General features: G+C 37.3%; 1 protein-coding gene across 3 annotated transcripts; it reads left to right on the top strand.

The window, feature by feature from the left end:
- The first annotated feature begins 69,004 nt into the window (after window positions 1-69,004).
- Window positions 69,005-138,836, top strand: LOC121388774 (enhancer of filamentation 1-like). 3 transcript variants are annotated; one of them, XM_041520267.1, is made up of 3 exons: window positions 69,005-69,367; window positions 125,582-125,851; window positions 130,582-138,836. In XM_041520267.1, the coding sequence occupies exons 1-3, from the start codon at window positions 69,290-69,292 to the stop codon at window positions 133,129-133,131; spliced, it is 2,898 nt and encodes a 965-aa protein (XP_041376201.1). In that variant the 5' UTR covers window positions 69,005-69,289; the 3' UTR covers window positions 133,132-138,836. The 3 variants fall into 3 exon arrangements, with proteins under 3 accessions (XP_041376201.1, XP_041376203.1, XP_041376202.1); XM_041520269.1 differs by lacking the exon at window positions 69,005-69,367 and adding an exon at window positions 91,871-91,944; XM_041520268.1 differs by lacking the exon at window positions 69,005-69,367 and adding an exon at window positions 97,818-98,783.
- The last annotated feature ends 921 nt before the right edge of the window (window positions 138,837-139,757 follow it).

Below are 139,757 nucleotides of genomic sequence, written 5' to 3'. Positions count from 1 at the left end.
TATGATGACTGATGTACATGTTTGAACAAAATGTTGCTTATAATTTTGACAGTTTGGAGCCTGTGGTTTCGGATGGGCTGAAGGTTTTGTTTTTCGTTTTTCAGACCCGATCATTCAAATGTTAATATGATCTATTTCTACTTGGGGAAAGTGACTTTTACTTTTGAATTTTGTACATATATTTCATTTTAAGTCAGGCTTGATATTCGATAATTGGACAGTTTTTCAATCTGAATTCTAGAGTTTGTGCTCAATAATTGGATTTGGTCTCAAATTGATTTCCATGAAATCTTATTGTTCCCCTTGTGCCAAGGAAATGTTGGGCTTTTTAAAGAAAGTTTTGTGCACTCAGTAAGATACATTCTGAATGAAGTTTAAACTTTAATTCATTTGTTTGCAATTTTTTTTTTTTAAATCGTAAGTGCTTTACATTGACAATGTTGATATTTTATCATCAAACCTATCTGAATGTATTTTGTTGTTAAAATAGCATATTAGCTGTAGTTTTAATTGTAATCAAAATGCAATCATCGTTGAATTAATGGACAACTGAGGGCATTTAGTGTGTAGCTCCATTGTATCCTGTAGTTGAGAAAGTATTACTAGACAGTTTTTCTCATAAAATAACCTATAACAATGTACATGTATTATCATTCCCAGTCATTGTTATTATACAGGGTTTGCCTGGGGAAATAATATAAGGTTTACACTAATGGAAAATGGTATGTAAATGCCAAACCGCGGCATGCTTTTGATTACTTTGGGGTACAATTGTTTAAGATCTGTTTGTTTGATAACTGCCAGTTGTAAATACTATTCATAACATTACTATTTCATTTGAATGTTTATTTATATACTTTTTGACATTGTTTTAACTATAGTTTTCAGTTATTAAATCTGATTAAATGTTGGTGCTGTGTATGACATCTGGGTGCATTAATTAATTAACAGTGAATATCACTTCTTTATTCTGCTGTTTGAACAAAATTAGGGAAAGTAATCAGTTTGTATGTCTCTGTCTTGTTTATTTCCATATACTTACCTTTTTATGACACCCAATAGCCGATGTGTATTTTTGTGCTGGGGTGTCGTTAAACATTCATTTATTCATTCATTCATTCATTCTGTCTTGTGGACTTGTTTGTATGAGTTGGTGCTCATCACAGATGAGTTGGCCAGCTTCATAATCTGATTAGACAGGCTGTGTTAAAGTCATGGACTCTGGTTTTTGAGCTGTGTTACGTTTATACCTTTTTAGTTTGTATAAAATTAATTTTCAACCCATAGATGACAATAATAACATGTGGCTAACACTGCTACATTCAGTGTTTTAGTCGGTATACTCAATAGATGTACTGGTACTGTAAATCATAAAATATTAGCGATCATAAAATTTAGCGAAATCCAAATCCAAATGCATGTACATGTAAGTGACATATTAGCAACATAAAACTTTAGCAAGGTAATCATATCAGAAACTAAAGCTTACGTTGTAGGATCAGTTAAAATAATATTTTTGACCAATTTTGACATTACGGCTTACAGACAATTTAAATTTAGTAAAAAATTGTTGGCGAAGGTGAATAATGATAAAAAATGCCACATGATTTCTGGAATTTTGGTCTGATCAGAGACCAACTTTCCCCCCCCCCCCCCCCCCCCCCCCCCCCCCCCAATGTGCAAATTAAAAGTAAACATATAAGCCGTAATAGGTGTAATATTTTACACTGCCTAAAATGTGGAGTCCATGGTTTTAACACTGACAAATTTTAATATTAATTGTTTACTATCTGTTATTTTAAAGATTTTTTTCAATGTTCTTACATTGGATCATATCATTTTAATTTTGTCAAATTATTGTAGCTGAAATATTTGATTGTGTTTTCTCAAGTGGTGCTTAATGCATGTGTGTTACAAATGTACTATAATACAGTGGCAACGAATCTTGATTGCTTTCATTCGTCTTTGTCTTACGATGAAAGTACCTGTAATAGAAGAAGTCAGAGTCTGAAGGTCATGGTCACATTGTGTCTTTGGGAAAGACCTCCACACATGAAACTCAACTGGGCCATTTCATATATATATTCATCTATATTGGTGTCCTCTTTGTCTCATTCAAGACACAGCGTTTACTGCAAATAATTTTTAAATGTCTGGAGATTGTTGAGCTTTATATACACAGCACTGGGTCTATAAATAATTACTAAATTGTAAAAGCTTGAATCATTGTTTTAGTATTAAAATTATACACAATTAACAGGTCTCTGAAAATTGTGAGAACTATCGTTTCGTTCGTCCATTGCTCGTACGAATCTAATTTTGCATAACCTTTATTTTTTTTGTACATGAATTTTGGATCACCATTTACTTGGATATAATGTGTTACGCAAAAAGGAAATGGGTTACCTGGATTTATTTCTTTTTAACTGATTAATGGGTCACGCGTCACACAGATTTTCAATTCTCAGAGGCCCGATTAACAGTGTGTTCCAGAGGGGACAAAATGGACACCCTGATATGAAATGGCCATACTACATATAGATCTGATTTTGAGGCAAAGATTAGAAAGTCGTAATTGTAATGGTATTTTACCATTTTCTTGTACAGGTTGTTGAATATTTGGTAAATATGTCTTGTACATCCTGTGACAGTCCTGTCATTTGTATTCTGAAAAACGTGTGTCTGTATAGTGTATACTAACAGGAGCAGCAGTGCGCATGCTGAAAAAAGATTTTGCTTTAGCCATTTTGTTTTTAAACTGAGTATTTTCCTGAAACATAATTGGTTTAAATGATATTTATTACCATTATAATCAGTTATTGGATTGGTCATTAGACATACAGCCAATTTCAGAATCTTTCCAAACATATACAGTTAGATGCAACAGTTCAACATATGACAATAACAGATATACTATAATCCGTCCCACAGGGAACGCCGTTTTTTATACTATGGAATTTACTACAAATTATTTATTTCTGAGCCGATTGATTTGTAAATTGCACACAAAAATAGTATTTTTTTTGTTATTTCCAAAACACTTGTACTTTTCTTCTTAAGTCAAACCAAACTGAAATTATTTCCGAAATTAGTTTTTTTATAGAATGATGGAATGACTATAAGTCTTGTAATTGTATGTTATTGTAAACTGGATCAATATTGTGACGGGTTTTTTCATGAATATGCACTTCGTTGCCTGTTCAGACATGTAAATTCTTCAAATGATCAGCAGTGCTTTAAGCACTCTTTAACCTGGAAAATAAAAGAAATGTTTTATTTAACGACACACTCAATACATTTTATTTACAGTTATATGGCATCAGACATATGGTTACGGACCACACAGATTTTGAGAGGAAACCCGCTGTCGCCACTACATGGGCTACACTTTCTGATTAGCAGCAAGGGATCTTTTATTTGCGATTCCCACAGGCAGGATCGCACAAACCATGGCGTTTGTTGAACCAGTTATGGATCACTGGTCAGTGCAAGTGGTTTACACCTACCCACTGAGCCTTGCGGAGCACTCATTCAGGGTTTGGAGTCGGTATCTGGATTAAAAATCCCATGCCTCGACTGGGATCCAAACCCAGTACCTACCAGCCTGTAGACTGATGGCCTAACCACTACGCCACCGAGGCCGGTCCCTAGAAAATAATTGATGTATGTAAATTTTGTGATTTGGAGTTGAGCATGATCAATGCAAAATTTATACCCACACATTTTTTTCATGGTTACAGTAAAACAGTTGATAAGCAGTAAATTTAAATTCAGGTTTATTGTCATGATTTTGTTTTCTTCTTTTGATCGTAATTGCCCAATCTGCAGAAAATTTCGCCAAATTATGTTCTAAACTGCAATTTTTTGGACAAAATATCAATTATTTCATAAAATTATTGCGCCAAATCAAAATACAATTCGCCAATTGTATTTGAAATTCGCAAGTTGTTGAATTTAGTGAGTGCCAGAGCTAGCCCTGAATCTGGCATGGTGCGTTGTGATCTATGAACTGTATTTCATCCAGCAAAGTCTTCTAACCTAGGTGTAACCAGTATTAATTTCTACTAGTTACTTATTCAGTTTGTGTACATATTATATATACTTTAACTAAAGGTGTGACATTTTCCATACAACAGTTTGAAATAATTTTCAGATAAACAAACTATGACTATATTCTTCTAATCTCTCTCTGTAAATATTTATAGCAGATACCTGAAACTAAGAAACATATTTTAGCAAATTTCATTTTGCCATTTCTTGCATTCCAGTCGTTTGTAAATATGGTTTGTAAAAACTTGACAAGGAAAGCATGTTTCACAGTGAAATGTGTGAATGCTGCTTTGTATGCAGACTTGGTGGTCATTGTTCTGTGTGAGTTGGATATTTGTTTTTTTGGTTGTGGTGTTTGTGTTGTTTTGTTCGTGTTTGTATTTATAGTAGAAAAAAAAAAAAAGAATCAAAATGTGTTATGGCAAGATTTGCTCACTTGATCCGATGTTACTATTAGCTGAGATGATGTTGGTTTGGACGATGTATAGAGAGAAATACATGCACACGTTCTAAGAGTTAAGGTGGCTCAAGAAATTAGAACTTGTGGAAATGGGCAACAAACAAAAACAAAAAGAAGGGGGGGGGAAAAACCCTAAAAAGTATTGGTATATGGTGGTTACTGTATTTGTTAAATAGTTTTTTGGGAGGAGTATGACTTTCTTTTCTTTTTTACATTTAGTGAATTTCCAACTTTCTTGATATAGACATTTGAGATTTATATTCATCCAGAATCTTTTTTGACAATAAGTTTCTAGTGCCCAAGTGCATTTATGGCTTCCCGCATGCTACAAACTATAATTTGTATTAACTTTACTGGGGGTCTATTTTCTTTATCGCTGTACTTGACTTCAGACTTTTTTACTTTCTCCTGTTGACATCACTGTTTTAATATGTTACAGTATTGTGTTTAAATATCGGTTGGGTTTGGATATTATTATTAAAAATATATTCCGTAGCTGAAGAAACACAAATATTAATTTACTTTCGTTTAATTTTATAAAGATCATTCATTAAAAATCCAATTTGTTCTTGTATCTTTCAAAAATTATCTATGTCTTATGAACATTTAAGTCACTTTTGATAGTCTGATTTTTCCGTATTAATTTTATCATGAAAAATATTTATATATTAAAATATTTGCATTTCTTTTGTTGTGGTGTATATTATGGCTGTTAATAGTATTTTGTGCCCACCCACCACCACAAAGTCCAATTTCTAGCTTAGCCCTTGTATGATCAGCATCTGCTGTGGAGTACTAACAGGTTCACTTGAAATGTATTTGTAAATGAGAAATGTGCCTTGATTATAATATTTTGTTTAGCACATTCCTAGTCTTGTGCTGTTATTCAAGTACTGTTATACAAGTACTGTTAATTACAAGTACTGTTATATACAAGTACTGTTATATACAAGTACTGTTATATACAAGTACTGTTATATACAAGTACTGTTATATACAAGTACTGTTGTATACAAGTACTGTTATATACAAGTACTGTTATATACAAGTACTGGTATATACAAGTACTGTTAATTACAAGTACTGTTAATTACAAGTACTGTTATATACAAGTACTGTTATATATACAAGTACTGTTAATTACAAGTACTGTTAATTACAAGTACTGTTAATTACAAGTACTGTTATATACAAGTACTGTTATATACAAGTACTGTTATATACAAGTACTGTTAATTACAAGTACTGTTATATATACAAGTACTGTTATATACAAGTACTGTTTATCAAGTGGTATTACGTCAGCTAGACAATGTATTATTATTATTGTGTGTTCTTGGTTATTATAGGCCTGGGTCTCTGCTGAGAATGTAATAATTACAGAATATTTTGGTGCTGTACCCGTGAGATTGTCATTTAGTAGTAGAAACACAAATTGTTCAGCAAAACATGAAGTAGATCCGCAACACATGCGGTTTGTAACCATGGCCCCTTAGTTGTTTGAATGGTAAATGATGTTTAAATAAAACAAACACATTTATACTACTTGTTACTTTGTGGTTATAAAATATTAGGAACAAATTATTGTTACCAATGTTCAATATAAACTTATAAAGTGATTCAGATAATCTAACCCAATTGCTTGGAAAACAAAAGAAAAAAGAAAGAGAAAGAAGTATCTTATTTAACAACACATTCAACACATTTTAATTAGTTATATGACATTGGTCATGTTGTTTAGGACCACAGAGATTAATTAATTAGAGAAGAAACTCACAGACGTGATAGTATATACCACAGCCTTTGTTACACCAGTTTTGGTGCACTGGCTGGAACGATAATGGATTTATTTATTTTTCATTTAAATTTCATTAATGTTTATTTCTTCTGTATTTTATATTCCAACTAGTAAAACATACACATGTACATGTGTATCTTTATTACAATACAATATAATAATAATAATAATAATAATAGGTTTTTATTTTAACATGCATTTAATTACTAATTACAAATCAAAGGACAATAATATAATTGTGATGATCTTTATCTGGACACATGTTTGGATTGGAACCCAGATATTAAAGGATGTTAAAATTAAGGAATTCCAGAGACAATAAACCAAAAACTAGAGAGATTTTCTTAGAAACATCTATATGTTATACATAAGGGTCATGGTTATTGAATAGTATTAAGTGACCAAACATTGGACAATGGAGTGTTGAAATGGTTTGCATTTGTAAAATGCACATTTTATAAGCAGTTGTGGATGTCATTTGTGAAATAAAAACTTGATTCTTGTTGCAGTTTTTGTTGAATTTATTTTACTTATCGTTTGTTGCTTTTAATGATAAAGAACATTTATTTGCATTTTATAGAAAACTTGAACTCATTTTATGTTGGTTGTGTGGACATCTTAACATTCTAGTTTACATGATTCCTCCCGCCCACACTGGGATTCTGTACATCTAGGGATTTAGCTCAGTCGGTTGAGTGATCGCTTAGGTGCTTGCATCGCAGGATCGAACCACCTCGATCGATCTATTCATCTGATTGAGTTTTGTCTCATTCCAACCAGTGCACAACTACTGGTCAAAGGTTGTGGTATGTGTTTTCCTGTCTGTGGGAAAGTGCATATAAAAGATCCTTTGCTGCATTAAGAAAAATGTAGCAGGTTTCCTCTGATGACTACGTGTCAGAATTACCAAATGTTTGACATCCAATAGCCGATGAATAATTAATTAATCAATGTGCTCTAGTGGTGACGTTAAGCAAAACAAACTTCTGTACATCTAATGTTTGTATTGTAAAGACTGTGGTGATTTCATGCACGACTGTTTCATCACACCAATGTACTTAGTTATAAATTGATGAGCTTAGTGTATTTCCAATCAATACAAGTGTTCTAAAAATACACCAAGGGGCAGAACCTAGCTCAGTGACAAGAGTATATGCCTGATACACGGTCAGTCTAGGATCGATCCCCGTAGGATCCATTGGGCTATTTCGCGTTCCAGCCAGTGCACTACAACTGGTATATCAAAGGCTGTGGTATGTGCTATCCTGTCTGTGGGATGGTGCATATAATTGATCCTTTGCTAATAGTAATGGAAAAATGTATCTTTTCTAAGACTGTCAAAATTACCAAATGTTTGACATTAACAGCTGATGATTAATAAATCAATGTGTTCTAGTGGTGTCGTTAAACAAAACAAACTTTAACTTTATAAATACATCAATATAACGGCTGCCAAGAGGATGGGGATACATGGAATTGCACCTGAACTTTGTCAATTGATATTCACAGAAATTTAAACTTTTGTTTAACGACACCACTAGAATACATTAACCAATCATCGATTATTGGATGTCAAACTTTTTTGTGTAGTTTTGACATGTTTTTCTGATGTTGTTTTTAATGATACCTTTTTAGTAATATAATTCGGTCATAGCAATTATCTCTATCTGCTAATCTACTTTGATGGAGATTTTATTCAGGATTACGTGCTGCAAACAATCAATATTAATTTAATCATATTATTGTGTCGAAAATACTTTGGATCCTGGCATAAAAGCGAACCAGTAAGTAAACTCCAAATAATTTTCCACGTATGAGATGGGCCTATAACCGCTAATTTAAATGTAGGCCTATAGTTTCCAAATTTTTTATTCATTCCGTTTAATTTAGTAGCATGTAAAGATACACTTATCTCAAAAGTCAACCAATAATGCAACATTATTATTTTTAATTGTTGTTTTTAGGTGCGGGAGAGGGGGAAGGGTTCGGTGGTCGAATTCCCCTGGGATTCCCCGATTTTCTTGTTTTTAAAATATATTTTCGGGGAAACCTGACTCGAACACTTCTAGAAACTTATCTCCCTGTAGTCTAGACCCCCCCCCCCCCCCCCACCCCCAGCCTGGTTTTGTATGAAGCACCTGATCAATACTTGGTCAAAGATGGAGGGATTGAAACAACTACTTAGCGATGCTGACGATCCCCTTGGTAACCAACGAAAGAGTTTGTTTTATTTAACGATACCACTAGACAGGCCTGTAGGAACAACTTTGGGAATGGTGGGGAGGGCACTGACGGATCGGGTACAAACTCTATATTAGATTTTGGTTACATTGACAAAGATTAATGTGATAAAAATAAAAGGGGGCTCACAAGTGTGTTTGTGTGTGTGTGTGTGTGTGTGTGGAGAGGGGGGAGGGGGCACGTACCCCCCAACCCCCGGCTCCTACGAGCCTGCTAGAACACATTGATTTATTAATCATCGGCTATTGGATTTCAAACATTTGGTAATTTTGATATATAGTCTTAGAGACGAAACCCGCTACTTTTTTTTTCCATTAGTAGCAAGCTAGGGATCTTTTATATGCACCATCCCACAGGCAGGATAGCAGGCACATACCACGGCCTTTAATATACCAGTCGTGGTGCACTGTCTTGAACGAGAAATAGCCCAATGGGCCCACCGAGTGAGATCGATCCCAAACCGACCGCGCATCAAGCGAGCGCTTTACCACTGGGCTACGTCCCGCCCCTTGACGTCATCAGTGATTTGACGTCACATGATTATTACGATAATAAATTTATGGAACCGCTTGGAAGATAGGTGAGTTTTTCTTTTGGTTTCTTCTTTTCATCTTTTCAGGCCGGTAGAAACGATATCTGAAGTAGGGTGGGGAGGCACTATCTCTTGTGGAGAGTACACATAAGATTTTTATCCTTAATTATACAGGGTAAAAAAACAAAACAAAAAATATTCGTCCTCAAATGGGCCTGCTTACTATTATTTTAATATTTTATTTAGTTTTGGATTTTTTTAATTAAGAGATGAAATTTACTTGTAGAATGCAGGAAACTGCATTTCAGGGCATTTAATTAGTTTTTAAAATTTTACGGGAGATCATACCCCGAACCCCCTAGAAACTTTACTATTAGTCAGCCCCCCTCCCCCATATGTCTACTTGCTTCCGTCGTGCCTAATATGTGTGTTGCGATTGTTGAACACTATGTTTTGTTGTTTCTTTGTTTGCATAATTCTGAATGAAATGCAATGTTTATGTACTCACCCGAGACAGGGGCCTACTCTTACCTTTTTTTTTCCGAATGTTAAAAAAAAAAAAATCCAAGTGACCATCTCAAATTTACAAGTGCTACATTTCGCTATTTTCATTTTCATTTGTGATACATAATTCAAATTAATTGATCCCATGTAGATAATAATATTCAGGGCCGTAGTTAGGACTTTTTTTTAGGGGGTGGGGGCAGACGAATTCTTGGAACGAACGAGCATCGAACTTCCATTGGAAGGTGCATGACACCAAGGGCCCCAGGAGCATGTCCTCAGTAAGTTTTGAAATATATAGGCCATTTCAGGGAGGTTATGTATTTAAAACGTCAATATCAATAAGGGGCCGTCCATAATTTTCAACATTTTCACGAGCGTACAAACCGTACACTTTTGACCACCCCCTCCCCTCTCCTAAAAGTATACATCCCCAAATGAAAAATGTTGATCGACATTTTTCATTTAAAAAAAAGTGTATGCTGGCCCCTTAACCCCCCCCCCCCCCCGCGCGTACGGTTTTGTACGCTCGTGAAAATGTTGAAAATTATGGAATTGGGAATGTTTTGAGAATTTTTAATTTTTAATTTTTAATTTTTCTTGGGGGGGCGGGACTGGCCCTTGCCCTCCCTCGATAATTTAATCATATTATTGTGTCGAAAATACGTTGGATCCTGGCATAAAAGCGAACCATTATGTAAACTCCAAATAATTTTCCACGTATGAGGTAGGCCTATAACCGCTAATTTAAATGTAGGCCTATAGTTTTCAATTTTTTTTATTCATTTCGTTTAATTTAGTAGCCCGTAAAGATACATTTATCTCAAAAGTCAACCAATAATGTAATTTTTTTTTTTTTAAATTGTTGTTTTTAGGTGCGGGAGAGGGGGGGGGGGAGGGTTCGGTGGTCGAATTCCCCTGGGATCCCCCGATTTTGTTGTTTTTAAAATATATTTTCGGGGAAACCTGACTCGAACACTTCTAGAAAAGTTGCTCCTTGTAGTCTAGACCCCCTCCCCCGCCCCGACTCCCTGTACAATCATTTGCACACGCGCCTGGTTTTGTATGAAGCACCTGATCAATACTTGGTCAAAGATGGAGGGATTTAAACAACTACTTAGAGGTGCCGACGATCCCCATGGTAACCAATGTTGTTGACGTCATCAAAGAAATAGTTTGTTTTATTTAACAACACCACTAGACAGGCCTGTAGGAACGACTTTGGGAATGGCGGGGGGGGGGGGGGGGGGGACTGACGGATCGGGTACAAACTCTATATCAGATTTTGGTTACAATGACAAACATTAATGTGACAAAAAAGGGGCTCAGAAGTGTGTGTATGTGGGGGGGGGGGGGCGTCCCCCCCAACCCCCGGTTCCTACGGGTCTGCTAGAAGACAATGATTTATTAATCATCGGCTATTGGATGTCAAACATTTGATAATTTTGACATATAGCGTTACAGACGAAACCCGCTACTTTTTTCCATTAGTAGCAAGCTAGGCATCTTTTATATGCACCATCCCACAAACAGGATAGCACATACCCGGCCTTTGATATACCAGTCGTGGTGCACTGGCTGGAACGAGAAATAGCCCAATGGGCTCACCGAGTGGGATCGGTCCCAAACCGACCGCGCATTAAGCGAACGCTTTACCACTGGGCTACGTCCCACCCTTTGACGTTATAAATGATCTGACGTCACATGATTATTACGATAATAAGTTTCTGGAACCGCTTGGAAGATAGGTGAGTTTTTCTTTTGGTTTCTTCTTTTTCATGTTTTCAGACCGGTAGAAACGATACCTGAAGTAGGGTGGGGAGGCACTATCTCTAGTGGAGAGCACACATAGATTTTTATCTTTAATTATACAGGGTAGAAAAACAAAGCAAAAAACATTCTTCCTCAAATGGGCCTGCTTACTATTATTTTAATATTTTATTTAGTTTAGGAATTTTTTTTTATTGCATATGCAGGAAACTGCATTTCAGGGCATTTAATTAGTTAATTAGTTTACGGGAGATCATACCCCGAATCCCCTAGAAACCTTTCTATTAGCCCCCCCCCCCCCCCCCACCCCCGCCCATATGTCTACTTGCTTCCGCCGTGCCTGATATGTGTGTTGCGGTTGTTGAACACTATGTTTGTTTTGTTGTTTATTTGTTTGCATAATTCTGAATGAAATGCAATGTTTATGTACTCACCCGAGACAGGGGCCTACTCTAACCTTTTTTTCCCCGAATGTTTTTTAGGGGGTGGAAGGCGCAAGACACCAAGGGCTCCGGGGGCTTGTCCCCAGTAAGTCTTGAAATTTATAGGCCATTTTAGGGAGGTTATAATACTCTGCCAAAAAAGAAACGCATAGGCGAAATATTCATGGCATTATCTCTTTAATACAAAGTGGCATAATTTCGTTATTTATCATTGTATCACAGTACAATTTGACATGAGTATGTGACAATGTTCTTGCTATGGACTGACGGCGGTGTAGGCGTTTTCGTCACCAAACTGCGTCGCACGAGGGTGCTGAAATCAGTACCTTGTGTGGCCACCAGCAGCAGCAATCACTGCGCGACTGGCATAGACTGAATGAGTATCTGAATCCGGGCACGTGGAATCCTAGCCCATTCTTCCTGCAGTGCATGTGACAGTTGCGGAAGCGTCTGAGGCTCCGGATAACGCTGGCGTACACGTCTGTCCAGTTCGTCCCATATATATTCAATGGGGTTGAGATCTGGCGATCTTGATGGCCATGGCAGCACATTAATGTTCTCATTCTGTAGGAAATCCATTGTTACACGTGCCGTATGCGGACTGGCATTGTCCTGCTGAAAGAGTTCTCTATGTCGATCCAAAATGGGAAGCATGTGACGGCGAAGAATTTCATCCCGGTAGCGTACAGATGTTAGGTTGCCTTGCACTTCTGCCGGTGTATGAGATGGCTCCCCACATCATGACACTCCCCACACCGAATCTGTCAACTTGGGCGACGCAGTTCATTGCGGCGTCTGTAAACACGTCGTCCATCACGTCGCTGTAGAAGGAAACGTGACTCGTCGCTGAACCATACTCGCCGCCAGTTTCCCCAAGTTCCACCCCCTGTACATTCGTGCACCAGCGAACACGTAAATGTCGATGTTGACGTCGCAGGATGGGACCAACATACGGTCTCCTAGCCTGTAAACCAGCTTCTCGAAGTTGATTCCAAATGGTTTGTGCAGACACCCTTGACTTCTCAAACCAGGTATGCGTCTATCAGTGTTCGTTGCTGTGGCAGTCTTCCACTTCTGGGCCGGTCTTCAGCTGATTGAAACTGCTGGTACCTGTCCCAGAGACGTGAAATGGTGCTCAGACGTCTTGTAACTCGTAAATAAGAGAAAGAAGAGAGGTTCGGACTATTTAATAATATTAAAAAAAGAAAGTAATTTCGACATAAACTTTTGAATGAAGGTCTAAAAGTTTCAAGTCCGATCTATATGTCCACGTGAGTGGCCTCGTTAAGGCCGTTAGGGTGCACAGCTTGTAGGGACGAGATGGGTTGCATCCCGTCAAGAAAACCCCTAGATTGACAGTCAATATACGTTGAAGGTGTAGTATTGTGCTGAAATACAGATCTTGAGAAGCCGGATCCGTCTGAACAAGAGAGAGAATCAGACTAGGGTATAGTCCAGTCGTCATGAGTTGGTATAGTGGTGCGGACGGGCCCGATTCCGGAGGATGCAAGATGGTATCACAATAAAACAAAGTAAAGTCTAGAAAAGAGTGAGGCGCTCAATCTTCCAGTGCTGCTATGACAGGCTCGGACATGTAGAGACTAAACGCGAACAACCGCGGCGTTCTGCAGAATGGCCGTCATACGAGTCACGAAAAAAACGAGTCAACATAGTCAGACGGAGAAATGACGTGGAGGCAAGGAATCTCGCTAAAAAAGAATCCAACCTGGTGGTCCAGACTGTCGAAACGAGAAGCGTTCCAGCGTTCAATCAATTCCAATAGCCGCATACATCCTAGTAGAAAACTTCACTTCGCTGACAAAAACAACAAAAGTGAAGGATCCCCAAGTCAAGCCGCGAAAGCACGTACAGTGTGCACAAACACGTCTTACCTCGACGAGCTCCAGACTGGGAATGATCACCTATGCGTTTCTTTTTTGACAGAGTATATATATTTAAAACGTCATTATCAATAACCAGTAAATTGTTTTGGGAATTTTTTTTTATTTAATTTTTAATTTATTTATTTATTTATTTTGGGGGGTGGGGGGTGGGGGTGGTGGTGGGGGGGGGGGGGACTGCCCCCATGCCTTTCCTCGCTAACTACGGTCCTGATATTAACTCAAGAATATAACAATTTTAATGTGATGGTCCGATTAGATAATTTCAGTCTTGTCAAATCTTAAGAAAACGGCAATTTTACGGGCATTGATAACTGCAGTGTTTTTTTTTTTTTTTACATTTCTCCATATTACATGTGATTAGTTAACTGCTGAAACTTTATGCAAGCACTAATGGATGTTTATAACTCTAGTAAGCTTTGTGCCATGCCGGGTATACAGTGTGAATCTACTAGTAAATACAATTATTTAGGATAAATTTTCTACAAGAATAGTTGAAAAGTATAATTATATATATATATATATATATATATATATATATATATATATATATATATATATATATATATATATACTAAAAGGCAAAAGTTATTGTGACATGGATTGTTTGGAGTAATAAATTTGTGAATGGATTTATGGATGTAAACCAGAGAAAATGTGCATGAAACAGCTCGAAGAAATGCAACCAAGCAGTTGTTGCAGCTTTGTGCAAGAAACATGCAATATTCGTGAGAAATGCTGTCCAGTGTTCTCAATAAAAGGCCAGACATTCAGTTGCAAATCATTGCCACTCTGTGCAGCCTTTGGAAGTCCAGAAGTCAGAAAAACACCATTAGTGAAGTTTGATGCAATTTCGTCATGCCACGCCTCGGTGAAAATGACAGATGGCGAGTCGTAGGGATGCTTGAATCTGGGACCTCGCAGCGTGACGTCGCACGTCAATTCAACGTCCACAGAAACACCATATGGCACTTATGGCAACGATATCAACAAAACAACCAGGTCAGGGACCGTTCCTGTAGCGGCAGACCACTCGTGACAACCCCTCGCCAAGACACATGGATCTGGACCACGCATCTGCGAAACGGTTCCAGCCAGCAACCCTCACAGCCAGTACTATCCCTGGCAACAGAGGTGTATCAGCGAGGACAGTCCGACGACGTCTACGCATCTACGGCATCCGTGCAAGACGCCCAGCCAGAAGGCCAATCCTGGCGCCAGAACACCGACGTCGACATGTCCTCTTCACTGATGAATCCCGTTTCCTTCTCTACAGATCTGACGACAGGACACGTGTCTACAGACGTCAAGGCGAACGTTACGTAACGCCATGTGTTCTTGAAGGGGAGGCGTTTTGGAGGTGGTGGCGTTATGATATGGGGTGGAATTACAGTCACAGGCCGGACCCAGATGGTTGTGATTGAAGGCAATTTGAATGCTGCGAAGTACCGAGATGCATTTTTGCAAACAACGGTGTTACCGTTTTTGCAACAGAACGGCCCCGGGACGACATTACAACTCGATAACGCCAGACCACACATTGCTAGAGTTGTGCAGCAATATGTAAATCAGAACAATGTCGATGTGCTACCCTGGCCTGCCAGGTCCTCGGATTTGTCACCAATCGAACATGTCTGGAATGAAATGGAGCGACGCTTGCGACGTCTTCCAAATCCTCCAACAACACTGCAGGAACTCCGGCTGATCCTTCCTCAGATCTGGAATGGCATTTCCAGGAACTTTCTCCAGCGTTTAGTGGCCTCAATGAGACGACGGTGCCAGGCCTGTATCAATGCTCAAGGTGGACACACTCGCTACTGACTGTGTCAACTTCGCTCTGGACCCCCTCTAGTGATGTGGCTCATTTGCAAATGGCAGGTGCGCCCTTTTCATGGACTATTGCTCGTTTCCATACCTTCGGACATTTCTCTTTCCATATTATAACGTTTCATACACGGCAGTAAAAACTTATCATCAATTATCTTTGTCTTTTGTGTGTCACAATAACTTTTGCCTTTTAGTAAATGTCTTTTTCTGTTTCGGTTACTATTGGTATGTGTTATAATTTCTTCTGTTTTCATTAATAGTTTCTGTTATAGTTTGTTCAGTTCTCATTATTGGTTTCTGCTTGCTCAGATCTCCTTATTGATTCCTGTTACAGTTTATTCAGTTAGCATTATTGGTTTTTGTTACAGTTTGTTCTATTCAGTTCGCATTATTTGTTTCTTTTATAATTTGTTGAGTTTACTTTGCTGGTTTTTGTTACAGTTGTTCAATTTTCATTATTGGTTTCTGTTACAGTTTAATTTTTTTCATTATTGATTTATGTTAGTTTGTTCAGTTGTCATTTTTGTTGCAGTTTGGCCATTCTAATTACCGATTTCTGTTAAAGTTTGTTCCCTTATCAATACTAGTATTAGTTTATGTTACAGTTTCTTCTGTTTTCATTATTCAATTTATTTAGTTCGTATTATTGGTTTATGTCACAGCTTGTTCAGCGAGCATTTTTGACTTCTGTTAGGCCTATAGTTTGTTAAGTTCGCATTTCTGGTTTATGTTACAGTGTTCAATTCTCGTGATTGTTATTATAATTTGTTCAGTTCGCATTGTTTACTTGTTACAGTTTGCTAATTTCTCATTATAAGTTTGTTATAGTTTGTTAGGTTTTCATTATTAGTATTTGCTACAATTTGTTCAGTTCTCATTTATTAGTTTTTTCTACAGTTTGTTCAGTTCTCATTCGTTTCTGTTTACAATTTGTTAATTTCTCATTATTAGTTTACATTACCAATTGTTCAGTTTTTATTATTGATTTCTTTTACAGTGTGTTCAGTTCTCATTATTTGTTTCTGTTAGTTTGTTCAGTTCTCATTTGTTTTTACAGTGTTCATTTCTCATTAGTTTTTTGTTACAGTTTATTCATTTCTCAATATTGATTTCTGCTATAGTTTGATCAGTTCTCATTCGTTTCTGTTTACAGTTTGTTCAGTTCTCAGCGTTAGTTTACGTTACCATTTGTTTATTTCGCATTATTGATATCTGTTACAGTTTGTTCATTTCTCATTATTGGTTTCTGATAGTTTGTTCACTTCTTATAATATTCGTTTCTGTTTGCTAATTTTGCATTAGTTTATGTTACAGATTGTTCAGTTCTCATTCGTTTCTGTTTACAGTAGTTTATGCATTTCTCACTATTAGTGTTCATTATAATTTGTTCATTTATAATTATTGTTCAGTTCTCATTATTGATTTCTGTTATAGTTTGTTCAGTTCTTATTATTGATTTATGTTACAATTGTTTTCATTTTTTATTATTCTTATTATTGATTATAATTATAATTGTTGTTCTTATTATTGATTATGTTAGTTTGTCTAGTTCTTATTTGTTTCTATTTACAGTGTGTTAATTTCTCATTAGTTTATGTTACACTTTGTTCAGTTGTCATTATTGGTTTCTGCTACAGATTGTTCTGTTCTCGTTATTGATTTCTACTACAATTTGTTATGTTCGTCGATTTCTGTTATAGTTTTTCTCAGATGTCTGTTGATATCTGTTAGTTGTTAAGTTCGCATTATTTGCTTCTGTTACAATCAGTTCAGTTCTCATTATTAGTTTCTGCTATAGTTTGTTCAGTTCTCATTCGTATCTTTTTACAGTTTGATGATTTCTCATTATTAGTTTATGTTACTATTTGACCAGTTCTCATTATTGGTTTTTGTTTGTTCATTTCTCATTTGTTTGTTTTTACAGCGTTCATTTCTCATTATTTTTATGTTACAGTTTATTCAGTTCTCATTATTGGTTATTGCTATAGTTATTTTCAGTTCTCATACGTTTCTATTTATATTTTGTTAATTTCTAAGTATTAGTTTACGTTACAATTTGTTTAGTTCGCATTATTGATATCTGTTAGTTTGTTCATGTCTCATTATTTATTTCTGTTAGTTTGTTCAATACTCATTCGTTTCTATTTACAGTTTGTTCATTTTTCATTAGTTTTGCCTGAACATTATTGATGTGTTACAATTTGTTCATTTCTCATTCGTTTCTGTTTACAGTAGTGTTAATTTTTCACTTATTACTTTACGTTGCAATTTGTTCAGTTCTCATTATTGATCAGTTCTCATTATTTATTTATGTTATAGTTTGTTCAGTTCTCATTGGTTTCTGTTACAGTTTGTTCATTTCTCATTAGTTATGTTAAAGTTTGTTCTGTTCTCATTATTGATTATGTTAGTTTCTTTAGTTCTCATGCGTTTCTGTTTACGGTTTGTTCATTTCTCATTAGTTCATGTTGCAGTTTATTCAGTTCTCATTATTGGTTTTTGTTATAGTTTGTTCAGTTATCCTTAATTTCTGTTTACAGTTTGTTCATTTCATATTATTAGTTTACATTACCATTTGTTTAGTTCACATTATTGTACAGTTTGTTCAGTTCTTATTATTGTTTTTTGTTTACAGTTTGTTCATTTTTCATTAGCTTATGTTACAGTTTGTTCTGTTCTAATTATTTATTTCTGTTTACACTTGGTTAATTTTCATTTTCATTTTTTTAGTTTGTTCAGTTCTCATTCGTTTCTGTTTGATCAGTTTGATCGTTTCTCATAATTAGTTTACGTTACAATTTGTTTAGTTCTCATTATTGGCTTATGTTAGTTTGTTCAGTTTTTATTATTGATTTATGTTACAATTGTTTTTCATTTTTTATTATTCTTACTGTTGATTATAATTATAATTATTGTTCTTATTATTGATTATAATTATAATTATTGTTCTTATTATTGATTATAATTATAATTATTGTTCTTATTATTGATTATGTTAGTTTGTTCAATTTTTATTATTGATTTATGTTACAATTGTTTTTCATTTTTTATTATTCTTACTATTGATTATAATTATAATTATTGTTCTTATTATTGATTATAATTATAATTATTGTTCTTATTATTGATTATAATTATAATTATTGTTCTTATTATTGATTATGTTAGTTTGTCTAGTTCTCTTTCGTTTCTGTTTATACAGTTTATTAATTCCTCCTCATTAGTTTATGTTACACTTTTTTTCACTTCTCATTACTGGTTTCTGCTACAAATTGTTCTGTTTTCATTATTGATTTCTGCTACAGACACTTTGTTATGTTCGTCGATCTCCGTTACAGTTCTTGTCAGATGTCCTTATTGATATCTACCGGCCTCGGTGGCGTCGTGGTAGGCCATCGGTCTACAGGCTGGTAGGTACTGAGTTCGGATCCCAGTCGAGGCATGGGATTTTTAATCCAGATACCGACTCCAAACCCTGAGTGAGTGCTCCGCAAGGCTCAATGGGTAGGTGTAAACCACTTGCACCAACCAGTGATCCATAACTGGTTCAACAAAGGCCATGGTTTGTGCTATCCTGCCTGTGGGAAGCGCAAATAAAAGATCCCTTGCTGCCTGTTGTAAAAGAGTAGCCTATGTGGCGACAGCGGGTTTTCTCTCAAAATCTGTGTGGTCCTTAACCATATGTCTGATGCCATATAACCGTAAATAAAAATGTGTTGAGTGCGTCGTTAAATAAAACATTTTTTTTATTTTTTTTTATTGATATCTGTTAGTTGTTAAGTTCGCATTATTTGCTTCTGTTACAATCAGTTCAGTTGTCATTATTAATTTCTGCTATAGTTTGTTCAGTTCTCATTCGTTTCTGTTTACAGTTTATTGATTTCTCATTATTAGTTTGTTACTATTTGACCAGTTCTCATTATTGTTTTCTGTTTGTTTAGTTCTCATTTGTTTGTTTTTACAGCGTTCATTTCTCATTATTTTTATGTTACAGTTTATTCAGTTCTCATTATTGGTTTTTGCTATAGTTTGATCAGTTCTCATTCGTTTCTATTTACAGTTTGTTAATTTCTCAGTATTAGTTTACGTTACCATTTGTTCAGTTCTCATTATTGGTTTCTGTTAGTTTGTTCAATACTCATTCGTTTCTGTTTACAGTTTGTTCATTTCTCATTAGTTTTGCGTTAACATTTGTTTAGTTTGCATTATTGATGTGTTAAAATTTGTTGTTCTCATTCGTTTCTGTTTACAGTACAGTTTGTTCATTTCTCACTTATTAATTTACGTTATAATTTGTTCAGTTATTGATCAGTTCTCATTATTGCTTTATGTTATAGTTTGTTCAGCTCTCGTTGGTTTCTGTTTTGTTTTTTAATTTCTCATTAGTTATGTTACAGTTTGTTCTGTTCTCATTACTGATTATTTTAGATTCTTTAGTTATTATTCGTTTCTGTTTACGGTTTATTCATTTCTCATTAGTTTATGTTGTAGTTTATTCAGTTCTCATTATTGGTTTTTGTGATAGTTTGTTCATTTCTCCTTGATTTCTGTTTACAGTTTGTTCATTTCTTATTATTAGTTTACATTACCATTTGTTTAGTTCACATTATTGTACAGTTTGTTCAGTTCTTATTATTGGTTTTTGTTTACAGTTTGTTCATTTTTCATTCGTTTATGTCACAGTTTGTTCTGTTCTTATTATTTATTTCTGTTACAGTTTAATTCTCATTCGTTTATGTTACAGTTTGTTCAGTTCATATTAATGGTTTCTGTTACAGTTTTTGAGTTCTCATTCGTTTTTGTTTACAGTTTGTTCATTTGTTATAATTAGTTTACGTTACAATTTGTTCAGTTGTTATTGTTGATTTATGTTATTTTGTTATCATTTTTCAATATTCTTATTATTGATTAAAATTATAATTATTGTTCTTATTTTTTACCATGTTAGTCTGTCTAGTTCTCATTCGCTTCTGTTTACAGTTTGTTAATTTCTCCTCATTAGTTTATGTTACAGTTTGTTCAGTTCTCATTATTGGTTTCTGCTACATATTGTTCTGTTCTCATTGATTTCTGCTACAGTTTGTTATGTTCGTCGATTTCTGTGACAGTTTTTCTCAGATTGAATTATTTTAGTTGTTAAGTTCGCATTATTTGTGTTTGTTACAATCTGTTCATTTCTCATTATTAATTTCTGCTATAGTTGTTCAGTTCTCATTTGTTTTTGTAAACAGTTTGTTGATTTCTCGTTGTTAATTTACCATGCAGTTTGTTCTGTTCTCATTATTGACGCTTCGGTTACAGTTTGTTAATCTATCATTATTAGTTTGTTACAATTTATTCAGTTGTTATTATTGGCTTTTGCTACAGTTTGTTCAGTTCTCATTCCTTTCTGTTTACAGTTTGTTGATTTGTTATTATTAGTTTACGTTACCATTTGACCAGTTTGGTCGACCGAATTACCGATTTGTTAAAGTTTCAATATTAGCGTATGTTACAATTTGTCCTGTTTTCATTTATGATGTCTGTTTAAGTTAGTTTTGTTCGCATTATTGGTTTCTGTTACAGTGTATTCAGTTCTCATTAATAATGTCTCTTACAGTTTGTTCAGTTCTCATTATTGGTTGCTGTTGATTTGTTCAATTCTTAGTTGTTTCTGTTTAGAGTTTGTTCATTGTTCATTAGTTTGTTACAGTGTGTTATGTTCTGATTATGGATTTCTGTTAGTTTATTTACATCTCATTCGTTTCTGTTTACAATTTGTTCAGTTCTTATTATTGATTTCTGTTAGTTTTTTCAGTTCTTTTTATTGATTCCTGTTACAGGTTTTTTCCACCTCGTTATTGATTTTTGTTAGTTTATTTGGTTCTCATTTTTGTTTTCTGTTACAGTTTGGCTGATCTAATTACCGATTTGTTACATTTTAAATATTAGGGTATCTTACAGTTTGTTCTGTTCGCATAGTTTGGTTTCTGTTCCAGTTTTAGTTCTCATTCGTTTTTGTGTACAGTTGGTTCAGTTATCGTGATTGTTATCTGTTATAATTTATTCAGTTCGCTTTGTTGATTTTTGTGGCAGTTTTCTCATTATAAGTTTATGTTACAGTTTGTACGGTTCTCGTGATTAGTTTTATTACACTTTGTTAAATTCTCATTATTACTTTTTGCAACAGTTTGTTCAGTTCTTATTCGTATCTGTTTACAGTTTGTTCATTCCTCATTATTAATTTACGTAACAATTTATTTAGTTCTCATTATTAGTTTATGTTACAATCTGTTCAGTTCTCATTATTAGTTTCTTCTATAGTTTGTTCAGTTCTCATTTGTTTCTGCAAACAGATTGTTGATTTCCCATTATTTTGCGTTAAAGTTCGTTCTGTTCTCATTATTGATTTCTGTTACAGTTTGTTCATCTATCATTATTGTTTTGTTACAATTTCTTCAGTTGTCATTATTGGCTTTTACTACAGTTTGTTCAGTTCTCATTCGTTTCTGTTTACAGTTTGTTGATTTCTCATTATTAGTTTACGTTATCATTTGACCAGTTCTCATTATTGGCTTTTGTTAGTTTGCTAGTCGTTTCTCTTTTAGGATTTGTTCACTGTTCATTAGTTTTTTACAGTGTGTTCTGTTCTCGTTATCTGTTACAGTGTATTTACTTCTCATTCGTTTTTGTTTACAGTTTGTTTATTTCTCTTTATTAGTTTACGTTACAATTCAGTTCTCATCATTGATTTCTGTTACACTTTGTTCATTTCTCATTATTGGTTTATGTTACAGTTTGTTCAGTTCTCATTATTGATTTCAGTTAGGGTTTTTTTCAGTTCGTATTATTGATTCCTGTCACTTTTAGTTCTCATTATTGATTTTTGTTACAGTTTATTACAGTTTGGTCGATCTAATTACCGATTTGTTAAAGTTTCAATATTAGGGTATGTTTTAGTTTTTTCTGTTTTCATGTATAATGTCTGTTTAAGTTTGTTTTGTTCGCATTATTGGTTTCTGTTACAGTTTGTTCAGTTCTCATTATTGATTTCTGTTACAGTTTGTTCAGTTCTCATTATTAATGTCTGTTACAGTTTGTTCAGTTCTCATTATTGGTTTCTATTAATTTGTTCAGTTCTTAGTCGTTTCTGTTTAGAGTTTGTTCATTGTTTTTTAGTTTGTTTTGTTCTCATTATGGATTTCTGTTACAGTTTGTTTCGTTTCTTTTTACAATTTGTTCAGTTCTCATTATTGATTTCTGTTAGTTTTTTCAGTTTTCGGTTCTTTTTATTGATTCCTGTTAGTTTGTTTTGTTCTCGTTATTGATTTTTGTTAATTTATTCAGTACTCATGTTTGGTTTCTGTTACAGTTTGGCCGATCTAATTACCGATTTGTTAAAGTTTCAATATTAGGGTATGTTATAGTTTGTTCTGTTCGCATATTTTGGTTTCTGTTACAGTTTGTTCAGTTCTCATTCTTTTCTGTGTACAGTTTGTTCAGTTATCGTGATTGTTATCTGTTATAATTTATTCAGTACGCATTGTCGACGTTTGTTACAGTTTGTACGGTTCTCGTGATTAGTTTTATTACAGTTTGTTTAAATTCTCATTATTAGTTTTTGCAACAGTTTGTTCAGTTCTCATTCGTATCTGTTTACAGTTTGTTCATTCCTCATTATTAATTTGCGTAACAATTTATTTAGTTCTCATTATTGGTTTCTGTTACAGGTTTTTCAGTTATCATTATCGATTTTGTTTCAGTTAGTTCAATTCTCATTCGTTTCTCTATACAGTTTGTTCATTTCTCATTACTGCTTTCTGTTACAGATTGTTGAGTTCTCATTATTGGTTTCTGTTACAGATTGTTGAGTTCTCATTATTGGTTTCTGTTACAGATTGTTGAGTTCTCATTATTGGTTTCTGTTACAGGTTTTTCAGTTATCATTATCGATTTTGTTACAGTTAGTTCAGTTCTCATTCGTTTCTCTATACAGTTTGTTCAGTTCTCATTACTGGTTTCTGTTACAGTTTGTTCAGTTCTCATTACTGGTTTCTGTTACAGTTTGTTCATTTCTCATTATCATTATAAGTCTATGTTACAGTTTGTTCAGGTCTAATGATTGTTGTCCATTATAACTTATTGAATTTGCATTGTTGACTTCTGATACAGTTTGTTCATCAATATTTATTGGTTTGTTACAGTTTATACAGTTGTCAGTATTAGAGTTTATTACAATTTGTCCAATTTTCAATGTTCTAATGGTTGATTTTCTGATACGATTCGGTTCTCATTCATTCTTTGCCTTACAGTTTAGTTCGATTTATTTCTTTTTTATGAGTTTGTTCAGTTTTCATTAGTGACTGATCTTAAACTTTGTTCAGTTCTCGTTATCAGTTTTTTGTTACAGTTTGTTCATTTCTTATTTTTGGTTTTGTTTAATTCTCATTGTTGTTTGGTTCTCATGATTGATTTCTGTTAGTGTGTTCAATTCACTACATATTTCAGATATAGGTAATTCACTTCTCGTTATTGATTTCTGTCACAACTTGTTCAGTTCATATTGTTCGCTTCAATTAGTTTGTTCAGTTTTTATTGTTGATTTCTGTTACAGTTTTGTTTGTAAATATCATTAATTGTCTTTTCTAAAAGTTTGTTCGATTCTCATTATGGTTCATGTTACAGATTTTCAATTTTTAGTTTGGAGACTGAAAAGAAAAATGTTTGTGAAGAAAAGTAGTATTTTGAGTTTCTACAGTGGAAAAAGTAAGTTGCGGGTGAAAAGCATGCAGTCAGTATGAAGGTAAACATCACCTGTCTGTTCATCAGTGCATTTACAAGGTTTTCACCTGACAAGTTGCCTGGTAAAATGGCTGGGCTACGGGCTACGTCATGTTTTCCCCAAGTCTCAAATACAATGTAATTTATTTAGTTGTAGTTTATTTCAGGCAAGACGGAGCAGAGGGGGTGGGGTGGGGTGGGGGATAGGGTGGCATTCAATAGCCAATGAATAATAAATCAGTGTGTTCTAGTGGTGTCGTTAAACCAAACAGAATATCATTATTGGAGGGCTAAGCTTAGTTTGAATTCTTGGGCTCCAGAAGTAAATGTAATTGTGGTGCTGTACATGGGGATATGGTTAATTTGTATTGTTGTATTGCTGTGTTACATGAAGTGGGCCTATTTTTCAGCTTTTGAGCTTTGAATCTTGAGCTTGAGCCTGATGTGAGCCTTGTGTGTCATAATATGTGGGTAGTCGAGATGACGGTGGTGTGACCAGCAGCCTTCTGCAAGAGATGTCTACAGGCTAGCATGGTGTTCTCGGAATGGCCACCTGTTGTTAGGACGTCTGCAGGGGATGTCAACAGTTAACCAGACGAGATGGACTAGTGACTGACTGGTTTGTCATCAACATGACACTGAATGAGTTATTCGTGATGACAATGAGTTTCATTGTATATTTATATTTTGTATATAAAATCTGTTGAAATGTTTTGTTTGACTGATTTCTTGGACAGTACATGTTTGTGATAGCCAATCTCTCGCCCATGTTTGTGTGTGCGTGTGTGTGTACATACGTGCGTGCGTGCATGCGTGCGTGCGTTTTCGAGTTCACACTCCTAAGGTGTCAGTCGTGGGCATCGTGATACACATTAGATGTGATATATAGGTGGTTTTCTGTCTGGAAATTAGTATTCGGTCTGAAATTGGTATTCGAATATTCGCTTATCATTTCTATCGAATATTCGAATACTAACTAAACAACAACTGACTCTTAATGGACTTTTTTGATAGTTTGAATTATGTAAGGAACTTTTAAGCAAGTTACGATAAAAAACAAAAACAAATAAAAAGCATAATGTATTTGTATTGTTCTCGTGTTACGTAATGTGTTGATAAATAAATCCGTCCGAATCCGTTCAGTTGGCAGTTCAAATTGCGTCTCAAAATCGCTTAAAGCTAAGCACTGTCAGAATGTTAGATTTTCTGGCAAAAAAACAACAACCGCCCGCCCAACAGCCCCCAACTCCCACCCCCCCCCCCCAAAAAAAAAAAAAAATCAACAACAAAAATAAAACAAACAAAAACAAAATAAATGGTGGTTTCATTTCATTTCATTCATTTCAACTTATTTTCGTGCTTATATCCAATTAAGGTTCAAGCACGCTGTCCCAGGCACACACTTCAGCTATCTGGGCTGTCTGTCCAGGACTGAGTTAGTGGTTTCACACATGCATGAGTTTCCGCCCCATATTTGTTCTCGGTCATACTGTTTTATTGTTTTACGTTATTTGATATTGGTAATTCAGTAATATCAGACGAGAAGTCAAAATATATAGCTAGGTTAGCTACCAGTCACTACCGCATTATGACATTTATTTTTCTGTCATAACTTGCTTTCATGGAGTGATTAAAAGTGATTTACATAATTCAAACTTGTTAGTTTGATGATTAGTCAGTTGTTATTTAGTTGGTATTCGGATATTCGCTCGTTATTTCTATTGACTATTCGAATACCATTTTCGAACCGAATACCGAACACTTAGTTTTATTTCTTACACACCCGTGGGTGAGAAAACAATGCGTTATTTTTGGTTACACATGGTTGTTAACACGTACGTGTGTTAACAGTTTCAAGACATACGACTGGCTGCTCCTAGGTGATAACCAGGTCAACAGTGTCATACAGCCAATGAAAAACTACACGAGGGAAATCGATTAGACTGACGTATTGTTAACCTGACATTCATGTGTCCGTGACGCGTAAGTCAGTTACAAGTGCAACGGCTGTAAATAACTTTCGCTCGTTAGATACATTTTAAAACAACTCGTGAGATAAATGGTATCTAACGGGTACTCATGTATTATTCTCCATTTAATATTTAAAAAAATATATGTCGGACCGGCCTCATCTTTTATCAGTATGTTCCCAGAAACACACAATTATTCAAATCGGTCTTAGTTGTAGGCTGAAAAAAACACCACCACCAAAATTAAGATGTCGTGCAGCTCTATTATAAAACTTACATTCAGAGGTCAAAAGACCACAAAAGGATGAGTTGCTATATTTCTTCTGCCACGTAAGGTTTTCTGACAACCAGTTGTCGTTTTTGACCATTTTTACACACTAAAATAACCCAAAACTATTTCGTCTCGACCTGTTCAGCATCGTGATGACGAAGTTTTAATGTACCTATAATTTAGGTAGATATTTATATATAGTAAATATACTCGTTGCAGTCAGTTCTCCACGACTGGTATATTAAAGGCCGTAGCATGTGTTATCCTATCTATGGGATGGTGCTTATAAAAGATCCCTTGAAACTAATGAAAAATCCTGTCCTTGACGGAGGATCCGGTCGAGGCCGACACCTGCGCCCATAACAGGCGTGCGCTACAACAGCTTGTTCTGAATGTGCACGTAAAACCCTATGACCTGACCTGACCTAACAGAAAAAAAATGTAACGGGTTTCTCCTCTAAGACTATATGTCAAAATTACCAAATGTTTAACACCCAATAGCCGATGATTAGTAAATCAATGTGTTGTAGTGGTTGGGTAAACAAAACAAACTAAATTTTAAGCGAAAAGTAGCCTAAGTTCTAATCCATATCGTCCAAAAAGACGATTCTGGTAAGCTTTGCACGATACGTCCACTATCATCAAATATGTAAAATATTACGCCTGTAAACGCTTTCGGAATGTAACCTGTTACATTGTAAATGTTAAACCTGTCACCATTCACTAGTCAACACTACTTGGCTAACTGAATGGTGCACACGACGAAAATTAGCGAGTAAATGGCATAATGTGCAAACCAAATACTATGTCGTATTCGTCGGTTTGTTGTTGACATTCTGGGCGCTGTTTGTTAGAGAAGGTAGGATGAAACGGTCATTCTTGTAGATGACGAGAAGAAAGGAAATGTTTTATTTAACGACGCACTCAACACATTTTATTTACGGTTATATGGCGTCAGACATGGTTAAGGACCACACAGATACTGAGAGAGGAAACCCGCTGTCGCCACTTCATTGGCTACTCTTTCGATTACCAGCAAGGGATCTTTGATATGCACCATCCCACAGACAGGGTAGTACATACCACGGCCTTTGATACACCAGTCGTGGTGCACTGGCTAGAACGTGAAATAGCTCAATGGGCCCACCGACGGGGATCAATCCCAGACAGACCGCGCATCGAGCGAACACTTTACCACTGGGCTACGTCTCGCCCCTTGTAGATGACGAGAACGCGTCAGGCGAGTTCAGACCTGACGCGTTCTCGTCATCTACAAGGGGCGGGACGTAGCCGCGTCAGGCGAGTTGAGACCTGACGCGTTCTCGTCATCTACAAGGGGCGGGACGTAGCCGCGTCAGGCGAGTTGAGACCTGACGCGTTCTCGTCATCTACAAGGGGCGGGACGTAGCCGCGTCAGGCGAGTTGAGACCTGACGCGTTCTCGTCATCTACAAGGGGCGGGACGTAGCCGCGTCAGGCGAGTTGAGACCTGACGCGTTCTCGTCATATACAAGGGGCGGGACGTAGCCGCGTCAGGCGAGTTGAGACCTGACGCGTTCTCGTCATCTACAAGGGGCGGGACGTAGCCGCGTAAGGCGAGTTGAGACCTGACGCGTTCTCGTCATCTACAAGGGGCGGGACGTAGCCGCGTAAGGCGAGTTGAGACCTGACGCGTTCTCGTCATCTACAAGGGGCGGGACGTAGCCGCGTCAGGCGAGTTAAGACTGAGAGTGGATGGGATACGAACTCGCTGCCACACCGTTAAAGGGACGATTCCGAGTAGGCGGGACGTAACCCAGTGGTAAAGCGCTCGCTTGATGCACGGTCCGTTTGGGATCGATTCCCGTCGGTGGGCTCATTTGGCTATTTGTCGTTGCAGTCAGTGCTGGTATATCAAAGGTCGTGGTATGTGTTATCCGGTTTGTGTGATGGTGCATATAAAAGATCCATTGCTACTTATGGAAAAATGTAGCGGGTTTCCTCTCTAAGACTATGTTGTTATTATTACCGAATGTTTGACATCCATTAACCGATGATTAGTAAAGCAATGTGCTTTAGTGGTGTCGTTAAACAAAGCAAACTGTTTAACTATCCTGAATTATCGGCGAGTGTTAAGATGATGTCAACCAACGGACTGAAATTACATATTAAATATAGTTTTCTAAATATAATATTAGTGGTTGTATATTAAAGGGACATTCCTGAGTTTGCTGCAATTTTTAAGATGTTATCGACTAACAGAAATTTTTTAACGATTGTAATTACATATCAAATATATTTTTCTGCATAAAATATTAGTGGCTGTATATTAAACGTGTTTCTGATCGTTCTAATATTTGTACTAGGTTAAATTTCATTTTATTTCCTAATATATATATATTTCGTACGTACGAAATTATTGGAATATTAAATCCAGTTTGGGTTAGTTCCAAATATTAGCCTAAGAATCCCAATAATTAGGATCATCATAATCACCTTGAAAACACAGACGATGATATTCTAAACAAGAACCCCCCCCCCCCCAAACCCCCCCCAAAACCCCCCCCACACACACACAAAAAACAACAACAACAACAACAACAACAAAACAAGAACATATATTTAATATGTAATACTAGTCGATACAAAATGTTATTAATAAAAACGTCTTATAATGCAGAAAACTCAGAATAGATCCTTTAAAACCTACTTAGGCAGTGAAATGATCATGCATCTGAGGATTTTACGACACAACCTGCTATATGACCAGGAAATAGCCCCAAAGTGCTCTAAAATGGCCTAAATATCGTCCCATCAGATTTTTTTCTAAGAATTACCCGAAAAACATGGTCAAATAACGTATCAATATGGCCGCCTCATTTTAAAAATAATATTTTTGCATCTAGTTGCACTAGTGTCTTCATGCTCTTCAGGTATTTGACATTTTGAACGTTTTGAAAGGTTGAACATATTATATTGTAAGTTAATAACAATTAGTAATTTATTTGTTTATTTTTTTTTTTTTTTTTTTTTTTTTGGGGGGGGGGGGGGTTATTATTAAGTTTTTAAACAGTAAAGAACACTTTTTTTCTCATTTCATTTAAAGTTATTTGCGTGCTAATTTCCAATTAAGGTTCAAGCACGTTGTCCTGGGCACACACCTCAGCTATCTGGATTGTCTGTCCAGGACAGTGGGTTTAGTTGTTAATTGTTAGTGGTTAGTGAGAGAGAAGATGGTGTAGTGGTCTTACACCTACCCACTGAGTCGTTAAAACTCGCTCTGGATGGGAGCCGGTATTGGGCTGCGAACCCAGTATATACCAGCCTTATGCCCGATGGCTTAACCACAACACCACCGAGGCCGGTGAGCGCTTCTAATATGGCTGTCTCCAGGTCAATAATTATATTAATAGGTAGAAGACCACAGTTATTTGTCAATCTTTAGCTGAGATTTATGCATGCTAGCCCCAGACGTCCTAAATACCCACCTATGGTTTTACAAATAAAGAAAGATACAGGTAATTTTTAGTATCGAGGAAATTACTAATAGGGTCATTATTATAAAGAGGACTCATGTATTACATTCCAAAATGTGTCTCCAACCTTCATGATTTTGGGTGCATTTTTGACAATGTTCACACCCATACAAACCACACCCGTTGCTAGTATACACCTGTACAGATATTTATCACAAACGTTTTAAAGTGGTTCAAAGATCAACATTTTCAGAATCATAAGCGTACGAGACAGGGGTCGGGTGGGGTGGGAGCCCGTACGCCTATGTTCATGATGGTAGGCATTCTGAGTAGATGGAATGGTTTTAACGGTCTTCCGATTCAGGCTGTACAGTACCATCCTTCCTTCGTCAACATGATCCAGGTCGCTGGTCTTATCATACAAGATAGCTGTGAAGTGTTCCAGTAGCCGGAAATGTGGAGCATCTGCATTTACTTTGGTGTAAGGATTGAGCGCAATGCATGTTAAATCACGGGTCACACCAGGTAACAGTCGTCTGCACCCGAAGAAAGCCGAGGTTGTGTCACATCCTGTGAAGGGATGGAAGAAAGGCAGGGCCAAGGATTAAGTACCAGACCTCTGCTCAAACCCATTACACCTAGAATGATTCTCAACGCTTTAAGTACACCTTTGGCCATACCGGCCCCGGTGTTTAAGCCATCAACATTAAGCATTAGCGTACGAGAAAGGGGGTGAGGAAGGCGGGTTTGGGGATAGAGTGGGCGGCATGCTTGCGGCGGAGATGGGCAAAAATCCTCAAATTCGGGCAAAAACGATAGAGATATTCGGACAAAATGTGCTAATCTTATACCTTTTTAGCATGTATTTCCATCATTCTACCAGCACAATTAGTTGTAATCCATGTAAAACTGCGTATTGATTCGTTTGTAACCCTATATAGCTGTTTGGTAGTAATGCTAATATGAATAAATGTTGTTATCCAGATTCGGGTATTTTTGTTTAATTCGGGCAAAAGTCAGCCTGCCCCTTACAATATTGGGAGCCCGTACACCTATGACGTTAAGGCTGGTAGGTACTGGGTTCACACCCCGGTACAGACTTCCACAAATGGCGAGTTTTAATGGTTCAGTGGGGGCTTTTCGCCTGGACCAAACTGCTGGCCACGACGTGGGTGCGGGCCAGTGGAGACCTGCTTGAACCTTGGAGGGCTATAGGAATGTAAAAGTAGTGTAATGTAGTTGGGAAGTGTGAGACCACTATGCCGACTTCCCCTTCAGTAACCACTGACAACTAACCAGTATCCGGAACAAACAGACCAGATAGCTGAGATGTGTGACCAATGACATCGTCCTTGAACTTTAATTGAATTGAAAATAAACTGAAATGAAAACGTTTGTGGCTGATCAATTTCCGGTTGACAATTTGAAAGTAAATAAAATAAAGTAAATAAGTCCATTATCGACCCCATTTTATTAATGTTTAAAGAGTGATTTTGGTGTTTTTTAAAAGTACTTGTTCGGCTTAAGTAGTTGAAACTTGCGCTTCATTGCTCAGTAGAATTAGACACTGTCTGTGAAATAATCCTGGCAAAATAAAAATAAAAAAGAGTAAATTTGGATTTTAAAAATATGATGTAAATGTACAAATCAAATGGTTTTATTCTGCCTTTAATATTAAAAGAAATATCGATTCTGTTTTTGTCTCAGCGAAATTGAGATTACAGACATGCTTTTAAGTATTTTAGAATATATGTAGCAGTTCTATGCTGCAAACAGAAAGCAAATATTTTTTAATTTATTTAATTTTAAGAAATGGACTACGTTTGTGTTAATTATTTAAAATAACATTATGCATAAATTCCTATTGACGACTTTAACCTGGTTTTCTCATAGACATCACTTTTTTTATTTCTGTACACCAGGTCATCCCATTGGTTACAAACGCTTAACACAATAATATGTTACGAACGTCCAGCTCTAATGTGTGTTCAGCTCTAATGTGTTATGAGCGTCCAGCTCTAATGTGTCATGAACGTTCAACTCTAATGTGTTATGAGCGTCCAGCTCTAATGTGTTATGAACGTCCAGCTCTAATGTGTTATGAGCGTCCAGCTCTAATGTGTTATGAACGTTCAACTCTAATGTGTTATGAGCGTTCAGCTCTAATGTGTTATGAGCGTCCAGCTCTAATGTGTTATCAGAGTCCAGCTCTAATGTGTTATGAGCGTCCAGCTCTAATGTGTTATCAGAGACCAGCTCTAAGATGTTATGAACATTCAACTATAATGTGTAATGAGCGTCTAGCTCTAATGTGTTATGAGCGTCCAGCTCTAATGTGTTATGAACGTCCAGCTCTAATGTGTTATCAGAGTCCAGCTCTAAGATGTTATGAACATTCAACTCTAATGTGTAATGAGCGTCTAGCTCTAATGTGTTATGAGCGTCCAGCTCTAATGTGTTATGAGCGTCCAGCTCTAATGTGTTATGAGCGTCCAGCTCTAATGTGTTATGAGCGTCCAGCTCTAATGTGTAATGAACGTTCAGCTCTAATGTGTTATGAGCGTCCAGCTCTAAGATGTTATGAACATTCAACTCTAATGTGTAATGAGCGTCTAGCTCTAATATGTTATGAGAGAGTCCAGCTCTAATGTGTTATGAGCGTCCAGCTCTAATGTGTTATGAGAGTCCAGCTCTAATGTGTTACGAGCGTTCAGCTCTAATGTGTTATGAGCGTCCAGCTCTAAGATGTTATGAACGTTCAACTCTAATATGTTATGAGAGAGTCCAGCTCTAATGTGTTATGAGCGTCCAGCTCTAATGTGTTATAAGCGTCCAGCTCTAAGATGTTATGAATGTTCAACTCTAATGTGTTGTGAGCGTTCAGCTCTAATGTGTTATGAGCGTCCAGCTCTAATATGTTATGAGAGTCCAGCTCTAAGATGTTATGAACGTTCAACTCTGATGTGTTATGAGAGTCCAGCTCTAATGTGTTATGAACGTTCAACTCTAATGTGTTATGAGCGTCCAGCTCTAATGTGTTATGAACGTTCAACTCTAATGTGTTATGAGCGTCCAGCTCTAATGTGTTATGAGCGTCCAGCTCTAATGTGTAATGAACGTTCAGCTCTAATGTGTTATGAGCGTCCAGCTCTAAGATGTTATGAACATTCAACTCTAATGTGTAATGAGCGTCTAGCTCTAATATGTTATGAGAGAGTCCAGCTCTAATGTGTTATGAGCGTCCAGCTCTAATGTGTTATGAGAGTCCAGCTCTAATGTGTTACGAGCGTTCAGCTCTAATGTGTTATGAGCGTCCAGCTCTAAGATGTTATGAACGTTCAACTCTAATATGTTATGAGAGAGTCCAGCTCTAATGTGTTATGAGCGTCCAGCTCTAATGTGTTATAAGCGTCCAGCTCTAAGATGTTATGAATGTTCAACTCTAATGTGTTGTGAGCGTCTCTAATGTGTTATGAGCGTCCAGCTCTAATATGTTATGAGAGTCCAGCTCTAAGATGTTATGAACGTTCAACTCTGATGTGTTATGAGAGTCCAGCTCTAATGTGTTATGAACGTTCAACTCTAATGTGTTATGAGCGTCCAGCTCTAATGTGTTATGAACGTTCAACTCTAATGTGTTATGAGCGTCCAGCTCTAATGTGTTATGAGCGTCCAGCTCTAATGTGTAATGAACGTTCAGCTCTAATGTGTTATGAGCGTCCAGCTCTAAGATGTTATGAACATTCAACTCTAATGTGTAATGAGCGTCTAGCTCTAATATGTTATGAGAGAGTCCAGCTCTAATGTGTTATGAGCGTCCAGCTCTAATGTGTTATGAGAGTCCAGCTCTAATGTGTTACGAGCGTTCAGCTCTAATGTGTTATGAGCGTCCAGCTCTAAGATGTTATGAACGTTCAACTCTAATATGTTATGAGAGAGTCCAGCTCTAATGTGTTATGAGCGTCCAGCTCTAATGTGTTATGAGCGTCCAGCTCTAAGATGTTATGAATGTTCAACTCTAATGTGTTGTGAGCGTTCAGCTCTAATGTGTTATGAGCGTCCAGCTCTAATATGTTATGAGAGTCCAGCTCTAAGATGTTATGAACGTTCAACTCTGATGTGTTATGAGAGTCCAGCTCTAATGTGTTATGAACGTTCAACTCGAATGTGTTATGAGCGTCCAGCTCTAATGTGTTATGAACGTTCAACTCTAATGTGTTATGAGAGTCCAGCTCTAATGTGTTATGAGCGTCCAGCTCTAATGTGTTATGGACGTTCAACTCTAATGTGTTATGAGAGTCCAGCTCTAATGTGTTATGAGCGTCCAACTCTAAGATGTTATGAACGTTCAACTCTAATGTGTTATGAGCGTCCAGCTCTAATGTGTTATGAGCGTCCAGCTCTAAGATGTTATGAACGTTCAACTCTAATGTGTTATGAGCGTTCAGCTCTAATGTGTTATGAGCGTCCAGCTCTAATGTGTTATCGGAGTCCAGCTCTAATGTGTTATGAGCGTCCAACTCTAATGTGTTATCAGAGTCCAGCTCTAATGTGTTATGAGCGTCCAGCTCTAATGTGTTATCAGAGTAGAGCTCTAATGTGTTATGAGCGTTCAGCTCTGTGTTATGAGCGTCCAGCTCTAATGTGTTATGAGAGTCCAGCTCTAATGTGTTACGAGCGTTCAGCTCTAATGTGTTATCAGAGTCCAGCTCTAATGTGTTATGAGCGTCCAGCTCTAAGATGTTATGAACGTTCAACTCTAATGTGTTATGAGCGTTCAGCTCTAATGTGTTATGAGCGTCCAGCTCTAAGATGTTATGAACGTTCAACTCTAATGTGTTATGAGCGTTCAGCTCTAATGTGTTATCGGAGTCCAGCTCTAATGTGTTATGAGCGTCCAGCTCTAATGTGTTATGAGAGTCCAGCTCTAAGATGTTATGAACGTTCAACTCTAATGTGTTATGAGCGTTCAGCTCTAATGTGTTATGAGCGTCAAGCTCAAATGTGTTACGAGCGTCAAGCTCTAATGTGTTATGAGCGTCAAGCTCAAATGTGTTATGAGCGTTCAGCTCTAATGTGTTACGAGCGTCAAGCTCTAAAGTGTTATGAGCGCCAAGCTGTAATGCGTTACGAGCGTTCAGCTCTAATGTGTCATGAGCGTTTGGCTCGAGCCAGAAATGGAAAGATACTGGATTTTCGTAAATACTTGTTTTGTAAATACAGTGAACAGGCTATTAAATCATTGAAATGTGAGCCATACTAGTACTTCGAATGATCACGAATATAGGAATTTATTCTAAAACATGTTAACATTTTGTCATGCCGAAATTCCTAGCAAATTGGTAGATGAGTAAGCACCGATAAATAAACTTCATGATGTGAATAAATTAAAGGTACAGTCTCAAATTTGCAAGTGTTATGTTTTGCTATTTTTAATTTTATTTGTGATAAATAAATATACATGTATATTAGTTACATTACTGACCAAAAAAAATAACAATAACAAAAAAAACACAACAACCCCCCCCCCCCCCCCCAAAAAAACCCACTAAGAACAACAACAAACCCAAACAAACAACAACAACAACAACAACAACAAAAAACCCCAACAAAACCCCAGTTAATTATAAGACTGGTTTGATGCTTCCTGTCCTAGTTAAATTAATATCCGCTGTTACTTTTCAGTTGGTTGCAAAAATCTTATACGGTAATTCAATTTATTACTAGAGAAAAATGCATGCATAAATTTATTATTGAAAAAATAGTTTTAATATTATATATCTTTATGCAATTCTTTCAGGACATAGGCTTGGTATGTTTACCACATAACTGTGCAATCAACTGTAACATTTCCCGGTACAGAGTGTAATGTATGATAATATATGCACATATGACGCTGTTTTTCGCAAAGGTGTGTCTTGACCTGTTCAAATATAAGGTAAAAAAGGGCCTAGAGCCAGTCCGTGTTATGCCATTTGTGCCGAGGACATTGTGACATAAAAATCCGGGAGTGTCTCTTTTTAAACACTACCGAGATAGACCGAGTGAAACCACCGACTGTAAAACCGTCACCAGACAGCATCTATTAATTAGATATTTATAATGCTAGGTACTATGCGCACATGTTTAAGTGTTATGTCAGGTAGACGTGGGAGTTCCGTGCTTACCTGTGTCACGTGACACGTGTTACATATAATGAGGTTACCGGATTTCAAAACAGCTGTTACCAAAGTAACATACGTATATATACCAAACGGATCTATATTTTAATAAATGAAATATTGACAAAAACATGTGGTGTTGTTCATTTGCACAAGTAATAAATATTCCATAAACTCATTAATGTTGACGTAGCATGGGACAGGGGCACACCTATCCCAAGACCAATTAAAGAAGTGATTTAGACAAAATATATGGACAATATATGGTCTATGACAAAACCTGCTAAAGTCCACCAAAAAAAAAAAAATGGATTAAAAAAAATATATATATATTTTTACACCTATCATGTAAATGTAAAAACCAAAAGAATTTATTCTGAAGAAAAGAAATATCGTTTCTGTTTTTGTCATAGAATTACTAATTAGTGATATTATGTACACTTACATCTTTCACAAGCAGAAAATAACGATATTGTTTTGTATTATTAATTTAATTTTCTTTTTTAAAATGACTATTTTTGTTCATGACTTAAAATGACAATTATGTATTCCTAATGGTGTTTTGGCCTAGTTTTGCCAAAGCCTGCCACATACATCAAGTAACTACCTTATATACAAACAATTACACAGATAAGACGTAACCACGGTCTAAATAATATTCTTTTGAAACTAAAATAAACAATAGACGAGACTGTGCAGTTCACGTTAAGGCCAAAATAAAACAAATGCTGGCTTTGTCATTCAAATACTTGTTTTCAAAATAGGGGCGGAGGGTGTATGACATTTTATTATTAATTTAATATTTTCAGGACCTTGGAAATACCGAACAAAAACGTTAGTTTGTTTTTAGCAGGGTGGGTTGGAGGTGTATGTTTGTGAGGGGGGGGGGGGGGGGGGGTTGAGAAGATAATAAAAACGGGTGCGGGCCTTTATCCTAGGAAAATGTAGGATTTATTTTATTGTGGCCTAATCAAGTATACTGTCCTGGGCCCCATTCTACGAAGCAATCTTAGCCCTAAGATAAACTTAAGTGCATAGGGTAGCTATGCGCTTAAGGTAATCTTAGGGCTAAGATCGCTTAGTGGAACGGGGTCCTGTGCATCATATCCAGAAGACTGGGATATCTGGTCAAAGATAACATAAAAAAAAATCCACACACAGAATTAAAGTGTTCCCTTGCGCACACATTGCTTTACCTTACTGTCATATAAGTGTAGACAAACCACGCTGTAAGTTAGACACAAAACAGATCACACGATACAGGTGTTTTAGAAGAACATGATACGAGTCAAGGTGAACTGAGTGCGTGTGTGTGTTGTGCCATCTGGTCACACCCACATTTCATCAGAATTGTCAAAAGCCATAGATGTGTTTAAATGTATAACGCGCTTACTAATTTAACACGTCATTTACTGCATTCACTGGAAAACTCAACACAGGTGCTTTACTTATGTTTTTAATGTTACTTATTCATAGTGCGATAATTAATTTTTTTTATCAAAGAACTATAACACTAAATATTGTACTAAACGACAAACGAAACGCACGCTAGGGTACTTTGGAATGCTGAAGTTGCTTTTTGTTGACTTTAATCCCATTCCAACCTTCTCAGACTCACTCTCTGACTGGGTATTTTCCCATTCTAATCAGTACCCCACGACTGGTATATCAAACTAAGGCCGAGGTATGTGCCGCCTGGCATGTGGGAAATTACATCATAGGCGTACGGGCTACTATTTGTGTGTGTGTGTGTACGGGGTGGGGGGTGGGGGGTGTGTGTGTGGGGGGGGGGGGGGCGCCTGATTTCCCCTCGAATTAAACAAAAGTGCCCGAATCATCTGGATTACAATGTTTATTCATATTAGCTTTACTGCCAAACAGCCTATATAGGGTTGCAATCGAATCTCCACGCATTTTTACATGGATTACAACTAATATTGTGGGTAAATTGATAAAAATGCATGGTGAAAAGTGTTCAGGCCAGCTCATCTTACCAGAATTTTTCTATTGTTTTTGCCCTAATTTGATGATTTTCTCCAGTACTTGCCCCTCTGTCTCGTATGTTTATGAATTACATAGTAATATTAAATATCCCTCGATCCTAATGGAAAAAAATGTAGTGGGCTGTAGGCCTATGTCAGAAATATCACATATTTGACATACAATAACTTATGATTAATCAATCAATGTCTGTGTGCTCTAAAAACAAAAACAAACCCAACCTAGAAAAAACCTATAGTAGCCGCTCTGTTTTAAAATCCATACACTTCACCTAATAATATATATATTTATAAAATTAACAAAGTGTTGGGGACTCAAAAGACATTTGGCTCTTGTCGGCTTTCTTATCTGCTTGCATGTAACCACAAGCGGCTATTATACAGTTCTAAATATTACAGTTTGCACTTATTGCCAGTCCAGTATGCACTTGAATACCTTGAAACACAAAAGAATTAAATGCATTTAGTTTTGAATTAGCACCAAATCCTTTACCCAACAATGCCGCGTTCATAGCTGACAAAGTTACGCTTTTCACCCACACACCAGACAACATGTCCCGTTGTATAGCAAACAAACCGGGGATGGTCGACGGGGAAAATGGGTGGCCTATTTCCAAAATAGCGTCGCCAATTCATCACTTGTTACCGCATTCTGCAAGTGAAGAAGTAATGGGAAAAAACCCGTCTGTTAAATAAACAAGTGAAAAGAAAATAGATGGGTCTTACTGTGAAAAAAAAAAAAAAATCCATGGGCTTTGAAGTCAATTAACCTACTTAATATTTATTTTGTTTAGTTGCAGGTATTTTCTCTCTCTCTCTCTCTCTCTCTCTCTCTCTCTCTCTCTCTCTCTCTCTCTCTCTCTCTCTCTCTCTCTCTCTCTCTCTCTCTCTCTCTCTCTCTCTCTCTCTCTTTGATAGGACAAGGAGTGTAGGTTTGTTCCAGCATTTATAAGGCACACATCCTCCACTCAAACTGCACCAAAATACAAAATACCCCCTAATACTAGACACATAATGATATATGGAGAACTCGGAAGGGTCAAGGATGACCATACATAGAGACGTCAACACCATTTTTTATCTCTTGCATCGCTCGCCACAGTCTGATTAAAATGAGCTCTACTGGTAGTGGAGCTAATTTTAATTAGATTGCGCTCGCCATAGGCGTACTCTAGATAACAACATTTATTCATATTAGCATTACTACCAAACAGCTATATAGGGTTGCAAACGAACCACTACGCATTTGTTTTTTTTACATGGATTACAACTACTATTTAGGGTAGAATGATGGAAATACATGGTAAACAGATATCAAGTTAGCACATTTTGCCCGAATATCTCTATAATTTTCGCCCGAATTTGAGGATTTGCTCCAGCACTAATCCCCCCCCCCCCCCCCCCCCCCACACACACACACTGCCTCCTGTCTCGTACGCTTATGCCGCTCACAGAACTCCCGTTTCAAGATCCAAATAATACAATTACATACATGCATTTTATAACAAAACCTGTCTTCGGTTCCGATTAAAACACAGACACGATTTTTAATATATTAGTCGTGGAGCATTGGCTAGAACGAAAAACAACTTTCATGTACAGCATCTAAATGGGACAACCGAACAAATGAGAGCTTTTCCGATCTCTGCAGATGGGAATATGGGAATATAGTAGTATTATATAGGTCTGCTCGTACATGTTTTTATGAGTTCTCAGTGGCATGCGTAGATTGACCAAAATGCACTTCCAAAGTAAAAATACAACATCTGCTAAGATGCATTCATTATAAGCAATTATTGAAATCTTTGCAATGATTGTTCATAATACTAATGACTATAAATTAAATGCTATATTTTAATTTGGTTCCTGGCTATCTTGAACGCTCAGCTACAATCTTTAATTGTGATATCATGAAGGAATTCTGATATGCTTAAAATGTTTTCGAGGTGACGGAAGTGCACATTCCTATTTACAGTGCTAAGCTGCGATTCATTAAGTTTCGCATTCGACCGTTACCGAGACATAGATGTGTTTCAGATTTTCTCCCAACTTTGCCAAGTAGCTGATAATGCAGTGATCCGATTGCGGCACTCATTTGGGAGGGTCCCGCGGCCGCGGATTAATACATTAGAGGTGATCAGAAGGTTGAATGGCGGTCAAGCACTTCGAACATGCTCTAGGGTTTCCGTACATGTCCGTGGAGGAGTTGAAGTTGGAGTGTTGTTGATTGATTACCGCTGACAAGTGATTGACGTTCCACAGATGAAGATATATTTACAATTTAAAGAATGTACTGCACGCCCGTCAGATACATTATTTTTTTTATATTTTTTTTTTTTTTTTATATATATATGTATATACACACACACACACACACACATATACATTTATATATATATATATATATATATATATATATATATATATATATATATATATATATATATATATATATATATTTATTATTTATTTATTTATTTTACATCACAACGAATTCCACCACTTGTCTTGTCTTTTTATTTATTCCATTCTGGGAGTTCAAACGAATTCTTTTATCTACTTGTATGGTGTTTTCATATTTAATAACTTAAAAAAAAAGTCTAATAAAATAAAAAAGAGTGTATACCTTTCATTCTTACCTTTTTTTTCTGCTTCGTTTTCTTTTACACATCTCTCTCGTATTTTTCTTAAGATTCAAGAAACATGTGAAAACCCCCTTCTTGTACCATCTCTCTCTCTCTCTCTCTCTCTCTCTCTCTCTCTCTCTCTCTCTCTCTCTCTCTCTCTCTTTCTCTCTCTAAACTGAAGCAAAGTGCTATTTTCATGTGGATAAAAGTTAGCTGAGTGATGCAATTGACTTTGGTAGTTTACTTTACTCAGTGTATTTTAACAATTTTTTTTTTTCAAATATATTTATAAATATACAATCCCCAAACAAGCAGTTACAGCTGACGTAGTGGTAGGACAGCGTTGTAACACTATATCGACCTTCGTCAGCGACATTCACCGCGCGTCAGTGATTATGACACTGCGCGTTAGTAAAGTCATACATCATGTTGTGTCACTACTGGAAACAATATGAGAATAATAGACTACATGAGTTTCCTCTGCACTGGCACAGTAACCGACCTCTCCACTTGGAGATTAACAACTGTACAAAATAGGGATTAATGGAGAATGATCATAATTGCTTGTCGACTGATTACAACCAGAACTGTTATGTTCACCGTTTCGAAAAAGAGAGTAGTCCATAAGCTGACACTTTTCTTGGGACAATACACATGCAATAGGAGTGGCGCAAAGCTAGATATACATATACACCTGCACAAAAGTTAAACAATGAATGAAGGAAGGAAGGAAGGAGATGTTTTATTTAACGACGCACTCAACACATTTTATTTACGGTTATATGGCGTCAGACATATGGTTACGGACCACACAGATATTGAGGGAGGAAACCCGCTGTCGCCAATTTATGGGCTACTCTTTTCGATTAGCAGCAAGGGATTTTTTATATGCACCATCCCATAGACAGGCTAGCACATACCACGGCCTTTGATATACCAGTCGTGGTGCACTGGCTGGAGCGAGAAATAGCTCAATGGGCCCACTGACGGGGATCGACCCCAAACCGACCGCGCACCAAGCGAGCACTTTACCACTGGGCTACATCTCGCTCAATAATGAGTGAATGTTTAATTACACCCTAGCACAAAACTATATCGGCTATTGGGTGTCATACAATGGTAAATATAAAAATGAATTGATGACAAACATCAATACCAAACATTCTAAAATAAAATTTAAAAATCACAGTGCAAAGAGCTGTGCATCACAGTATCACAGGTAAGTATGTTGAAATTTCAATTAAATATCAGTGTCTCGTAAAAACTTCAAGATAAGTTCAGGGTGGAATCAAAATGATTCAAGCACTTTTTATCTACCAAATATATCTTGCCTTGTCGGTCCAAGATGATTACACTCCACCAGAATATGGTGAACTGTCAGTGCACACTGATAATGTTCACACTCAGGTAGAGGATCCTTCTTTATAACAAATGAATACGTCGAGTATGAATGACCGATGCGAGTATGAATGACCGACTGGCTTTAAAGAATGGAACTTGTTCACAACCGCACCGTTCCAATCATCTTGCCAAGTCAAAAAGATATATTGGTTAATATCATGTTTGAGATCAGTGTAAGGCACACCAACCCTGGAAATAGACAAATCCAAAGCAGACTTGGCAGCTGTATCTGCCTTTTTATTACCCCTGATACCAGTACGGCTGGGAACCCAACAAAATACAATATCTTTATTAGCAATAGATAACAAAGACACACTTTCGTATCAACATCCCAATTAAGGGATGTTCCAGCTTCATAGTTTGTAAAACTTCAAGACACGAAGTGAGACTGTACGAATAATATATTTGGATTCCACAGAATCCTTAATTTGTTCCAGGGTTTCAGTGATTGTCCATGATTCCGCAGTAAAAATAGTAGTTTGGGTTTTATAGCATGCAATATCAATTAAGGCGATTTGGATGGCTCTTTTTGTGCATAGACACTCGTGGCAAGACGATGGTTGCCTGATGCCACAGAATGGTAGATTATCGGCATTTATAACACTGGTATGTCATGTAGACTGGCAGAGAACTGAATATTAACTATAGTCATCAGCCATTTGAATTTTAAAATCGCATGCACAACCTCATGTTGTTAAGGATAGACCAAGATCTAGACGATCGAGGAAGACTGGTGCCCGTGAAGACAGAATGCCACTGAACTGAGCTAGAAATCAGTTGGGAACACACTGTCCAATGTCAGGTGGACTCTGCATGTTGATGGGATGAGAGCCCGACTACTCATTAGAGTCATCTACTCACTCCACACATCGGCCTCGGTGGTGTCGTGGTTAAGCCATTGGACTTAAGGCTGGTAGGTACAAGGTTCGCAGCCCGGTACCGGCTCCCACCCAGAGCAAGTTTTAACGACTTAATGGGTAGGTGTAAGACCACTACGTCCTCTTCTCTCTCACTAACCACTAATCCACTGTCCTGGACATATAGCCCAGATAGCCGAGCTGTGTGCCCAGGACAGCGTACTTGAACCTCAATTGGATATTAGCACAAAAATAAAGTGAAATGAAATCAATCCACATCACAATCTGAAGCATCTACGGTAGTGCACCACAAGAGCCCACTGAAGTCCTGAAGACTTGGAGAATCGAACACAGGTCAGACGAAAGTCTGTTCCTACTCCATACAACGGACAATCGAACTCGAGTATGAAAGAAAGAAAGAAATGTTTTATTTAACGACACACTCAACACATTTTATTTACGGTTATATGGCGTCAGACATATGGTTAAGGACCACACAGATTTTGAGAGGAAACCCGCTGTCGCCACTACATGGGCTACTCTTCCGATTGGCAGCAAGGGATCTTTTATTTGCGCTTCCCACAGGCAGGATAGCACAAACCATGGCCTTTGTTGAACCAGTCATGGATCACTGGTCGGTGCAAGTGCTTTACACCTACCCATTGAGCCTTGCGGAGCACTCACTCAGGGTTTGGAGTCGGTATCTGGATTAAAAATCCCATGCCTCGACTGGGATCCGAACCCAGTACCTACCAGCATGTAGTCCGATGGCCTGCCACGACGCCACCGAGGCCGGTATCTCGAGTATGAAGATCTAGAGGCAAGAACTATGACCAGCGGAACATTTCTGGAGGAAGTTCCCTTTGGTCGAGGTTCAGTTAAGGTCTGGAGGTATACTGTCTTTGATTGTACCTGGAAAACTCAATGAGAGAAGATACCAGAATGCTATCTTTGATAGAGTTGTCGTTCCTCATTTTGACATACGCACATACAAGCCTCGGTGGCGTCGTGGTTAGGCCATCGGTCTACAGGCTGGTAGGTACTGGGTTCGGATCCCAGTCGAGGCATGGGATTTTTAATCCAGATACTGACTCCAAACCCTGAGTGAGTGCTCCGCAAGGCTCAATGGGTAGGTGTAAAGCACTTGCACCGACCAGTGATCCATAACTGGTTCAACAAAGGCCATGGTTTGTGCTATCCTGTTTGTGGGAAGCGCAAATAAATGATCCCTTGCTGCTAATCGGAAAGAGTAGCCCATGTAGTGGCGACAGCGGGTTTCCTCTCAAAATCTGTGTGGTCCTTAACCATATGTCTGACGCCATATAACCGTAAATAAAATGTGTTGAGTGCGTCGTTAAATAAAACATTTCTTTCTGTCCTTGTCTGTTTACATGACAGTGCTCGACCTTAAAGGTTGAGGTGCATTGTCATGTAAACAGACATGGGGATTATCGTGGCATGGCAATATTCCAAAATCATATACCCGATACTGACCAGTGATAGACTTAGAACTGTGTCGAGACATTGGTTGACATTTACAGATGACATCACCGACCATCGGGTGGGCAGCTGTGTATAAGCTATAGAACAATGGTTGTAAGCTGTAAGGAAAATTCTAATTTTCACGTCAATTGTTCAAGAGTTAATCAAATTTTTCAGTATCTCCATGACAACATCATCATCACTTCTTTCCTGTCAATGTTATCTATAGCAGTCAGATACTCGTGGACAAAATGTTAGACATTATTGGTACTATTGTAGTACTAGATGGCATGTGTGTGTCTGTCAGATTAGTTGGTGCTTAACTTTAGCACAGGGGTATACTTTTAATAAATAATAAAATTGCCTTTTCTTCGGAATTTACATATTTTTTAATGGTTAAAATTTTGACTTTAGACATAACCAGGACAGGTTGAAAGTCGTCGATATTTGACTTTCGTCAGCATATATCCTTGGAAATATACCTAATGTAAAACTTGGATGTTCATTTAACCACACTTCGGCATACAACTTTAATACCAGTCGTTAGGTGTCTAACGTAATCTGCAACTCCTATATTATATAACCTCAGGTGAATGTTTTAAAGTCTGCCGCTATCAAAGGCTCGGCAAAAAAAAACCCAGAGAGGGAGAAAACTTGAGACGTTTTGCTCACGATAGCTTTTTCGTATTGTAATTTTGGTGAAGACTTTTTATCGCTTGTAACCATAAGCAAGAAGCTAAGTACTGAACTATGTTCAGCTCAGGTCTAAGGTCAGGTCAGGTCAGGTCATAGGTTTTAACATGCACATTCAGAACAAGCTGCTGTAGCACACGCCTGTCATGGGCGCAGGTGTCAAATTTCGCCGGCTCCTCCGTCCAGGACAGGGAAAGGTTTGGGATGGGTCGGAGAAGGGGTCGCCCGCGATGACATTTGCAATGGAGCACAAGTAGCCGACCAGGTTCGGTTGCGGGCAATGGTTGGTTTTGGTGCTATTGAATTTGAAAAAATTAAAAAAACAAAACAATATTAAATTTTATTCAAATAAATTAAGTAGATAGGCAAACAGGCGATAAGCCTATATAAATGCCTCTCCACGAGATGATGTTACATACTGTATAAATTTCAATGAATGATTTGCAAATGTCCCATAGGATTAAAGCCAAATAGAAAAAAGAAAGAAAGAAATGTTTTATTTAACGACGCACTCAACACATTTTATTTACGGTTATATGGCGTCAGACATATGGTTAAGGACCACACAGATTTTGAGAGGAAACCCGCTGTCGCCACTACATGGGCTACTCTTCCGATTAGCAGCAAGGGATCTTTTATTTGCGCTTCCCACAGGCAGGATAGCACAAACCATGGCCTTTGTTGAACCAGTTATGGATCACTGGTCGGTGCAAGTGGTTTACACCTACCCACTGAGCCTTGCGGAGCACTCACTCGGGGTTTGGAGTCGGTATCTGGATTAAAAATCCCATGCCTCGACTGGGATCCGAACCCAGTACCTACCAACCTGTAGACCGATGGCCTACCACGACGCCACCGAGGCCGGTAAAGCCAAATAGAAAATGGTGCGTAATTTCTTGAAGGTAACTTTGACGCATAATTTAGAATGGTTCATCAAATTTTAAATTGGTTGACTGAAATTAGTTGACTGAAAGGTAGCTCTTTGCTGGAACGTTAGTCCAGGTCTCTTGCAGGTGTTTTATTTTGGGATTGTAACCTACATGAGCTTTAAGGTAACACATCACCATTAATTACTCCTTGCAGTTCAATACAGTTTCTATGTCAGAATATATTCTGTGAAAAATACAACACTGTCGAGATGGTCATGTGACTACTAATTTTAGGGAGTGCTCTCAACTGACATGTACCGTGTAAAAAAAATCAACAGGTCGACCACGAAATGTTTCAATTAATAGCCCCTATGCCCGACCACCGTCACGTGTTGTTTTTATACAAATGGCACCATATTACTTGTACAGTTGTTATTAGTTAGTACTATATATAAGAAGATACTTCAAACCAATACGTTAGTTAAATACTACAGAGGTCAACCTACGTGTAATCATCAAAGAAAGATTTCAAAAAGCATATCAGAATTTTATAGTATTTTTTTTTTATGAGGAACTATTTCCTAAACCGGACTATATTATGCTGCTACAGCAAGTAACGACACAGGCGTGCGCTACAAAAGCTTGCTCTGAATGTGCACGTAAAACCCTATGACCTGACCTAACCCCAGTAACGACACAACAAATGGTGGTGTGTTACTTTAACTTGAAGTCACCGTAAATGTATAATCTAGACACTGGACCCACTAAGTAATTTTCAATTCCAATCGATGCTTCACGACTAGTATATCAAATACCGTGATATGAGCTCATTTGTCTGCAAAAACATTTAGGTTCCTCGATGTTAAATGAAAAAGAATAACCTGCGAAGAGAGAATTCAGATGTGATCACGTACTTGTAGATGGAAACAACGTGAACTAATTCCAGCCATAGTAACTCGGCAAACAGACAAGAATTTTTTAAAACTATTTTAACATGCTCATATACCACTAATGTTTCGAGCATGTCTCTCCCGTCTCCTGACACTGTGGTTTTACATAAATGTATATAAATAATATTTTCATATACTTACCATTTGTGACACCCAATAGCCGATGTGTATTTTTGTGCTGGGGTGTCGTTAAACATCCATTCATTCATTCTACCGGGTCCTGACCCTGAATAGCCAGGGGTATGATCTGGGACAGAAAATTTAAGGGACAATTTAGATTATTTATCGCCAAAAGGAAGGGGAGATATTAAAATTTATATGCGCACCCAAAATAATAATAAAATGATAATTAAAAAAAAAAAAGAGTACTCATTGATAAATTTTGGCGCAATTTGGAAAGGCCTTCTTAAAATAAATTCAATTAATTTTAATTTAAATTATAATTAATTATAATAAAGTATTAGCCCTTAGGAGGTTGCAAAGGGAGGGAGGTTAGGGAGATTACGCCCAAGCCCACAGACAAGACCGAACACTCGGAATCATATATATATAAGAGTTAACTGGTAATAGTTTCTAGATGTAGTAAAACGCCATGACACGAGGAACTGTCACTCCAGAGAAGGAAGAGTGATTTATATCTCGTGAAAGACAATCCAGGAAGACGGTTTAAGTAAGGGAGACAGGTCTGATAGTGATCTTGATAGAAACTGACTGTCTGAGACTTCATTTTAAAACACCTGGTCCACTGCTGCGTTCAGGAGCGGAGCGGGGACGAAGGTGGTGGCAGGGGTGGTGTGAGGTGGGGTGGGGTTTTGTGAATAATAAGCTAATTTAATAGATCATTAAAAACGATATTTCAATCGTAACAGGTATTGTGTTGCTTTTGGCATTCTAGTCAAGAAGGGGAAATTCAAGTTATAATAACTCACGATCTCCAGCCTATAATACACGTAACAGTTTCTCCAGTGCTAATAATATACTAATATAAATAGTATCAAGTCATTGCTGACTTGGCACGCTTAAAAATTGTATCACATATAATATCAGGAAGCTTCATTTTAATCTTTAGCTTTATCAGTAGTTGTTAATACATACACATATAACATACCATAACAACATATTATTACCCATGCGGTTAAAAATATCTTGGTACCCATATATCAAAGTGATACGTCCCACTAGAACGCAAAAGCTCGTGGCAACTGAACATTATTTCACTCGGAACATAAACATGATACGAAATGAAAGCTACTTAAATATCCTATAAATAGGTGATACCTGTATATGATACAATATCCGATAAAGATAAAAGATAAAACTTTATTGGATATGAACATTCCACATACAGAACTGGATGCAAAACATGTTGTATATGATATGATGTATTGTTAGATACATATAACTGAATACAGCCTTATGCCTAATTAAAGACAATTTTATTCATATAAAAATAACCATTTTCCACAAAACATAATATTTTTGTTTTTTTTAAATGCTTTTATAAAGAAACAGTAATTATGTTGGGGTGCTACAAACCCCTATAATTCCTCGTTTAGATCCGTTCATGAAGTTAATTTAAATTTAAATTACCTTCATTTTTAACTCGCTTCAAGCGTGGCACGGAATGTCGAAAGCATGATGGGTAAAACAAACTTCAAATGCACGCATGATGTGGTTTCACAGCAGCCAATTAGAATGTCTCAAGTTATCGAGACAAGGGGGACATCTTGGTTTGATGTACAGGCTTGACAATTTCAACTCTACGCCGAACCGCAGATAAATTCGGCAACAAGAGTCGTTTTATCTGCGGAATTCCCGTGCACTTGAAACAGCATGACCAACTGCGGTAAATTGAAGACATTCCGACATGAAAAATAAAAGAAAGACCGACGATTTAGTGAGATAGCGCCTCCCAGCGGAGGGTCCACGTATCATGTACACCTGGCCTCAGCCTTGTTCTGTTACATAACAAAATTCCCAAACCTAATTGACAAAACAAATACTAGAACACAAACGTACAAGCGTGTATATCTTCTTGTTTACTGAGAGAAATGGAGCGGTAGCTCAGAGGTAGGCCTCACATGTGTAGCCATCAGTGTATGGTAGATACTGGGTTCGAATCCCGGTATAGGCTTTTACGGCTCAATAAATGTATTATAATATATCTATGTCACATTATTGTTTTTTTTTTAAATCAGACATTAAGTTCTATACGTGTATTATTTAACATTTTAAAAGATGAAGCTGCAACAAAAACAAAAAAGCTTATTAAATCTGGTTGCTCTGTTTTATAAATTTAGGTTATACTCAGTTTTGTTCTTTGATTTATTTCCTTTATTTAAATCTCGCTTTCTCAGGGTTGAAGTATTTCCTCAACAAACTTTGCTTTTATTTCACGCATTCTGTACAGGCCCCCAAAAAGAACTGATACCGCATGGAAACGTGTACAGATTTTTCAGTATATAGGGTGTATACTATCAAATCCAATCCCATAGACGACAATAGTAACGCGTGGTTAAAACTCCTACCTGCAGCGTATCAATCGACATAAACACCACGGATATAGATACTACCACCCTTGAAGTGAATGAAAAAAAAAAAATTAAGGGTGAAGCTGCTCATTTCAGAATATAACGGGTAGCATCTATCACTACCCTAGTTCCGCACAAAAATTGACTACTTTTTTTACAGGTACCCCAAACATATTTTCAAGCATAAGACTACTTGACAGTGGTACTAGATGAAATAAAATTGCATATATTGTTTGCCCAGTTGAAGTTTTTTTTTTTTTTTACAACCAACACACTCACATTTATCACCAATCACAGGACTTGTGGTGTTAACTGCTCTATCAAACGTTCGGTGCACCTCGAACTTTGACCCAGCCGGAAGTTATTTGGTTTAGTACTACCTATAGGATGGAAAGAACACGACCAGTCAATACCAACTGCTGAAAGCCTGTTAACAAGTGCACAGACATATGGAAGGAACCATGTGAGGTTTATGCCGTAATATTAATGGTCACGCCAGTATTTTGAAGCTGGTGGAGATAATGATGACCATGTGCTTGACGCAGCACTCGATAGTGAAGGTACCATCATGACCTCACCCTGGTTAACGGTCTATCAACATTCTGAACCAGATGAAATCACGGCTTCTTGTTCCTGGAATAAAAGGTCTTTGTCTTTCAGCAAACTAAACCAGCGGTAAACAGGGCAAAGAAATCGAATGTCACAGGAAATGTTTTAATATCTGCACTGTGTTATGCGTCTTTACCATAGAATAGAAGGTTTCGACCCAGAGGAAAACATTCATGATTCAACTGAGGACTGAAATTGCAATAAGGTAGCCGCCATGTGAATAGACATAGTCTTCCTATAGTGAATTCCCGTGGGTCTATGTGCAAATAGTTGGTGGTATTGGAATTCGGGAATTTGACTTATGAACACATTTCATATGGCTTATATTCTTATTTGTGTGTTATGCTCTTGGTTGTTTGTTTTAAAGTGAAAGTTACAACATGATATGTTTTGTCTTACTGTACAGTTATTCTAGCAAATATAAAAGTTCAAGTTATAATTGATCAGAAATTAGGATTAGTGCTTCATCTAGGTAGGCTAGCGGAATTTACACACCCACGTGCCTGTGGTTAGTGACATTTCAAGCATAGGCGTACGGGCTCCCATTTTTTTTAGGGGTTGGGGGGGGGGGGTTGGGGGAGCAGGCTGGCTTTTGCACGAATTAGACAAAAATGCCAGAATCTGGATAACAACATTTATTCGTATTAACATTTCTACCAAACAACTATATAGAGTTGCAAACTAGTCACTACGCATTTCTACATGGAATACAACTAATTTTGAGGGTAGAATGGTAAAACGGTCTTAGGTTAGCACATTTTTGCCTGAATATCTCTATAATTTTTGCACGAATTTGAGATTTTGCTCCAGAAATAGGGGAGGAGGAGGGCTGTCTCGTAAGCTTATGATTTCAAGATACTTGGGCGTCTTGTGCAATAAAAGTATTGATTGATTGATTGATGTTGATGACACACTGTGCTGAGGTGTGGTTCTTTTAGATTTTGCTTCGATTATGTTTTAGTATGAAGATTGGTTGTTTGCTCACGGCTCAGAACACGACTGAAGAACCCAACTTCTGTCTCACAGACTATTTTCCAATTCAAAGAAAGATTCTATGTGAACTTTCCCACCGAAGAATTCACGAGATGTCTACTAAGTGAAATCGGCCCATAAACCCATTCCAACGAATGTCACAACCGCATTACTGGCTGTGACTGCAAATTTCGCACACGTTGTTCTTGCATAAAGTTAGCTAGCATCTGTCAAAAGCATTTCTTACGTGGCCCCATTGTGTCACTGCTATAATGCGTTTCGGAGTGTCAGACATTCCGACAAAATGTGAGTCTGAGTTGATTGGACGGGGATAACACCGAATAACACTGGTAACCAGCTTAAACTTATCGCTAGAACGACCATAAATAACACGTTCATTCCGCCGTATAACGACCCACCTCGGTGCTGTAGTGCTTAAGTCATTGGACTTAAGGCTGGTAGGTACTGGGTTCGCAACCCGGCACATCCAGAGTGAAGGAAGGAAGGAAATGTTTTATTTATAACGCACTCATCACATTTTATTTACGGTTATATGGCGTCAGATATATGGTTAAGGACCACACAGATATTGAGAGAGGAAGCCCGCTGTCGCCACTTCATGGGCCATCCAGAGCGAGTTTTAACGACTCAGTGGGTAGGGTGTAAGGCCACTACACCGAACCACTAACCCGCTGTCCTAGATAGTCCAAATATACGTGCCCAGGACAGTGTACTTGAATCGTAATTGGATATAAGTATAATTTAAATGAAAACCTGTGTAACCTGTGTTACACTGGACTGCGTTCAGCCAGACCGAACAAAAAAAAGTCCGCTTGATTGGTTTATAAATGCGCTTCACGGTAAACCAAATGACCACGTCGGGAACCAATCAAATAGTTCGCGAACGTTTGCGAAACGTTCACTGGCTGAACTTGGGGCTGATGTCGCGAATCAGTTCAGTCGTGTGTGTTTCCTACCAAATAGACATTCAACACAAAACTGAATACCACAGAATTAAAGAGACATACCCTTGTTTTTAAACACTATGGCATATTTTGTACTATTAGAGCCGTTATTGACAACTGAAATCATACTTTACTTAGATTTTATGGTTTAGATTATCCATTTACATGCATTCGAAATGTTTTTGGTCATCCTGGTGTTTTTAATATCACAAAATGCATTTCTCATATTTCTAAAAACACACGTGCGTCTGAGAGGTAACAGTTATGGAGTTGTTTTTTAGTCTGTTTTTAGAGGGTATTTCATCATTTCAAAGTCACAGACTCATGTTTCACTCAACTGTAACTTTATTCAAATGTGTTACAGGTTTGTAGATTAACTAAACTTAGTGTTAATTTTCACGGGTTGAAACTAGGGTCTGTCCCTTTAACTAAACTTAGTGTTAATTTCCATGTGCTGAAACTAGTCTGTCCCTGTAAACAAATTAAAAAACACTACAAAACAAAAGTATGATAAGATAGTAATAAATAACGTTTTCAAATACGTTTGGCATTGAATTGTGTGTACTAACTTGGCTAGTAGATAATATTTTATTTATTTAGTTGATTGATTGATTGATTGATTAGGCATACGGGGCTCCCAATTTTGTAAGGGGTCAGGCTGATTTTCCCGAATTAAACGAAACTGCACGAATCTGGATAATTTAACGTTTATTCATGATTACATTACTATCTAACAGCTATATAGCGTCCCAAACGAATCACTACGCATTTTTACATCGGTTACAACTAATATTGTGAGTAGAATGATGGAAAGAAAGAAAGAAATGTTTTATTTAACGACACACTCAACACATTTTATTTACGGTTATATGGCGTCAGACATATGGTTAAGGAACACACAGATTTTGAGAGGAAACCCGCTGTCGCCACTACATGGGCTACTCTTTCCGATTAGCAGCAAGGAATCTTTTATTTGCGCTTCCCACAGGCAGGATAGAACAAACCATGGCCTTTGTTGAAACAGTTATGGATCACTGGTCGGTGCAAGTGCTTTACACCTACCCATTGAGCCTTGCGGAGCACTCACTCAGGGTTTGGAGTCGGTATCTGGATTAAAAATCCCATGCCTCAACTGGGATCCGAACCCAGTACCTACTAGCCTGTAGACCGATAGCCTAACCACGACGACACCGAGGCAGGTAGAAAGATGGAAATACACGGTGAACACGTTTCAGGCAAGCTCATTTTGCCCGAACGTGGCCATAATTTTTTTCCGAATGCGAAGATTTTCTCCGACTCCCCACCTCGTACGTCTATAATTGACTGGTACATATAATATTGTATATACATGTATGCATTATTTTTTTTAGCATATGTCTTTATTTCGTTATCAGACAGCTTTAGTTGATTTTAGACCTTTAAGCAGACCGAATTTTGTACAAGATAAGATTAAAATTTTATATCAACGAATAGGCGGGAAAAAAACACCCATTAACAGCTGCACAAATACACGATAGCGCGACTGACAAAGTGCTTTATATTTCAAGTGCTACGTTACAATGAATAAGTTCAGATAGGACTCGTTTTTTCTTCTAAGACCTAAGTATTATGCTATCCAAAAATTAAGGGATTGATACTGTTTATATTAATATTATTATTGACACTGTACGTGTTTTCAAAATTGATTTTCCTGCTTATATAATTAAGTTTCAAGCACGCTGTCCTGGGTATCACCGGTATTAGGTTGTTTGACCAGGTCAGTGAGGAAGAAATCGGGGTATTGGTCGTCAATCTCCACACTGGGCTAGATATCCACAGATAAAAGTTTGTTTTGTTTAGCGACACCACGTCATGTTATGTGTCATGTCATAGGGTTTTACGTGCACATTCAGAACAAGCTGTTGTAGCGCACGCCTGTCAACACATTTTATTTACGGTTATATGGCAGGAAAGGTGGTGGGAGGGGAGAGGAGGGACCGCCTGCACTGGCAGGTGCAAGGGAGCACCAGCAGCCCGACCGATTCGGTAGCAGGCGGGTGGGGGTGGTGGTGGTGCTATGGAATTTTGAATGGAGCCGTTAATGCCAAAGAGAAAGTGGTGCACAATTTTGATTGAGGAAGTTTGGCGCAATTTTGAACGGTCAGTCGAAAGGTAAATGGCTGAGCTAGCATAGGTTTTGATATTAGTGAATCGTTAGCTCGTTAATTATAGACCTTTATGTCGCCGGTTGTCTCCCTAGGTTGCCTATAGGGCCCTTATAAGGACCTGAACGCTTCTGGTCGTGGCATGTCAACCCAGGGGAGACTCGTGCAATTGTGTATTTGGCACTGGTAGGCAAGGCAGCTGTTCCGGGTTGGTCGGCTTGATGTTTGTTGGCGGGGTCCTTCGTGTCCTCCTTTTAGTGTCACCAAGTACAAGTTACACCAGCAGCAAGTATTTGGGGTTTGGGTAGGGGAGGTCGATATTATTTTGTTCAGCTTCCCCCGGGTGCATTTGCAATTGTGTACTCGGAACCGGTATTCTTTTGTCCGGTTCCTTATTAGAGCACGTGCTGGGCCATTAAATGGGTGCGGGTGCATTGTTATCATTAGTCAATGCACCCTGTGTACTGATGCGGTGAGCGTGTAGTCTGTGTGTGGTTTCTAATTTTGTGTTACGGTTGTACTTATTGTTTTAAGTCCCTATTCTAATGTGTTCAACGGTCATTCATGACCACCCATCCCCCTCCGTCTTTGTATAGCATTGAATACAATGACGGAGGGGGAGTTAGACTAATCTAGCGATCTAATTTGAAGGGTGAAACCCTTATAGTGTAGGTATTGGTTTAAAAAGCCTAATGCTTGACATACCTAACTTTATTACCAATGAATAAAAACGAGGTTAGTAGTATCTAGTAGCAATTGTACAGGAGTATAGTTGACAGCTAAGTATAGTTTAAGATTTTTGATTCCCGCCCCCTGAATAGATTATTTTATGAATAAATGAAATGACTGAGGCGAAATGAACAATATCTATATGTTGGTAATCGTTTGTAGTATAGAATAATTTATTAGGCTTACTTGGTTTGTCTTTAGGTCTATCTTGTTTTCCTGCTTGCTATTTCCTCTGTTGCCCTAGTTGACTTACCTTAGTCAGCCAGGATTTCATGCATCAGTAATAAAGAACATGGTGCGAGTGCAAAACGACACCACTAGAACACATTGATTTATTAATCATCCGCTAATGGATGTCAAACATAGGTGATTTTGACATATGGTCTTAGAGAGGATGCCCGCTAAATTGTTTCCGTTAGTAGCAAGGGATCTTTTATATGCACCATCCCACAGACAGGATAGCACATACCACGGTCTTTGATATACCAGTCGTAGTGCACTGGCTGGAATGAGAAAATGCCCAATGGGCGAGCACTTTAAAAACAAATACTGCTGGGCTACGTCCCACCCTCGGGACATCCACAGAGTAATCTGACTTGGAGCAAACACTGGGAGGCGAACCCAGTACCTACTAGCCATATTCGTGGACTTAAACACTACGTCATCGAGACCAGTAAAATGTCAGCCAAATGGCTTTAAAAGTTCAGCCAGCCGGTTTTCACAAAACTTTTGAAAATTATTTTGACTGGTTCTCGGAAAGGTCATTCAGTTTAACGTGTAGCGTAACAAAATAAGTGTCGCCAGCGTTAGCGACAAACGGTTGGCTGAACTTACCCCTGTATTCCGGGCTGATTTTTGGGAGATTGATGCGCAATAATCTGATTGGCTACCGCCGACTCGACCATTTGTCTCCAAAGAGGCGCGGGAACTCGATCAATTTAATCTATTATTCACCGATCGGCGGCACATCTGCGATTACAGTTAAACGACTTGACTGGTACTTATTGGGTTTAAGCAATCACGGAATACATTGGCGTCAAACAGACAAATATTCCTGCTAATTTTCCCATGAGCTGCTGATTCAGTATTAAATCAATGGCTGTGATGTCATCATTGCCACGTGTCCTCAAAGGTCTTTAGTCATGGAGTCGGGAATTTAGTCATTATTATTATTATTAGCAGTTACTGGCGATTTGGAAGGAAGGACAATGTTTTATTTAACGACGCACTCAACACATTTTATTTACGGTTATATGGCGTCAGACATACGGTTAAGGACCACACAGATATTGAGAGAGGAAAACAGTTGTCGCCACTTAATGGGCTACTCTTTTCGATTAGCAACAAGCTGTGGCGTAGCCAGAGAGGAAAAAAACGTCGAGGCAAACCATCAGTGTAATGGGAAAAATAACATAAATCTGGAGAAATTCCAGACGAGGCGCTTGCCTCGTCTTCCTCATGCTGGCTACGCCATTGACAAGGGATCTTTTATATGCACTATCCCGCAGACAGGATAGTACTTACCACGGCCTTTGATATGCCAGTCGTGATATGCCAGTCGTTGTGCACTGGCTGGAACGAGAAATAGCCCAATGGGCCCACCGACGGGGATCGATCCTAGACCGACCGCGCATCAAGCGAGCGTTTTACCACTGGAGTACATAGTCATGGAGTTGGAGTTTAATCATTAAGTATTATTATTAGCAGTTACTGGCGATTTGGTAAATAAAAAAAAACATTAGCAAAGTCTGTCAGCAATTGGAAATAAAACGTGTACATGCACCAATACCCAGGTGCTTAGTCTTAAACTTCATCAGCCCTACATTTACTACCTGTTTCTGTATCCGTTCTTATACATGTAGTTACAAATCCATTGCCATCTTATTATAATAACATTTGTATATCCACCCATCCATCCATCCATCCATCCACTCATCCACCCAGTCAGCCAGGACACTACATACCTTTGGAATATGATCCTCTGAGATCGAATGGATCCTACAATATATCCAAACTAAGCAAAGTAGATGTAATATTCGCCATTTCCCTTTCCCAACTATTTAATGGTACAACGTGTGGTGTTTTTTTTTTTTTTTTTTTTTTTTTTTTTTTTTTTTAAATGACGACAGACATAACTTATCTTTTATAGGACCCCTGCGCGTGCTATAACCTCACCGTGGTGCAGGGGTGTAACATTCTCTTTGAGAATGGCCAATACAGCACAAATTGAAATTTCGAGTAAAAGTCCATATCTATCTGTGATATTTGTATTTTTGCACAGTTCTTTACACTGTTTTTATTTAAATCTTGAATTTATATATTGATGTTGATCATCACCTTATTTGTTTACATTACCATAGTGTGACACCCAATAGCCGATGTATTTTTCGTGCTGGGGTGCCGTTAAACATTCATTCATTCATTCTTTTATAGGAATATATATTTCTTTTAAAGATTCCGCTGAAAGACAAAACACGCGGTTTTATTAAAACTCTTATTGTGTATATTTTTCCTTTATCAAACGAAGTTAAAGTTGCAGTTTCGCCTCCACATCGTTTTCTAAAGCAAAATACAAACACAACTGCTGTTTTAATAAAATCGTATTTTTGCTACCATCGTATAATATATTATTGTCAACTGCTTTGATACGACAATCACGTATTACGCCATGTTTGTTTTGGTGCAGAGGCCTATGAACTTTGTTTGTTTGTTTTGTTGAACGACACCGCCAGAGCACAGTGGTTAATTAATCATCGGTTATTGGATGTCAAACATTTGGTAATTTTAACTCGTAGTCAACAGAGGAAACCCGCTACAATTTTCCTAATACAGCAAGGGATCTGTCATATGCACTTTCCCACAGACAGGACTGCACATACCATGGTCTTTAACCAGTTGTGATGCACTGGTTGAAACGAGAAAAACCCAATCAGTTGAACGGATCTACTGAGGTGGTTCGATCCTGCGACGCAGGCACCCCGACGGAGCATTCAAACGACTGAGCTAAATCCCGCCCTCAAGAGGCCAATGACGTGTGACGAGTTAATACACTTTTATGTCATCTAGATTAATGACTGCATATAGTAGAGATTGTATATTGTACGATTAACTAATCAAACATATTGTAAGAATTTATGCCAGGCAGGTCTAAGGCGAGCGATGTTTATACGGGGTCGAATCATGCTCCTCCGGAAAATATATTTTTTTAAAATGTGCTCAAGTAGGGAGGGCTTAGACCCCCAAAACTCTTCCTCTGCACAAGCGCCTGTAGAGATTGTATCTTTAAAGAATTGGGTTAAATTAAAAGTTTGTTTTGTTTAACACCACCACTAGTGTACATTGATTTATTGATGATCGGCTAGTGGGTGTCAAACATTTGCTAATTCTTACATAGAGTAATATCGCAAAAACCCACACACACATTTATTAGTAGCAAAGAAAAAGAAAGAAATGTTTTATTTAACGACGCACTCAACACATTTTATTTACGGTTATATGGCGTCAGACATATGGTTAAGGACCACACAGATTTTAAGAGGAAACCCGCTGTCGTCACTACATGGGTTACTCTTTCCGATTAGAAGCAAGCGATCTTTTATTTGCGCTTCCCACAGGCAGGATAGCACAAACCATGGCCATTGTTGAACCAGTTATGGATCACTGGTCGGTGCAAGTGGTTTACACCTACCCATTGAGTTGTTAGTAACAAAGACACTTTTATATGCACGTTCCCACTGACAGGACAGCAAATATAACAGCCTTTGATATACCAGTTGTGGTGCACTGGTTGGGACGGGGGAAACCCCAGTCAGAGAATAGGTTCACCATGACGGTTCGATGCTACAATCAAAGCACCCCAAGCGATTGCTCTACCGAATGAACTTAAAGGAAGACCGAGGGAGAGGGGGGGGGGGGGGATTTAGCTCAGTTGGTTGAACGCTTGCATTAGGTGCTTGCGTCGCAGGATCGAATCACCTCAACTGATTGGGGTTTTTGTTTGTTCCAACCAGTGCACCACAACTGGTCAAAGACCGTAGTATGTGCTTTCCTGTCTGCGGAAAAGGAAGGAAGGAAGGAAATGTTTTATTTAACGACGCACTCAACACATTTTATTAACGGTTATATGGCGTCAGACATATGGTTACTGACCACACAGATATTGAGAGAGGAAAACCGCTGTCGCCACTTTATGGGCTACTCTTTCCGATTAGCAGCAAGGCATCTTTTATATGCACCATCCCACAGACAGGGTTGTACATACCACGGTCTTTGATATACAAGTCGTGGTGCACTTGCTAGTCTGCTGAAAAGTGCATATAAAAGACCCCTTGCTGCTAATGGAAAAATGTTTCTTCCGATTTACCAAATTACGGAATTACCAAATGTTTGACATCCGATAGCTAATGAGTAATCAAGCAATGTGCTCTAGTGGTTTCGATAAACAAACAAACGTTAAACAAACTTTAAAGGAAGGGAGCCGAGACTGCAACTTTAAATCGACCATCCACTGACGGCAGTGCTCTCATTTGCTCTTTAGTGATGTATGTCGCAATTATTCGATGTTCGGATGTGCCTCGGCAGACCAAATTTGAAATCTGATCCTAAATTAGCCCATGCCAGTAAGTATTGGCGCGTGCTACGGTGCCGCGACGTGATAGCATCATTCATTGTATACAATTACCACAAACTCCTTTCAATTTATTACCGTTGTAAGCAGATACTGCCAGATGGTTTACGATAAGTGCCGACTTGCTAGCGTTAATTCAAAGATTCCGTATTATTTCCGCCTCTTGCGATACATGCTTATAAAGTTATATATATATATATCAATAGTATTATAGTAGAGGTAGGCCTATAGGTTGGACTATACCAAATAAAATCTCATAGGCGACCATGTTAACGTTTGTGTTTAAAACAACTATATATGCAATTTAACAACTAAACTATGACCTATAAATATCAGTACTACAACCCCTACCTCAAAGTATTAACTGCAGAAAATGGTACCTTCCATGGCTCATTTTCGGTATAACCAGATGTTTCTACAACACCCCTAGTATTGCACAAAATTTGAGTACTTTTTTTTACAGGTACCCCATACATGTTCCAAGCACAAGGCTACTTGACACAGTGGTACTAGATCAAATAAAATTGCATACATTTTTAGCCCAGATGAAACTAATTTTTTTTACAACCAACACACTCACATTTATAACCAATCACAGGACTTGTGGTGTTAACTTCTCTATCAAAAGTTCCCTGCACCCCGAACTTTGACCCAGCCGGATATTATTTGGTTTAGTGCTACCTATAGACAACGTAGATATGTGAATACTTAAGGAATTATCTCCACAAAACACAAAAATGGTATTGCTATTTTTTGAAAGAAAGATTTTTTTTGGTGTAATAGCCTCGGTGGTCTCGTGTTTAAGCCATCGGACGGGCTGGTAGGTACAGGGTTCGCAGCCCGGTACCGGCTCCCACCCAGAGCGAGTTTTAAAGACTCAGTGGGTAGGTGTAAGGCCATTACACCGACTTCTCTCTCACTAACCAACTAACCACTAACCCACTGTCCTGGACACACAGCCCAGATAGCTAAGGTGTGTGTCCAGGACAGCGTGCTTTAACCTTAATTGGATATAAGCACGAAAATAAGTTGAATGAATGTATCAGAGAGGGAGAGAGACACACAGAGAGAGAGAGAGAGAGAGAGAGAGAGAGAGAGAGAGAGAGAGAGAGAGAGAGAGAGAGAGAGAGAGAGTAGACTGTGGCGATCAAAGTTTATAGGGGTATACCGCCTGGAATTGGGCTTTTTAAAGGGCTAAATAATAAATCTTTAGGGCAGCTTTATTATATATGATACATATAGTAGCCACTTATCCAGAAAATCGTGGATCTTTAAAATGGTTTGGGGATCAAAATCCATAGGCGTACGGACTTCCATTTTTGTAGCGGTGTAGGCTGAGTTTGTTTCCCCGAATTAAAGGAAAATGCCCGAATGAGAATAACAGCGTTTATTTATATTTGCATAACTACCAAAAAGCTATATAAAATTCCTAACGTATCACTGCGCATTTTTACATAGATTACATTTAATATCGTGATTAGGATTATGTAGATACATGGTGAAATGTCTCCATTTAAAAAAAAATATTCAAGAATGCAAAAATTTGCTTTAGCAGTGTGCATGTGATGTATGTGTGTCTGTGTGTGTGTGTGTGTGTGTGCGTGTGATGTGCATGTGCGTCTGTGTGTGTCTGCCTGTGTGTGTCTGTCTGTGTGTGTGTCTGTGTGTGTATGTGCGTGTGTGCGTGTGTGTGTGTGTGCGCGTGCGTGCGTGCGTGTCTGTGTGTCGTAAATCTATGTGAAAATCTAAGATTTATTTTATAATGGGCTTATTAGCAGTTCCCGTCGTAGTATACAGATACACACACATCAGCTGGGGTTTCTTTGAACTCATACCATTAACTAACTAGTGTATACTTTGGGTCTATTCTTATCCTGCCAAGTTATTATAAAAAACGTATATTTATTAAACAAGACCGTAACACAACATCATAGCATTAACACATTGCCATCGACCTGTTAATAATGTAAAAAAAAAAAAAAAAAAACCTACCCAAAAAACAACCACGAATCCAAGGTTTTATAATGGGAGAGGGGGAATGAATGAATGAATGAATGAATGAATGAATTAATTAATGCTTGACGACACCCCAGCACAACCCCCCCAAAAACCCCACAACAACCCCCCCCCCCCCCCCCCAAAAAAAAAACCCCCCCAAAAAACCCCAACCCATGTCAATGGCAAATATAATTACTTAACCAAACATAGTTATCTGATTCCCTGGAAACCGCCTACATCTACACTTAAAGACCCCCTTTGTGGCCAAACATTATTTAGGCCTATATTCAAGCATATGAAACTCAAGTGCGATCCCAGAATTTTTTCAGATCGTATTGTATCGCATCGTATCGTATCATATATCATATCATATCATATCATATCATATCATATCATATCATATCATATATCATATATCATATCATATCATATCAGATCATATTATATTATATCATATCATATCATATATCATATTATTATATCATATCATATCGTATAATATATCGTATCATATTTATTTATGTATTTATGTATGTATTTATGTATGTATTTATGTATTTATTTATGTATTTATTTATTTATTTATTGTGTGCATAGTGCAAATACAAAAGGGCACTTGCCAGACTTTCAGTTATCGGTACATTAAGTATGAATTCATTGTACATAACAACTGCAGTACTAGGGGTGACTTGTACACTCGATACACCTGCACCCTCAACCCGATCTGAAACTAACAAAACTAAAAAAAAGCTTATCTAGTCTACCAATCATGTGTAAATAACAAAATCCCTGACGTCAAACGCCATTTTTAACATTGGATACAGCTGCGGGCTTTGTATATTTAAGTTCCCCCACCTCCTTACCGACCTACCTCCCCCCACCTCCCCCCGACCTCCCTCCCCCCACTCGTTAACAACTAGCACGAGCCACGCACGTGCTTTTAACTCATTCGCGAACTGATTATTGCTAAGACGAAGGCTAAAATCTGGAATACAATGTAATCAATTAACAGACAAGAGGCGGCAATAACATAAATAATTATATTATTGAATTAGTAAACTAGTGCAGAAGAAGAAAAGTAGTCCTGCAGAAAATTACAGTATTTGAAAAAGCTTTGTAATCAGCAGTTTATTGTGGATATGTCTCAGTAAAAGCTCTACATAAAACCCTAATGATGGACATTTACGATTCAGTGGCCACGATCATCATTTGCTAGTCCATTTGCAAAGACCAGACGGCTATATCTCTCTGGTACCACTTTCCCAAAATAAAATCTTCATCCATGGGAGTCTTGATTACTGCCTCATTATAGGTGCAATATCATAGGAAGGAAGGAAAAGTTTTATTTAACGACGCACTCAACACATTTTATTTACGGTTATATGACGTCAGACATATGGTTAAGGACCACAGAGATATAGAGAGAGGAAACCCGCTGTCGCCACTTCATGGGCTACTCTTTTCGATTAGCAGCAAGGGATCTTTTATATGCATCATCCTACAGACAGTATAGCACATACCACGTCCTTTGATATACCAGTCGTGGTGCACTGGTTGGAGTGAGAAATAGCCCAGTGGGACCACCGACGGGGGTCGATCCCAGACCGACCGCGCATCAGGCGAACGCTTTACCAGTGTAGTTGGGCTACGTCTCGCCCCGCAATATCATAGTTCCAAGTGACATATTTTACTATTTTCAATTTTATTCCCTATGATCCAGAAGGGGTCCTCATCATAGGTGCAGTATCATAGTTCCAAGTGACATATTTTATTATTTTCAATTTTATTCCCTATGATCCAGAAGGGGTCCTCATCATAGGTGCAGTATCATAGTTCCAAGTGACATATTTTACTATTTTCAATTTTATTCCCTATGATCCAGAAGGGGTCCTCATCATAGGTGCAGTATCATAGTTCCAAGTGACATATTTTACTATTTTCAATTTTATTCCCTATGATCCACAAGGGGTCCTCATCATAGGTGCAGTATCATAGTTCCAAGTGACATATTTTACTATTTTCAATTTTATTCCCTATGATCCAGAAGGGGTCCTCATCATAGGTGCAGTATCATAGTTCCAAGTGACATATTTTACTATTTTCAATTTTATTCCCTATGATCCAGAAGGGGTCCTCATCATAGGTGCAGTATCATAGTTCCAAGTGACATATTTTACTATTTTCAATTTTATTCCCTATGATCCAGAAGGGGTCCTCATCATAGGTGCAGTATCATAGTTCCAAGTGACATATTTTACTATTTTCAATTTTATTCCCTATGATCCAGAAGGGGTCCTCATCATAGGTGCAGTATCATAGTTCCAAGTGACATATTTTACTATTTTCAATTTTATTCCCTATGATCCAGAAGGGGTCCTCATCATAGGTGCAGTATCATAGTTCCAAGTGACATCTTTTACTATTTTCAATTTTATTCCCTATGATCCAGAAGGGGTCCTCATCATAGGTGCAGTATCATAGTTCCAAGTGACATATTTTATTATTTTCAATTTTATTCCCTATGATCCAGAAGGGGTCCTCATCATAGGTGCAGTATCATAGTTCCAAGTGACATATTTTACTATTTTCAATTTTATTCCCTATGATCCAGAAGGGGTCCTCATCATAGGTGCAGTATCATAGTTCCAAGTGACATATTTTACTATTTTCAATTTTATTCCCTATGATCCAGAAGGGGTCCTCATCATAGGTGCAGTATCATAGTTCCAAGTGACATATTTTATTATTTTCAATTTTATTCCCTATGATCCAGAAGGGGTCCTCATCATAGGTGCAGTATCATAGTTCCAAGTGACATATTTTACTATTTTCAATTTTATTCCCTATGATCCAGAAGGGGTCCTCATCATAGGTGCAGTATCATAGTTCCAAGTGACATATTTTACTATTTTCAATTTTATTCCCTATGATCCAGAAGGGGTCCTCATCATAGGTGCAGTATCATAGTTCCAAGTGACATATTTGATTATTTTCAATTTTATTCCCTATGATCCACAAGGGGTCCTCATCATAGGTGCAGTATCATAGTTCCAAGTGACATATTTGATTATTTTCAATTTTATTCCCTATGATCCACAAGGGGTCCTCATCATAGGTGCAGTATCATAGTTCCAAGTGACATATTTGATTATTTTCAATTTTATTCCCTATGATCCACAAGGGGTCCTCATCATAGGTGCAGTATCATAGTTCCAAGTGACATATTTTATTATTTTCAATTTTATTCCCTATGATCCAGAAGGGGTCCTCATCATAGGTGCAGTATCATAGTTACAAGTGACATATTTTATTATTTTCAATTTTATTCCCTATGATCCAGAAGGGGTCCTCATCATAGGTGCAGTATCATAGTTCCAAGTGACATATTTTATTATTTTCAATTTTATTCCCTATGACCCAGAAGGGGTCCTCATCATAGGTGCAGTATCATAGTTCCAAGTGACATATTTTACTATTTTCAATTTTATTCCCTATGATCCAGAAGGGGTCCTCATCATAGGTGCAGTATCATAGTTCCAAGTGACATATTTTACTATTTTCAATTTTATTCCCTATGATCCACAAGGGGTCCTCAACATAGGTGCAGTATCATAGTTCCAAGTGACATATTTTACTATTTTCATCTTTACTCTCTATGATCCAGAAGGGGTGGGGGTCATAGGGGTCCTGTGATCTAAATCTAATTATCAACAATATACAAAACTAAATTGCCCTGAAAACGCCTCTTCGGGCATCTTTATTTGAGAATTTTCCGGAAACCATTACCCCAACCCCCTTACTATGCTTACAGATTTTACTCCCTTTGGGAGCTCGACTCATTTGCCTCAGGCAAACTTAAATTGCTCTTTTTAGAAGTTTGTGACCCCCTTTACAAAATCCTGGATCCGCCCCTGATTATGTGTCGCGTTTAGAACAATTAGATTCTTGTCCGGTCAGGTTGTAACAAATCTTATGAAATTAAGTCCGCGAATCTACACAATCTAGCAAGTTCACTGTCAGCAGCTTTATAGCTTCGTCATACAAAGACAGCGAACTTATTGACAACAACCGTCATACAAAGAGAGCGAACTTATTGGCAACAACCATCATACAAAGACAGCGAACTTATTGGCAATAACCGTCATACAAAGACAGCGAACTTATCGACAACAGTCGTCATACAAAGACAGCGAACTTATTGGCAACAACCGTCATACAAAGACAACGAACTTATTAACAACAACCGTCATACAAAGACAGCGAACTTATTGGCAACATCCGTTTTGCATAACGTTACGGAGTGTACAGTTCGCCTCAACTCTACTCACCCAGTTCCCTCGACTAAAGATCATCTAATAAAATTATAGAAGAAAGCTAAATTATGTTGATGTACCTAATAGCTAATGACGTATACCAGCTACCATAATCCTACACACCATTTAGAGTCAGCACTTCACAAATAGCCGCCAACTGTTTCTCGCATAAGACGGCGGCAGTTATCCTTTAGCAAAGCAAAGCCTCCCCAGTGCAAAGCAGCTTAGAGTATTTCTGGAAGTATTAACTTACAATGCTAGCTGATGGAGCCTGTTCTATTTACGTTCGGAAACATTAGTTTTTCTGCTCATAAAACGTCAGGAGCGCTGCTGTTTTCACAGCTCTGCAATAAAACCAACAAGTATACAGTGCGATAATCATATAAGCACATGCCTAGTCTCGAAAACAAGCAAAGTCCAGACGTGTGAAAATATTACTCACCCCAAGGACAGTCGGTGTCAACTGGTAATCAAGGATTACAATATTCAGATACATGCGTACGTGCATGCAACCAACGGATATATACTGGAAACCAAAAGAATTTAAGTTGTCACTGAGATTCGGGGGTCCAGGGCCGTAGCTAAGATTTTTTGTTTTGGGGGGGCAACTGAGTAGTTACATGTAATAGTCTAAAATTCCTTAAACAGTTAAGAAGAGAATTTTCTTTAAGTTTCTATAATTTTTTCCGGATTGTTTCCGCTAGCTACGGCCCTGGGGTCGACACAATGTGATATCAAGGAGTAGTTGGCAAAGCAATAGGCAGGGTTTCTGCTAGAAAGACATTTTTGGGTGTGGCGCAATAGAATTGAATATTTACAATGTGTGTGCTGAATGCAACCACAGTCAACAGTTGGCATGGTGACCTCCCCCACATGCCCCAGAAAGAAAATGTGTTAGGTTTAGGGTTAAGATTAAGAAAATCATACAGTAATGATAATTTAGTCATTAATTTTGTCAAAATCTGCTAAAAATGTGGGTTTGGCAGACATACCCGTTTTACCTTCTGGCAGAAACCCCAATATGCGATGATAGTAGCTACGTCCAAACTGCTTTAACTTTGGGGTGAATGCAGACCTATTGTTAGTTATTTGAATCTCGCTGATTAAAATTACACACACACGCGCGCGTGCAAGTGTCTTAGGGGTCTCAAGATCCCCCCAAGACCTTAGAGGTGAGTTAGAATCCCCGCCCCCATTTGCAGCAAAATATGTTGAAAGAACAAAGGGCGCGTATATAATTTAATATATAATATAGAAATAACTAATAATTCAACGATAAGCTGACCATAGTAAGGCCTATATATAGGAATATGCGCGTTCGGATATTTTAAATAAATATTGTAATATTAGCCTAAATTGAGTGATGTCACAACATTCTAGACAGCCGACTCAAACCCTCCCCTTGCCAACAGGCCTAGATCCGCCAGCCATGTGTATGTGCGTCCATGTGCGTTATATTACATTGTAATATTATATCATGAGCGGATCGAAAGGGTGCACCAAAGGGACATATCCCCATAATATATTTAAGTGCCCCTCTTTTTAAACATTTTAAGTTTACAATTTTAATTTCACAAATGCCAAACCTTATACCATGAGCGGATCGAAGGGGTGTACCAAATGGACATGTCCCCCCAAATCTATTTAAGTGCCCCTCTTTTTTTTAACATTTTAAGTTTACAATTTTAATTTCACAAATGCCAAACCTTTTCAGGGGTTAGTGCATGTGCTCTTTTACTCTAAGTCTCTTTAAAATATTTACTGGGTCCGCCCTTAAATGAATATATAATTTATTTATAAAATGCAGAGGGGCACCGGTCTCGGTGGCGTCGTGATTAAGCCATCGGACATAAGACTGGTAGGTACAGGGTTCGAAACCCGGTACCGGCTCCCACCCAGAGCGAGTTTTAACGACTCAATGGGTAGGTATAAGGCCACTACACCCTCTTCTCTCTCACTAACAACTAGCCCACTGTTCTGGACAGACAGCGCAGATAGCTGAGGTGTGTGCCCATGGCAGCGTGCTTGAACCTTAAGTGGATATAAGCACGAAAAAAGTTGAAATGAATGAATGCAGATTGGCGGGATCTAGCTCAGTCGAATGCTTGTAGTGTTGTAGGATTGAATCGCACTGGCAGTAGGGTCATTCTCTGATTGTGTTTTCCCCCGTACAGTACACCACGACTAGTATATCAAAGGCTGTGGTATATGCTGCCCTGTCTGCGGGAAAGCGCAAACAAAAGATCCCTTGCCGTTAATTGGTTTCTTCTAAGTATCACATCCAAAAGCCGACAATTAATAGGCTAAATCAGTGTGCTCTAATGGTTAAACAAACCAAACTAACTTTATAGTATGCAAAGAGAGAGACACACACACAAAGAGAGAGAGAGAGAGAGAGAGAGAGAGAGAGAGAGAGAGAGAGAGAGAGAGAGAGAGAGAGAGCGAGCAGGGGCGTAGCGTGATCTGCACCTGGGGTGGGGTGGGGTTCAAATATGAACCTGGCCCCGTGCTTATAAACCTTGAAGTCTAGACTTTAATAAAGTCCAGACTTTAACGTCATGGCAACGCCATTCAAATAGCATCACGTTAAAGTCTGGACTTTATTAAAGTCTAGACTTTAAGTTTTATAAGCACGGGCCCAAGTGGACCCTTTTTCAATTTTTTTTGCACCACTAGAAACTCCATATGTATAAACCTGTATGTTTTACTTCTGAAAGCGGATCATTTGCTTCAGCGGGGGGGGGGGGGGGTCGTACGAATCCACCGACCCCCCAGCCTACGCCCCTGGGGGGAGAGAGAGAGAGAGAGAGAGAGAGAGAGAGAGAGAGAGAGAGAGAGAGAGAGAGAGAGAGAGAGAGAGAGAGCTGTGTGAAAGGAAAAGAGAGCTGTAATCTAAAAGAAAGAAAAACAAAAGTAAGTCTATCATCCACACTGATTTGCAGCGTACAAAAATAAAATACGTGTAAACAATATATGAAACGAACATGAAAATTCATGGAATGTCAAGTATTTTATCAGCTTCGATGGCTTTGCAAGGCGGGAAGTATGTGACGTCATACTAAGGTGAGATAATCCAATCACATTATGTCGGAACGTTCCAAGCAGACGAAGAAGAGTTATTTTTCAATGCTCAAGTTACTTTTGTCATATAATGATTGCATCGAAACTAGAGAATATATACATGGAAATAAGCGCCAATATCCTCGTATTTTTAGGAAGTAATTTGATGTTTGTACTAAAAACTTGGCAGATCAGTCCGGCTTCAACGTAGACATTGTCAGTGGAGTGGTTGGTTTACGATGTGTTTTTTTTAACTCGCTGAATCGCCAGTTTTAAAGGGATATAAAAAAGATAAGCCTGCGTTCATTGACCTGTGTTTCATGTGTCGCCACAATGCTGCAGTAAATAGCTGTGAGATTATTATAGAAACGTCAGGACAGGAGATGACCGAGTCACAGGTGAGCAAACCTAAGTTCAGCCAGCGAACGTTTCGCTAACGTTCGCGAACTATTTGATTGGTTCCCAAAGTGGTCGTTTGGTCTAACATGTAGCGCATAAACCAGTCTAGCGGACGTTAACGACAATCGGTTAACTGAACTTATACTAGGACTTTTGGTTCATGGTGGTCCCTAGCTGGAGTCGCCTCATGTTGCAGACCTCATGTTGCAGGGGAGGGCTAGAGGGGACTGTGTGTAATGTTCGGCAATCGTCCACGACCAAATGGTAGCCAGATACTGTGTTTAAAATACTTCCTAAATCTGATGTCACAGAGCTTTAGTTTGATTATTCTTGAGTCCAGTCATGACATTTAATAACCAGTGTTAACCAGTACCAACACTACACAAAGAAACCTGATGCCTCTATGTGAAATGAACCTGCTCTGTACTTTTTTTTGGTGAAGTAGAGCAAAATGTGTGCCCACGTTTGTACTGGTTAGGTCAGGTCAGGTTATAGGGTTTTACGTGCACATTCAGAGCAAGCTGTTGTAGTGCATGCCTGTCATCCTCCATGCAGGAAAGGGTTGGGGTGGGTAAGAGAGGGGACTGCCCACACTGACATGTGCAAGGGAGCACCAGCATCCTGACCTGTGTCGGTAGAGTGCCGGGGTAATGCTATGGAATTTTGAATGTCCCATAGGATTAAGTCAAAAAGAAAGGTGGTGCAGTAACATGTATGTAAGTTTAATATATGTCATGACTGGACTCTAGAGTGATCAATAAGGGCAGGTCTATAGAGGTTACTCGAACTAGGTGGTCTAACTTTGGAAACTTTTTGCAACTTGACAAATACATAAATATCCGACTATTGAGTTTGCTACTGCTAGCTCAATGTCCTGTAACACTATCCCTGTGCTGTTTACTAGTATATGTTGGATCAGGGCTAGAGATCACTCTTTGTAACAGATTGTCAATTTCTGAAAACCAAGTGTCATTATGACATAAATATATAGACTGGCACACATGTATTTTCCAAAATCTGACTGTAGACATTTAGTTTGGACCTTTTTGAGTTTATGCAAAAACCCTTTAAACTAACATATTAGCGACTTGTATAAAACTATCCAAAACTGACTATTTCGGATAGTGGTATCGGGTTTCTGCTTATATTATTTGTCGCATAGGGAGACCAGTTTCAGTGAGCATTTAAGCATCTGTTTTAAAGCATATTAATATTTATAAACTTATTACTAAGTACTCTTCAAATGAGCACAAAACTGGCCGCTATGTAGCAAGATTTTCCGCATGTACGTCAAAAACTGTAGCCATGCATCAGCTGAAAATTTTGTCAACTATGTCACCTGTTTCTGTGAGTGAAACATTTAGTGGTATAGCTTACAGCCAGAACTTATCAAAACAAAATATGTACTATTAAAATAATTTTAAATATTTTAAGACAAATTACAAAATGCAGTCCTTGAGAAACCAATTAATGTTAAAAACAGAAGTCCAACATTTTTTGAAAACAAATGTAACAATTCTGATATCTTGCAATTGTATTACAAATTTCGCAAATGAATGGTTATAATGGTAAAATTGTTTGTTTAAAAATTATAAGATGTATTCTGAGTTTTATTAAATATATTCAACAATCCAGAAAGATATTTATGTTAAAATATATAAGGACTATGGATATATTTTTGGCAAGTATCTGTGAAGTGAGTTTTAATTTTGCCAGCAGATTTCGTTACAATCATATAATTTCAATAACTATATAGCAGTATGAACATTTCTGTAATTAAAAGTGACAGACAATTGTTTACTTTCCCCACACAAAAGTCAACAATATCAGAAATCTTCAAATGTGCGTATTGTTGCACACAATCGACACAACCATCGGAATAGGGCAATGGAAGATATGTTAATAATTGTTATAAGTGAATTCCAAGATAATACAACTAAAGGTTTGTGCCATCACAGGCATCGAAATAAGTCAAGAATGGTCATTCAGGTTACCGGGAGATTACCACATGTAAGAAAAGTCGAGAACAAAATTTCAACGTAATGGTAGTTTCGTTTCTGAACGTAAACCAGGCAATGCATTCCGCGTTTCATTTTCTCTTAAGGAATTGCAACGATGTTCGCGCGCACTAAGACTTGTGCAATTGCAAGCAATTATAGTCATTCTGCGTTTAAGCAGTGCCCACTAGATAAATTTACTTCTGGATTTCGTTTCTCGTATCAATGTTCGCGCGCACCGATACAATTTCAGAATGTCCATGTTTTAGCGTTAAAAGTAGTAGTAGTAACAGGAATTCAATTCTAACTTTCATGTAGTTGTGGTAACCTTTAGGTTACCAGGCTATATTTTGTGGTAACCTGTAAATGGGTTACCAAACACAATGCTTATTTCGATGCCTGCATCAGATTGAAGAAACTATGTATTTTACTTTCAGTACCAGTACTTAATGATCCATTAGTCATCTGAAATTACGAATCTGATAATATGTAAATGTGCTCTAGTGGTGTTGTTAAACAAAACAAAGTTTAACATACATGTAAGAACAGGGCAAAGCTAGAGGATACTTTTGAGCTATGAATTAAGCTTATAAATATGTCATCAAATTGTTAACTGAAACAAGGTTGGCCTGTCATTAGTTTTCTAAATTTAAATTTTGATGGGGTGCATTTAACCATAATTGTTCTGTTGCAAAACAGTTTTTATCAGGAATGTCTAACAAATATGAGTAAATAATCGTGATTGCATATATAGGGTTGCAGAATGTATCGTTTGTTACAGCATTCAGCATTAACACCTCAAACACCACTTACATGAGATGCCACAACACCATACAATTTTTTTTTTTTATGTTAAAATTAATGTGTTCAACAGTTTGGATATTAAACTTACTGACCCCATATCAAGACACTGACATTAGTATTGGGAATCAGTTGGAATTTCATCATCGATCATCGGCTATAATTGGTTTGTACCAACCGATCAACTTTCAGTTATACAATCGTTTAGAATTATATGAACATAAGAAAGATTTAAATTATAAACACCATGCACCTAGTGTTGTGTTCACTGAGATAGACACAGTTAATAACAAATTTTGAAGTTTATCTTCAATAACTATTTAATATAATTTTTCTTTATGTACACATGAAAACAAACCCCAATCTCAACATATTTACGTCAATTCCATCATATAAACTGGAAGAACAATTACAATTAACATTTTCCCGCACAATCAATTAAGAATTTTTTAAATTAAATTGACCATCATCTCAGTAGAGCCAAACCGATCAATTTTCAATTATAATCAATCATCAGAACAACACTTGACGTACCCAATTATTATAGATAGTGTTCTATTGAGTGAAAAATAACATTAATTCGTTAGTTGTCATGGCAATTAGGGTCTCCACGAGTACTCGAGTACTCTGGCATGGGTCGACTCAAGCAATACTTGAATCCGCTCACAGGACTCGAGTACCCGTACAAGGTGGAATACAGTGATCAACTATAATACATTGGACAATGTAGGACAATAATTTCAGCAGTAGATAATCAACGATATAAGTTACAAAACAATTATAAGATCATGCGCTAGTTTATCTTTTTAAACTGGCCGTCCATCCATCACAACACTGAACATATCAACCGGTTTCTAAATGCAATACAATGGCATGATTTGGCATCCATGTTCAATACTGGAATTAAGATGCATAATGTTATTTAACTTTATTCCTTAATCTCATCATCATCTAGTGTAAGTGTCGGATACTCGGGTCCGGGTCAAGTTTGACCCTCGAGTACTCGAGTCCAATATTTTGGCAATGTTAATTAATTCTTCCTACAGGGCAATTCCACGGTAACTGACACAACATTCAGACATTTTTTAATGTCTTGATTATTTTTATTTTTTTAAGTATTCAATAAAATTCTTAAGAATGTTTTTGATTGAAATAAATATGTTGTGACAAAGTCATGTCAGAAGAAAATTTCATTGCATACAATCTCAGGACAACTACAATCACAAATGAAGTGTGGGTAACTGACACAACAAAAAAAGTAACTTGTATTTGACATGTCTTTGAACTTGCCAAAATTCTCTGAATCTGAAGCATCAAGTTTTCAGGTATTTATAGAAATGTGTAGTGCACAGGTAATCTATGATCACTAGAACAAGAGAACTAAGTTTTCTACAAGGAATTTTTTATTAACTTTTTTTATTAGTGGGTAACTGACGTAACACTAAAAGTAACTGACGCAACATTTGCGAATCGTAAAACGTAATAAGAACATTTTAAAAATAAAACATTTGTCTTTGGCAACTGGTTCATCTAAATTGTAAGAAATACATAAATCTCAAAAGGGAATTAAAAAAAACTAAAAATAGGGGCATGTTCAGGGTGGTGGGTTGGGGGTCAACCCCCCATTTTCCAGCCCTATCCCTGCTCAAAGCAAATTATTATTATTATTTTAATATGCATATACATGCATTTGTCATGATGAATTTTACTTGTAGAATGTAAGAAATTGCATTTTAGGACATCAGGTTCTCACAATCCCCCCCCCCCCCAAGTAACTTGGACAGTAACACCCTCTTCAAAATTTTCTGCACACATGCCTCAACATTGAGACAACAGCTTACATTTACATGTACATCACTGCAATTTCAAGTATATATACTGCATTCACTTTATTATGACATTACCAAATGATTGAACCGAACCAAATGTTTCGTAAGAAATTGATGGGAATAAGTCAGATATTGTAAATAACCCATATTCTTTCTTTAAAATCTGGGGTTTTTTATTCTCAGCATGCTGTCCTGTCTCATTTTTTTTGTTTTTCTCATTTGATTTTACTTTATCTTGCTACATTTTTCATTATTCTCTGTTCTTTTCCCTTCCAACCTGTCTTCGTTCAAATGTGCTTGATTCTCGTTCATTTTCTAGGTTGCTGTCTTTGGAGATATTCTACTAAATACATCAGCAACTTGAAATATTTTAAGGAGTAGTAACCAATTTATCAAATGAAAGGACATTTGCTATTTTGAACTACATGTATTAAAGGGGCAATCTCATAGTTGCATAATACATTTCCAAAAGTTATTATCATTATTTTATTTATCTTTTGAAATGTAAAGATTATTCTTGAATTAAATTACATGCCCATAAAATATTACAACCAAATAACTTCATTTACAGGTAAAAAAGAATTATATTATTACAAAATTAAGTTCAGGTCACCAACAGTTAATTGCGTGAAATCACATTTTGAATTTGGGTTGCAATTCCACAATGACAAAGGGGTGGCTGTTTTGTTGAATAACTGATGCACACTGTTTATGTACCTTACAATTTTAGCCAAGAACTCATGGAAAACCACTGTGGCAGTATGGTGTAATGTTGATTTATTTTTCTGAGTTAATTATGAAAGATTATGTATGAAATCAACTAATGTGTAGTTATTTATCATAAATAAATGTAAAAATAGCAAAATAAGTGACTTGCCACTACATGTATGAAACTACAATTCTAAATTTTGTGTTAACAGTAATTATTATTGAACATTATAGATACTGTTTACAATAAACGGTGCTGTACTTATATTAATCTAAGCTAATTAAACAATGTCTACCTCTGACATCACAAGCAATATTATATATCTAATGAAACAAATTCTATGTGCATCTGACGTCAAAAGCTATACAATCTTGAAGTATATAGAGATTATTATATGAGCTTGTGTGTCGTACTGATTTTACGAAACGAGTGTCAGGATTTTTGTATTACCAGAGCGAGAGCGTGGGTAATATATGAATCCTGACACAAGTTTTGTAAAATCAGTACGACTCACACGTGAGTGTAATAATTTCTTTATTATTCAAATTATTATTGTTGTTTTCTTTATGAATAACAAGACCCAACTGAAAATGTTTCAGCCACAACTAAGAGACGACGAAATGACGTCATATTTCATATGCAGAGTCTGAGCTAGTACTGGAGAAACAACGTCGTGTTATGACGTTGCTCCCCAAAAATACGTCATTACACTTGTTATTACATGTGTGCTTCGTATGATTATTATTAACTCGGTTATGTTGAACTACCATATTGTTCCTATTTGTAGCGCCCGGGCGCGATGCAAAACACAAAGGGGGCGTGCTAATTAGAGTACTAGAACACGTTTCGTAATACATGTGAAAAATCCTCGTATCAAACTGTCAATGCGTCTGGCCGGTAGTTTGTAACTGACACGTTTCGATTCTCACTGTGTACACAAATTATTGTCATTTGACTCCAGTTTTAAGTTTAGTTAAAGTTAAATTGTTGACATTTGACTCCAGTTTGCAGTTTGCAGTTTAGGTCTCACTACACAGTTCACTTCCGGGTGACAGTTCATTCATCACGGTCCACTATAGTTCCTAATTGGGACACATGTTATGGGTCACATATTCACTTCTAGCAAATGGTGAAGAATTAAAACAATATGTATGTTTAATGGTAAGCCTTCTGGCTGTATTTTGCCCATGTTATTTTGTAATATTGTGCATCGACCTTTTGGGACATGGGTATATAGCGCAAGTGACAGCCGGAGTGAATCGGTTAATGAACCACCTATTCGGACCGGTACTACAGCCAGATGCGGTCATATAGCAAAAAACTGAGACGGAAATGTTCTCAATTTTGGAGTGAAAATAAATGCTTATATAATGTATGTTTGCAATGGTGTATGTTGTTAGTGCCAACGAGAACCCGTTCTATGGGCAATCTTCGCTTGAAGTTGGGCAGTTTAACATGGGTTTCAATGGCAGATGACATCTGTGTAGTGAGACCTTAGTTAAAGTTATCATTTACCCGTTTTTTAAACGGTGTTACGGTGTCGGTGTAAATACCTACCGGTATGTTTGTACTTCCGGTTTTGAACAGCGTTAACGGAGTGTCGTGCGTTCATTCTGCGTGGAGATAACAGCAACATACATTTGATAAACGACATGTGTGACATACTGTTCGCCCATACTAGTGTCGTAGTGCTTCACCTGTTTGGATTTTATTTGTTTACCGATTATAATCATTGCAAGTCGGCAGTCAGGTAAGCCAGTTTTACTATTTTACGGGTACCGTTTCATAATACATTTCTCGTGATCATAGGGGGCGCTTATATTAGAGGGGGTGCTACAAATAGGAACAATACGGTATATGGATAATAAAAGGGTATATGCATTGATGCTTGTGAAACTGCTATCATCTACATACATGTATCTATTTAAAAACAGTGTTAACTGAGTCATGATTATTTTATTTTAGTGAAATAAGACATCTTTAGATTAACATCTAAGGAGTGACAGTATTTGCAGTTCTTGAAAACTTGTTTTCTATACATGTACATGTAGTTTTACACAGATGTGATAATAAAGAAATTATAAAACTTACAAGTGCAAAGGTAAAGAAAATTCTGAAACTTGTTGTTAATTTTTTTTATAGCACTCACTCTAGTTTGGGAATTAACACATTTCACAGTCTTACATTATGCCTCCAAGAAATATAACAATGGATAATAATGTATGTGATAATGTGTTGCGTCAGTTACTGACTGGGGGAGTTAAATCAGTTACCAATAAATTTTAATTCTTGGTCTGCCCACTTAGATTATTATGTTGCCATGTTGTGTAACCATGGCACCACTAAGAGAATATAAAAAAATATAATATATGGTAGTACTGTAGGAGGGCAATATTAAAATTAAGCTTCAAAAGGTAACTGACGCAAAACGGTCATGCTATAAGTTCAAGTTTTTATTCATAAAAATCTATTCCAAATTTATTAATTTGTGTTGTTTGGGAATTACCATTAAGATCTTAGAAACAAAATGCAATACTTAACTTTATCATATTCATCCAATTTTAATGGCATTTTTGAAAAAGATTTCAGTGCAATTTGGGTTCTATTCTTAGGAGGAAATAGCACAAATTAAAGATGGCTGCCAGGTCACATGACACAGTTTTGAATTAAAACATGAGTTTTTTTTATGGTTTATTGATTATTAATAAATAATTCTATGTGAAAAATAAAGGCATAACGGGGGGGGGAAAAAATTCACTCCAGAGGTATTATTTTTCGTGGAATTGCCCTACATGCTTGTGTTTTTTTCTATTCATACATAAAGAAAATAAATATCAAACAGGTAAACTGAAGGTAAAATCAATGAAATAGTCTACGAGAATCCTGGGTCAGGCTTTCTACCAGAAAATAATTTGAGGATATGTAATAAAAGCAAAACAGATCATTAGTGCCCCCACTAGGTGATTGATTATGCATGGATTTAAATTGTTTTGAAATTGGACACTGCATTTCATGTACTTTAAAATTTAAACAGCAGTATTCTCTTACTATCATCTATCTCAAAATAGTACCACGCTTTGGAGTCGGACCCTTTGATTTTACCCATGGTGTAACCCATAGTTAGACCACGGACGTGTCTGACCTAAATTTTAGTGATTGCTGAATGGCTGAAGAAAGTTATGCCTACAGGTCACATATAGTTCAGCAGGAAGTAAATTAGAACATTGTTTTAAAAAATAACACTTTCACTAACATTACTAATAAGGCTACAATATAAATCTGTAATGGGAGCATGGTACAAGCTAGTTACATCATCCTTTTCCAAGATATTTGTCTAGTTAGACCACGGTTATTGCGGCCGTTGAGTGACGGGTGTAATAGATCTCGGGCTATGCCCTTGATCATTACACCCGTCACTCAGTGGCCGCAAAAAAACGTGGTCTAACTAGACAAATATCTCGGAAAAGGATGATGTAACTAAACTTATAAAGAAATATATACATTAATTTTGAAGATTTTAAGGTACGTAACTATACTCTGGCAGAAACTTTTGGGTGCATAATCCTAATAATTCAGATCTTTCCTAAGTGTATAACTGATTAAGGATGGACTTTTTTTTAAAACTATTTCCAACAAAAATTATGAATATTATCCAATACTATACATATTTTACATCTAGGTGATACTAAAGAAGTGTCTGTAACATCGCTTATGTTACAGTGAGAGTATTTTAATGGTGCATCATGAGAGAATAACTATTCTATTTAATACAGTGCACTACATTGTTTATAAATATGTGCATGGTGATGCAATTTCTTTTGCAACAAGGAATGAGTAAACTGTGTGGCAGATAAAACAGTTTGTAAAATTTTAAGTCTAGACACACTGATATGGAAGATGCCAGCTACAAGCGGAGTAGGGCCAGTTGTATATTAATTCACCTTTCAACTTGAGTGTATGTGTGTAGGGTGGGGGTGGGGTGGGGTGGGGTGGTGCTGGTGCTGGAGGGAGCTATATTGATGCATAGTATTCATGTGGATGAGGAGTAGCCCAGTGGTACCGCTCGATGCACGGTTGGTGTGGGATCGATCCCCTTTGGTGGGACCATTGGGCTATTTCTCATTCCAACCAGTGCACCATGACTGGTATATCAAAGGCCGTTGTATGTACTACCCTATCTGTGGGATGGTGCATGTAAAAGATCCCTTGCTGCTAATCGAAAAGAGTAGCCCGTGAAGTGGCGACGACGGGTTTCTTCCCTCAATATCTTAGTGGTCCTTAACCATATGTCTGACACCATATAACCGTAAATAAAATGTGTTGAGTGCATCGTTAAATAAAACCATTTTCTATTCCTATCAAGTGAAACATATAACTGTATGCATGTGTGTGTGTACATGGACCCATGTAGTTTTCCCCTGTTGTGCACATCATTTTGTCATTTACAAAAACAAGCAGCTGTGACTAGCACAACATATTTTGTCAGTTGTTGATAAATCCATGACAAAACATTTTTGCACTGCTGGTGATGGATTGTGCAAGCTAGTATATATATATGTGTGTGTGCGAGCTGTGCATATTACGCAGTTATTGTTACGCTTTTCTGTTTCTAAGTGGTGGAAATTTCCACTCACATACAAAAGTTTTTTGTACCCTCCAACCCACATAAGCATAAGTTATATATGTATTTAAAACACATTAGAATTGCTTAAATTGTATATGGTTTGAAAGATGCTTAAGAGTCCCTTTTCTGGGAATATATGCACATAAAATGGCCAACAACGATTCAAATTAAATGTGTTTTTATTAATAAATATACCAACATTTCAAAAACAGTAATAACAAGATAACATCACCTCTTGGTTATGTTTCATTAAGGATTTTCGATGTTAATAAAACGAGCCATGGACAGACACAAAAGCTATCGTATACCATTACACAATGTTTTGTAGATTTATACAACTCAAAACTGTGAAAATAACTCAAAATTCATCCTAACTAATAAATTATTTAATTTAAAATCATATAATGGAAACATTATTAAATATTTATTTATATCTAAAAAATATGCTGATTTAGTTTTTTTTCCAGCCAAATTTTAAGGTTTTTTTACAAAATTAATTTATAACTTTTTAAATCCTTGTTATCATTAATACAAAAATTTTGCTTTATAATTTACGATTATATGAGCAAATCATGATATTTAATATTGTAGTCATAAAATATATGTACCGAGTCATATTACTTAACAGACAGACTATTGAAAATTATGCAGGAATGAAATGAATCAGCTACAATGTACCTTTGCACCTACATGTGTTGAAACAAGTTATTATGTAGATTTTGACCTAAAGTTATATATATCAAACCTGTCAACCTTTCCGGATTCTAGGTAGACGAGTTATTTTTAAAAATATGTATTAAATCATAATCATAATATTTAAACTTTAAAAAAAAATAAAAAATTATATATTGTTTATTATTTTTAAATGCCTTGATCTAACATTGACTGCAATTATTTAGTGTTCATATATTTTAATTTACTGTAATATTTTTTTTTTTTAAACTTCAATAAAGTCACCTGCTTGTTGACAAAATCTCCTGCTTTTTTAACACACATCTCCTGCTTTCTCTTGACTAAAGGTTGACAGGTCTACTGTATATATACATGTACTATAAACATCTTCTAGCATGTAAATGGTCTTGGCTAGACAGACAAATAATATGTGTGGTACCAATAATGCAAAATCAAGTATCTCGATTTATTTAGACCCAAGCAATCTAAATTTATCAGTTACTAATTTAACAATACATGTGAATAATATTTTTATGGCAGATATTTATTTTCATAAAAAAAAAAAGAATATTTTCCTAACCACTCTAATTGGTCAGACATTAGATGGTGCATATAAAAGATCCCTAATTGCTACTAATGGAAAAATGTAGCAGGTTTCCTCTCTAAGACTGTGTGTCAAAATTACCAAATGTTTGATATCCAATAACTGATGATTAATAAATCAATGTGCTCAAGTGGTGTTGTTAAACGAAACAAACTTTAACTTTCTCTTCAAAACATTTTGATAAAACTGGTTCTGATAGAAATCAACCGGCCGAAAAACATTCAGCGAATTAATTCACATAGAATACTTTTAGTTATTAGTTCAACATGTTCCATCACAATTGCACCTATTTCATTTCAACTTACATTCGTGCTTATATCCAATTAAGGCACAAACTTCCGCTATCTGGGCTGTCTGTACAGGACAGTGGGTTAGTGGTCAGCAGTTGGTGAGAGAAGAGGGTATAGTGGTCTTACACCTACCCATTGAGTCGTTAAAACTTGGTCTGGGTGGAAGTCGGTACCGAGCTGTGAACTCTGTACCTACCAGCCTTATGTCCAATATGGGTTAACCATGACACCACCAAGGGTGGTATTTGCACCTATTAAACATGATTAATTTAAGTAATTGGTTTCTCATTTTGCTTTGAGTAGCCCTGTTGTTAAAACCCCCAGAAAAGCAAAAGGAGCTTTAGATTGAAGAAAGACCCATTTACACAATTATATCTGTTTGTCTAGTTGTAAACACGATAAAACAGTATATATTATTTGTGTAGGGAAGGATGTGAAAGTGAAAAAGAGTTTTCCCAGGGTACAGTTGACTATGGCACTTTTGATAGACGGTTAATGTCCTATTGAGGAGATCAGTGAACTGTAGGTTTTCATGACAATGAAGGTGGTGTTGCTCTCATCTTAAGAAGCTATTCATCCACTGTTATAAAGCTAATCAAATTCAGTAGGTTCATTGAAGGAAAAATATTACTTATTCCACATACTTTCAAGGTCTGGTGACTCATTATTTGTTCCTGTTCGACATGTAAAGATCTATCATGACTTAAAGTTACATGTATATTAATAGATTACAATGAAATCAGGTCTCACCGTTTAAGGGGAGTTATCACTTGATCTGGCTCCCCATCACTCCCCAAGACTAGTTAAAGGATTAATTTGTGACTCCCATTAGCATATGATCAATCAATCAAACAATCATTTAACATGTGCTTTCATCCACTGAAGGTTCAAGCACATCTGTGTTATACGATAAGCCACACTATCAGAATTTTCCAGTGGATGTGTCCAAGACATGTAAATAAATAAACAAAATAGTACAAAAGGATTAATTTATAAATATCAGTGCTCAACAGGGACATAGTAAGTGTGGTTCTTAAGAAAAGTATTGACTTAACATGCCCCGTGCACTACATGTTTTGATGTTTATTGTTCCGTTCATGATTCCAGATAAAAACATACAAACGGCGAAACACCTCTATGATGATCAGTTGTTTCACACTATTTAGCAAATATCACCTTTTAAATGTTAGTTTATGCATACATGTATATTATTTATTTTAAAAAAAAGTATGCCTTTTTTTTTCTTTTCTCCTCACCCTGGTGGTAGCCTAATGATGATGTCACATGGGATCGATTGACAATTTTATTTCCCCCCACCCCTGATGCTCAATATGGTAATACAGTTGGTGTATCTTAATGGGGATCCCCATAATCTAAGTTAGGTGAGCATTTAATCACTCCACTTGATTTGTGTTTTCACTACAAGGTCTGTGAAATACTATAGGTTACATGGACTACAAACTCATGATATATTAGGAATTTTCATAGCCTCAACATGTATGCAGAAAGATTATATATATTTAAGTAACTTCTCTTTTAAGATGCAGTACTTAGGAAACATATTTTCTTTGGATCCTTGGTAATCATTCTGTAGTGTTTCCAACAATATTGTAGAAGCTATTACCAGTGTTGTTATATTTGTAAACTGAAAGAATATTGCAGACAAATAGGATGGCTGCTCATCATCTTGACCAAATGGACGACCCATTGTTATACATTTGTATACTAGTCTGTATGTCTAATACAGGCCGTCTAGTATCCTACTTTTTCCTATTTATTCCTATTTTTTTGATGAGTCCCTATTTAGCCCTCTTTTTGATGAAAATTCCTATTTTCCCCCCTTTTTTTTGGCACTTTTGACCAGTTTCTTTTTTTTTTCTCTTTTTTTTTAGTGACACCATATTTTTTCTCTTCAAACCATTTGCTCCAGATGACTTGCTATGAGGCATATTGTGATATCTGTGGCATAGTCATTGAAATCTGAATATGCAGATGGGATGCATGGTTACAGGCTTCCAGTTATTAATTTTCACAATGCAATATAAAGTCCTCTTATTTATAATTTCTGAATTTATGGATATGTTTGTTTTTTGGTAATATCTGATCTTGTTGAATGCTCAAAACTAGAAGGTTGAAAGGATATGGCAACCCTTTCAGTCTAGGCCTAGTGACTTTGAGCTACATACTAATTATTTCTTTAGTTCATTATCTGTAGGTAATGGTGCTTTCGAGTTAGCTTGCATGCAGTTGCTCCAGTGAAGCCTGATAAATGCTCAGTTTAACTTGCTAGTTGGTGGATAGTTGTGTTACCTTGTGTGATGGTTAACTATGCATTGAGCTACATACTAATCATTTCTTGCTTTAAACATGTATAGGTTCTGGTGGTGGTCTGCATGTGATGATGCTTCCTAGATAGTATAAAATATATTGTTGTAATTGCATTGTGTTAACTACATGTATGCTATTATTTAAAGTTTTCAGCAAACACATTGCAGTAATTGGACTGATCTGTGATTGACCATGATCCTTTTTCAAATTAGGCATACTAAATCATTTAGTGTTTCATTATGGGAGGGCAGGGTGGCTATTAGGGGAGTGAAAAGGCCATTAAAAACTTCCAGCTTCGATCTCGGATGATACTAATATATATCACCAATGCAGTACAATACTTCTCATAACCATTAATACAACTGCTACATAATATAGCCAGTTGATCATAAAACTGAATTTCCCTCTTGTTACCTACTTTCAGTTTATAATGTGGTCATTAACTGTTTTAAAATGTATAAAACCATTGGAAAGGATGGCTATGATAGGTTAATGTCTCCTTTAAACAAGGTTAAATAAAGCTGCTGTTAGGGTTACCTCTGATATACTGGTGCATGGTGTCTAAGGAAGTAGGACTTCAGTGCTCATTTGCAGGTTGTGCTTTGCTTACCATAACAAGTATTCTATTAAATGTGCACACCTGCAGTATCATAATTATTTGACATATTTCTACCAATTCAGTTAGCACACAGCTACTAAATCCAGCTATATTATCCAGTTGATCTACCAAGAGAACACTAATTAAAAAAATAGTGTCCATACCCACATTTAATCACATACACACACACTGCCATTGCTGCTGTTTTTGATGGTATCGATCACTGGGTCAGCAATGCCTTGTTGTGGGTTTTTTTTAGTCAACACCCCTGTCATTTCAGAGTTAAAATTTGACCTTGTAACTTCTATTATTCAATAGCATAAAATGAATACTGCATTATGTTGCTTTTTAAAAGTCTTACTCCAAAGAACCAAATTCAACCACTGCATTGTCTGAATAAAAAGTGGTGGATCAGGATGGCTATAAGGGGTGTTGGGAGGCCATCTTAAAACAAAATAAGTGCCTATTTTATTCCTATGATATACACATTGTCTTATTTTCCTGTATTATTATCTTTTCAATGGTTTTCTATTTCCATATTTAGTTTTTTGAGATGGCTCACTCACTTGACCCCTGCAATATTCTCTGTTTTGGGACATTTACTTTTATATAAAATTCCTATTTTCTTCCTATTTTGTGAGCAAAATTCCTATTTTAACCCTATTTTCAGGCAACAAAAATTCCTATTTTCCTATTTGTTTGACCCACCACCTCACTTGACAGCCTGCTAATACAGTGGCATATACGTATATACAGAACTTCACATACATTGTTGTCGCTTCCTATTTATTACATGTACATAAGTTTATTTTGGTATGTTCTTGCGCAAAATAAACAAGTGCTTATAAATATAGGAAGCGAAAACAACGTATGTAAAGTTCTGTATTTATTACATTCCTTTTATTTTTTACAAAAACTTTTTAATTTCTTAAATCTATTAATCAATGCTCCTTTCATGGATTTATTTAACATTAAAAATCATACCCTGCGGCAATATTGTGTAATGTTTAAAATACGATGTGACATAAATTGTAAATCAAATTGTCAGTAATAAAAAGGTGCTAACTCGAGTAAAAAATAAAAAATAATTCCCCATTTACAAGTTCCTATCCAGATTGCATATACATAATTTTATCATATGGTTTGAAAATGTCTTTATCACTATAGTAAGATTGAATAGGTATGGTATAAATACATATATGTATGTTATATGTATCGAATGGCAGAAATGCAATACCAGATGTCAACTGTACATAAACGAAAAAAAGGTCAGCAGTTGATATAAAGTCATGTACCTGTAGCTGATAGGTTTGTGTGAATAGCCGGCAATTTGTGCTGGCTACTGGCCATTACTGTATTAGTATTATTTACATTACTATGACCGCGTTTAGATTTGTCGTGTTACTCCCATTTAAACCCATATAGTTATTGACCTGTTTCATAGTACTAAGGTGTTCTCTCCTGTTATCCGGTTTGGTGTACATGTACAGCTTTATGTCGCCAGGTTAAATGGGGGGTAAATAATACCTGTTACAGTTTGGTCAATTGACCAGTTCAGATTGTTTGCCCATGGATGTCTTCTTAAACTGAGAATTGATCTTGAAAGATAAGCAGTATACCATAAATCAGAAAATGTTATTGAGCATAACTTTTAACAAATTTAGCGAAGACATGCTTACATATATACAAGACACTAATATTTCATGACACTAAATTTAAAGGTGTATACAACAGACTGTTAAGAACAACTTTTGTGTGATTGTTTTGTCGGTGATTAAGTGAACACGCCACAATGAATGGATACATGCTGTTAATTAAACCAAAGGGATAGCAAGCAATAATACATGTAGTTAGTTAGCATGCACATGCATTACTGCAATTTTCGACTTAGTTTGTTGTCTGTAAGTTTCATGATGTCAAAATTTACCAAAAGTATTATTTTAACTGTTTTTACTTTCTAATATGAAGACCCCACTAAAATTTTATATTGCTAATATGTGTATTTCACTATATTTTAAGATAGCTAATATTTTGTGATTTACTGTATGTTTGTTTATTTTTATATTAACCTTGGTTGTTATATGATGTATTGTTTTGTTTGCACCATCAATATACCTGCATTTATGGTGCTATGTTTCATTAATTCCAGCTTCACTAATCAGTGTTCGCTGATGTCACTAATAGAAATACCAGGTGACAATGAAATTATATGTGGCTATTACCATCTGCTGCGAATTTCATGAAACCGAAACAAGTTGATACCAAAGCAAAGAATGATGCAGATGCATTGATTTATCTTAAATAGCAACACAGTTCATTAACTACCAGCTTTATTAATTAACAAAATCAGGGATGAACTTTCCAATGCATGTTACAAGATTATTAACATGCACAGATTATGTAAAAATAGTAACATTCAGTCAGGGAGTATTTATTATTCTTTGTAAATCTATATGCGGAAAAGATTTACTAAAAGCACATGGTACATAAGTCTTATATACTACCGACAAAAAATAAGGGAACGACTGATGTGAATGTAACTATCGTTGACATGCACTGTTACAATACAGTGGTGTTGCATCTGAACGCTTCATCTGATCAAAATGAAATTTCACATCATGCATGAACAGCATGTGATGCACGTGCACACAGAAGATCATGTGTATGTGCTTATCGTGGAACTAACAATCACCGATGCAAATGAGGTAATCACATGCGTGAAAATGGTCCCAAGACAATACCTTAATGAAGAGACGAAATGGTGAATTGTCGGTACGATAGAGGGAGGTACGTCAATATGCCAAGTTGCCCGAATGTTTGGTAAATCAAAAAGTGTAATTTCTAGATTGTGGGATAAGTACCGTCAAACTGGCGGGGTTGCAACGAGACCTGGGCGTGGCAGGCCTAAAAAGATGACACCTCGACAAAATAGTACCGTAACATTAATTGCTCTACGCAATAGATTCAAATCAGCTGCTGCTATCAACAGTGAATTCCGTACAATAACAGGAAGACGAATTTCAACATCGACCCTCAAGAACAGACTCTACAAAGCCCGCCTGAAAGCGAGGCGTCCTCTGAAGGGTGTGACCCTAACAGCTCACCATAGGCGGCAACGATTACGGTGGGCTAGGCAACACCAGGGACGGACTGTGCGACAATGGCGTTACACCATGTTTACAGACGAATCGAGGTTCTGCCTCAGATTCACAGATGGCAGAAAACGTTGTTGGCGACGTAGCGGCGAGAGATATGCCCGGGCTACAATTCTAGACCATGATCGTTATGGGGGTGGTAGTGTCATGGTGTGGGGAGGGATCACACATGACAGGCGAACAGATTTGATTATTGTTAATGGAAATTTGACTGGCCAGAGATATCTGGACCAAATTTTGCGTCCTGTCATTGTTCCAGTGGAGAGAAATATTGGCAGAAATTTTGAATTTCAAGAATACAATGCCAGACCACATCGCGCTCGGATAGTCACCGATTACCTACGACAACAAGGCATACCGACAATCGACTGGCCCGCTAAGTCCCCCGATATGTCCCCTATAGAGCACCTGTGGGACGTTCTCGGGCGGAGAGTGTACTCCAGGGACCCAGCACCCGCCAACATGGCCCAGCTTGCGGTAGCCCTTCAGAATGAATGGCGGGCAATACCCAGGGCAACCATACGTACATTAATCAACAGTATGCCATCAAGGTGTCGAGCATGCATCGCCCAAAATGGTAGACACACCAGATATTGATATACACGCCCCAAATTGGTTTTCCAGACGTTAATCGAAATAAAACATTCACTATCATTTCACCTGTTCCCTTATTTTTTGTCGGTAGTATATATTGTTTAGCTTGGAGATTCTGTTCTAGTTTAATTCCATAATGCTCTAAAATACATCGCAGAGTTTCTAATTTCTCACACACTATTCTAAACTCACCCCTTATCTCGTGCTGTTTATTTTCAGCAGGCCATATTTTGTCTAATCTAGACATAATCTTCTTGACTTGCTATCTTGTTTCGAGCTGTGAAAATATAATATGTATAATTTATTGATGTATTAACAATAAATATCGGAGAATGCTCAGGTAAATATTAAACTGGTGTGGTGTTTGATTTCGGCTGTTAGCAATATTGATTGTTTTCAGTAAATGTTCAGTTGAGAAACACTTGATGGCAAGGGTGGGAGGAGGGTTTCATAATACAATAGTAGCACAGTGTATACCCTCCTGAAATGGGATAGAGAAAACACTGTAATACATGTTCATGTTGACAAAAAAGTACAGCTGAATTATAGATTTATAATTCACTGCAACAAAGGTAACAAAAATAAACAAAGTCTGACTGTGAAATTGAAATTGTCACAGTTGTGCAGATGGTAAATTGAGGTAAAAAGAAAGAAAGAAAGAAATGTTTTATTTAACGACGCACTCAACACATTTTATTTACGGTTATATGGTGTCAGACATATGGTTAAGGACCACACAGATATTGAGAGAGGAAGCCTGTTGTTGCCACTTCATGGGCTATTCTTTTCGATTAGCAGCAAGGGATATTTTATATGTACCATCCCACAGACAGTAAAGCACATACCACAGCCTTTGATATACCAGAGTTGGTGCACTGGCTGGAATGAGAAATAGCCCAATGGGCCCACCGACGGGGATCAATCCCAGACCGACATTTTGGTTAGTATGTCTGCATGAAAAAGAAACAAAGCCTGCAGTTTCATATAATCATGTATTCATGCCTTTGATTAGGTCTGTGATGAATATGAATGGAAGGTTGCTGTTAGGTACACTGAATATTCAAGTGTATTGTCACATTTTTATAGTTCATTTGTTTGTTTTGTTTAACAACACCACTAGAGCACATTGATTTGTTAATCATCGGCTATTGGATGTCAAACATTTGGTCATTTTGACATAGTCTTAGACAGGAAACCCGCTACATTTTTCCATTGGTAGCAAAGGATCTTTTACATACACCATCCTACAGACAGGATAGCACATGCCACAGCCTTTGATATACCAGTCGTAGTGCTGGAATGAGAAAATGCCCAATGGGGCCACTGACAGGGATCGATCCTACACCGACTGCACATCAAGCGAGTGCTTTACTACTGGGCTACATCCTGCACCCATCTTTATAGTGACTTCACATAAAGCTATATGTACACATTGGCAGTCTGATCTGTTAGCATAGGTGTCGGACTTCCATTTTTGTAGTTGGGCAGGCTGGCTTTTGCCCGAATTAAACGAAAATGCCCGAATCTGCATAATAACATTATTGACAAACAGCTACATGTATATAGGGTTGCATTTTTCATGGATTACAACTAATGTTGAGGGTAGAATGATGGAAATACATGGTAAACAGGTCTCAGGTTAGCACATTTTGCCAGAACATCTGTATAATTTTTGCCCGAATTTGAGGTTTTGCTCCAGCACTTTTGGGGGGCAACTGTCCCCCCCCCCCCCCCCCCCCCACTGCCCCCCTGTCCCCCTGTCTCATACACTTATGTCTGTCAGTCATAAATGCAGACTATAGAGTTCCTCAGCTGGCTGACTGGCCTCGGTGGCGTAGTGGTTAAGCCATCGGTCTACAGGCTGGTAGGTACTGGGTTCAGATCCCAGTCGAGGCATGGGATTTTTAATCCAGATACCGACTCCAAACCCTGAGTGAGTGCTCTGCAATTAGGCTCAGTGGGTAGGTGTAAACCACTTGCACCAACCAGTGATCCATAACTGGTTCAACAAAGGCCATGGTTTGTGCTATCCTGTCTGTGGGAAGCGCAAATAAAAGATCCCTTGCTGCTAATCGGAAAGAGTAGCCCATGTAGTGCCGACAGCGAGTTTCCTCTCAAAATCTGTGTGGTCCTTAACCATATGTCTGATGCCATATAACCATAAAATAAAATGTGTTGAGTGCGTCGTTAAAATAAAACATTTCTTTCTTTTTTTCCTCAGCTGGCTGAGCCATGGTTTTGCCTGTACTTGTTTATGCAGCTGTTTATCCTTTTGTATTTTACATGGGTAGATCTTGAAGGAAGTGTCTTTTCCAGCATCTGTATACCAGACAATGTAGCTGTTGAAAAAAAGCATTACTTGACAAGTTTTGTTTCCTCGTGCACAAAGCTGCTCTTATGACCCATTTCAAACTGACAAAGACATTCACTTATTTATATGTTACATAATAATCTTTCGAGAATAGAAGAAACAGTACTGTGATTTTAAATTTTTAAGTTGAAAAAAAGTTAACAAAATAATTATTTGAATTGCTGTTTGAAATATTATAATAGTTTATATTTTAAGCCAAATTATTGTTTTTGGTCAGTAGAGGTTTTAAAGTTGCATAATTAACCAACACTATTTGCTTGAAAAAATTGTGCCCAGGGACAGGGATTTTATTAATATGCAGTAGCCAGTGATTTTCATAGCAGAATCACCTATTTAATAAATGTTCGCTGGATATAGAGTTACAAAATTAATGCATCCCAACCGAATATTGATATTTTTGTAATTTAATTTGCATACAGTAGGAGCTGGCTATAATTTTATTTTCACCAATTATTTCGATTCTTAATGACATTACAGCATGTAACCCAATTAATTTTTGCAGCCAGAATTTTGCCGTTTTTCTTTCTTATTATTTTCGGTTTTTCAGTTTAAAATAAATGTTTTAAAAGATACAAACCTTCCTACCACTACAGATATAATAATGCATGTAAATGGTTGGGTGACAGCAAATTAATCATTATTATTAAAGATATCTGTCTTGGTGCCAAATATACAATTTCTACATTTCAGCTTTAGCTTCCTTCATTAATTTTAACTTATTTCCGTGCTTATATCCAGTTAAGGTTCAAGCATGCTGTCCTGGGCACATACCTCAGCCATCTGAGCTGTCTGTCCACGACAGAGGGTTAGTGGTTAGTGATTAGTGAGAGAGAAGTCGGTGTAGTGGCCTTACACCTACCCACTGAGTTGTTAAACTTGCTCTGGGTGGGAGCCAGTACCAGGGTTCGAACCCAGTACCTACCAGCCTTATGTCCAATGACTTAATCACTGCACCACCGAGGCCGGTCTTTAGCTTCCATTTAAAAAAATATATATAATGTGACAGGTAGTCACACCCATCTGCCATACACCTGAACCGCTTAACTGGCTTTAGTCTCTAATTGCAATTAATTGTAGTTAATGTAGCACAAAGAGAGAGGTAATTAATAGTCAAGCCTAGAGCGCTGACTGCAGCACCTGTTCTTCTCAATCAGTTTTCACCCCTTGAAGGCTTACTTGTTGGTCTGGGGAAGAAATGGTGCACCTGTTTTATTCTGGCTGCCGCCAACAGGTATCACCCCAAGACATTTCACATGCTAGTTATATATATATATATATATTTATCTTATACTGAATCTACTTAGTATCTTAAATGCAATATTGAGAACTCTATACTACATATTTGTTCCAGCCAGTGCACCATGGCATGACTGGTATATCAAAGGCTGTGGTATGTGCTATCCTGTCTGTGGGATGGTGCATATAAAAGATCCCTTGCTACTAATGGAAAATTGTAATGGGTTTCTTCTCTAATTAAGACTGTGTCAAAATTACCTTAAATGTTTGACATCCAATAGCCAATGATATGAGTCACATTTATAAAGCCTGTTTTTGTCTTACACACATGTAACTATATACATCTACAGTGCTTAAACACCTGCATTAAACAGACGTTTTGTAAATTTGGCCCTGTAATTTTCTCTTTTTTTTAAATTTCAATTTAACAAAGTAATAAATTATTTAAGACGCTAAAAGCACATGGACAAATTGTACACACCTTATGGTGTTCATTATGTTTCACAGGATATTTTTTTATCCAAAATACGTTTTGTTGACTAAGATCAGTAAGCACACATGCATGCAGTGCCCTGCAAAAGACTTCTTTTAAAAAAAATTAAAAGTCAATGCAGATGTCACAGTAATCTGCGATATGCACTGATTAATTGCCAGCATGTGTTGACAAGCCTGCACCTTAATACAGGTATCTGGTGAATACAGGTATCTACATGCACTTGATAATAAGAAAATTAATTTCGAGACTGGGATAACTGTATATATTAGCAGGTAAGCTCTTTATTATTAGTGTAGAACAATGATGAACATGTTGTATATATTGTACACATGACACTGAGATACACTGAATTAGATACAAGTCATAAACATCTGTTGGGTAACAGTAAATAACAGTTGCATAATATTTGATGTACGCACCTGTATGAACTTTACCACTGGGCAAATTAGCATTGTTAGATGATTAATACGTCACATTGCATTGTTATTACCTGCTGCAGGTATGGTTGATAGAAATTGCATAAAGCTGTTAGGACCTGTATTCAGCTGGAGGGTCTAATGTAGAACAGTTTGATAAACACAGTTATAAAAAATTACATCATGTATTAGATACTTGAATTAGATATTGCATTTACATATTATTGTTGTTTTTCTCACAGACTTTGTTTAAACAATATTTATTGCCGTTAAAAGAGTTAGCAGTTTGAGGATTCGCCAACAGGAATTAGCCTTGATCTCCCTCACACACTTAAGTCTTAAGATGTTAAAGATTGTTTCAATACTTATATCTATGCTGTGAATATATCAGTACCTGCATAAGAAAGGTCATTAGTAGAGGGGGTGCACATGGTTCCATGACCCACCACCCAAATGAAGTGCCCTTTTTAAAAAAAACCATGAATTCATCATTCACAATATACAACACTAAATTGCTCTGAAAATGGATCTGTCAGCATCTTTATTTCAAAATGTTCTGGGGAGCATGTCACCGAACTCCCTAGAGACCACACTCACTTTGGGAGCATGGCTCATTTACCTTCATCAAACAAAAAAATGCCCCTTTTATAATTTTGTGGCACCCCCCCAATCCCCTCCCATTACCAAAATCCTGAATCCATCCCTGAAAGTACAAAATGTATTTGTTTTGGTTGAAGGGAAAGTAATATTTGATTGATCATGTGCTCATTGGGTGTTTAATACACTAGGACATGTATAGTAACAAGCTCTGTCATTGTCATGGTATATTGAGTCCATCTGGAAATATGTTCACGTCCTGAAATAGGAAGTAAATATGGCCTGCTGTTATTTTTATTAATTACCAGCAAAAAGAAATATGTCCTGCGGAAAGAAAACATATGTCATGCTGAAGACAGCACGGGTTGAGGGGAGGGTTTGGGATAGCATGGCCAAACATCAGATGAGATACTTGTACATATACACCAGTCTTATGAAACATTACATGCAATTTCTTAGGTGAATATCAAGGTCACCAGCTAGGTCTTAAAGGCATATTGTCACAGACCACTGACCTAACAGTTTTACCTTAAAAAATATATATTAGGTCTGTCCCTAAATGTACTTTATTCAGCCATCTACATAACAACCATATTCCACTCATTGAGGATATATTGTACAAATAATTGAAATATGGCAATGGTCCATACTTAAAAAACTAAAATTGTGGAGAGGGTTGACATGGATTTCACTCCATCATGGTTCAGTTAAAGTGATGTGATAGCTAGATTTGGTTTCCAAAAATCAATGTAATTTTCCTTTATTATAAATTTTTAGAGAAATAAGATCCTTAAATCCATGACAGTATGCCTTTAAAAATGGACAGCATGGTTTTTGCTTTTTGTAGGCTGCTATATCTATTCCTGATACATGTACCACTGCGCAATATATCCAAAATATGAAGTACATGTACCTCGGAAGATTTATTATAACCTTAACACTAACCCTAACTCTAATGTCAGAACTTGACAAATAATCAGGGTCCAACATTTCAGTTGTGATGAAATTACATTTAATTGCATCCGGAATGTATTCTTGCTTATATCTGTAACCTCTGTGTTTGTTTCCCTGTATCTTGCCCTCCACCTCTGCACCCTTTGTGTCTTCACCCTCAATCTTTAACCGGCCTCGGTGGCGTCGTGGCAGGCCATCGGTCTACAGGCTGGTAGGTACTGGGTTCGGATCCCAGTCGAGGCATGGAATTTTTAATCCAGATACCGACTCCAAACCCTGAGTGAGTGCTCCGCAAGGCTCAATGGATAGGTGTAAACCACTTGCACCGACCAGTGATCCATAACTGGTTCAACAAAGGCCATGGTTTGTGTTATCCTGCCTGTGGGAAGCGCAAATAAAAGATCCCTTGCTGCCTGTCGTAAAAAGAGTAGCCTATGTGGCGACAGCGGGTTTCCTCTAAAAAAATCTGTGTGGTCCTTAACCATATGTCTGACGCCATATAACCGTAAATAAAATGTGTTGATTGCGTCGTTAAATAAAACACTTCTTTCTTTCACCCTCAATCTCTCTCCGTCTCTGTCTGTCTGTCTGTGTCTGTCTATCTGTCTCTTTGTCTGTCTCTCTGTCTGTCTCTCTCTCCCTCTCTCTACATGTATCTCTCTCTCTCTCTCTCTCTCTCTCTCTCTCTCTCTCTCTCTCTCTCTCTCTCTCTCTCTCTCTCTTCTTAACTAGTGACACTGTTTAAGGATTCACATTCAAGATGTAGGTCACAGTTGCCAGTTTGGATTGTCTAAAAGTATTTCCAATATCATTTATAAGAGTTCAGACGTAGCTCATATTACAGTACACCAATGAGTAATTGCATAAAAACTTCAGTCTTGTGAAGTCCTTCAAATGGATCTGCTATAGTCTGGCGAAGTCCTTTAAATGCATCTGCTCCTACATCAAATTTAAGTTCTGATTTTGTCAGTTTGCATGCATACGTCCATTAAAAGTGCATTGCATGTCACCTTGGCATATTATAACATAATTTACTCATACAAAATTCAAATGCAAGTGAAAAAATGTTATTGCTGTCATTGGTTATTGACTACCTTCATATTGGTGGCTAGCTCTGGTGAATTGTTATCCTAATCATATATAATTAAAATGGGCATCGGTCTGACCTATACTGTTTCTGGAAGGAAGGAAATGTTTTTATTTAATGACACACTCAACACATTTTATTTGCAGTTATATGGCATCAGACATATGGTTAAGGACCACACATATGGAGAGAGGAAACCTGCTGTCGCCACTTCATGGGCTACTCTTTTCAATTAGCAACAAGGGATCTTTTATATGCACCATCCCATAGACAGGATAGCACATACCACGGCCTTTGATGTACCAGTCATGGTGCACTGGCTGGAACGAGAAATAGCGCAATGGGCCACTGACGGGGATCGATCCCAAACCGACAGTGCATCAAGTGAGAGCTGTACCATTCTGCTACACCTCTCCCCCTCTAATGTTACTGAAGCACCACTCCGAAACCTTTCAAGACCACTTTATAAAATGTTGTACACATATCAGTCTAGTGGTCTAGTAGTGCCTTTTGCTATGAAGGAGGTTTTATTTTTCTTATTTTTGTCTGTTACCATTGGAAACAAATAGCCAAATTTACTTTTTCATTCACTGTTTCTGGAGCAGAACTCCAAAACCGTTGAAGATTGAGAACTTCCCAAAACTTTGATAACATGTCAGTCTAGTGGTCTAATAGTGTCTTTTGTTATGAGAGTGTTTTTATTTTTGATATTTTTTATTTTACCATGGAAAGAAATAGCCAGAATGACAAAATTGACTGCTACTTTAATGGTGATGGCCTTCTTATTGTTTTTCTGCATTTAGCTATTTTTGATACATATATGCTATATACAAGTCAAATGAGAGTGGTTTCTATTTCTTTAACGGCCGGGAGCGGGGGAAGGGTGAGGGGGCGATGGGTTATTGATGAATATGTGTTCTTGTTACCTTTAACCTACTTGTCATTGCATACATGTTCTTTAAATCAGGAAAAAAAAATTCAGGTAGCATCTTCTATAAAGAAACATTATAATTTTAAAATAATCATTCTTTACATAAATCTCCTTTTTATAGTGCACATGGTTCATATTTGTGGTTTGTATAATCTAGATGGGTGTTACAAGACACCTAAAACTATCGTGCACCTGGCAGCGAGAAGATGAAATCATTTGGTAATATGTGTATGAAAATTGTGAACTTTATCAGGAATAGATAGCTTTTATCTTTATGTGCCGGTTCGTACATCCTGCAGACTGGAGCTGGGAGATGTTTCAGTTTGTCTTTGGAGTGATGTGAACAGCAGGCCATTCGTCCCAGCAGGCTCGTTCCTCTTGAGATGCTCAGTCATGATAAATCTACAGGCAGGCAGGCATAAGCCTATCTCGCCAGATACAGTTTACCCCAGGCAGGTCTTGCAGGCCAGTGCTAATGCATATATATATATATATATATATATATATATATATATATATATATATATATATATATATATCCACCTATATTTGCTTTTGGAGGCAAATGAGCCAGGCTCCAAAAGGGAGTAGGGTCTCTTAGGGAGGTTTGGGGACATGCTCCCTAGAACATTTTGAAATAAAGATGCTCACAGATCCATTTTCATGGCAGTTTAGTGTTGTATATTGTGGAAGATGAATTCATGTTTAGCCCAGGCAGCTAGGTCTTGCAGGCAGTGCTAATACATATCCACCTATTTTTTGCTTTTGCAGTAAGTTCATGTGCTAAAAGGATGGGAAACAATTTATGGATATATATAGGTAAAAGATAAAGTTTGTTTTGTTTCACAACGCCACTATAGAGCACATTGATTTATTAATTATCAACTATTGGATATAAAACATTTGGTAATTTGGACTGTGGTCTTAGAGATGAACCCCACTACTTTTTTCTGTTAGTAGCATGGGATCTTTTATATGCACCATCCCACAGACAGGATAGCACATACCACAGGGGTCGATCCTAGGCGAGGGCTATACCACTGGGTTATGGATAGAGGCAGGCCTCATATTTTCATTAACTCTTAAAAAAAAAATTATCCACACATTTTTGTCTTGAATTTAAGACATCTCTGATGAAGTTGTAATGGATTATGCAAAGATGGGTGGGTGGATGCACACATGCATACATACACAGTTTTAAGTTGGTAAAGGAAGCAGGGAATGTTTTATTTAATAACCAACTCAACACATTTTGATTAAGTTTATATGGCATTAGACTTGTGGTTAAAGACCACAATAATAATGACAAAGGAAACCCGCTGCCACAATATAATTGACTACTCTTTCTAATACTTAGCAGCAAGGGATCATTTATATTCAGACAGGATAGTACATACCACAACCTTTTTAACACAAGTTATAGAATGAGAATTGGTCCAGTGAGCCCACCAAAGATGATTAATACTAGACCAACCTGACTCCCCTCTCACTCCCTCCCTCCCTCCCTCCCTTTAAATGGATGAAGTAAAAATAGTGTTCAGTCAGATTTATAAAATGCTTTACATCCAATATGCTCTATTGGTGTCGGTTAAAGAAAACAAAGTGACATGGTAATGGTGGGAGGAAGGTGCATTGCATGTTACTTTATTATTTATTTCATTTTAACTTATTTTCATGCTTATATCCAATTAAGGTTCAAGCACACTGTCCTTAGCACACACCTCAGCTACTCGGGCTGTCTGTCCAGGACAGTGGGTTAGTTCTGTTGTTAGTTGGTTAGTAGTTGGTGAGAGAGAAGAGGGTGTAGTGGTCTTAATTACACCTACCCACTGAGCTCTTAAGAGCTTGCTCTGGGTTGGAGCCGATACCGGGCTGCAAACCCTGTACCTACCAGCCTATAGTCTGATGGCTTAACCACTGCGCCACTGAGGCTGGTGTTTCTTTAGTAGAATCTTTTATGGAGAGTGATCTTAAGGTATCTTAAGCTTCCTTTTGTTCCTAGCATCAGTCTGCGTAATCTATTATCTTCAGCACTGATTTGTTAGCAAAGTAATTGTCATTACCACGCTAAAACCTTATTGGAGTTTTCCATTTTCATTGATTGACATATAGACCCCGCCTCCATTTCAGGCTGGATGAGTGTGTGACTGCAGGCCTCATTCAGTGTTCCCACTAAAGCGGCTGGCTATATTTAGCTAAGGAAGAGAAGATGGCCAACCCTGTTTGTATGTGTACTAGTGACTAACAACATACATGTCAGTCCCACAGCACTAGGCTTTGGGATAGTACAGGGGAAGTGTTGTCGTTGTCTGTGACATTCCAGGCTTGACCTGACAGGCGTAAAATCCTCGCTCACACAGTGTTAGGTGGGCTGAGACAGATTTACTTACTGTTGGGACAACAATAGGATATTCATTCAAACTGCTCCACTTTAAACTTTTTTAACTCTGAGTAGCAGGACTTCCATGATGATCCTGTGTTACATAACCGACTGTGTTTTGTGTGTTGTGGGCTAATCTGATTACTGGGACACCACTGACACTGTGATATATTGTTTTACATTCAAAATCTGGACCATGGTTTGAAGGTTTATGGGATTTTACTGGATGAAGCAAAGGTGTCTTTCGCTGACATACATAGATCACAGGTTCAAGGTGTGTGTGTTCAGCAAATTTGCTGGTTTATTATCTTTAAGAGAGACACACTGATGTGTTTTCTTTAACCTTGTTGTATATTTTTGAAAAGGTGAGAAGACCCTTTTGTGATTCTTTTTTATCAAAGTTCTTTGCTTGGTTTTGAAAGAACTCTCAATTGTATGTTGGAACACACACAGACAAAAGTTGAGCAAAGAAAAGCTATAAAATTGTGCGAAGTTGTGATATATATCGTTAAACGGCGAAAAACAAGTTAAACAGAGGCGGCCAACAGACTCAAAACACGTAAATGTTTTTTCGCGGTTTTCCGAGGTTCCTGTGAGGAGTTTACCGATGTTTGTGTTATTGTGTGGTAGGAAGACACACAAAGTGGGATAATGAAGTGCTCGTGAACTTGATGGGGAAACATTGTTCTAATACTGATAAGGGAGATAATATGGAGGACCAGCAGAAGTCAGAATCGGCCAGTGAGGTACGGTATTATCATAGTAAAACAAAAACAGTCTTTTGTAGTTGGTTTTGTTTAACGACACCACTAGAGCACATTGATTTATTAATCATCGGCTATTGGATGTGAAACATTTGGTAATTCTGACTCGTAGTCATCAGAGGAAACCCGCTACATTTTTCCTAATGCAGCAAGGGATCTTTTATATGTACCATACCACAGGCAGGATGGCACATACTACGGCCTTTGATATACCAGTCATGGTACATTGGTTGGAATGAGAAATAGCCCAATGGACCCACCGACGGGGATCAATCCCACGCCGACTGCGCATCAAGCGAGCACTTTACCACTGAGCTACGTCCCACCCCTTGGTTATAATGAGCAGCACTAAACAGTTTATTTTAAATACATCAATACTAAAGTGTGTAATATAGAGTGGTTTTACTATATATTTATTATATGTAGAATAACTGCCAATTTATTTAGTTTGCTAAGTCTTTCTTAGTAAATTTGAAATATTCTTCATTTAAAAAAAGAGAAGAAAGAAACCCAATAAAAAACAATTAAGTTTAGTGGGTGTCAAATAGTATTTTAAAACGGTGAAAATGATCTCATTTGTGAGTTAAAATAAGTGCTAGCTTTAAATGATCAAATTCATGGTACAAGCATATGTCAGTATACCTGGGCCCCGTTATGTGAAGTGCTCTTTGTTCTAAAATCACGTTAAGTGTGTAATGTAGTTAGGCCTAACTACATTACACACTTACGCAGGCTTTCTGCCAGAAAATAATTTGAGGATATACGTAATAAAAACAACAGATCATAAGTGCCTGTCTTAGGTGGTTATGGGTTTTAAATCTTTTGAAAGTAGACACTGCATTTCATATTCTTTGTTTATTTAACGACGCACTCAAGGCCATTTTCTACACGGTGGTAGGTACTGGCGTCGGATCCCATATGGGATTCAGGATCCACACAAACCCTGAGTGAGTTGCTCCGAAAGGCTCATGGGTCGCCATTAAACCATTCGCTACTCAGTGATCCGATTGGCAGCAAAGGGATGGTTTGTATTTGCTGCTTCCCACAGACAGCGAAAATAAAAATCCATGGCCTTTGTTGAACCAGTAGTATGGAGTGGCACAGCGGGTTCCTCTCAAAAGTCTGTGTGGTACCTTAACCATATTTCCAAAATTTTAGGGTACATAATTTTACCCTTTTGTACTTCTGGCTGAAACCCTTGGAGTCGGTATTTAGCACTAAAATTTCCCATGCCTCGGGATGGTGATCCGAACCCAGTAGCCTACCATGTGTACCTTGTAGACCGACACAATTGTCACGACGCCACCGAGGCTGGTTTGAGTGAATAGAGACATGCATGTACTACTATAGTGTTCCAGATCATAATCACAAACTTGGGATTTGTTTGGATTCATCCAGGGGTTGTTATCCTATCCCTGTTAATAAATGTGTCTGTGTCTAGTAGCAGCAGACAGATAAGACCTGGTTTTTTGTGTCGGTGTCTGGGTCTCCTGTCAGGTGACAGTTGCAAGATGAGAAAAATATGCTGGCCTGGCAAGTTTGGATGTGGTGTTGTTACTGTGTTGTCAAACGGCGGCCTGTCAAACCTTTCATGGCAGAACACTTTTACCTCACACGGCCATAACCTTACATTATATGGCCACAGTTTTGCATAATAAAACTTTATAGAGCTGCTTGTCTAACAATTATGCTGATGTGGCAGATATTGTTAGCAACTTTACAACAGTTTATCCAGCTAAATTACTTTGAAAGAAAAACCCAATAACCCCCCCCCCCCCACACCCACCCCCAACCCACCCAACTGCATGATTTTTGAAAACATGATTACTTAATATTTACGTAAAATACTTATAAAATAAAATATGTGTCTAGGACTTCAATGGTGAAATGTTATTAATAAGTGCATTCCAGCCACTTGAGTCATAACTTGTGTCAGGAAAATGTTCAGTAAGTGTATGTTAAAATCATTTAATTTGAAAATTTCAGTCCGTTTTTAAATTAACTGATTCACTCAGACAGTTGTTTATAAATTGCCTAGTATAGTAAATATTTAATTCAACTTACAAATTGACTGGGAAATATGGCTATTTATTTGACAGATTGACTGAAATGCTTTTAAGGAAAAAAATTTAAATTATGTGCCTATCATTATATTTGTTATATATATAGTCATTTGTCATATGTAGACTCATTTCATAAAAATGGTTCCATCTCATTTTTCACCAGTATAAAATGTTTTATTTCCTTACACTGTTTTTTAGTATTATATTTTTAAGAATATAATATATAATCCATCAATCTGGTTATAGAGAAAGTAGAGTTTCTTTTTTTGTTTGTTAATGGTAGTTTTAATTTAAACATGGACATTGTGGATGGCTATCATTATATATATATATATGGCACAACGGACATGAAATCTCAAAACCTCTGTTCGTTATTTATTCTTGTATTTCAGTTGTCTCAAAGCTGCTTTTAATTTTGAAACAAACAACAAAAAATTAAATAATGTAATGCCTTTTTCATGAAAGAAGACTTTAAAAAGATAAACTTCATGTAATACCTGTATTATAACATCAGATTTAAAAAAAAAAAAAACAACTATAAAGGACATTATCCATGTGAGCATTTTTTGATGCGGCAACTGTGAGGTTACAATTTTGTTTTTTAAAAGTTTATTTTTGTTTAACAACACCACTAGAGCACATTGATTTATTAATCTTCGGCTTTTGGATGTCGGACATTTGGTAATTTTGACATATATTCTTACAGAGGAAACCTGCTAAATTTTTCCATTAGTAGCAAGGGATTTTTTATATGCACCATCCCACCACAGACAAGATAACACATACCACAGCCTTTGATATACCAGTCGTGGTGCACTGGCTGGAACGATGGAGATCAATCCCAGACCGACTGAGCATCAAGTGAGTGCTTCACCACAGGGCTTCGTCCCACCCTAGTGAGGTTACAAATAAAAGCTGAGCTTAAGGAACTGACTGGGAACACTGCAAATGATAACAATAGAATTGATTTTTTGATTCATTTGCTTTACACATTCTGCGCCTGCACCGTGCCAAAAACTTTACACATGGAGAACGGCCCTCTATGTGTGCTTTTCATTGTATATATGCTTACATGTGTACATGTATGTCTTCACAGTTGCAAACAAATGAATATTTGACACGAACTGAATTAATCTTGAGGCAGGTATAAAAGCAGTGGTGTGAAGGTTAGTTGTGGGAATGTTTGTGTACAGAGTGTGTGTAACCTGTACAACTGGAACTCTTCTTGGTATGGGAACACTGGTGTGTTTACAGTCATCTGATACCGTAGTCTATATTTATTCTCTCTCTCTTACCTGGCCTGTACATGCTAATACTAGTGGAGTAGTGGGGCAAACTCTGCCAAGTAACAACACCTGTCTTGGTCAATCATTCACAGGCACGATTATTTTGAAATTATATTCTTAACTTCTTTTTTTCTTTTTTTTCATTGTATCAAGGATTGATTTGGCTTGCAGGCCCTTTATGTAAGGAACATCTGTGTACTGATATGTAGAACATTCCCCAGTGCTTGAATTTCACTATAAAACCATTGATTAATTGATATACAGTAAAGTACACTTATAATGAACATACTTATATGAAAATGCTGCATAGAACGAACTGATCGTAAAGTCCTGTTTTATCTGCCTATGCATCAATAACCAACTTATGCAAATGTGTACAACAAACTACTGTTATTAGGAACTATGATGGTCCCTTGCAGTTTGTTATAAGAGTACTTTACTGTACACGTGTTATGTAGATATACACCTAATATTTAAAATGTTTTTTTTGTGGGGTGGGATCTATTTAAGTTGGCAGAGTGCTCGCCTGAGGTGCCTTGGCAATAGGATGGAACACCCTTGGTGAACCCATTCTGTAATTGAGGTTTTTGTCCAGCCCAACCAGTGCCTCATGACTGGTATATCAAAGGTCATGGTATGTGCTGTCCTGTCTGGGAAGTGCATATAAAAGATATCTTGCTACTAATGAAACAAATGTAGTGGGTTTCTTCTGAAGACTATGTGTCAGAATTATAAACCCCTCCCCCAAATGTGTGACATTCAGTGTGCTCTAGTGGTGTTAAATAAAGCAAACTTTAACTTTACATGTTTATGTGTATGCCATTTTTTAATTATTATTCTTATTTTTTATTATTATTATTATATTATATTTTGGGGGTGCGGGGGTGGGATGTGATGTTGCTGATGTCTTGGTGCTGAAATAGACTATATAATGACCAAATGCAAAACATGTTTACAGAGGATTACTGGAAGTGTGTATGAGTGATGTTGTTAGGTCAAGTCATGTCATAGGGTTTAACTGTACATTCAGAACACACTATTGTAGCACATGCCTGTCAGGCGGGCTTCTCCATCCAGTACAGGACTGATGTTGTTAATAACAGGAACTGTATTTATGGATATGGACAGCTAGAGGCTCCATTGGTTTAATGTGATGACTGAAACACTTGAAATGGAGTCTTCCAGTGAATTAAGTGGTCTGACAGTAATGACACTGACCCGTGACACTTGGCTGAAATGATGTGGCCCTGATAATCTTTGTTATTAGCTCAGAATTCAATTCAAACCTCTCCACTTCTATTTATAAACAATTATTTTTGGCATTTTGTCCCTTGACCATAGTATGCATGTTTTTCTTAGCTTAAAAAGTTGTATATTACAGCCAGTGAAATCAAGTGTGGGGATTTGATAGATTAATAGTCAGATGTTATGGTTCAAGCATGATTGTCCAGGGCACAGATCATTCTCCGCTGTCTGCAGGTACAGGACAGTGGGTTGGTTAGGTGTGAGTCTGTAAAACTCACTTTGGGTGGGAGCCCGGTACTTAATTATTGGTGGAAAGTCTGATGGCTGGCCCAGGACACATGTCATTCTTAGCTGTCTGCAGGAACAGGACAGTGAGTTGGTTAGTTGTGAGTCTGTAAAACTCATTTTGGGTGGGAGCCTGGTACTTAATTATCAGTGAAAAGTCTGATGGTTTAACCACTTCACCTCCAAGGCGGGTCATCCTTTAGTAAGGGTTTGCTCCCATCCTGTCAAATGGCCAAGCATCACCATGGAGGAGGATTTCTAGACTTGTCAAATTAGCCTGTTATATGCTGAATGGACTGCACCCAATAGCCAGGCTGAATGAATGGCAGTGCTTTTGTGTGATTTCATGGATGGTAATTAGTTTTCCATGTTATTAATCACACTCATCACCCGCCAGCTGGCTAGTGTTAGGAGAGAAATGAACAAGTTTTAATATTACTTAATATTATAGCATGGCTGCTTGCTTTCTTAAATTGGTGGCTTGTGTTTTGTAGAAGCACAAATAAAAACATTTTAAATTTAAGTAGTGCTTTAAAATAAAGAAACAAATATACCCCCCCCCCCCCCCCCCCTGGATTTTTTTTTTTTTACAGTTAATTAATTATCTGTGAATGTAAGCAATATTTTCTCTCCGACAGTGGCTACATGCAAATGTGTAAAGTGTCATTTACAAGTTGGCGTTTACATCATGGTAATACTTATGTCACTCGCATTGGCATGTCTGTGTGTGGTATGTCAGGCCGGTAATATTTCTAGAATCTCAAATGTGAACTGAGAGAACAATTAAATTGTGTTTGAAAAAATACATAATTACACTAGTTTCAAACAAGTGCAATGTATGTAGTGCACAACATTAATCATTGAAGGCACACATATTTCAACTGGCATTACTCAAGTTAGGGGCAGGGTGTAGCCCAGTGGTAAAGCACTTGCAGATGTGCAGTCAGTCTAGGATCAATCCCCATCGGTGGCCACATTGGGCTATTTTTTGTTCCAGCCAGTATATCAAAGGCCATGGTATGTGCTATCCTGTCTGTAGGTTGGTGCATATAAAAGATCCACTGCTACTGATGTAAAAATGTAGCTGGTTTCGTCTCTATGACTAAATGTCAAAATTACCAAATGTTTGATATCCAATAGCCGATGATTAATAAATGTGCTCTAGTGGTGTCATTAAACAAAAGAAACTTTTTCTCAAGTTACTCACAATTCATGCAGATATAAATTACATCAGTATACATTTATACATATGTATAAATGGGGAATATGGCAACCTCCCTATATGTCCCTAGGGTGCAGGGGGTTCAAACAACCCCTCTATAAAATTATCAGAACTATGTATATTTGTTCTGTTTTAAGGTCTAAAGGTGTACACCTCTCCCTTTCAAATCGCATGTAACTTCAAAATAACCCCCTAATCCTGTGTAGTAGCATTGTACGTGTATGAAAAGGGGTGAAAGATACACCCTATAAATACATAGAGAGGTCAACACCAAACACATTTCGCTTGCTTAGCTTACACAAAACACAAAAAGCCCAATTTTAAGATGAACCCTGGGGGCAAGCTCCCTGTTATGTTGTGAAGCCTGGAGCCAGTTGGGAAGAGACCTGATCTGTAAAGTAGTGTATTTCTGTAATCTGTCATCAGACCATGCTGAGTCCACCGCTATAAGCCACACAGATGGCTGCCAGGTTGGTGATGTATAGATTTTGTCTGGGCTGCACAATCGGGCTGTACAATTAAGGCTTTGTTCTAGTCCTCTAAATGGTGCTAGTTATGAGTAGGTTTTGTATGCCCGCATATTAAGTGCTGTATTGATGTTTGAAAACAGGAACAGTCTAGCTTTGTGAAAAACATTGATTTATGCCATTGGATATTTTTTCTGCATATTATTTTTCAAAAAGAAGAAAAAAGAACAAATATGTCTCTACAGTTTCTTTACTGTTACTACATACATGTACATCTATAGTCCGTCCCATCATTCTATAAATATATATTTTGTAAATCATTTCAGTTTTCTTTGATGTAAGAAGTTAAGTAAAAGTGTTTTAGAAATAACAAAAAAAGAGGTCTATTTTTATGTCCAATTTAGAAAACAGCCGACTCAATAATAAATAACTTGTAGTAAGTTTCATAGTATGAAAAAAGACTTTCCCTGTGGGACAGACTATAGTTACATGACAGTGCTATATGCAACACCAGCACATACAAACTTCCATTTAAGACTAATAAGAGTGGCAAAAACATTCATTGCTGTGTTATATATTTATATATTGCACAGACTGGTATAATAAAATATAGGGGCGGGACGTAGCACAGTGGTATATTGCTCGCCTGATCTAGGATTGATTCCCATCAGTGGGCCCATTGGGTTATTTCTTGTTACTGCTAGTGCTCGAACAACTGGTGTAACAAAGGTTGTAGTATGTACTATCCTGTCTGTGGGATGGTGCATATAAAAGATCCCTTGCTGCTAATCAAAAAGAGTAGCTCATGAAGTTGCGACAGCGGGTTTCTTCTCTCAATATCTGTATGGTCCTTAACCATGTCTGATTCCATATAACTGTAAATAAAATGTGTTGAGTGTGTTTTTAAATAAAACATTTCCTTCCTTCCTAATAAAATAATTGCACTTAATTTGACACTATCTAAAAATGTATTTAATTGAATCAAACTGAACATATTGTATATAGATGTGTTGCTATTAAAACAAAAATTGATAACATTGTAAATACACGTGTGATATATACTCTTCAAAAAAAGAAACGCAAAAGGGTACAAATGGGTTATAACTCCGATTTTATGTTTCCTACTGGTTCATGCTTTGTGAATATAAGGTCATTGCATGTCCCAAACACATTCCCACGGTTACATTCGATAAAACACAGCTACTGTACAATAAAGTTCCAAAATGTGAATATTCGCAAAAACGCAGCCACGTGCAAACCATGTCACCACTGCACGTGCGTTGTCTGCACGTGCAACATGAACACCGACAGTATAAAAGTGCAGGGTGTTCGCTTGCCTGGCCTCTGTATCTGGCCGACAGTTGACAATCCAGGACATGCCACGTCTCAGTGAACCGCAGAGAAACAATGCCATCGGCCGACTAGACGCAGGCGAATCCAGAACGGCCGTTGCCAGGGCATTCCATGTGTCCCCAAGCACCATCTCCAGACTGTGGGACCGTTACCAGCAACATGGATCAACACGTGACCTCCCTAGATCCGGTAGACCACGGGTCACTACCCCCGGGCAGGACCGCTACATCCGGGTACACCACCTTCGGGAACGATTGACTACTGCCACCTCCACAGCCGCAGCAATACCAGGTTTGCGCAGGATATCCGACCAGACCGTACGGAACCGCCTACGTGAGGTAGGAATTCGTGCCAGACGTCCAGTTCGAGGTGTCATCTTAACACCACAACACCGTCGACTCCGACTGCATTGGTGCCAGATTCATCGACAATGGCCTCAACTGCGATGGAGACAGGTGTGGTTCAGTGACGAGTCCCGACGTCATGATGGAAGATGTCGCGTGTATAGGCGTCGTGGTGAACGTTATGCGGCAAACTGCGTGCAGGAAGTGGACAGATTCGGCGGGGGTAGTGTCATGGTGTGGGCAGCCATCTCACACACTGGCAGAACTGACCTGGTCCACGTGCAGGGCAACCTGAATGCACAGGGCTACATTGACCAGATCCTCCGGCCACACATCGTTCCAGTTATGGCCAACGCCAACGCAGTGTTCCAACATGACAACGCCAGGCCTCACACAGCACGTCTCACAACGGCTTTCCTACAGAACAACAACATTAATGTCCTTCCTTGGCCATCGATATCACCGGATTTGAACCCAATTGAGCATCTATGGGACGAGTTGGACCGACACCTCCGACAGCGACAACCACAGCCCCAGACCCTGCCCGAGCTGGCAGCAGCCTTGCAGGCCGAGTGGGCCACCATCCCCCGGGACGTCATCCGTACTCTGGTTGCTTCAATGGGCAGGCGGTGCCAGGCAGTTGTCAACACACGCGGAGGCCACACCCGGTATTGACTCCAGATGACCTTGACCTTGGTGGTGTGTCCTATCACTTACTCACAATGGACTAGAGTGAATTGTGAACAATCCTGCAACATTTGGTAATTATCGGACTCACCATTCAATAATTAAATCAATTCTCCAAATGTTACGACAATGTGGTTTTGCGTTTCTTCTTTTGAAGAGTATATGTATGTGTGCCAATAACTGATGATTAATTAATGAATGTGCTCTTCCTTATTTAGCTTCCCATATTATAGATATTCAACAATATTGTATTATGTTAATAATATATATCAAGATATTATTATTACTATTTCCATATAATGTATATATGATGATATTATGAAATCGTAAGGTCATGATCTCAAGGCACACCAACCTTGCTCTGGGGACAATAAAAAATTTAAAAAAAAAAAAAAAAAAAAAAAAAAAAAAAATATGCTCTATAGTGGTGTTGTTAAAAAACAACCCCAAAAAAAACAAAAAACATATACTTTAATATGGAAAATGATAGAAAAAGTATTGAAATATTATTTAAAAATCACTGCCACTAAGTTGTTTTAAACTGAGTCTTTTTGGTGGCAAATTTCAACACATGTATAGTAACATTGATTGTTAAGTTTTTAACAAAACCTATGCATTTTATATGACCTGTTCCTTTGGGTTTCAGTTCACACCAAGATTGGTGAAGATGTGTTAATTAGCGTAAACTTGAATCAGCTGACTAGTTAAATATGGGTGTCAGTTGCACCCCACTGTTCCTGATATATCACACTGACACTAATTGACAGCTTGGTCAGTGACCACCACTCACGTTGAGATAATGTCATGATTAGTAATCTTAAAATGAGCAGGCTATAAAAGTAAATACCTGTACATACCTGTACCTACTCCCAACTTTCATGTACTTCAACATTTAAAAAACATTTACCTGAACTTTGTTAATTCTTTATTTTAATCAAAATGATATTTGTAATATTTGTAAACAAATGAAGATGAGACACTTATGGAACATACAGGTATGGATGATTTAGCTTAACCTTATTAGCCTGAAAAATTGGATAATTAACACACATCATGTAACATGTGCATACCAGTATATCTGAAAACAACTTGAACAAAGCTGTTTGCTTAATGTAAAGATGTTTCATAATACGAGTTTTATCACATTTCATTGTGCACACATTAATAAGTGTAGGAACAATATTTCAACTTTATCTTTGTTAGGGATGTGTGTGTGTGTGTGTGTGTGTTGGGGGGGGGGGGGGGAGGGTGATTAGGAAGAGGAACTAAAATTATTTACCTTTGGATGACTTCAAACATGATTTCCTAACTTAGGAAAACAAAACCATCAGTGTCTTGGATGACCCTTTTACCTGTATTGAAGATTCTTTTTGTTGAAAATATAAATTTTGTGATGGTGGTGCTCAGTCCTCGCCCATCCCCACCCCATCCCTTGATCCTGCATTAGTTTCCAATAAACTTTTATTACAACTGTGTCCTGTTCTCTATTGTGGTTTTACTATATGTGCCATGTTTTACAGTGCCATCTTTATACCTGTGCCATTTTTGTTACACACCTTGTGTATCTATAACACTAAAAGTTCCTTTAAACTCTGTAAGGTAATGCATGAGTGCGGATGCTGCTTATTAAACAGGATACAGTTTTACATGTACTAAAATCTTCAACTTTGTTTTCCCAATGATTTATAATGCATGTTTCCGGTACCAAATCTATGTTGCAGATAGACCTGCAGAAAAATTCCAGGTGTTAAAATGGGCAAGGCCAGTTATAATTGCTGTCGATATGTTTAGCGGTTCACCTAATTGCATCCCTGCCCGGTCAGTAATTTCAAACCATTTCATGGAATGTGACCCCACTTTATTCCTTGGTAAACTTCCTCCTGGCAGAATCTCTGCACCGTTTACTACTTTCACACATCAAGAGCTGTCCAGATAGCAGGAGCCACTTCACCTGGCAAGAAGGCAGCCAGCTGGGATGTAATACGGCACATTTATTGATGTACAATACTTACCTGCCCAGGCTGTTGATAATTACAGGGCCCAGAGCCTTGGGGAAATGTTCAGAAGGTTATCAAATCTCAAAATGGTTTATTTTCTTGGTCTAAACAATCCACAGCTTAAAAGATCGTACTTCATACCTGCAGATTTTCTTGACAAGATGTTTATGTGAACTTGTTAAAATTCCTAATAACAGTTATGAGTCTGGCGCCAAAAAAAAGAGCCTCATAAATCACTTCAAGAGAAAAAAGTACCGTAGTTACTCATGTACATGTATGATTAATTGAGGCTGGAGCATATATAGCATATATAATATGTTAAACTCTTCCCTAGGTGGCATAGTGGGATTTTAGCAGGAATTTAAATAAAAGAAGACCCCCCCCCCTCCCCTCTAAGACCTCAATCCTCCACAACCCTCCCCAACCCCCCTCAAACACACTAAAACACAACTGGCAGTTCTCTTTCATAAGCTTTATTTACAACTGGAAAGAGAGTGGGGAGAGATAATTAAATAGAATGTTTAAAGAATGTTGATTTATGGAAATAAGAATTACTATACAGATTTTATTGTTTAAAAGCAGATGTAGTATTTTGATGGAACCTACTGATAAAAGGTATAATCACATGTTTGTGCATACATAATATTATTATTATAGACAAACCTTTCAGAGCTATTTCACTGGCCTTTAAATATTGTTTATTAGCATTGTAAAGTTAGTCACATGGTGGTTAACTTTAAACAAAAGGCAGATTCCGACAGTTAAAATGTTTTGTTTAATGACACCACTAGAGCACATTGATTTATCAGTCATTGGCTATTGGATGTCAGACATTTGGTAATTTTGACATACAGTCTTAAAGAGGAAACCCCTGCGAGAGCTGTAACCTCACCGTGGTGCAGGGGTGTAACATTCTCTTTGAGAATGGCCAATACAGCACAAATTGAAGTTTAGAGTAAAATTCGGTGTCCGTAAAATTCTGTGATATTTGTATTTGTATTTTTGCACAGTTCTTTACACTGTTCTTGTTTAAACCTTGAATTTTTATATTGATGTTGATCATCACTTTATTTATTTGCATTACCATAGTTTGACACCCAATAGTCGATGTATTTTTCGTGCTGGGGTGTCGTTAAACATTCATTCATTCATTCATTTAAAGAGGAAACCCGCTACATTTTTTCCATTCTATGTGAAAGTGCATATAAAAGATCATTTTTTCCATTCTATGTGAAAGTGCATATAAAAGATCACTAGCTGCGTTTAGGAAAAATGTAGCGGGTTTCCTCTGCTGACTACGTGTCAGAATTACCAAATGTTTGACATCTAATAGCCAGTGATTAATAAATCATTGTCCTCTGGAGGTGTCGTTAAACAAACCAAACTTCTTCTACCTTTAATAAATTATTTTTAGTTTTAACCTTTATGCGATAGCCTCCCAGCAGAAATCATGCATAAGTCCACTGTTTAAGCAGGTTGTGTCGCACACTTAAGGCAGATGTATCCAGTAAAATGGAGGTGATAATATGAAGCCCATTTGTCTGTATGATTATTAAGAGGATTGCTTGTAAATAGCACTATGAATTTCCCCCAGGATGTTAAGAGCCGATATCGCTAGCATTGTTTATGGTTTAAGTATTGGACTGAGAGAACATATCCTACTGGGAATACCTTTATATTGCTAGTATATTGATCAGAATAATTTGTTTGCTCATGTGCATCTGTCTCCTAGGAAAGAAGGCTTGCTGGGTGGGCTTGGTGGGAATAGCTTTATGTTGACACTAATTTACTGTTATAATTACAAATGTGGTAGTAAAAATCTAGTTACTTTGAAAAGAAAAGTGTTTTAAAAAACAACTCTGATTTTATTGCTGCACGTATTACATGCGCTTATATATAACATGCATTTCCAAACAAGTTTTTTTTCTCACCTTTGTGTTAACAAATATTTTATTGTAATTTTTGCTGGGTTTTTTAAATGTCATTACCAAGTTTAATACACCTTACTGGTAAGCGTAAAATAAATGGGCATATATTTATAATGTATTTGATATGTTGACAGATTTGTGTGAATCAAAAAAAAAGAGAAAAAAAAGAGTGAGATCACATGTGAAAGAAGATTGTTTTTGAAACATACAGTGAAACCCCTCACAACCACAATTTTCTACACTATGCATGGGTGTCCCTTTTTAAATATCAATGCAGAACAGAACCTCTATAAACCAGCTTTCCCATAAAACAGACTTTTTACTTGGTACCATATGGGTTTTGAGGGGTTTCACTCTGTTGAGATTAAATACCAATTGTACAGAAAATCCTCTGATCAGATTTGAACCACAGTATTTTGCTTCAGAGTCCAATATGTCTTGACCACTGGACCATGTACCTCCCATTAAAAAACCAACACATCTTTCTTTGTGAGTAATGGACTAATTTCATCACATCTCTTTCTCACTGGGTTGTCATTTCTGCAGACCAGGGGCCTAATTCACTAAACTCTCTCACAACTTTGCGATCTCGCAGTGCAATGCTAACAGACTTGCAAAGACGATGCTTTGTTGTCTAGCAGAGCCTAAGAGACCTTTGTGAATTATGCCCCTGATCTGCTGCAATATCAGCCCTCTCTTGTTACTGTTAGTAATAAGTGCAAGGTTCCCCATACACCTGTCCTATTTATGAAGCACTTGTAATGTCTTCTCATGCATGTGCTGATTGGCGGTTACGGAGGATTGAATAACACCATCCCAGCTCTCACAGGCCACTATCCAACCATGCATGTATCTGGTCTAATCAACTTAATGAAAATGCCCTTCAGTTGTTGACCTGTGGGGTCGTTACCCACTTTATCCATAATTCTTAGTGATTATCAGACTTGATGTGAACACCTTTATAGCTGGGTTTGGAACAATGCAGGGCTTCTCGAATTTTTATAAAATCTACTAGCCGTGTGATCAGTGATTAAAAAAATCTACAAGCCACTATTAAAAATTTACTAGCCCTACTTTACTTTAAGTTGATACAATTTCACTAAATAATAGTAATAATCAGATATGTCGCCTAAAGAGGGAGATATAGCTTAAAAATTGGGGTCAGGATATTCATATTTACAAAATAGACTTAACTGCAACATCTGAACAAAACAAATTCACTAGCCGTTGGGCATGCCAATAGTAGTTATTTACTAGCCCAACATTGAATATCACTAGCCATGGGAGTGAGGTTACCATAATCTAGAAGCCCTGAACAATGTTTCTGAAACAAGGACACATAATTGTACATGTACATCTATGGATATTGTTTGTCTGTCAATCTTAAGTATATTTGTAATATTTAATCATTTGGAATATAGCTAGAATAGATGTAGAATGTTAGAAGAGAAGCCTGCTGTGGCAACATATAACATGTAGAAGTTAAAAAGTTTGTTTTGTTTAACGACACCACTAAAGCACATTGATTTATTAATCATTGGCTATATTGGATGTCAATCATTTGAGAATTTTTACACATTCTGGGTAGTCTTGGAGAGGAACCATGCTATTTTTTTTCCCCATTAATAACGAAGGATCTTTTATATGCACCATCCCACAGACAGGATAACACATACCACAGCCTTTGATATACCAGTCGTGGTGCAATGGCTGGAATGAGAATACTCTAAATTAACAACCTATGACAGGGCAGTGTAGAGTGTCGTTTTGCAATAAAGTACCGAATTGCAGTAATAAAAAAAATTTCAATTTCCGATTCCAACCTCTTCCTCTTATCATATGCATTGTTCTTCAATTTATATGTTGGCTGTTTAATTGTATAGTATACTTTAAAAATGGTTGTGAGACACACATATAAGTTCACTGCATCAAGGTTGATGGTCGGAATGGTAAATAACCTGGCCAGTCTGTCGAGGGGCTAGACCCTACAAGTCACTAATTCACCCCAGAACACTTGATGTATAATGTCAGAGAAATCTGCTATATATGGCCACATAACATGTAGAATAGTCTAAATTAACAATCAATGACAGGGCAGTATACGTTCCTTTCCATGATCATACACTATTCGTCAATTTATGATGGATAATTGATTGTATAGTTTACTTTAAACATGGTGAGGGGTGGGATTTAGCTGTCAGTTGAGTGCTCACCTGAGGAGCTTGCATCGCAGGATCAAGCCACCTTGGTAGATCCATTCAACTGATTGGGTTTTTTCTTGTTCCAACCAGTGCATCACAACTGGTTCTCTGTGTTCGAAAGTGCATATAAAAGATGCCTTGCTTGCTAATGAAAAAAATTAGCAGGTTTCCTCTGATGACTACGAGTCATAATTACCAAATGTTTGACATCCAGTAGCCGATGATTAATTAATGTGCTCTAGTGGTGTCTTTAAACAAAACAAACCTTTTAACTTCTCATGATCATAGACTATTCATCAATTTATGATGGATATTTAATTGTATATAGTTTACACATGTATGTTATTTGCATCAAGGGTAAAGGTTGGAATGAGAAATAACCCAGTTGGTTTATTTAGGAAATCAGTCCACTTCACCGCTGTTGCCTGCTTTGTGGAAAGTTGTACTGGGGTCAACACTTCAATGTTGACAACATTCATTTTTTAATTTTTTTAATTTTCAACTTATTTTCATGCTTATAAGGTTCAAACATGCTGTCCTGGACACACACCTCAGCTATCTGGGCTGTCTGTCCAGGACAGAAGGTTAATTGTTAGTTGGTTAGTGGTTAGTGAGAGAGAAGAGGGTGTAGTGGCCTTTAATAAAAAAAAAACATTTTATTTTTGCCAAAAAATATACATTTTGTAGGCATACATACATATTTATATATAAAATAATATAATGTGCACACTGCAGGGAATGGTATGTAGCATCGGGTTACAATCGATAAAATTTTATTGTAAATAGGTAATGCATGCATAGCAATAATATACAATATAATAACATATGTCATGTATCAATGTTGACTGTTCTATGCGTGGTAGCAGTTTTCAAATACTTACACAATTTAATTAGCTCTTTTGAATTGTCGCTGGACAGTAGTTGTGTTAATTTAAATGTTGATGGTTTATTGTAATAAAAAGGTTTAATATATTTATCTCTCATGTTACTGAAGAAAGGACACACTAGAACAAAGTGATATTCGTCTTCTACTACATTCATTGAGCCCTTAAGAACTTGCTCTGGGTTCAAACAGGTACCGGGCTGCAAACCCTGTACCTACCAGCCTATAGTCCGATGGCTTAACCACAACACCACCGAGGCCGGTGACAATATTCAGATAATCTGTGGCCTTTAATCTTTCTATCCTATTTGTTCTGGGTTTTTTTGTTGTTGTAAATGCAGCATGTGATGATGTACACACATGTTACAAGTAACTGCATGTACCTGTGCTCCTCAACAACACACAGCAACATCTGTATCTTATACAAACCAGCTGCATGTATGAACCCGTTAAAACTCAGGGTTTTTTTTAATGGTGTATATTGGCTTAATTGTGTGTTTGAAATTAGTTGTGTTGTTGAAAATGTATATTCCAGGCCATTTAGATGATTCATGATTGAGATCTGTTTTGCCAGGAAATGGGCAATTTCATGCCCTGAAGGACACTGCAGTGCTTATGATTAGGCGTGCTAACTTGTCTTCTATTTTTTATTATTTACACATCTGGATGCTGTTTATTTGACTGCATACAATGTTGTACCGGTAGATTAGCTACAGGTATATCTTTAAAACATGATACATCCTAAAAAAAAACCCAGAGTCATGTTTGCACATTAGTTTTTAAATACGTTAAAGGATTGGTATATGTTTTATTACACTTACTGTCTCCCAAGAAGTAGAGGTTAAAGAGCAACTTACAGAGTTGGGTGAAGTGGATCCCGACCTTAAACACAAGGAAGGAAATGTTTCTATTGAACGACGCACTCAACACATTTTATTTAGGGTTATATGGCGTCAGACCACACAGATATTGGGGGAGGAAACCCACTGTCGCCACTTCATGGGCTACTCTTTTCGATTAGCAGCAAGGGATCTTTTATATGCACCATCCCACAGACAGGATAGTACATACCATGGCCTTTGTTATACCAGTTGTGGAGCACTGGCTGGAACGAGAAATAGCCCAATGGGTCCACTGACGGGGATCGATCCTAGACCGACTGCGCATCAAGCGAAAGCTTTACCACTGGGCTACGTCCCGCCTCACCTTAAAAACATTGTCGTGTTACTCTGTGTTGAAAGAAAATGGTTCTTGAACTTTCACCCTTGTGTGGTTTTTGCCTTGCTGAGGAATTCCTCTTGTAAACACACTGTTCATTAATATTTAATTAAAATTTAAAAAAATTAGTTCTATAAGGTATGTTTTCAAATCTATATATGTATTTAATTTTTTGTTGATAGTTCACTTCAGTACAACATTGGCTATGTTTACGACAGCTCCATACACGTTTCCATGGTCTGAAATAATATTTGTTTTGTGCGGAGTTTTTTAATACTTTATTTTTGGCATGTTATGTTGATGTGCATTACTGCGTCTGTCATGGATGTCACTCTCACAGCTGGGGTGGGTTGAAACCCAGTGATAAAGCACTCACTTGATAAGTGGTTAGTCTAGTATCGATCTCCATCGGTTGGCCCATAGGGCTATTTTTAATTCCAGCCAGTGCACCACAATTGGTATATCAAAGGCCATGGTATGTGCTATCCTGTCTCTGGGATGGTGCTTATAAAAGATCCCTTGCTACTAATGGAAAAGTATAGCGTGTTTCCTCTGTAAGACTACAAAACTACCAAATGTTTGACATCCAATAACCAGTGATTAATGAATCAATATGCTTTAGTGGTGTCGTTAAAACAAACATGCAAATGTTTTGTTGGACACCTTAATAGCTGATGATATTCGTGCAATTTATTAGAGTTTGTAGACACTGGGTGACAATTTTCAAGTGACTGCAGTGCTTTCATCATCACTATATACCTACTTCTTATGCTTTAATACAATCATACACCTCACTGCACTCTGTAAATATAACCACCTATTTTTCATACGCAGTCTCCTGCTTTAAAAAAATAATTAACATGCAGCTGTTGGGATAAAGTTCTTTAAGTTATTCAAGCTGAAAATTCTGTTTCTGTATATTTTATTAAGAATTTTGACATGTTAAGAATAAATGTTAATTGATAGTGTACAGGCTTCATGCCAGAAAATAATTAGAGTATGTAATAAAAACAAAACAGACCATAAGTGCCCATACTTGGTGGTTATGGGGTTTGAAAGATTTTCGTTTTAAAATTGGACACTGCATTTCATATACTATGACAAATTTTAAAATGCAGTTCCCTTACTATTAATCTATCTAAAAATTATAAAAATCTATCCGTTAATTTCCAAAATGTTAAGGTACATAATTGTACCCTCTGATGTAGTACCTCCTGGCAGAAAACCTTAAGTATGATGTATTTTTATTAAATTATAAATCTCTATATTTATGTTTACTGATTGCAATAATGGTGGTGATTTGTCAAATAATATCACATTTCATAAGTAGTACAGTAATAAAAACCAAAATTAGATGTGTAATATCCACCCCCCCACCCCCCCCCCCCCCAAAAAAAAGAAAGAAAAAAAGAACAAATGTTTTCTTCTAAGAATGTTTTACAATGATATGTCCAAATCATCCATGCACTGTTGGCAGCCAGCTAGTGTCCATATTGTTACATTACAAAAGGCGTGACAAATAACCCAGTGGTAAAGTGTTTGCCTGATGTGTGATCGGTTTGGGATCTATCCCCGCCGGTTGGGCCATTGGGCTATTTTTCGTTCCATCCAGTGAACCACAACTGGTATATCAAAGGCCATGGTATGTGCTGCACTGTCTGTTGGATGATGCATATAAAAGATCCATTGCAACTAATGGAAAAATTTAGCGGGTTTCCTCTATAAGACTATAGGTCAAAATGACCAAATGTTTGACATCCAACAGCCGATGATTAATAAATCAATGTGCTCTAGTGGTGTCGTTAAACAAAAAAAACGTCTTTCCACACACTGTTGGCAGCGAACTAGTGCTAGTATTATGTTATAAGCAGTACTGGACTGCTACCTGCTGTTCCCCTTGTATTGAGCTGTTACATTGTCTTCTTGACTGCGGTACACATATGCTGGGTACCACATGTAGAAAATAAATCACCAGGAAGGTTGAAATCAATGGAATTCGATTCATGTCGTAAAACTTTTTCTTAAGAATATTGTAAATTGTGTTAATGGATTCTGCAGGGTTTCTGCCAGAAAATAATTTGTGTAATAAAAACAAAACAGACCATACACATGTAAGTGTCCCTATTAGGTGGTTAAGGGTTTGAAATCTTTTGAAATTGGACACTGCATTTTATGCACTTTGACAAATTTTAAACAACAGTTCTTTTAAAATAATCTTTTAAAAACCAAATACAATTTTTTCATTGATATCCAAGAGTTTAGGGTACGTATTTTTACTCTTCATATACCCTCTGGCATTTAGAGACTGTCTGTAAAAATTTGCACTCTGTACAGTACCAATTGTATTACTGACAGGCTAAATTTGCCATCAAACTAATGAGTCGTTAATAGTAAACAGATAAATGGACCAAACAGCTGCTGTCAATGGAGCAAGTTATGTTTGTACTTTCATTTTATAGTACGTATTCTAAATGCATACAAATTTCCACAGAATAACAGCAGTAAAATGTAAATTGGCATGCAGTAATCGCCAGTCAGTTATTGCTGCTGTCTAGTTCAAGGTTACAAGATGGCATGGATAACCACATGCATGTAGCTGATGATGGTGCATTGTTGTTATGCACATACCTGTATGTAAATACATGACAGCTGCGTAACAGATCGTTGACTCACAACTAGTGCTCATCGTTATGAGTGTTCCAAGTCTGAAGTTCATTTAGAACCCCCAATCCCCAAACCCAACCCAAATATGAATAGTTAACTTGTAGGTTATTGTGTTCTAATAAGATTGTTTGTTTGTTTTGTTTAACAACATCACTAGAGCACACTGATTTATTAATCATCGGCTATTGAATATCAAACATTTCGTAATTTTGACATATAGTTTTAAAGAGGAAACCCGCTACACCGTTTCCATTAGTAGCAAGGGATCTTTTATATGCACTGTCCCACTATCAGAACAGCACATATCATGACCTTTGATATACCAGTCCTGGTGCACTGGCTGGAACAAGAAATAGCCCAATGGACACACCGACGGAGTTGATCCCAGACCGACTGCTCATCAAGCGAGCGCTTTACCACTGGGTTATGTTCTGCCCCTTGTAATAATGTCTTTTAGGTTGATCTGTTTGTTTGTTTTTTCAGCACTAACCAAGGCTATCTATACTTTCAGCCCAAAGTAAACACCAACACCTACATCTGCTTGTTCATGGACATTACTTGTTTGTTTTTGTCAGCACTAACCAAGGCTATCTATACTTTCAGCCCAAAGTAAACACCAACACCTACATCTGCTTGTTCATGGACATTACTTGTTTGTTTTTGTCAGCACTAACCAAGGCTATCTATACTTTCAGCCCAAAGTAAACACCAGCACCTACATCTGCTTGTTCATGGACATTACTTGTTTGTTTTTGTCAGCACTAACCAAGGCTATCTATACTTTCAGCCCAAAGTAAACACCAACACCTACATCTGCTTGTTCATGGACATTACTTGTTTGTTTTTGTCAGCACTAACCAAGGCTATCTATACGTTCAGCCCAATGTAAACACCAACACCTACATCTGCTTGTTCATGGACATTACTTGTTTGTTTTTGTCAGCACTAACCAAGGCTATCTATACTTTCAGCCCAAAGTAAACACCAACACCTACATCTGCTTGTTCATGGACATTACTTGTTTGTTTTTGTCAGCACTAACCAAGGCTATCTATACTTTCAGCCCAAAGTAAACACCAACACCTACATCTGCTTGTTCATGGACATTACTTGTTTGTTTTTGTCAGCACTAACCAAGGCTATCAATACTTGCAGCCCAAAGTAAACACCAACACCTACATCTGCTTGTTCATGGACATTACTTGTTTGTTTTTGTCAGCACTAACCAAGGCTATCTATACTTTCAGCCCAAAGTAAACACCAACACCTACATCTGCTTGTTCATGGACATTACTTGTTTGTTGGGTGGGCGGGACATAGCCCAGTGGTAAATTGCACACCTGATGCGCGGTCAGTCTAGGATCGATCCCTGTCAGTGGGCCCATCAGGCTATTTCTCGTTCCTGCCAGTGCACCGTGACTGGTATATTAAAGGCCGTGGTATGTGTTATCCTGTCTGTGGGATGGTGCATATAAAAGATCCCTTGCTGCTAATGAAAAATATAGGTTTTCTCTTAATTTATGACTGTTTAAAACTGACCATATGTTTGACATTCAGTAGTCAATGATTAATAAATCAATGTGCTCTAGTGGTGTCATTAAACAAAACAAACATTAACTTTTACAAACCCAAGTTGTACATACATTGCAGCTACATGAACATGCACATGCATGGATATGGGTCTCTTTTATTTAGAATCCAATAGCCAATGATTAATAAATCAATGTGCTCTAGTGGTGTTATTAAACAAAACAAACTTTAGCAGACCCAAGTTGTACGTACATTGCAGCTACATGAACATGAACATGTACACATGTACATGCATGCATATGGGTCTCTATATTTACAATCCAATAGCCGATGATTAATAAATCAATGTGCTCTAGTAGTGTTGTTAAACAAAACAAACTTTTAACTTTTACAGACCCAAGTTGTACGTACATAGCAGCTACATAAACATGTACATGCATGAATACGGGCTTCTCTATTTACAGGTACATGTCGGTCACTGTAAATTAAATTTGCAGACACATGCAGTAATGACTTATGCTGTATTTAATTCACCCTGGGGGTTGAGACCTCTAGATATAAACCTGCTGACTGACAGGCAATCAGTGGTTTGCCAGTCTAGAGCTAGGACAGCCTGGCAGCGGTCCAATTGGTCGTCCACCGTGTGACTAACAGCTCACTGAGTGGGCCACATAGTCAGCGGATGAGCAACACCTAGTAATAGTCATCCAGGCCTTGGCCAGTCCAATAAAGATGCTTCTGTTTAATTGGTGTGAAATGAGTGCTGTTAGTGTGGTCATCCAGGGGAAGTTGTTATGCAAACACATGCTTTATTTTTAGCATGGTAAAGCACTGATGTGTCCTTTCTCATGCTGACATAGTGCACACGTTGTTTGAGAGCCTCTGATTTAAATAATACATTTACAATACGTACAGTTTTATTACAAAAGTTATTTTGTTACCGGAAGTCTGAACTGTACTTCTGAAAAGGTTTTCTAACATAGTAAAATCATTATATACTTCTTGTTGAATTTAAAACTGCAAACATTAGAAGGAACATGTATCTCACTTTATTGCAGGTTTTAGATACATGTACTAGTAGTTGAGTTGTCCAGCCAGTGCACCACAACTGGTCAAAGGCTGTGGTGTGTGGGAAAGTGCATACATTATAAAAGATCCCTTTAGGACAAATATAGTGGGTTTCCTCTGATGACTACATTTCAGAATTACAAAACATATGACATCCAATAGCTAATAATTAATTAATCAATGTACTCTAGTAGTGTCGTTAAATAAAAACAACTTCCTTCTGATTACAGAAATATAATTCACGTAACAGAACAATCTGTTTTCAAGATAAAAATCATGTGTACCAATTACTGGTTACCTAAAATTTGGAAATATTATTATTATATCTTCTGTACTGGTAATTAATAGTTAGTTGCCATTTCATAATCTTTCTAATTTAATAGGTTTTTAATAATATATATAAGAATTTTTTTTGACTGTGTGTGAATTTGTCAATATATAACAGTCACAAATTGTATAAACTTGCATAGTGATGGAAGGGATTTAATACTAAATTTGTGACTGTTATAAAAAATTACAAACAACACTTACATGTATATTTAGTTAAAAATAAACAAAAATCAGTTTCTTACGTCCATTTCATTACCTGTTTTACATAATGATGTCCTATTTCATGTAGTCATGTTATCTTCTGAGGTTCATCGAAGGATAACATTCAGTTTTTAAGTGACATCGTCCAATAAGAATAGACTAAATAAAATAACGGTGTGAAGTTTGTAATTATATATATTTAATCTGTTAATTCTTGGACTATACATGTATGTCTAGAGTGAAAAGGTTATATTGATGTTTTGGATTCCCATTAATATTTAAAAGGAATCTACATATTATGCAGTACCATGTGTAAAGACTATTTGTAACAATGCTATTGCTTGCATTTATTGTCTCTCCTTTGACAAAAACCTAGTAATTAATTTTCATTGTTTGCAGCAGTGAGTAAGTAAACTTGCATATTACGTTTTTGTTAAGCTCAGCTTTTATTTGGCTTAGCTCTTTTGAAATTCTTGTGAAATTCTTGAGGTTTTCTGTGGATAACATTGGTTGCTTATGTTGGACATAAAACCTCAAGAGATTGAAGTTTTAGATACCACCTTATTTGGTTATCAGCTCTAATTTGGACTGTCCTTATAATATTCATACATAATATGAATGTGTACAGTTCATACATTTCTGATGAGTATTAAATTTAAATTACAATAGTTTTATATAAGGCCTAAAAAAAAAAAATATTTCCACTTTTTCTACCTACCGGTACCCTAATTTTAAGCTGCAACCCTAAAGTTTCTTGATGCCATAAATAATCTTAACATCAGACAGAAAACAAAAAATAACAAAAGTTTTATTTTTATTTTGTTATTGTCATTTTTCAAAAGAAGCAGATTGGCATGCCTGTAAACCTAATGATTTAAAAAACCCAACAAAAACGCCAACTATTTACTTACCCTATTTGTTTTTAAAGGATGAAACTGTAAACACATAAGTCTTGTCAATGTAGTGTAGATCATTAGATAATGTCTGCCATAAAAGGAAGGTGTGGGTATGAGTTGGAGCCATTTTTATGAGGTTTTTTTATGGCTTGGTTACAACATATAATAATCTTCTCAGTATGGGCCTGCAGGTTTGAATTGGTCCATTGAGTGCAATGTTTATTTTGGTATTTATGCGTCAGAGTATGCACACCAGAAAGCCTAGCTAGCTCACGGGTATTAAAAGATTTAACACACATGGGGGTGGGGTGGGGGGGGGGGGGGGGGGGGGGGGGGGGGGGGGGGGGGGTGTGGGGTGTGTGTGTGTGAAGAGCCAGCATAATTTTTTCTGATGGGCCTGGCATGGTTTGCCCTATAAATACATGCAATCTGATTAAAATTAGCTCTACTGGTCTTAACCAGTAGATCTAACAGCATTGCGTGGACTCCCATGTCCAGGTGACATTTCTTCTATAAATAACAATTTAAATATCGACCAATTACACTTTGCCTTTTATAGTGTTATTCAGGAGCATACAAATTCTAAAAATATTGGGCAAGACTATTTATGCAATAGGCGAACTTGTTGGTCTATTTCAACATTGAAAAAACAGGGGGAAAAGTGCAGTAATAAACTCTGGATTGTATACTAGTATAAACAGATTTTATGGCTATACCATCACATTTTTTTTTTTCCCGTCTTGAAACGAATTTTATATAAAATTTTATATTGAAATTAGTTTCCAGCATACTTCGTAATTCTCCCGAATCATTTTGTATACCCTCGGCATAATCCCGAATGTTTTGAAATTCTTTTCAAATTACTGGCATGATTTTGCAAGTAAGGTTTCGATTGGTCGAATGAAAGGTCAACTGGACATGAGCTCCAACGGGCTGCTGTTAGATCCACATGTAATAGTGGAGCTAATTTTAATTAGATTGAAATACATGCATCATGGCGTTTTTTCAAAATGTCATTTGTGGATTGTCCACAAGGTTTCTGCAATCATCTTTCACCAAATTGATTTAGTATATATTATTGTGATGTTTATTTTTTAAATGTGTCAAAATGCTCTCCTTATTTGAAATTCCTTGCCTGGAATGGATTACTCTCCTGCCGTTTCCAAATGGGGAGGCCTGTAGGTGGTGAGTTAATGAAAAAAACCCCTGGCTTCGGTGGTGTTGTTGTTAAGCCATTGGATATAGGGCTGGTAGGTACAGGGTTCGCAGCCCCATACCAGCTCTCACCCAGAGTAAGTTTCAACGACCACTACACCCTCTTCTCTCTCACTAACCTCTAACAACTAACTAACCCACTGTCCCGGACAGACAACCCAGATAGCTGAGGTGTGTGCCCAGGACAGCATGCTTGAACCTTAATTGGATATAAGTGAAAATAAGTTGAAATGAAATGAGATTAAACAAATATTCCTGTCCTTTCCTTAAAGTGTTGACTTGTCTCAATGTGTCTTGGCCTGGCCTGATTTACAACTTGTGTATTATCTTGGGCAGCCTGATTAAACTTGGGCTTCTTATACTTGCATGTTGTGAAACGTGTGTGTGACGTTTGAAACGTGCTGGAAATATGACTTGCTCAAACACTTCTCAGCAGGTAATAAATGCGTTATTGATATGGCTTATGGTTTGTAGGTCACTGTCGATCAATATTGTGGTCTGCAATATGAAATCTATATATGTACAGGTACCTGTATGATATGTACATGTGTTTATATATATATATATATATATATATATATATATATATGTATAGTCACACCTGACAGGTTTTTGAGTTCACCTCTTTCTAAATTAGGTTATACATGTACTATATCACTAAAATGGGTTTTCGAGAATGTTTGAGATACCTGTTCTGATTTCAGCCAGGTAGTAGGAAGCTATTGATTTTTATGTCTGTGGATTACACTTTGTTCATATTGCACTCACCAGGAAGAATTGTTTCTAAGTTATGTTCAGTTTGTTCGCTGAGCATTTTCAATCAATACGTTTTGGTCGTGCTGTAGTAGAGGTTTATTCTTTGTTCTAGTGGATACATTATTCAAATGAATCATGGGATATGGTTATCCATTTATAGAAGTATAAGAGAAATTAAAGGATTGTGTGTTTGACAACATGCACCCCAGCAGATGTGGCTAAATATTATTAGCTTTCTTTTTACCATAACACTCGTCTATTCTGGTATGTTTTGGGGGTTTTCACCAGTGAGATTGCCTGGTTTATTATTAATAGAAAAATAGATCATGACATACTAGTAAATTTTTATATAACTAGTGGTCATAAGTACAATACTACATGTGGCTGGACGGTTTCAATGTTTCAAGGATATGTTGCATGTTGGCATCACTGCCACCATCTTTTTATGCTTACACCTCATTGCTTTTAGTAGATACAGGCACGTGTATTTTTCAAAAACAGCCTCCAGATTTCAAAGATAATGCCCATCCTGTGTATCAGCTATATATGAAGAGTTCAGGTGCAAAAAACGATAAACCCCATTTTATCTCAAAACCAATTTCTACTATCATTACTCAGTTCAAAGCTTTATGTTCTGATTTTCATACTCATTTTTTGAAATATCTATCCTTTATTTATTTTACTTATTTCAGCTTAAGATCACCCATTGTGGACTTGATATATTTTACATAGAAAGCACAAACCCCCCCCCCCCCCCCCTTTTGCAGTTTTTACATCTGAAGGAAGAAAAGGAAGGAAATGTTTTATTTAACGACGCACTCAACACATTTTATTTACGGTTATATGACGTCAGTTTACATATGAAGTCTTCATATATAGAAAATGATAATAGTAGCCATTGTCTTTATTGATAATGATTCCATTTATTTCTTATTTTACAGATGTTTCTTGCAAAGGCATTGTTCGACAACATCGCAGAGACCCCAGATGAGCTGGCGTTCCGACGCGGTGATGTCTTGACGGTTGTCGAACAGGACACGGCCGGACTTGATGGGTGGTGGTTGTGCTCCCTGCGAGGGAAGCAGGGCATTGCCCCAGGCAACCGACTCAAAATTCTGTCTGGCATGCTGGACACTTCCATGGAAAGGGATCTCTACGACTCTCCCAAGTCGGAGTCCTTGAGACGCAGTTGGGATGTATCTCAGAACATGGTAAAATATATATGCATGTCTTGTATAATTTAGTTAAAGAAGACTCACTTTCATTTTATATATCCAATTAAGGTTCAAGCACGCTGTCCTGAGCACACACCTCAGCTACATGTATCTGGGCTGTCTGTTCAGGACAATGGGTTAGTTGTTAGTGGTTAATTGAAGAGGGTGTATGGTCTTTCACCTACCTGCCCACTGAGTCGTTAAACCTTGCTCTGGGTAGGAGCCGATACCGGGCTGCGAAGCCTGTACCTACCAGACTTACATCCGATGGCTTAACCACAACATCAACAAAGCCTCAATAACCTGTGAGGCAATAATATTGTTTATCTTGGTTGAGTGAATTAATGTTGTCCTACCTGAGCCTTTGGTGAGTAAAGGCCAACTTCGTTTCACGAATGCAAGATAAAATAATATTGCCACACTGGCAAATATGTCATGTTACTTCAACAGACTATGACCACACTATTACATATAATATAATGATGTCATAGGACTAAAACACTGAATATGAGTTCACAAAAAAAGTATCGTTCCCTAGGGATTGCAGTATCTTTCCCCACATGTTCGTGCCCATATGGGTTCTAAACTGTTGTCTTGTCACTTGAAATACACCAAACATACTATATAATACACATGCATCTGTCCAGCTTGTCGTTCCAGCCAGTGCTCTACAACTGGTGTAACAAAATCCCTTGCTGCTAATCGAAAAGAGTAGCCCATAAAGTGGCGACAGTGGGTTTCCTCTCTCAATATCTGTGTGGTCCATATAACCGTAAATAAAATGTGTTGAGTGCATCGTTAAATAAAACATTTCCTTCCTGTTCAGCTTGTGTCAATAATGTTTCTCTTTTTATTATGGGGTGGAACGTAGCCCAGTGGTAAAGCGTTCGTTTGATCGATCCCTGTTGGTTGGCCCATTGGGCTATTTCTCGTTCCAGCCAGTGCACCACGACTGGTATATTAAAGGCCATGGTATGTGTTATGCTGTCTGTGGGATGGTGCATATAAAAAATCCCTTGCTGCTAATCAAAAAGAGTAGCCCATGAAGTGGCGACAGCGGGTTCTCTCTCAATATCTGTGTGGTCCTTAACCATATGTCTGATGTCATATAACCATAAATAAAATGTGTTGAGTGCGTCGTTAAATAAAACATTTCCTATCCTGTCCTTCTCTTTTTATTATGTATCGGAAACAACATCTCATGTGGTGTCAAACTACACATGTAGGTATAAATGTCATAATAATAATTATATTGTGTTATGTGCAGGATACTTAAGCTTGTCTTGTGTAGCAACCGTGGTAAATTAGCTGACTTCATCTACCATGGAAATTAATCCCATGGAAATATGTTAAGAATGCACATTAGTGCTATAGGAATAGCTGGTTTCATTAAACCAAATATGTAGGAATTTGTACAGGGTAATTTCAAATACCTTTGTGTTTGTGTGTGTGTGTATGTGCGTGTGTGTGCGCGCACGCACACACACACACTTACTCATGCATGTATGGGTGGCATGTAGCCCAGTGGTAAAGTGCCCGCCTAGGATCGATTGGGCTATTTCTTGTTCCAGGCAGTACACCCTGACTGGTATATTAAGGCCTTGGTATGTGCTATCCTGTCTGTGGGATGATGCATATAAAAGATCCCTTGCTGCTAATGGAAAAATGTAGAAGGTTTCCTCTCTAAGACTATATGTCAAAATTACCAAATGTTTGACATCCAATAGCCGATGATTAATAAATCAATGTGCTCTAGTGGTGTCATTAAACAAAACAAAATTTAACTTCATGTATGTACATGTACATGTGCTGATATATGTGTGTGTGTATGTATTTTTTTTGTTTCATTTAATGTACAAAAGTTTACAATCTGACCCAAGAAAAGTTGAGTTGAACATGAAATTGGAAACTCATTTTGGTAATGCCTAAACACATTTGCCTGCTAACATGTCAAAGTGGCACCAGTTTTTAAGGGAAGATCAAGTGATTGTGCTTGATAGCAATCAAGACTTCAAAGAAATCTGTCAGACTGTTGTTATTAACTCAAACATATTAAATGAAAATTGCACTGTTCAAGTTATGGCTGGGAACCATTGTGAAGAGAAAGGCGCTGTTTTGTCTCCTCGTCTCCTCGGCTGGGTTGACTTGGCACAAGATGCTTGCCGTGATTAGCCGCTTTGATGTTGGGCTTCAGTTTTGATTTCATAGTTTCAAAAATGCATTGATTTAAGGTAATCTGACAGATGAAACATTCATAACAATGTCCATGCTATAAATCAGTCTGACCTTGCAGACAGACAGACGGACAGATAGACCAGTGTCTTACATTGTGTTTTGTGTGCACCATAAATTAGTAAAATGTACCTGCCATTGGAAAATGTGCATACAGAATAAACAAGTACATTAGGCGTGACTCACAAATTAACAAAGACATGCAGTGATTCACTATGCCTCGTTGATAAAGTGTGACAAAGAAAAAGAGAGAGAGAGCATCGAGTGAAAACAAAACAAACCCACTGCCATTGTTTGTGTCAAGACAATGTCGCGGTGTTTACCTTGTGTTTGTGGAATGCAACCACTAGGCTGCTATTTATCTTTGACAGTGTGCTGGTAATGTTTGAAGGTTGCACTAAAAAGAATGAAAGGCGATTTCCATGACTGAAAGGCATTCTTGTTTATGCGGCCTTTTTTATGCCGTCTTTCATAGTTTCACTAATGTAATTTGCAGACTTGACTTTTTTCTGGTGGGTAGACACAGACAGGGCTGCTCAGTGCACTGTATTGGGGATGCCTTTTGTACAGGGTTTCTGCCAGGACTTGTTTTGAGGGTACCAAGTTTTAACTACTCTGTCCATTTTTATCATCACCTCTTGGTAGACTTCGCCTCACTGTTGCATGTCACTAACTCATTGAAAAGCAGGCACTCCTAAATAATTTTGAATTTAAAAAAACAAAATTTTTTTTGGCATTTACCAGCATTTGTCATGACGACGTTTATTTTTAGAATGTAGGAAATACAATTTCAGGACATCTTATTTTCAGTTTTAGCCATTATTAGTCAGAAACCGATTGCAGTAGCAGCAAACTCAGGAGAGAGTTGTTGAATTTTTTGTTGTACAGTGAAACCCCTCTAAACCAGACACCCTTGGAACCAATAAAAATGTCCGGTATTAAGAGGGATCCGGTTTAGAAGGGTTAAATTCTGTACAGGTTTTTAAAAAAGGATTGTGAGAAATGCCCAGGTTTGAGGGAATTCTGATTTACAAATGGTCCGGTCTTGAGAGAGTTCACTGTATATATATATATATATATATATATATATATGAAGATCCATACTGAACACAAAATACATGATGGTCAACATGGGTGTAATGTGTTTAGCAGCAACAGTTGCTGTATCAGTTTCCTTGTTAGTGATTCCTTCTTTATTCTGTTTACACATGCTGATATACATACTGTAATACAGTGTCTGTGATACTGAGAACAAAGTGCTACTCAGTAAATAGCCTTGATCTAGAATTATTGTTTCAACCACTTGGCTGTTAGCAAAAATAGTTGGCACTCACTTTCACCATTTTGCTTTGAAGCTAGTAAGTGATGCATACAGTACCTGTGTTTGTGCTTCAAGACAATTTTGTGGAGGTTTTTGTTGTTGTTTTTGTAACAACTTGCCAGTTCTATTTTAACTTCATTGTAAAATGTGTGCTAGCTTCACGCATTGAAAATACATTCGGTTTCTTTCATCCCGAAACTGTACTAGAAATACTGCTTGTGAACTAATTTAGGAATCTGGAATGATCGACTACAGGTAACCATTGCTGGATTATTCATTAACCATGGTATTTTAACATTACACGAACCACATATTTTAGGTCCGATGTAGGGTGGTATATAGTGGTGGTTAGAGGGGTGTGCTTTGTGTATTTGTCTTAGTCCCTGAAATAGTCCGTAAATCATGGATGGACTAACAATGGGACTAGGAAATAGCTCCTGTCAGTTTAACCAGTAGGTGCTCTGTTGCTCAGTTGTTTTCAATGAGTCATGTTTTTAAAATTAGTTAGTCAATTGCTTTCTTTGCCGTTTTCTTTTTATAGCAACATTTTGCATCTATAGTCTTGACACCTGCAGTTATTTACATCAGTGTCAGTTAACCAGTGCTGTTGACTGATACCTATAACACAGTGTTTGAAATCTATCAAAAGCATAAAATGTGGTGCTGCAAGCACTAAGACAGCATCAAATGAATCCAGGAAAAGTAATATTGATTAAATAAAATTGCACGTGAAGAAGACGTTTGTTTTGTTTAACAACACCACTAGAACACATTGATTTATTTATCGGCTATTGGATGTCAAACATTTGGTAATTTTGACATATAGTCTTAGAGAGGAAACGCGCTACATTTTTCCATTAGTAGCAAGGGATTTTTTATATTCATGATCCACAGACAGGATAACACATACCACAGCCTTTGATATACCAGCTGTGGTGCACTGGCTGGAACGATAATTGCCCAATGGGCCCACCGACAGGGATCGATCTCTAAACTGACCGCACATCAAGCAAGTGCTTTACCACTGGGCTACGAATTGCATGTGATTGGCAAAATGTTATTTAATGAGCAGTTTTCATCATATATTGTACTTGTATTACTGAAACAGAATCTGGTAATGTTGCACATTTCTTTGGAGCTTAATAGTATAAAATGTTTCTGCTTATTTTTATAGGTTGTGAATCAGCAGAAGATTGCACAAGGAGACTTGTACGACTCGCCCAACAGAAGCATGCAAGATTATGATGTGCCTCCAACAAGATATTTTCCAAAGGAGAAATCTCCACAGAGGGCAAGCACTCCAAATAGGGAAACAACGCCAAGGCGGGAACTACAACGACCGCGATCCGAGGAACTGTTAGATAGCAATCGCTCACAACAATCAAAACGGGTGTCAGGTGGCAGTCTGCAGGAAGAGCATAGTCAATCATTTTATGACACTCCCCCATCTTCCAGACCTGTTGCTCAAATGCCTGAGTCTACCTATGATGTTCCACCATCGGTAGTTCGTAATTCTGTTGAATCCTGCCACTCCAGTCGCTCCAGTGTAGCATCAGACACTTCAAATGATTCCTCTGTTACAGTGTCCAGCTGTACGTCTAATCCCAGCTTACCTCGACTGTCGAATCCTTCCAGTACGTGTGATTCAGCGCGGTCCAGTCTGGATGTATCATCACACGATTTCTATGATATTCCTAACAAAGACTCGAGGAAGTTGAAACAGTTATCAGCAGATTCAGGTCTCGACTTATATGACACACCTTCTAAATCGAGGCTGTCCAATCAGTCTTCCCTAATAGAAGATTATGATGTGCCCAAGTTTAAGTCTTTTGATCTCGGTGCACCTAGATCAAGTGAGAAAACTCCTGAGGTGGTTCGTAGCAAAAGTCTAGAACACACATTAGATGACCTGTATGATGTACCAAAAAACAATTTGCCCAAAGTGTACCTTAGTTTAAATATGAGTGGAGGCAATGCTTCTTCAGTCAATATGAATACTAATGATTCACTTAATGTGTATGATGTACCACCGCAGGTAACACGTGATTCTGTGATCTCAGCTCGTTCAGATTCATCTGAGGAAGGACAAAGGCTTTCAACCTGCAGTGTGGATTCTAGAGGCTCCACCTCGGATATACCTACGTATGACGAGCTCTTACTGGAGCTTGATGCTGCTCTTGAGTTGTTGGTCAAACTGCAACAACTTGTGCAGAAATCTGCAAACAAACTGTTAGCTTTTGTCAGTAGTACATGGAGAAAGAAGGAAAATTTACAGACAAAGATGTATGACATTAAAGTTGCATGCACTGGACTGAAATCTTCCCTAGCTGACTTTGTTGACTTTGCTCAAGGCACATTGGCTAATTCTGTGAAACTGTCTGATAAGAAATTGGTGAATAAATTGTACAAGCAGCTCAACCCACTGCAAAACAGTCTAAGACTTATTTCTTTATCTCTGAAGAACCTGGAGGAAATGAAGTGGCAAGTAAACCTTCTGTCAGAACCTTTGGACTCTGGTCAGTCTGATGACCTGGGACAGATAGTTTCATTGTGTAAAGATTTGACTGGCAATGTCAGAAAGTTAGCTTCGTTGATTCAGGGAAATGCCACATTATTATTTGTACGCTCAAATGAACTCAATTCCAGTAGGACCAGTGAGCGACGATGTTCTTTGGATGATATTCTTATGTCATCGAAGCCTCCAATTAAGCGAAAACCAGAACTGAAACCGAAACAAGGCATTCGTTCTAAATATTTTCAGCAACGCCCATTGCCTGCACCACCCCCAACTGACAGACCACTTCCTCCTCCTCCAGCAGAGCAGAAAAAGAAAAGTCCATCACTAAATTCTCTAACACCACCCAAGGAATTGTACAGTTCAAGCAGTGACGATATCTATCAGAATGCTGACGAGGTGTTGGTGCAGGAGTACGATTATGTTCAGCTGGAGTCCCGTGACATTGCTGCTCACATGAAGCACAAGGAGGAGCTTGAGATTCAGGTGGATTTGTATGAGAAGAAGCTTGAGGAGGATCTCGCCAAAGTGGATATTGGATGCAAGTCGGATGATTCATCAGCCAGGTCCGATGACGGCAGTGTCAAGTATGAGGAAAACGAAGACGACACGCTGAATACAGATGATATATGCAAGTATAACTTGCTAGCAGGTCAGCAGGACCAGGTGGACAGCGGTCAGATTGATGTGGATGCTTTGATAGAACAGGAGCTGAAAACCCCAGTGAATATCAAGACGGATGCCAGTGAGTTTATTCTGCCCGAGAAGGCAGCTCTTCCAGATAAGCTCCTCAGTCAGCAGCTCGACCCCAGTGATAAACAGGTGTTGGTGTTCTATTCCGGTCAGATGGAGACTCATTCCACGCTGCTGACCAATGCCATCGATGCTTTTTTGAACTGCGTTGAAAGCAGTGACCCTCCCAACGTGTTCGTCTCTCACAGTAAGTTTGTGATCATCTCGGCTCATAAACTGGTGCACATCGGCGACACTCTCCATCGCAATCTGATGCACAGTGTTGTAAGGAACCGAGTCATGTCATGTGCCAATCACTTGTGTGACACTCTCAAGCTGTCTGTGACGGCCACCAAAATGGCAGCACTGCAGTACCCATCGGTGCCTGCAGTACAGGAGATGGTGGATCGGGTGATGGATGTGTCGCGAGCTGCTCATGATCTGAAACTGGTCATATCACAAGTTGTCGCTTTGTAGTACAGTTTTAACTTTAACAAAAAGACATATATTTATTACCAATAGTACTATTTTACCAAGACCTACCTTTAAGATATGTATCTATGACCAATAGTACTATTTTACCAAGACCTACCTTTAAGATATGTATCTATGACCAATAGTACAATTTTAACATAAGACCTATAATTGAGCCCATGATGAACTATAATTGTTCATCATTTTAGTCGTCTTATTGGTTTTAATGTCTTAAAGAAAGAAAGAAAGAAAGAAAGAAGAAAAAAAAAACCCAGTTACAATCAAATGTGAATGTTATTCCATCTGTTGGTGCTGAACTGTTGTCCACTAATTTTTGCATATATGCAGTGTTATTTTGATATTCGTTATATATATCACAGTATCTTAATGCTGTGAGTTTTGTTTTATGAGCAGATTATCAATGTTTCCGTATTAGAATCACAATTTAAGTATCTTCCATTATTCATAAGATGAGACTAATGACCAAAGATTAGAGATAAAGAAAAGCCATTTTCTTAGACTACGTTTAGTTTGACAAAATGTGTCCTATTGAAGTGCCTTGTTAAAAATATAAATGGATCAAACTTTGATTCCAGTAGTAATATAGTTATCTGCAGTTTTCAAAATGTTCAGTTTTATATATACCAGTAGTTTATCTTATTTTTTGTTCATCCTGCTAGTTTGATTTTCAGGAGCTAATTTGATTGAAACCCCAGAACTGGATAAACCCTGATCTCATAGGATAGATCCCCCCAACAGACTGCAGTAACATTACCATAAAAACAGACTGCAGTAACATTACCATGAAAACAAGGCTGCAGTAACATTACCATGAAAACAGATTGCAGTAACATTACCATGAAAACATACTGCAGTAACATTACCATGAAAACAAGGCTGTAGTAACATTACCATGAAAACAAGGCTGCAGTAACATTACCATGAATACAGACTGCAGTAACATTACCATGAAAACAGACTGCAGTAACATTACAATGAAAACAGACTGCAGTAACATTACCATGAAAACAAGGCTGCAGTAACATTACCATGAATACAGACTGCAGTAACATTACCATGAAAACAAGGCTGCAGTAACATTACCATGAAAACAGACTGCAGTAACATTACCATGAAAACAAGGCTGCAGTAACATTACCATGAAAACAAGGCTGCAGTAACATTACCATGAAAACAAGGCTGCAGTAACATTACCATGAAAACAGACTACAGTAACATTACCATGAAAACAAGGCTGTAGTAACATTACCATGAAAACAAGGCTGTAGTAACATTACCATGAAAACAGACTACAGTAACATTACCATGAAAACAAGGCTGCAGTAACATTACCATGAAAACAGACTGCAGTAACATTACCATGAAAACAAGGCTGCAGTAACATTACCATGAAAACAAGGCTGCAGTAACATTACCATGAAAACAGACTACAGTAACATTACCACGAAAACAGACTGCAGTAACATTACCATGAAATCAAACTTAACATAAACATGCGTGTACATAAACCTGCCAGATTTTACTCATGGTTGTGTAATTTCATGCAATTTATTTTTCTATTATGAATACAGCATGCCTATTTTTTTATGCAATCAGTAATCAGTCATCTGCACGCTAGCTTACTTTTATGTGTAAGCAATGAATTGTCTATTTACAACAAAGATTCTTTTATGGTTTGTGACTTTAGTGCTGTTCATTATATTTTCTAGCAGTGTTCATTGTTCTTTATTGGTGTAACTGTTATGCCTTTATAGCTTTATAAAGTTTATTTTTTGCAAGTTATTTTTATAGAGAGATTAATAAGAACAAGTAGTTAACGCCATGTTGTTAGTGCCAGATTTGATCTAGAAACTACGATAGCTACCGCAATAGCGACCCTCATTTCAGTCATCACAAGGGATAAGAGTTGATTCTGTTTTGTTTTCCACATGATCACTGTAGAGATAAATAAATACAGATTATTATACGAGCTAGTGTGTCATACTGATTTTATGAAACATGTGTTGGTAGTCTTGTATTACCCAAGCGACAGCGAGACACCAGTTTTGTAAAATCAGTACAGTGCACACGTGAGTGTAATAATTTCTTTATTATCCACATTATTCAAAATAATATTTTTATGAATAACAAGCTAGGACCATATCAAAACATTTTAAATGTAACTATAAAGAAACGACGAAATGACGTCATTTTGGTGAGCATTTAAGACTGGGGAAGCCACATTAAGTTATAACATTGTTTCCCCAAATTAAGTCATTTGTTGTGCATGTAAAAACATTATGACATATGTGTGTTATACTGGTTATATAACCCTGAATATCTTGAACTCTGTGTATAATAAGTGTTATTATATCAGAGAGAAATTGATAAAACCAGTTAATCAGATTTCTTATATCATAGTGGCTTCCAGTATCGGATCCAGTATTATTTTCAAGAGGCTGCACCATCTCGTGGACCCAGTAAGAATTGATAGGCAGAGAATTTCTTACATCTCTGAAATATAGTGTGTATATTTTAGTAAGGCTTTGCACCAAAATGTAAATCCTTTACATTTAATTGTATGAAAACTACTTAAAAGTTGCAGATCCTATAGTTCTAACCCTTGAAAATTAACACTAAGTTTGGTTAATCTACAAACCTGTAACACATTTTGATAAAGTTACAATAGAGTGAATCAAGTCTGTGATGTTGAATTTGGGGAATGCCCTTAAAAATAGACCGCAGCTTGTCTACATAACCATTACTTTTCATAGGTACATGTTTGTGTGTTTTAAAAATATAACAATGCATTTTGTGGTATTACAAATACCAGAATGACCAGTTCAGCTTCAGATGTTCAGAACTGGACAATCTAAACAATAAAATCTTAAGTAATGTCTGATTTTAATTATATAAAAAAAACTTTAATAGTGAAAAATACACCATTGTGTTTAAAAACTAGGGTCTGTCACTTAAAACAAAGGGCTTTTTAATTTTTGATCTTAAGTAATTTAAAGTACATGTACATAGATTGGCTCTCTTGAGCTCCCTTCAGGATCTAGCACTACAGGGCTTCTAGATTATGGTAGCGCCACTCCCATGGCTAGTGATATTCAATGTTGGGCTAGTAAATAACTACCATTGCCATGCCTGGTGGCTAGTGAATTTTGTTGTTGTTGCCAAATGCTGCATTTAAGTCTATTTTGTAATTGTGGATATCCTGCCTTTTCCTCCCCTCAAATCTAAGGGTTTTTAAGCTCTGTCCTTCTTTAGATGACATATCCAATTATTCCTATTAGTAAAATTGTATTTACTTAAAGTAGGGCTAGTGAATTTTTAATCATGGCTAGTACATGTTTTTAGATCACTGATCCCATGGCCAGTGGATTTTTATAAAAATTCTAGAAGCCCAGCACTGGTTTAACAAGCCTCTGCTAAGTGTATCTGTACATGTATAACTCATATTACCCCGTTATAACCAGCTCTTTAAGCATGCACATGTAAATACTATGGTATTGTAAATAATAAAATGTCAGTTTTAAAACTGACTTGAAGAGTATGTCTTTAAAACTAAGTGATACATACAGCCATGTGTCTGGTTTACTAACACTGCATATTTTTTGTTTTATGACCGCTGCACGTATTCCAGTGAGTCACATATGTTGTAAGTGCAGATGTTGAAAATATTAGTTTATATATTTGATAACATTCTGTGTTGTTAAGATTTGATTGTTATTGTTAACAGGAGTGCTGGATGTGCTTAGGATTCAAATGACTACAGTGTATATTTACATGTATGCTAGAATGAAAAAAAAGAGAGCTGTAAATAGAGCTTCATTTACTTGTGTTTGTTAATTTGCTTTGTGCGTTAGAATAAAAGCTAATTAACCAAGCTGTTGTTCGTAATAACCATTACACATTTTCACCAACATATAAGGATTGAGTTATTCAAGACTTTGTTACTTGGAAGGTTTAGTGGTACTTAGTATATTACTACATATGTACACCTGTACCTTAATTTGGTGATTCCAATGAGGATATTATTTCCATTAAAACTGGTATTTAATTTGTAGTATACTGAAGGTCAGAATACATTTAATACCATAAAATATTTTCTTTTAATACAATATATACACTAAAATTATATTTTGAATGTTACAAATTGTAACACAATGAGTACCTTGTATGATCTAAATTTGAGTTGTAGATTAATATTATATTACAACTATCAAACGTTTCAGTTCATTACTTAACCTATTCATATTCTACGTGTGTATGAAGACACATTCAAAAATAAATTTAATTACACTGATATCAAAAGTGTTAATCCATTAATACTACCTAAATTTCCGATATAGTCAAAAACATGTTTGTATGCTTTAGGCTGGTGTTTATGAACCAGCTTGGTTCAGTCCAAGGTTTTAAAGAAACTGTCCTGAGTTTCCTGTTGTGGCATACATTCTGAATAAGAAATATTATTGGTAGTAAATCTTGAGACAGAGATGAATTCTACTTGTAGAATGCAGGAAATTGCATTCCAGGACATCTATTTTTCAAATTTGTATGGGGAGTATACCTCTGGACCCTCTAGGAACCTTGCTTTGTGTCCTCGATCTCAGTCAGTGCCCCCCCCCCCCCCCCCCCCCCATGTCTACTTGATTCCACCGTGCCTGTATGGTAACATACTTTGGACTATTAGAGCCTTTTTAATATCTACAATTAAACAGTGTATATATATATATATATATATATATATATATATATATATTATTGTTTAGAATATCAGTGTGCCTAAACCTTTTTTGGATATAGGCACGTTAATAAAGTTAAAGAAAGAATATCAGTGTGGGTATAAACAATGCATTTCTGGTTGTCCTAACATTTGTAGCAAACTAAAATTTCATTTACTTCCTAATAATAATAATTATTATTAATTTTTGTACATATGAAATTATTGGAAAGTAAAATTTAGTTTGGGCTACTACAAACGTTAGGATAACCACGGGACTAATTCACAAAGCTCTCTTAATAAGCAATGTCGCATCTTCATCACATCATCCTTGCCAAGTCTTTTAACCTTGCACTGTGAGATCAAAAAGTTGCAGGAGTTTAGTAAATTAGGCCCCAGAAACACATTGCATATATTGGCACTGACATTCTAAGCAAGGAATTAGGGTTATCTGTTAGTAACATATAATGGCAACAAACTGAGGACAGTCTCTGAAAACATTCATTTTGGATTTGAGGTTCAACCATTTCTAGATTAAAGCACACAGAGACTAACTAACCTGTTGAAATGAAAAATCATCGTCCCACTTTGTCAAGTCTTACCATTAAAAACCAGTCAAGAAATCAATGTTCACACTAGTACCACAATATGGAAACCTAATTTCTCTGAGCATATTAACAATTATAATACACACATGTAAGTAAAGTATTTATGTAGTGGCTATCACTAAGTGCCCAGCTGATTTATAAAGTAGTTGTGGAATTATGTGTATTATTATCTCCAGCGTTGTGATTAACACGAAACAGACTGTACATAGAGCTTGCCATGAGGAAAATGGTATTTAGTTACTTACTGCCGCCATTATAACACGACTGCTATGTTACTGCTGTGTTAATGAGACAACCAGATTCTCTATCTGACACACCAGAATTAGCAGAGCTTGTGTCATAGCTGACGGGGAAATAAACATTTCTAAATATACACCTTTTATGTTTTTCTTCAGCCCCCTTTTAACCATATAGCGTTGCTCATATTATTACTCATGCCTGTTTGTGTAGTTGTGAAATATAAAACTTATTTAATGAGTTGTAAAAAAAAAATAGAGAGAAAATAGTGTAGTCGGTTAATGATATGTCTGGCTGAAAATAACAAACGATTTTTGTGGAGCTAAGAATAAGACTCCACTGAGGCAATTCGAATCATGAACTCTCGGTACGAGAGTCCAGCGCTCTACCAACTGAGCTAATAGGGAAATTCCCATTAGCTACAGTCAGTAGCTTTAACTTTTTTACTAATTGCTATTTTCAAAATTCTGCCCATTCCATTTAGCGCACGCCTGTCATGGGTACAGTTGCCGGTCTCGGCAGGCTCCTCCGTTCATGACAGGAAAGGGTTGGGGTGGGTAGGAGAAGGGACCGCCTGCACTGGCAGGTGCAAGAAAGGAAAAGGTGCGCAGTTTGAATGAAGGAAATTTAGCGCATTTTCGATCGGTCTGCTGTGCACTGCAGGTTCAATGAAGTATGAAAATTAAGTATTATTAAACCTTCTCCATCCGGTAAATGCACCCAAGTAAGTTGTTAAGAGTTATCTATTCGTGAAAACAACACCCATAGAAAAGCATGTACAAACTGATCAACAGAAAAACAACAACAACACTCTTTTTATTTCTGTAACTGGCTTTAACGTCGCATGTAGCCACTTTGAGCATCAGGCGTGTACACGTCTTTGCATTGACCAAATAAAAGAATCCGGCTGTCGTTGGGGAATGTTGCGCTATTTTACAACCAGAACCATTTCTAGCTCACCTAGTGATTGTGGATAGCCTCTGTGACCATTGACACGTCTCCCGATGATGTCTCATGTGAGTGATACAGTTTAGCGATACCTCATATTGGAGATA

This window comes from Gigantopelta aegis, chromosome 14 (assembly GCF_016097555.1).
Source record: "Gigantopelta aegis isolate Gae_Host chromosome 14, Gae_host_genome, whole genome shotgun sequence".
NCBI classification, from domain to species: Eukaryota; Metazoa; Mollusca; class Gastropoda; order Neomphalida; family Peltospiridae; genus Gigantopelta; species Gigantopelta aegis.
The sequence above is the reverse complement of the archived record's forward strand: the minus strand, read 5'-3'. Positions and strand labels throughout refer to the sequence as shown.

What these genes read in the sequence shown, in the direction of transcription:
- LOC121388774 (XM_041520267.1), top strand. Translation starts at nt 69,290, where the DNA reads ATGTGTCGCCACAATGCTGCAGTAAATAGCTGTGAGATTATTATAGAA. An exon ending in AGGAGATGACCGAGTCACAG is followed by an intron (nt 69,368 to 125,581) that starts GTGAGCAAACCT and finishes CTTATTTTACAG; the next exon opens with ATGTTTCTTGCAAAGGCATT. An exon ending in GGGATGTATCTCAGAACATG is followed by an intron (nt 125,852 to 130,581) that starts GTAAAATATATA and finishes TTATTTTTATAG; the next exon opens with GTTGTGAATCAGCAGAAGAT.